General features: G+C 39.4%; 5 protein-coding genes across 5 annotated transcripts; 3 read left to right on the forward strand and 2 right to left on the reverse strand.

Moving 5' to 3' along the window:
• Positions 1 to 8,955: 8,955 nt before the first annotated feature.
• Positions 8,956 to 14,543, reverse strand: LOC128474324 (cytochrome P450 2C20-like). The gene is made up of 9 exons (XM_053456636.1): positions 14,264 to 14,543; positions 13,664 to 13,826; positions 12,942 to 13,091; positions 11,665 to 11,825; positions 11,406 to 11,582; positions 11,003 to 11,144; positions 10,708 to 10,892; positions 9,750 to 9,891; positions 8,956 to 9,303 (listed from the first exon to the last, which is right to left on the reverse strand). Exons 1-9 carry the CDS (start codon positions 14,432 to 14,434, stop codon positions 9,125 to 9,127), a joined length of 1,470 nt encoding a protein of 489 aa, XP_053312611.1. The 5' UTR covers positions 14,435 to 14,543; the 3' UTR covers positions 8,956 to 9,124.
• A 6,932-nt stretch (positions 14,544 to 21,475) lies between these two features.
• On the forward strand, positions 21,476 to 23,366 carry LOC128474334 (D(4) dopamine receptor-like). The gene is made up of 2 exons (XM_053456648.1): positions 21,476 to 22,430; positions 23,050 to 23,366. The coding sequence occupies exons 1-2, from the start codon at positions 21,476 to 21,478 to the stop codon at positions 23,364 to 23,366; spliced, it is 1,272 nt and encodes a 423-aa protein (XP_053312623.1).
• Positions 23,367 to 33,522: 10,156 nt separating this feature from the next.
• LOC128502206 (forkhead box protein D5-A-like) lies at positions 33,523 to 34,599 on the forward strand. The gene has a single exon (XM_053471998.1). The coding sequence runs from the start codon at positions 33,523 to 33,525 to the stop codon at positions 34,597 to 34,599; it is 1,077 nt and encodes a 358-aa protein (XP_053327973.1).
• A 28,183-nt stretch (positions 34,600 to 62,782) lies between these two features.
• On the forward strand, positions 62,783 to 112,986 carry PGM5 (phosphoglucomutase 5). The gene is made up of 11 exons (XM_053466457.1): positions 62,783 to 63,525; positions 69,755 to 69,917; positions 72,230 to 72,376; positions 73,603 to 73,728; positions 75,017 to 75,207; positions 76,051 to 76,205; positions 87,415 to 87,530; positions 95,805 to 95,940; positions 97,884 to 98,067; positions 103,459 to 103,593; positions 112,358 to 112,986. Exons 1-11 carry the CDS (start codon positions 63,268 to 63,270, stop codon positions 112,445 to 112,447), a joined length of 1,701 nt encoding a protein of 566 aa, XP_053322432.1. The 5' UTR covers positions 62,783 to 63,267; the 3' UTR covers positions 112,448 to 112,986.
• Positions 112,987 to 115,041: 2,055 nt separating this feature from the next.
• On the reverse strand, positions 115,042 to 117,283 carry TMEM252 (transmembrane protein 252). The gene is made up of 2 exons (XM_053456659.1): positions 116,978 to 117,283; positions 115,042 to 116,545 (listed from the first exon to the last, which is right to left on the reverse strand). Exons 1-2 carry the CDS (start codon positions 117,256 to 117,258, stop codon positions 116,269 to 116,271), a joined length of 558 nt encoding a protein of 185 aa, XP_053312634.1. The 5' UTR covers positions 117,259 to 117,283; the 3' UTR covers positions 115,042 to 116,268.
• Positions 117,284 to 126,512: the final 9,229 nt, after the last annotated feature.

Here is a 126,512-nt window from a genome sequence, read left to right on the forward strand (position 1 = left end):
AAATGTAAATATAACCAAAAAAATAGTTAAGGGTCATAGGAAAGCGGACCCATATTCAAGGGAGGGGGGTGGCTGGGTTTTGGCATTACAAAATCAATATAAACGAGGGGGGGCAGATGTGGCTGGGGGTAATACACATGGCAGTGAGGCATTACAAGGGTGTGGGGGCACAAAGGGGGGCAATACATAAGGTGGTGGGGGGACACATCAATAAATAGTAAAGGGGCTCTGTCTGGGGCATCAATACACAAGGGGCTAAAATAAAAAAGTGTTACATTTTTTAGTGTACTGATTACTCCCAATCCCATCACATAAGATTCTATCTAGTATTATCTGCTGAGCACTGATGTCATCTTTATCCAGCACACATGGATGCCGAGGAGTTAGGATTCTGTCCATTCTGTACTTATTTGGTTCCTGGGATTTTAATAATAATTTACTATAGTTTTAAACAAAATGATTTATAGCTATTTGGATGGTAAATAGCATGGCTCAGATAGGCGTGCGTAAGGGGTGTGGGCACTAGAGCTCGACCTCGCGATACAATACACGGGGCTGGTGTCCATATAATTCCAGAGCTGCTTTTCATTCCCAGTCCGGCCTTGGAAATAACAAAACTTGTGTCAGTGTCCAATATTTCCGGACCTAAGTGTATATGTGGAGGAACATAAGCTAACATATGCACACAGTTATGCACTTTAATAAGTATCTCCTGCACAATTGGAAACCTGGATGTAAACTCAGTTAATCCCTGTTTGAAATTTCAACATCAGTACATAAACACACATCAATTAACATTTTAAACCTTGTACCCTTTATTGGATTACTCAGTATTTGCTTAACATAGTTTAGAATTCACCTATAAACTCGGTTCAACCCTGCTTATTACTAAAGGAAAAAATGTGTAAACTTTGCTAACCTCATAAGTCTTAGTTGTATTGGAAAAAAACACCTCTACCTGTCATATTCCTCTGCTTTGCTGTAAAAGACTGGAAGCTGTGTATTGAAATGAAATCTATCTTTAAAATATTGTGTGCCAATCAAACCTCTATTTACTTGTCATCTAACCAAATGCCCTCAACTGTCACTCACAGTATTTATTTTTTAAATATTTTCTTGGAACTGGGTGGTTCCTCGTATGGTGTCATGGTGACATCACTAAGGTCTTTTTTATTGTAAAATTGTATTTATTTTTTAAACTATTTAAAATTTTTGACATTTTATTTTACTGATCACATAGTGATAAGTAAGCTGGGCTCCATTAACCTGCATGGTTGGCTGCAATACCTGCAGTCAACCTGCAGGGGAAGCTCAGACCCTCTTTTACTTTGGGCCCTGTCACCTTTGTTCCTCTCATGACCTGTGTCTCTCTTCTACCATCATTACCTCTTCCCATTCCCCCATTCGTGATTTCACCCTTGATGCACCCCTTTTCTGGTATTCCCTTCTTTGTTCTTTGTTCCTAGTATGCGACTTTCAAAAGCTCCCTGGAAGCCCAATTTTTCTGAGAAGCGTACAACCTTTCCTCCTAACACTCACAGCCATCACCATAATCAAAGAATTAATCAATCCTCCTAATTGGCCATAAAAAGATTTCCATAGCTGGGGCAAACTGTTCCTCAAAGGAGCCTCCCTGGGCTGTAGGTAAAAAGCATCATCAAAATTATTATTATTAAGAACCCAAGCTTTAAGAATAAACCTTGGTTCCAATTACCATCGGTTGCAAAGAAATATCCAAATATTGACGCAAATTAGCTGATAATGGCCCAATGCCAGACATGATAGGCCAGCCGGGCTGGTTAACTAACTCCTTATAAGGAGGATGTGGAATGGAAGTTAATACTTGGTACACATCATGAGTGAAAATCCTGCACTTTAGCTTTCTGTACAAAGAAGAAAGTGATTTTTTCATGTTCTCACTGGATTTCCACATAGTTGTTTTGTTGTAAGTCTGTGTTTCTTAAAGGTTTGATGTTTAACTTAGTACCTATAATATCCCTTGGTAACATGACATTCAAAAAATATTAGTACTGAACAATATGGAAGCAGAGTACAAGGCACAAAATGAAGTCCCAACAAAGTTAAACAGGCTGTTAAAGCGTACTTTCATGATCGGCCAGGCCATGGTCCCGGCATAGGAGCGATTGTAATCAGATCTCTATTTTCAATACTATCTGCGTTAATCAAAAGAAAAAACATTAAAATAAACATATAATGTAACAACTCAAAAAATAAATAAAAGAAGGAATGCCACCTGTTGCCCATACCTAAAATCATGAATAAAATCCCTACTACAAATTATGAAGATTCTGTACCAACAAGACTCCACCTGTATCTGTGTGAGGGCTGTACCTGGTACACCAGTCCAGTAGATGAAAGAGTTTGGAAAGAGGGGCAAGTTTCTGATTCCACACCAAATTCCCTGAACCCCTACACATAATGTACAGCTCTGTATATTTATCAGATTGGCTTACGAAGTCCCTGTACACATATATTTTTTCATCTACCCCTGTTGTCAATGTCCTCTATATAACGACATAAGGAATGAATGTGTTGTGTATGGGTTTGCATAGTAGTATTTGACATACCCGGCATTGTCTAGTTTTCAAACATCTATGGTTTAATAGGGTAAATTGAACTGACCAACTTCAAATATGTCCCAAATAGAACATAAGGGGCAGTATGACCACATTTGAAAAAAACATTTTTGTAAATAGCAATATGCTACATGTACTTATGGGCCCATAAGCCCCTTTAAGCAAAGAAAAAGTTTGGTTGTAAGTACATACCAAGCATTGTTGCAAGCGTGATGTAATCCCAGTAGTATGGATACCATGTCCATGTGGCACCCTCAGATTGTGATTTTTCCTTTATTTAAAAACAATGGCGATTTCCAGTATGTTTTGGTTTTGCAATGAGCATAAACAAACAGTGTACCCATGTAAACTATATATTGTTTTTTCAAGGAGAGATAGAGTTTTTTTTTATACCATAGGTAGATAATTAGCTGAAAAATTAGGATGAGAAATTTAGTAAAAACTAGCAACAATTTGAAAAAAACCCTATTTTTTTATATATATTTTCCCCTCTGTATCCTCACAATATTAGGTAAAGTGATAGAAAATCCCCTCCAAGTTTATCAATTCAGGTGTCCTGATTTCAGAAAAACCTAATGTATATACTTTCCTAGCACTTATAGGGAACATACTATAAGGTGTACATTATTCTTTACAAAGCCGTAGAATTTTTACATTAGGTATTATGGCATTGCAACTTTAATTCAATCACTGTCAAAGGTGGCCGCAGAAATTATTTCCTGTGCATTTTTTCACCAACACTTCTGTGTTGCTTAGATATTTTTGCACAGGGTATGCGTTACGGCAGAGAAACCCGGCCAAAATTGTTTAGCTGCATCTCCTCTTATTCTAGAGGGCCATATCCATCCCTTACATATAGTACCCTATAGGGTATGATTTTTTAAACCTATGGCTTAACGGGTTTCGGGGTTGTGAACGGGGGCAGGGGGGTTATACCTTTTAGATGTTGTGTTAGGGCAATGGGATGTAAGGGTTTTTTTCTTTTTTTATAATTATTTTTTTTTTATAATTTATATCATTCTTTATTTTTTTTTATTTTTTAAACATTTATGACTGTTATCAGTGCAGTATGGTTAGAGGTCAGTATGGTTAGCTCACTTTATTGTTTATTTTTTTTATTATTTATTGTATTATTCCAGTGATTTTTTTATTGTTAAAAAAAATCACTTACACGTGGTTTCTTAGTTTCTCACTCTCCTCCCTCAAGTAAAACAGTTTATACTTCAAATATCTGTCCATTGAGTCTGAGCTACCACAGGCTTTATTATCTAGTCGATTGATTTTTTATTGCCTTTGGCAGGGGAGGGCTGGCATCCTAAGGCCTGGGGGGCACGTCTAGTCAAGTGGCCCATTGCGCCACTGAATCAGCCCACTATCCATGCCCATCTTTTCCTGATTTTCTAACGCATATTGATGTAATGTGATGAGATTGGGAGTTCATCAGTACACTTAAAAAAAAGTCATCAAACACAGGATGCCTGAAGTCACAATTTTTAATAACCCTTTTTAATAAATTATGCAGATTGAGATAGCGTAAATAAATAACACAAAACCTTTAATTTTCCTCTCACTGATTTCTGGGCCTAGAAAGTTTTGTCCTCTGAAGTGACTACAAATTCAGGATGGCGTTTTATCTCTGAATAAGTAAAAATTAAATAGTTCAATTTATTCCTACAGTAAGTAAAGTGCCAGGAAACAAAACCAAATAAACAAACCAAGACAGGCTCTGCCACACCAACACCCAAACACACACACCAGGACAGGCTCTGCCACACCGACACACACACCAGGACAGGCTCTGTCACACCAACACCCAAACACACACCAGGACAGGCTCTGCCACCCGACACCCAAAGACACACACCAGGACAGGCTCTGCCACACCGACACCTGCATCAGTTAATCTGTCACGACCACTGACACGATAGCGCACACCACAGGAGTTATTCTGCCCGGGACCCTATCACCAAAGGAAACCCTTAGTGACCGGGAGCAGGGACTTAGATGATCCCAACAGTGAGGAGGCTAGGTGAAAGCGGATAATATAGGAACGAGTTGGGTACAAGGATATGAACAGCAGATACGGAAGGGAGTCAAAACAGCTATGCCAAACAGACACGTACAATATACAAGAGAAACCGGGTAGTCCAACAGGCCGGGTCAGCAACGGAGCGGGTAGTCCAACAAGCCGGGTCAGCAACGGAGCGGGTAGTCCAACATGCCGGGTCAGCAACGGAGCGGGTAGTCCAACATGCCGGGTCAGCAACGGAGCAAGTACGGTACAAAATCGGCAGGCAAAGGGTGGTCAGGCGAGCAAAAGGTCAAAAATCCAGAGATAACAAATAGCATAAACGTAAGGGATCACACTGCAACAAGGACCACAACAGGGTACCAGACTAAGCAGGGCCGGCCTTTGGGGTGTGCGACCTGTGCGACCGCACAGGGCGCCACACTCCAGGGGGCGCCGCCGCTGCCGCCGCCACGGGGTCCTCCGCCGCCACGGGGTCCTCCGCCGCCGCCGCCGCCGCGGGGTCCTCCTCCGCTGCCGCCGCCGCGGGGTCCTCCTCCTCCGCCGCCCCCTCTGCACCTAAATGAAAACGTTGTTTTTTTTGTTGTTGGTTTTTTTAACTTTATTTAACATGGAGGATGTTAAATAAAGTTAAAAAAAACCAACAACAAAAAAAACAACGTTTTCATTTAGGTGCAGAGGGGGCGGCGGAGGAGGAGGACCCCGCGGCAGCGGAGGAGGACCCCGTGGCGGCGGGGGAGGACCCGGCGGCGGCGCCCCCTGGAGTGTGGCGCCCTGTGCGGTTTGAAGGGGCAGAGGGGGGGTAGTTTCAAGGGGCAGAGGGGGGGTAGTTTGAAGGGGCAGAGGGGGGGTAGTTTGAAGGGGCAGAGGGGGGGTAGTTTGAAGGGGCAGGGGGGGTAGTTTGAAGGGGCAGAGGGGGGTAGTTTGAAGGGGCAGAGGGGGGGGGTAGTTTGAAGGGGCAGAGGGGGGGGTAGTTTGAAGGGGCAGAGGGGGGGGTAGTTTGAAGGGGCAGAGGGGGGTAGTTTGAAGGGGCAGAGGGGGGGATAGTTTGAAGGGGCAGAGGGGGGATAGTTTGAAGGGGCAGAGGGGGGGGTAGTTTGAAGGGGCAGAGGGGGGGGTAGTTTGAAGGGGCAGAGGGGGGGGTAGTTTGAAGGGGCAGACGGGGGGTAGTTTGAAGGGGCAGAGGGGGGGTAGTTTGAAGGGGCAGACGGGGGGTAGTTTGAAGGGGCAGAGGGGGGGTAGTGAGGGGGGGCGCCAGAGGAGTAGTTCGCACAGGGCGCCGGAACACCTAAGGCCGGCTCTGAGACTAAGCATATCCGGGGTATTTAAAACCGGCGCCAAAATCACAAGCTCCGCCCCCCAGCCCGAGAACCAATAGTACGGGAGGATCTCCCAGAACCCCGCCTTTGAGGCAGATTGGCCATTCCCCCTACAGGACAAGCAGGAGGAATGGCTGAAGAGCGAGCCCGGGTAAGTACCAGATGCTGGGAGTCACTGCTTCGTCGGACCATAGGGTGTCCGGCAGAAGCGAGACTCCCAGCTCCAGAACTCCGTCCCCGATGCCGGTGGTCGGATATTCGACCACCCGCATCGGTGGGGTTAATAGGGTCCCCGGAAGACCGCCGCGCGCGAGCAGTTCTCTGCACGCGCGCGTGCGTGCGGCAACGAAGGGGTGTACCGAAGCTGCTGCCGCGCGCGAGCAGTCTTCTGCTCGCGTGCGTGCGGCAGCGAAGAGGTAAGTGTGACATTATCTACACAAAGCACAACAAATGCTTTCCACACTGGTTTGTTTTTTGTGTGCCCCCCCCTTGTGTATTGATGTCCCAGCCAAGCCCCCCTTTGGTTTAATGTATTCCCCACACCCTTGTGTATTGCCCCATGTGCATTTTTGCCCCCAAACCAGCCCCCTTTTTTGCATTTATGCCCTTGTGTATTGATTTACGTGATGTCCCCAGCCGGCCCTGTTGTATTGATGCCCCCTTTTGTACTGGTTAATGTACCCATGTGTATTGCCCCAGCCCCCCACCCCCCTTTGTGTATTGATTTGTGTAATGCCCCAACACCCTTTTGTGTACTTATATCCCCCAGCCACCCTCTTTTTGTACTTAATTGTTGTCCCAAGGCAGCCCCCATTTGAATATGGGTCCCCTTCCACCAATTTTTTTTTAATACTTACTTTTTTGCTGTCTTCCTTCCCTGCAGACTGCTCTCCTGCGACGTGTTCTTCCAGCTGTCATGAGGAGCTGTTCCGTGTGAGCCCCCCCGAGCGCCATGTCTCATCTTCAAAGGGGCAGGACAAAGAGCCTCACCGAGGCACCGGGTGGCATGGTACCGCCGCTTTAAAACTTGTAGCCGCATCGACTGCAATGGCATCTCAGTGTGCCGGCCCACAGACTGGCCAGCCCACAGACTGGCCAGCCCACAGACTGGCCAGCCCACCGCGGGTGCTGCGGGCTTTTGCCCCCCAGAGCGGCCTGTGTGACAGTTGCCCAGTACGACCTGGCCGTGGGTATATAATACACTTAAGCAAATTAAACATATTTTTTTAAACAAATGTGATCAAGCTAGCCTAAGACCAGCATGAACATGCCCCAGTGTATATTTTGTAGGGTCGTGCTGCCAGACTAGGTGTTTGTGCTTGTTCACAGTCCATCCCCTGTTGCATTACAGAAGACTGCTCACCAAACCATTTAGACATTGCCACAATTGCAGATTTTTAGGTTGTTTTGTCCACAGTTATTTTTATTTCACAGATATGCCCCTAACAACCTTATACATTGAAATAAGAAAACATTGCATTAATATTATATAAAACATTTTATCTAAACTGATACACCTTGTAATGTAATGCTGTCAAGGGAATTTATGCACAGGTTGTAATTTTTGTTTAAAATAAACTCACATATGTAAACACCACGTGGGCTCTCATCTAAACGTTAATTGTTGATCTGATTTAAATTACTAAAACTGGTTCTGACATATACAAAAAATATATATATATTGATGTGTCTCTGTTTTACCAGATACCTGTGAGACCTAGATGAATATTTCAATTATACCATATTAACAAAGGGTGCAAAAATCCTAATTGAACAAATAATTACAATGTTTAGCATTTACCAATTCCAAATTTAACAACCACAGGAATACATTCATCTCTTTTTAGACATATACATAGAGTATTTGGAAATATCTAAAAATAAGGATTGATTTTGCTCTTTTTATACCCAGATTTTTTTCTGGGTTGCATGCTAATCAGACCTATTTTCATGTCTTCACAATGGATACATACAGAGGAGTAGCAAAGACCCCCACAGCCTCTGCAATGTGGGGGCTTAATTCAACTTGGCAAAGAAGGAGGTCAGGGCAGAAAGCAGATCTGGACATTTGCGCCCCACCACCAAGCTGCAGGCTGCATTCTGGTGAGAGGTGGTGTCTGAGTGGGGTCATACCTTTCCAGCTTTTTTTGTTATAAAATGGAGAAGGGGCAGCACGGAGCTGATTACCGCTTTATCTGTGGGTGTATCAAGGGTCATAATTAAAACCCTCCACAGAGCCATATGTAATATATGAATTTTGGCTGGGTTAAAGTCGGTGGCCAGCAGAATAGCAGATTACTCACACATAGTGGTGTTTACTTTTTGTACCGTCAAACGGTACAGAGACAGTCTAAAGCCCCATGCAGCCACACCATCATATAATGCATAATTCTTCATTAACATTTATTAATTAGCTTCACAGCTGCAGCGCAACATTTCCTTGGTGATACTGTTTTTGCAACACTTACTAACTTACAGTACTTATAGTAACATAGAAATTTCACCCATCTAGTCTGCCCGTTGTTCCTGAAGTATAGACTCCTCATTAGTTCTTGGATTCAGGATTGCTTTATGCCTGTCCCATGCATGTTTAAATTCCCTCACTGCTTTTGTTTCTACCATTCTACCATTCTATAACTACCATTTCTATAACTGTGCTTGTATGCACATGATGGATACAAGGGGGACCACATGAAAAATAAAAGGGGCTACTTATGGATACTTAATGCATTAAAGTGCATATGATCATACAATATGTAATTTTTACAGTTCAAAATATACTGTATTACAAAAATATTCACACACATGGTACAAAAGTTTGAGGTACATGAATGAAATACACTATGTAAGTGGAAACCTAACAGATATAACGTGATATAGGTTAGCCGTAATCACTTATGTAGGTATAGGTCAGGTAAGCAAATTTTGGTTTCAAATCAGATGTGGTCCTATTGCATGGCTGAATTGGAAAAAATCTTAAGTGAAAAAAACCTCAACTCGTTGAAAAACGTTTTCACTGAATAGAATGGAGTCTATTAACTCTTTCAGGACCTAGAGATTAAACTCCAACCACAGTCACTGTTCTCAAACTTACTCCAGTTCAATGCATGAGATGGACTTCTTAATATCCTAAGTGATCCATGTTAAAAAAAGATTGTTTTGGCACTATGAAGAGCACCTTAACGTGGTACAGCACAAATCTTGTATTGGTGCGGCTTCGATGTTAGCCTCGACTTATGTTCTGTTTTCACCTCTGTCATATCTTCCGGCACTTGGAAGTTAAATGCCTTTACCAGTGTGGCGAGAAATATAAGGAGTTCATATCGGGCCAGCTGTTCCCCCAAACATACTCTGTGTCCTGTGAATATGAATTGAGTTGCTTAATACATATTACTGAACCAATTAACTTGAAACATGATTTATTAATGACTACTGTTGTATGGCTTAGTGTCATACATATGGTCTTACAATAAGTGTAGTGGCATAATAAAACAGATAGCTTATCTTTCCTTCTTTTAGGGCAACACCTAGGCTATAAAAAGATGCTCCTCCACTAGGGCAGTGTCATAAATAAATTAAAAAGTCATTCATAAATCATAACAAAAGTAACTTTAATCATCTATTAGACATAAGAATCCAAAGGGTTTGGAGGTCGAGAGGAAGGAACTCACCTTGGAGCCCTACCCTATATAGGGGAGGAATATTTTTTTTTAATAGGCAGTACGCCCTACCTGACGGAAGGGGAAGCCATTTCTCTCACTATGCCATTAGGGATGGCAAGAAATAACATTTTTTACGACATACCTGCAGAGAATGGCAAAAAAGCCTCACTGGGAACAAATTTTCCATCTTTATCCAAAAAGTGGTTTGGGTTGAACTTATATGGAGTCTCCCAGTACTGAGGATCACGCAGCACAGAGTCAAGATTAGGAAGAATAATAGTGTCCTGTTGTGGTAAAAATGAAAAAAGTGAGCTTCACAAACAATACAGATATCTTCCAAAAGTGTTGTAAAAATCCTAAAACCCAATATATAAAACATATGAATGCAATCAACTCAGGGCTGCCTTGGTAATGGTGTCCTGAGTAAGCCTTCCCTAATACACCCTCCCACCCTAATGTTAGCTAGCCCTGTGTTCAAAATCACCAGCTTTCAAGGGCTGCTAGCAAACAGCTCCATGTGGTCACCCAGTGGTGGCACCACTGATGTTTAGTGTAAAAAGTGATTGCCTTGACGATGGAACCAACCCTGGCCCTTATGTAAGTCTGGGTCCCGGGCTGCCCCTGTATTAAACACAGCCTTTAATATACTGCTACATGCATGTTAGATAAAACTAAAAATCTGGCATCTCCTTTTTGATGGCAGAGAATGAGTTAACAAAAGTTACTTTTACCCAGAACTAATCGAGAACCCTAGCAATCTTTGTGTCATTAACCCAGTAATGCTTTTGCGTGCAATAAAGTATACCCTGAAAAATGATGACTATACAGAAACTTTACACAATTAGAGTTGCGGAGTGGGGTTTCTAATGCTGTATTTATTTATAAATGTTGCTGCAGTAGAGCAGCATCTTTTAAAAAAAAGACCATATCAGTATGTTGTTTCATTGTATTTCATGTATTCTAGAAAAGTGTAATCAATATGAATTGGGGATTGCTTAAATTTACCTAGCAAGACAAAGTGATGTTCATATAACAGTCCTGTGTTTGATTGTTACTAAAACCTGTATTCAGCTATACTGTATAAGAAAATATAAAACTACCTTCTTTAAAGGATATCCATTAATTGTTACATTACTTATACTGCTTCGTGGAATGCCCACAGATGCAATGCTTCCATAGCGTTGAACTTCGTGAATCACTGCATTCGTGTAAGGAAGTTTCTTCCTGTCCTCATAGCAGATTACTTGTCCATCAAGAACAGCATCTAGCTCTTTTTGCATCTTTCCTGTAAAGTGAGGACAAATCCATTAGCTCAGCTTTTCAAGAATAGGTTTGATTTGTTAAAGATGAGAAGAGCCATGAAAAATGACATATGATATGAGAAGCACTACTTACGCTGTATGCCAGGATGACCCAAAATTAATAACAGTGCCCACTGCAGGGTGGTGACCGTAGTTTCTGTCCCAGCTACAAAGAGGTCATCAACCACCTGAATCATGTTGGCCTCATCAAATGTAGATCCAGGTTCACCACTTGCCTGTAAAAAGTTTTATTTTGCAATCAGAAAAACGATTTAAGCAAGTTATAGTATGCAAACAATTATTCCTGCAACACAATCATAAAGTTAATATACTAGCTAGGCATAAACTCTCACTAGTATATAAACCCAGGCCATTTTACATAGGCTGTAATGTACCAGCCTTATAACATAGCTGACAGTACCCCCACTAGCTTGTTTCCGTTGGCATCTACCTAGGTCACCTCTAATACCAACTGTCCAAAAAGAAAACATACTTACTTTTCTTATCTGTGTCAGATAATGGTCGATCACATCACTGGGTTCCTCCGGTGTTCCATTTTCCTGATGAATTCTAATTTCATTTCTCACAAAATCATCCAACAGTCTCTTACATTCAAAGGATTTGTGGTGGGGACCAGGGACACGTTGCATGAGCCACGGGAATGCATCATACAGCTAGTAAAACAGAAAAGGTTCTGCTGTAAGAAGTTGCAGAGTGATTGGAACGTCCATGACGCATGAATTAAATATCACCCACTTTTGCCCATTTAGTCCCTATGCTTTCAGTCAACAAGTTGTTGCCTGCAACTAATTTCTGGAAGGAGATGTCATCAAATGAGAAACGATGCCCAAAGACCACAGCGGAAATGACATTTGCAACAGCATGAGTAATTAGGTAGGAGACATCCACTGGTTTACCTGAGAACATAAAATGTAATTGGTTATCATTTACTGAATAGATGAAAAATACCGTATTTATCGGCGTATAACACGCACTGGTGTATAACACGCACCCCCATTTTTGAACAAAAAAACTGAACAAAAAAAACTTCATCAGAATCACTGCTATCTGGGAAACCACACACACACAGTAAGACACACACACACTCAGACACACACACACTCAGACACACACACACTCAGACACACACACCCTAACCCCCCTTCTCAGGATCTCCCCTCTCTCTCCCTAACCCCACCCCGGTCACTTACCTTCAACTCCTGTGTTGGAAGCGTGAGGCGTTTGTCTCGGGTGCCGGCGCTTCACTGCTAAGCGCCGGCACCCGAGACAAACGCCTCACGCTTCCAACACAAGAGTTGAAGCGCTGAGGCAGGCGGCAGCGGCGGAGGCTGAGGCAGGCGGCGGGCGGCGGAGGCTGAGGCTGAGGCAGGCGGCTGCGGCCGCCAGCAGAGGAGTCCTGGATTTCTGTCAGTCAGGGGGGCCCGAGAGTTGCCGAGCGGTCGTCTTCAGCAACCGCTCGGCACCCCTTGGGCCCCCCCTGACTGGCAGAACTCCAGGGCCCAGTCGCAGTTGCGACCCCGGTAGTTCCGCCACTGGCTCTAGGATTTATCGGCGTATAACACGCAGGTAGGGTTTCAGCTTCATATTTTAGTTAAAAAAGTGCGTGTTATACGCCGATAAATACGGTACATAAAAAGTCTCAACATTTCTGATACATTTTGTTCAGAATGTACTGGTGTTTAAAAGAGAATTTTGTCTAGACTTTGTGCCAGAGAAACTATTATTGGACCATAGTAACTAATAGGGCATCATCAGACAGTTTCCTTCTACTGACAGAGGCATTATGACCAGTTGGGTATTTCATGTCCTGTACAGTATTGAATGTGATTAGAATTTTCACTTACGTGCGCTTCCAACTATTAGGAGATGTATAGATACGCTTTAGTGCTATGTAATGTAGTTGTTGTTGCTCCATCTGACCACACTTGCTGTTGTACATAGTATCAAAATCATACTAACACATAATATAATCACAAGGGTAATTTACAGAATCTTATCTTGCTTTTACCGACCATTCGTGGCTCTAATGGAATCCACCAGACATTGAGCCTCCTCCTGTATTCTTGATTCAAGCCCACGTTTTCCAAGCCCCAGGTTTCTTAATGTCATTAATCCAAAACGTCTTTGCTGTTTCCAGTTGTGTCCATTGGATGATGCGATACCTGATTGAATGTAAAAATGGCAAATGGTCATTCCTTGATGCGGTAGATGGGACTCTTTTGTGCTCCCCATATGTACTGGTTAGACGGAAATCAGACTGCCATTTTGTAGTCAAGAAGGAATCCCCCGCCTTTATGATGTACAATTGAATTGTAAACCACATCATTGTGGAGGTTTTGATGGACTTTAAGCCTTTTTCACCTAAATTACCATGTTACAATATTATTATGTTATGTTACTAGGGGAAGGCTGTCAACATTCAGGCTAGGGAACAGGGAGCTTCCAGCCAAGCACAAGAATAAAGCTTTCCAGAGCATCAGGCAACATTCAATATCCAGTCCTGTTCATTTACAAAAATCCATGTCAAAGTCATAAAAAGGTATACAGTAAGTATCCAGAAATTTTTGTTACTCTAGAATCTACATGTGGAATTGCAAGTGTAACACACAAAAAGCTTTAACAATGGCAAAAATATAATGCCCAGCCTTTTGGACTATTGAACACATATGAACTTTGGTTTGAGGAAGATATGTTCATAACCAAATGGTTAGCTTACAGAACCCGCCATTATTACCTTTTCCATTTGTAATATCCTGTATAAAGCTAGCCACAGGACGTCCAGACAACTCTTCAGAGTGAGAAACTAGAGCGTTCTTCACAGCTTGGTATCCGTTTAGCACCACCATGGGAGTATGTCCTAGCCATATTGTGTAAGTGTTCCCATAATGCTTTGCCAACTGGAAAAAAAAAAAAATATATATATATATATATATATATATATATATATATATATATATCATATATGGCTTTTTGAAAAAAAAAATATTTAAAAAAACAAAGAAATAAAAAAAAATGTGGGTACCAGCAAAAAACTATTTTTTAACTACAGCTTTTATAATTATTGATAATTATCTATATACTTTAATATTTGCTATTACTGATTATTGCAAATGACATGGTGTGAGGTTGCTCTGATGGACCAGATTCTTCAAAAGTAAAATATAAGCGGAGTCAAAATTGTAATCATTGTAAATATATAAAATGTATTGTACAATTGTTGCCCAATGCAAACACTGGCCCCCTATGCATTTTTCCAAAACCCTCTTTAAACAGTTTTCATGTTGTTGTAAAATAACCACAAAACATTACATGAGAAGGATTGTTTATACTGTACCTTGCTTAGAGTGTCTGGATGGAAGCAGAAGTTTAGGGTCCACAGGTTCCCAATAAGAGGGAGTGGGGAAGGTCCAGGGGGTAGGCTTCTAGCTTCCCATTTCATTTTTAGGTATTTGAAAATGAACAGGCAAACCAGGATGCCCAGGAACAGCTGTTGAAGGGTCCACATGTTCTTGTAGGCAAATGGACAGGCTGCTCCACACAGAGTCCCTGCTTTGTTCTTGATCTACCTGTGTGTTATGTATGTAAACATCAGCATTTAAAATGCATTGCACTCCGCACACTGTCAATCATTAGCACAATATTATACTGTAAAAGTACAACCTATGTCGACTGACACAGATATGTGGGTAATTATGCACGTCCCATTCCAACAGCAGGGCCAGAGAAGTTGACATGTCACTCCCACAGCTCCCTTCCAAGAAATAGCACACACTACATAACAGCCAGAAGGTGCAGCTCCCTTTCCCTTTCCTGTTTTCAGGTCAGGAGAGAGGATAGGAAGAACAATATATGTCATCAATTAAAAAAAAAAAATCAGGAGCCAATTGACTTATGCAAATCATTCCCATTATGATAAAATAACCTACAGCACAAAAGAAACCAATATCACTAATGCTTTCTGAAACATTCTATGTGAATTCAGTTACGCCCTATCATTAAACACTGTCAAAGTGAGTTCAAATACTTGGAATCTGCCCATAAACCCTCAAAGGCATGCAAACTCCGCTAGCCTCACCTGTCAATGTTGACTGTGCTCAGGAAATACCACTTTCTCTGGTTTCTGCAAACTGTCAACCCTTTTTATCACAGTGTTGGAGTGGTTAATGGTACCAGAGGCTGTTCTAGGTTATTGGCTGTCCGAGTAGCAAATATTTAGCTTGTTGATCACTGATACAACTAGCTTTTCTTAAATGTGTTGTGGAATCCGAATTGATGTTTTTCACAGATCAAACCCCTGCTGTGTCCTCAAACACACATTAGCATAGTTTACATACATTTTCTATAACTATGCTCCATCTGGTCTTCATTTTCACATTTGACACACATTTATACATACCACACCTAGGCTTACATCTAACATTTCTGATCCATTAACATTTCCCTCTTTCAACTTTCACTGTAGTGCTCTACTAGTCAAACAAGTCCAGCAACTATTGAAGAGCCACTGCCCACATTGAATAGATACCACCTCACCCTTTATTTTTGGTAAATGCTGACCTACAGCTTAAGTAGTTTAGGGCTGTGAGAATCTCTGGGATTTGTAGATCTTTACTAAACACAAAGTGGAAACCAACATCTTTACATACCAAAAGAGCCACCGCTAACGACCATACAACATATTCATCATCTTCATTATCTTTTTATTTATAGTATCTATATAGCAATAACAGTTCTGTAGCACTAGGGCCAAACTAGGGATGAATAAGCGGCCTGGTGTTTTAAGACAAACTCAAAAAAACCCTAAAAAATAGCATGGACTTGTAGGGTTAATGTACGGTTAAGTTTAAGAATGGTAGTAGTGCACTGGTTTGGTTAAATATCTATTATTAATAAATAATATCTAATTTTAAATGTAATGGGTGTTAAAAATAAGGAGGGTCATTAAAGTTATTTAATTTATTATATTTATTTATTATACCTACCTACATTTGCATACCTAGTTTACCCGAATCTGACGGGACAGGACTGGGAAAAAAAAACAGGACTGTCCTGGAAAAGTAGGGGCTGTTGGCAGGTATGCAGATGGAAAAAACTCAAAAATAGCATAGACTAATAGGGTTAATGTATGGTTACGTTTAAGAAGTAAAGTAGTAGTACACTGGTTTGGTTAAAGATCTATTATTAATAAATAATATCTTATAATTCATTTTATTATATTATAAAAGTTGTTTGGCATTTGACAGGATGGAAACAACAGGACTGTAGAGAAATTTGGAAGTGTTGGAAGGTATTTGTTAGAAGAAAGAGGGCCAAAAAACTCCAGATATTATCTTAGGGTTATAGGGTGAAGTGTGAGTTATAGCGTTAATTGTAGGCTAGTGAGTGAGAAGTAAAGGCCAGGGCAAATAACAGGAAAGATCCTTGTGAATTGTGTATATGTGTGTGTTATGTTTGGTTGGTTGTGAATCAGACGGAAAAAAAATTAAATGAAAGGAAAAAGCAAGATTTGCAAAGAAAAAGTAGATGATCGAAAAATGGAAAAGGTGAATGAGTGGGCAATTGGCGACCCACTCACCTGTTTCACCCTGGAGCAAAGCATCCAAACACTGTCAGTCCTTAAAAAAGATTAGGTGTTTTGTTCTAATTTTCACTAGTTTTTACTAAATTTCTCATTCTAAATTTTCAGCTAATCATCCAACTATGGTATCAAAAGAAAGCTCTATCTCTCCTTGAAAAAACAATATATAGTTTACATGCGTACACTATTCCCAGGGAAGGAGAATAATCGCTGAACCGACATAGCGCAAAAATGGCAAAATTGCTCCGGGACTTGAGGTACCAAAACCCCCTGGGATTTAAGGGGTTAAATATACACCTTCTATATCTATTATTATTATTTATTGTTTTAAATGGTGCTATCATATTCGGCATCGCTGTACAATGGAGAAAACAGGGCATTCATTCAGTCACCCCTCCCAGGTCTTTAGGGCTGTGCCATTTCCACCAAACCAGAACCCAGGGATTTTTATAATGTCGGAAGATATGGTGAAGGGCATTGCGCCAGAAGACAGGTCCCAACGCCTGAAGAGCCTGGTCTCCCGCTTCCCGTGGTGGACCTTGGTGACTGGAGCTTTGCAAAAAACCTAGCACATCTGAATGAGTACAGAGACTGACTGCTGATCTGAAGAGTGGCACGTCATCCATGTAGAGTCTTTCTCTATGCGTTGTTTCTTCCTCCTGGTGTGGTGATCCCCTGATCCGCTTTATCTCCGGATTTTGCCTGATGCAGTCTGCGAGGAACTCTATGCAACTACTTCCACACAAATGGTCACTCTCAGAAAGCACATTTGGAAGACCACATGCTGAATGTGTACTATCAGGCCTGGAGTTGGTGACCCAAGATCATTAAAACAGAGCAGCCAAGGGGGCAATTGCTAGCCGTACCCTGACCCCAGTGATGTCATCATGATATCATCATCTTTACTTACTCAAGTAATCACTGGCAACTACAAAGACCCCAAATGGTTCTCCTGAACAGCTGCAGCCAGCCCCACTGCCAGATTTATATATATATATATATATATATATATATATATATATATATATATATATATATACTGTATTTATAGACTAGTTGAAAAAAATCCCTGCATGTCCAAGAGAAACCAATACATGTTTTGGTTGGGCACACTAAACAAGAAAACATACTGTTGAAGAATAAGCTAATGTAAATGCTCAAAACACTATCGTCTTCACATTTAAAAATAAAAACACCTTTGTCCTTACGGGGCAAAAATTGTACCTAAACAGGATTATACAACATTCAACCTGCTTGTACACAGATTAGATTCGGCCTATAAAATCGGTTCAAAACAGTTCAGTGTTCCAGTAAAAAAAAAAAAATCTTTGGGCGACTATGAACTCTGCTAACATAATTATATTAAGTTGCAGTAGACAGTAGATAAACACTTCCACCTCTTACCACAAGATCACATCAGATTCATTCAGCTTTATGCTAAGTGAACTGAGTAATGTACTTTTAAACTATGCACTATGAAGAAGAAAAAATCACGCCATTCCTTGATCACACTTCATTTTACTGTATTATTCATTTATTCTTGACATGACATTAACATTGAATTATTTGATTTACATTAAATAATTATTGTAGCCTTAGTATTGAGTATGCTCCTGGTGGACACTTTACTACATATATATACACCTGCCTCCCAAACGGTCGAATTTTCACGGGACAGTCCAAATTTTCTATCCCAGGTGGCTGCCCACTGTTCCACTTTCTGATCTCCGCTGACCATCCCAGTGAGCTGTAAAATCAAAAGAGGTCTTTGCTCCATTCATTGTAGTTACCACTTTAGTGTATATGTACAAGTATACCTTGGAACTCTCCTTGTTCCACCTGGAGACTCCAGTTGAAGCTCTGCATCTCCAGTTCTCCAGGTAACCATGGAGAAGCTCTGAGTCACAGGAGTAGGGTTATGGCATGCCCCAACTCTCCCCCCTCTTCCCCTACAAAAACTGGCAGCTTTCAGTGGGACCACCCACCGACAACAGCAGAACTGCCCACCGACATCAGTGGGACCTACATTACAAAAATGAGAGGGCTCTTGGTAGCCAGAGCTTGGATGTCCCCAGGTATGTGTACAAGTAAATTATAAAGGTCACACTCAACAAGGCTCCTCGCCTTTACCATGCATTAGATTGGCCCATCATAGCACACGTTGCAGGAGATGCTTACTGGTGCTGTGCCTTCATATTGTATGGTGACATAAGGAGTACTGTACTGGAGGCATAAGATTGGCCCTATCGGTTTAAATTGCAGCTGTCAATATATCACAGACATCCTACTGCATGCTACACTTTGACCGCATGTGGTCACACGGTAAAGGTTAACAATGGGGAAGTAAAACCATTAAATTCCACGTCAACCTCCAACGTTAGTAAATAAACGGTTTAAGCATGAATGTATGACACTCTGCATCCTATTCAGGTAACATTTATTATTTAAAGAATGGACATTCCATCCTTCCTGTTAATTTTAGTGCATAAATTTAAATTAACATTTACCCCACATTCTTAGTTAAAGGGGCTACATGGGGGACTGGAGTGTCCTTTTTATTGTATTCATTTTGGAATAAGCCCCCTCCCGTCTGTTGAATGAATTACCTTTATTTCAATACCTATTGTTTTTAAGATCTATTAATCTGGATTTTCACCTCTTCCAAGAATAAAATAATGGGTCTGATTTGAAAACCAAAACACTTTCTTAGTAATGGTGAGACAGTGACATAATCTGGAAAATCCCCCTGTGCATTAAAAGAAAAAGACTAAGGTAAATTGAAGTGACCAGGATTCTCTCTCAGATATTGAGGTTCATTGACTTCATTGAAGGGGGAGTTAACAGTAGATTTTAGTTTTACTCCCTTCACTTCACTATTCATAAAATAAGTCCCAGTGAGCTTCTCCACCAAGAAGGGCTGCGCTAGCCCTGTACAATGTATAGTTCAATGTGTATGGAGACGGAAGACCTCTTGCTGATTTGACTATACGTTATACAGGGTCCTCCAACAGAAGCTCGTTCACTGGGGTTCGGTCTTCATAATGTATAATGAATTCAAGGAGTTTTAACTACAACTATACTATAAACTCTTCTGTCAACTTTCCATGTAGTGAAGAAACTGATTGTGTTTATTCTTCCACAAAAAAAACATAGATCCTCTTGGGTTTCTAATGGACAACCTTGCATACGGCATTCCATTTATATATAGTTAACCCATAACCATCTCAAAGTCCCACTAATCCCTGCTACAGGTCTGTTTACTGCCCCTACTGGTTAGTTCTACTCCTATAAAAACCAATTAATGGCAGCTGGCAACCCTTTAGTACCCAGACTGCTCTTAGGTTTCAGGTAGGTATATGTTTGTTGTTGTGGATTGATTGTTTTTTCTTGTACTGTGCTAAAATAACAATTATTAGAGATTGCAGAGTGGCTCTACATGTGTAGCCTGCAAGCATGGACCATCAATGTATGCCTTCTACCCAAAAAAAAGTTAAAATCAACCTGGCATGAAAATCTGTATGTTGTTTTTTTAGATTAAGGGCCCAGTACAAACCTAAGAGATGCCCTGCCAGTCCTGTCCAGCCACATGCTTTCAATGAACAGAGTTGGTAAGGGCCCAGTCCTGAGTAGTGGCTAAGAGTCATTAGTGGCCTGTGACAGATCAGGGGGACTCCATACGGGTTGTACTTCCTTGATGGTGGCCCTGTATGAACTTAATTGCTTCTTACAGCTACCCCTTTAAACAGTTTTCTGCCCCATGCACCCCACCCCCAAGCATTTGCCTATTTCCCCAGCTCTTTGGTTTGCAGGTTTGGCTAAATACATTGCCTGCTTGCCACAGCACACATGTGCTATGTCAACTGCAAGTCAGTTTGTGCCGAGTTTCAAAGGGTCAAATAAGACTCCCAGCACCATACATGCATGTACTGAAAGCACTTTCCTGTCACTGAATGGCTGCAGTATCTTCTGAAGGCTTTCTTTTCTCTGTACTATGTTAGTGACTTCTTTATTGTGGGGCTGTATCAGACACTAGACTGTCTCTTTAAAAACATAGCATATGGTATTGACAATAAGCAGACTGGCCAAATTGTTATTCGCACAGTCAAAGGTAATTTAAATTCTATGCGCTTCTACATGTTTCTGAAAAATATAATATTGGCATTTCTCTAAACTTTGTTGCTGTCGTCAGAATGTTGGTCTCGGACAGGATGCCTCTGGGGTACTTTTTGTGGCTTGTTTCTTCATGTGGAGTGTACTATAGTCCGTAGTGCCACTTGGTCATGTCCATCATTAGCATGCCTGGGTAGGAGGTGTTGTCTACTTACAGCCCCCAGATACCCTGTTCTCACACAAAGCATTGTTATGTTTAAAGGGACAGTTTCATGTCCTGGACACCCCCACTATAGAAGAGTGCATAGAATATGCATTCTCCCAAAACGGGGGGTGGGGGAGAGAGAGAGAAACAGCTAATGCTAGGGCTCACTGGTGGAAACTATACAAAGTGCAGAGACCTGTGTTTGGCCAAACACATCTCCTGCATGACATTTAACTGGGAGCAAATGGGGAATCCCCCACGTATTTGCAAAATGGACAACATTAATGGGACAGCGCAGCCATCGTATGCATTTGGATACATAAGATAGCTGGGGTGTCCCTTAAAAAGAATGCAATTTAATGACTAGCACAAAGATAAACTATAAGGGCTAGCAATGATCCCATATGCCTTTTCAGTCTGCTCCTGTCTGTGTGTAATTAACCAATTTAGTGCTATTTAACATTTAATGCTGGAGTGCAAACCTTGGTTGCAATGTGGGGTACTGTTACTATTATGCAGTATTAAGGCAAGTTTTTTCCAGCTTGAAACTTGCAACTTACATTGTTAATGTCGATACAGCTTAATAGTTTTTTTTTTTCTGTGCAGACATCCCCCCTTTTGTGTTATATTGTTGAAGTATCCCTGCTTACACCATGTTGACCTTCTTGCTCAAAGCCTTTTCAAATGTATCTGCCTGGAATGCAAGCAACGCTGGGGTTGGCCAGGACCAGCTGGCAGATAGGTGGTGGAGTCCTGGAGAAGATCATGCGCTTAAAATTGGAATCATCACTGCCCTTGGTTGTCTGATAATCTTGGGGAATTCATTTGTTCTCTTTGTCATTGCATCCTCTGTGTCTGGATGGTCTCGCAACAGCCGCTACATCCTAATTTCCTTGACTGGCACAGATGTCACATTGGCCTTGATTGTGGTTCCTCTCAATCTGTATGGAAGCTTAGCCCTGGAACCTGGGGAAGAAGATGAGGGTGAATCACCTATTGGACCCTACTGCCACATAGTGGCCTTCATCAATTCCTCAGTGTTTGCCTCTTCTATTTACTCTTTGGCTACCATCAGCCTGGAGCGTTACATTGCAGTATTTTTTCCACTGCACTATAACAGGGTAATGAGCCGTCGTCGGGTCAAAATCCTTATTGCTGCAGCTTGGCTATTGCCACCCATTTTTCTCTTTCCAATCTCTATCCCTGGTGGGACAGTCATACGTGTCTATTTCTCTCGAGCCTCACTTATCTGTAATCCAGACTATGCCAGTAATATGGGTTACTCCCTGCTCCTAACAACTGTGATATTTTTTCCCTGCTCTGCTATCGTCACTTTTGCTAATCTAAGACTTTGGCTAGTGGCGAGAAGGCAGAGCAGGAGGATGAGCGTAGGCTGGGCTGGGAGAACACAAACCATAGACGTACCGACAGTATGTAGCAGAGTAACTCAAAGCAGCATAAAAAGAACCACCGGAAATATGTGCACAGTCAAGGAGTTTAGAGACAAAGGTCCACGCAGGGGAGATCCAGCCTCCAGGGTATTGGTTCCTGTGGTCATTGTTTTCTACATGTGTTGGACTCCATGCATGGTGACTATCCTTTATAATGGTGAGACACCTTAGTATCATGATTTCATTTAATACAGTTTTTAATTATTGTTCCTGTATTAAATTGTTTACCGGTACATACATCTCCCAATGATAAGATGTACATTTATTCAGTAGAAAATGCCAACAACTGTGTATGCGCTTATGTGGCTATTATATCCTTGGTATGGCAGTGAAGATTTCAGTATACCTGAGGGCTGTAAATTGCTAAGTAAAAACAGAAAGTGACAGCCCATAAGAACCATTCAGCCCAACCTCTGAATATTTTCCTTAGTCCCTGGCCTTATCTTATATCTAGCTTAGCCTTATGCCTATTCCATGCTTGCTTAAATGTCTTCACTGTATTAACATATACCACTTCTGCTATTCAATACATCCACTACCCTTTCAGTAAAGTAATGTTTCCTGATGTTACATTTAAACATTTGCCCCCCCCCCAGATTAAGACTGCCCTATTGTTGTAGTATTACTCCTTTTAAATAAACTCTTCCTGTATCATGTTGACTTCCTTTAATGTATGCATTGATTCCATAAATACAACAGGCAAGACAATACATTCCCTGGCCTTATTTAAATAATAAGTAACTGACTTTTATTTTTTTTTTGCACTGTTTTCTCAGCCATTACTCGGGAGAGGGTACAAGAATGGGTGGAGTTTGTGGCATTGTGGCTTCCAAGCGGCAATGGCTTCCTGAACTGCTTTGTGTACTTCTGGATCAACAAGAGCTTCCGACAAAAATTCCGGCAGTTGGGGCGTAAATTGTGCCTGTGGGGTTGTAGCCACTCCCAAACGAAACCCCCAAAACATTCTGCCACCACTGTGTACCAACTAAACTGTATGAACAACAGTCCAGTGGCAGCCTTGCAGGAAAGGTCGTGTAGCATGACCTCTACATGCATGCTTCTTCCACAGCCAGCAGGGGAAACTATTTTATGAAAGTAAGGTGAGATAATAGTGACCCCTGAGGAACATGAAAGGTGTTGCAGGTGCATGATTTTATTGTATGTGTTACCTTTATAAAAACAGTAAAGCACTTTAACTCTTGAGCGCCTGTGTTGCACCTCCAAACTGGCAGCAGTATAGTTAACCTGTGGAATCAAGCCAGCATGTACAAAAAAACAGCCATATCTAAGCTGGATTGCGAAACTGCTCCTAGGCTGTTTACCGGAATCTAAGTGTATGCAGAGAGGGCTTGTAGCTTTGTTTGGCGCATTTCAACAGCATGTGTACAGATTGTAATACATTGTCCTCCAGCTCCTAATTAATAATATTTTAATGAGTTTTTCTTGGTCCTCGCGTTACATGACTTGAGACCTATGCCTGGGCTGCACATATGTCAGACAGGAAGTTGGAGATTGTTTTTTTTAAAAAAATAATAATGGACGCTGGCCTTTGGTAAGGGAGTTGTCGTCAAATGGCACTGAAACCAAAAAATATTTTGAATTCCATTATCTGTTGTAAAATGTTTTTTTTTCTACAGATGCTTTGTGGGTCTATGACTATTTATGAGAGTGGCATAATCACGGGCTCACAACAAAGTGGACCTTGGGCATGTCCTACGTCCTTTACATTAGTTTTACTTGTAGTACCACCAAAGAACTGCTCTCCTGGCATGCCATGGGACATGCGTGGTCCTCTAAATAAAATGTGAAGTTTCTTAAGTTGGCTCTTGCCTAGATGAATGTGAGAGCACTGATTCCTTCCCTGCATCAAAGGCTTTATATGATTTCCCTGCCTTGCAGTTGTCTCGCATATCCCCCTCCGCCTACCGAAAAAGCAATTAATTTAAACCAAATATGTGTGCTTTTTAAGATGGTACTTATGTTTGTGCACATCTAGCACTGTGAACATATTAATGAGTAACAATGTCTTTGCACAAAAAATTACAATTTGTACTGGGGGCATCTGGCTGGAGAGAAATATTACATATTAATATATATTTAACTTAACCGTTCAAATTATTTTCCTGATTTGCTTTATATTTTATTTTGCTTTCAATCTGTTACGTTTTTATTGTATATGTCAAATTTTGTATATATAGAAATTATTAAAAGGAAAAAAATAAGTTAACTGATGAAAATAAAGCTTCAGGCCTTGAATGGAAACATTGTTTTGTTTGTTTTTCTTTAATCGCTTTGGTTGATAGGGTATCTGCCCCCCATTGCCAATCAGGATGAAAACTGGAAGTCCATTCAGTAAAAGAGCATTGCCTGCATTTTCAATCAAACGATGAGTCTTAAAACCCCTTTTAAAATGCCCCACATGCACATATTGGTGTCCATCAATGATTTGTATAAGGGTTCTTCGCTTCCTATTTGAATCTAACAAGAAACGCGCTGGCTCAGTTTGACTGGGTGGATGTCCTCTCAGGATAAAAATAAATACACACTACCTTTTGTGGGCTTGGGGTGGGTGGGGTAGTGTCTGCTTTCTGGTCCTTTTGCACTCCATATATGCTGCTTTTGTCTGAGCATTGGTAAACATGCTTTATGTGACCCCATCATACTAGAGCCGTTCCATATATAAAACGTGCACACTACTGAGACGGCCTGGCTCTTAATTGGCCTTCCAATTACTCCCAAAGGTATAAAGTGGAGTTAAGGTCAGGGCTCTGCTCCGGCCACTTAAGTTCCTTTACACCAAACTCGTCAAACCATGTCTTTATGGGTCTTGCTTTATACACGGGCACAGTCAGAGCTGCCATCAGGAATCCTGGGGCCCGGTACATCCCATCGTTCCACCCACCACTCCACCTTGAGATGCTCCCATAAGCACCAATAGGAGAACAGGGCTGAGTCTAGGGTTAGTGGTGTCCTGGTGCAGTATTTCTTCAGGGCCTGCTTATAACTAACACCCGTACATACTAATGCACAAACAAACTATATCAGCGGGACCTCCTACCCGCATCCCGCAAGGGGGGTTCTGGGTAGCTGGACCCAGAAAGTTCCCAAGTATGGTCATAAATTACAATATGTTAGCATAGCAGCATATATGAATATATTTATATCACAATGTCAAGAAAGAAATATAAACAGGCTGTACCCATGAGATCTCATGCAATGTTTCAGCACAAACGTCTTGATCAAAGAAGATCTGGATAATTAATCATACACACTTAAAGTTGTCACGTCGATGTTCCGGGTTCGCTAAAGGACCCGCATGCTCAAATATCTGTGGAAAAATACTATAAACAGATAAGACCCCAAAATAAATGTGCTGGATGTCCACAGCACATTGCCAAGATGCCCACATGCAGACCATCCACACCTTCTTAAACGCTTTAACTTCCGATATTGTAAACAGGGGCGCAATAAAACTTAAAATTAAAACTACATAGATTAAAAACAATATACACAATATGTGTGGAAGTAACACATCAAACCGTATTGTCTATAGTGTCAAAATGTCAGAGGCAGACCTATTTAACCATAGAACCAGGCTCTAGAAAAGCAAGGAGAAGTCCCTATCCTCAGTGAGACCCTTGGGAGTAAGTATATCAAGTGTATACATCTGGAATAATCTATTTCTCTTCACTGAGTATCATGCTTAATGGCCCTTGTTAAAGGTGAAACGTGCTCAATCCCCATGAAGGTGAGTTGGTTGATACTATGGCCAGCTTCATTGAAATATCTAGCAACAGATAAAGTAGTTCTGAAGGCACTCTTATGCTTCCTAACGCATACAGTGAGGGGTCTGGTGCCTCATTAATGTCATATCCTGGTACTCAGCAGTGAGAACGACAGAGTTAATATGTTATGGTATTCCTGGGTACAGATTTAAACGTATTTATTTTTACCTTTATCTAGATTAATGCAATTAGCAATATCTTGAAACTATAAAGAGTGACTTCCTTTACTAGCTATGCAACTTTGACCTTTATCACATCCGTTACTGATAGACAACCACTGGAACTAGAGCAGCTATAGACTGCAACTCAAAGCCAAGAGCTCACATCAGGAGGTTGTTTTTCTTATGCACCATTACCAAAGCTTTGTTATCACTATTATTATTATTTTATTTTGTTCTTTTTAAATGATGGTAGCACAGTACTCATTTTGGTTGAGGTCACCTGGAATTTGGCCATGGAACGGGATGCTCTTTTTTCCTTATTTTCATTATTCACTATTTTTTCCTTGTCAAATTTAGTTTGTTACAGGAAAAATAACAATTACCTAGATTGCATGGTATGTTATGTAAAAATGAATTTATATTTAGTATTTTGTGTTTCACCTTAACGGTGAGGGCTTTAAAAACTTTAGTGCCTCCCTGAAAGGGGAATCATTCAAAGAGTAGTATTCTTTCCTATGAGACTTGCATATGAATCAGTTTGTGCTTTCCTTTAGCAAGAATCGGCAAGAACATTGTGAACTTTATAGCAGTTCTTAGGATAATGCCCAAATCTCAACAGTGTAGCATAAAAATTGGTGGTGGAGCAGGCTTCTACTTGTGTCACAATCAAATATGCCCGCATCGACCGTTCATTTCCCATATCTGCTCCTCTAACCAGTATTCCTAGATAAATATGGTTGGTGATAAACATTAAAAATAGAATTTATTAAAAAAGATGCTCCTACAATGCAATGTGATTAAACACTTGCCAACACATAAATGTATCATGTTGTCAATGCAATGCTGGTATTAATGCCAGGAAAGCCAGACAGCTGTCTGGGGTGTCTGGACCAAAGAAGGGGGGTTAACAATTACCCCAATGTATAGAAGTCACTCTGCGATATGACAGGGGTGCAATAGAACCCTTGACAATTTGCTTGGAACATGCACAAGATGTATATATACATTGGCCTTTTAAAAGCAAAAAAAGGACCTGGACTGTACTGGTTTGGGGAGACAAATGGGCTTCTTGTCTGGGGTGCTCTTTGGTCAAGGACTGGTCCTGATCCTAATAAATGCTATTGACTTTTTGGGACCTCCAGCAGTTTTGCATTTAGGCAGAGCCGCCCTACAATATAGACAAACTAGGCAGCTGTCTAACAACAAAGTAGATGCAGTATGGGAGCATCAGAATGATAGTTTACCTACAAACTAGACATTGTAAGGCTGGCCTATGTTTAGTGTTCCACTATAGATGTGAAAAAGAAGCGATCATGGCATCTCCTGTTGGCAGGAAAGAAATAGAGAGTTAGGGAAATGGACTAATGAGTGAGATAAGACCAAGGGATAAACTGATAACAGGGAAACTGGAGATAAGGAGAACAAATGACAACTTAACTGGATAGAAATGAGGAGAGTGGAAATAACAGAAAAATGGCTGTTTAATATATACACAATATTTCATCTCAACTGACCTTCATCATATGGTTTGGAGAGTAAACCACAACTGTCCCTCCTTAATTCATATTCTGTGCTATTTTAAGCCATATTTAATGCACAGTTCCAATGTATTGTCCCGTATGTGTTAATGGGCGTTGAGCTTATTAACACAGAGCTTTTATATGTGTTTTAAAAAAGTTCAGCATTCAACAGAACATAGAACCTTTCATGTTTGTTAGACTCTATTTAAATGAACAATAGAAGGAATTGTAAATTAAATACATACAAATACACAAAAGCAATGTGTTGACTTTGTACATACCTCTCTTCAAATGGAAATGAATGTGTAAATGATTTGAATAATAAAAGTGACAGTCTCAACAGTATTTCTAATACACTACTGTAAAAGCATGGTTATACTATATAGTCAGACTCCAAAAGTGATTTGAAGAAAAAAAAAATAGGAGGAATCTGGGTCTCTAAGCTAAACCCCAAGTGGTATCAAGGAAATAAGAGCATGTTCCTTATTGATTTAACAATTGTTGGATACAAATGTTGTATGTATTATTTAGATCTAGAAAATGTGGTAAGATAAATAGGCACATTGATAGAACTTGTGAAGAACTTCACCAACCTCAGTCTTGGATATATGGAGAGCTAAGTGGTCCAACCTAACATGGTAGGAATTCAACACGGCGGACATGCAGAGTTCTGTTGGGTTCAGATAAAAGCCCTGCTTAACAAATGGTGAACTTTCTAGGTTCTCCATGTACCTTGTATACACTTGAGCAGCCACAAGTTGTAGCTGCAATGATTTTTGATTAGTATCAGAATTAGCTCCAAAGAAGATTTTATGCTTGTACTTTGTGGTTCCACAAAGGTAACTGTTAAAAGAGCATCGTTGCCATTTTCCTGTGTGCCGTGCCGATCACCACCTGGCTAGAAACTCACATGGGTCATTAGTGATGATTATTGACACATCATCATTGTGACTGACAGGTACCTTGTTATCACTAATAACCAATACAGAAACTCTATTTGCAAACTGCTTTGCTGGCTGTGAATGAAAAGAACAATTTCACTCTGCATGATTTGTAATAAAATTGCACCTACAGTAGTCACAGTTTGTTTTCGGTGTTGGGAAAACTCAATCTAACTTTAGCAATACTCATTCATCCCACATTCTCCAGTATGTTAAGCGAATAAACCTTAGCAGACTTGTTATTTTAGTCTATCCTCTGAAAGTTTAATAACACAAAAAACCCATAGAACAATGTCAAATAACATATCCTGCTTACCCATTGTAAATAAGACCCCTAGTGGACAAATACTGTTACTGCGATAAATGTTTTAAATTTAGCAGTGTGCTCTGTTTATATAAAAGTAAAGTAATAAACATATTATTATTATTTATTGTTTCATATAGTGCCATCAAAATTCCGTAGCACTGTACAATGGGTGGACAGGACATAACAAGTAGTATGTAATATAACAATTTGACTTACAGACTTGTGTTTGATATAAGAAATATATTTAAAAGGTGTTGGGGTAGATGTCACGATTCCAATTTGGTATCAGATGTATGTTTCTGTATGTCTATTTGAGAGTTTCAGTTTTTGCTGTTATTACATTTTATATTGCATATGTATTATTTTATAGTGCATATATGTAATTGTTTATGTCTAAATACAGAAAGTAGATACTCCCACTGAGAAGCTCTTTTTTGCCATTACTCATACATAGCGTATTGTCATCCTACAACAATCAAACAGATACTTAGAATTTACAATGTACAGATCATAAACTACAACCTGGTGTAAGATATACAAGTAATTATATAAATACAAAAATAATCATAAGTAGTGTAAAAATGTCGCCTTGTTCTCTTGATGACATTGTAATTGCTGATCTAAAAACCTACCTTCACAAATAAGATCTACAGCATAAGTCAAGTCTTTAAAAAGTTTTTTTGTTTTTTTTTTTTGACCAGGCAATGCCACAATTTGCAAGCTGTAGTTAATTTTCTCAAGATGAGAATGTCTTTTCACAGATTAACACCTGCATTTTGTGAATCCTGAAACCTGTGTCACACAGGGCTTTCTTATGGGAAATTCACAGGAAGGCCCCATAAGGATATCCAGCATTGAAGGATTGTGGTAGTCATAGGGGGTTGTTTTGGTGGGGACCATTGGGAATGTAACTTTCTTTTGAATAAGAAAGCACTGTGTACTTTGTTTCTTACCTCTTTGTCAGCTACATTATCGTTTAAAAAGATAACAATGGTCTATCCAAACCAAACAAACAGTGCTTGATTCCTGTTTGTGTACAGTGTCCTAATGCAGTGCTTGTGTTAACTTTCTACAGTGAGCTTTTCATAATCTCAGCAAACAAACCACACAATTACAAGGAGCATCTGGCACTTTGAGTTTCTTGTAGTATACATTTTTTAATGATTTATATAGTGACATCATATGTTACAGCTCTGTACAATGGGATATTACTAATATATACACTTTTTGTCCATTAGGGGTTTTCTTTTAAAACTTTATCTAGTTTGTTGGAACATATATACATTGTCATGATATTTGATATTGTATTTCATAACCTTAACATGCTTATGTGCATGTTAACTTGCAAGTCTTTAATACAAATAAAAAATATGTATAAAATAATAGCGTGTAATGATTTTTCCCTCTTTTTACACGCACTTAAATGCAAAACATTGAATGTTGAGCTTTATCAATGAGCAACACGTTTGTTCTATTGCTCGTAAGAATTTCATTTATTAGGCCAATTTGGTCGGAAGTTCATGGTTACACAATGGTTGTGTAAAACAGCTTGCATTGTAAGTGTTTTACCATAAAGTATGGTAGACCTATAAAATTTGATAGTAGCGAACAGAGTGGCCTGTGTCATCTTTCTATTGCCTAAATGAATGCTACAAACTTTTTTTCCCCTAAATATTATTATATTTAATTATTTTATATACTGTAGATGTAACTAGAGAACCACTGCAAAGGTTCATCTGTGCATGCACTACATTATATTTACTTTCTAGAATTTATTGAAGTAATAACAGCGATCACATCATAAACTCTAAATACCTATACATTTTAAGGAGAAACAAACTGCGTGATTTTAGAGTCCAAATGTGTCTTACATATATGATAATAGGCCTTATAGGCATTATTCTGTTTGGCATACACAGGGTTAATACACAGCTCCTTTTAAACAGCACTTGATCTCCTGAGTTATACATAGAAACAGCTGTGCTACTTTGCACATAGAAGAACCAAGTGCTAGACTTGTCACCACCTTGAAAGCCCACACAATGCATGCATGCATCCTTTTTGCTATGAAAAATACAGTTTAACACTGATTTGTCACCACTGCTGCTGGTGTTACTTCTGACCCTTAAAATTGACTATGCTCTAATTAAAACAAATGCCCCATAATGTATACATAAACTATCAATTTATTCATATATCATATGGCATGTCAAATCTCATGCTATTTTATTAGGATACAATTAGACTTCTGTAGCCACACATTGCAAGACAAGGTCTGAGATATAATACTTGCATGCTGGTACCATAAGGTGTCTAATTGTATCCTAATAAAATAGCATGAGATTTGACATGCCATATGATATATGAATAAATTGATAGTACATCTGGAAAACTATATATTATATTAAAATCTGAATGATACACTATGAGCTCACAGAGCTGGAGCACAGAATAAAAATATAGTGAAGATAAGGATTATTAATTTACTCATATATTAAAGAAAGCTCACCTTCAAAATAAATTATATATATTTCTGTGCAAGAATTTGAAGAGATTTCATGTTTCATATTAAATGTTTCATATCTTCCACTATTATTAACTATTTTCACAAAAAAACATGTCTTGTTACATTAATAAAATGCAGAACTGTCAGGCTCAATTTTTCCCTATTAAGAAGTAAATAATAGTAATACTCATCCATCCACTGATTTGCAAATAAAACATGACTGTGCACAGTACAATACAGAATGTGTAACTAAAATCATTGTTGGGGTCATGGTCTAATCTGCTGGCCCCTTATGGCACTGCCTATGGTTCACACATAGTCCATTAACTATTCTTTCTATACTCTCTCCTTTCTACTGAATTGCATAGGGATCACTTCTAATTGAGATCAGCAGGAATCCCATGCAGCTCTCAGGGTTCAGGCATAGAGAGTTTTGGAGTTGTCATTGCTATCTTGGTCTGAAATCCCCCCTGTGGTGTTCTGTAAACCTGACCTGCTGAGCCATTTCCTATGCTTCCTTCATATGCAGAGCTGAGCAGCTAATGGTCTCTTATAACAACCTTTTATTTGCAGCTTGCAGGTGGGTGTCCTCTCTATTGACCATTTCCATTGCCAAAACCACCTGCACATCATCACAAGTTTACCAACACCCTGAGCAGCAGTTGGGGGGATGGTGGTCCCAGTCCCCTATTGTAATGTCAAGGCCTGATTTTGGTCCTGTGTTCACATGTAAAGCAGCTGCCTTATTCCCACCCATACAAACTTTTCAAAGTGTCAAGCAACTTTTCCCACCACTTATGATTGGTAGAAGAGATGATTTCCTCTTACATTCCCAAGATTGTAAAAACAATCATGGAAACATGAAAGTCAGCTTTATCCAGGGATATCTCTTAAACTGTTGCCCATTTTTCAAAATGCTCTCTCTAAAAATCCTGTTCAATTTAACACATACAACTATGTGAATGGTATAAGAAAGAGTGCTGTAATTTTAATAATGTAAATACTGGGTATCTGTAGTATTACATCTGCAAAACCTAGTTATTTGGATATAATTGTATCAAGAAGATGAGTTCTCAAGTAAAGAACAATGTATTTTATTTGATTTTCAATAATGTAACCTTTTGATTGCTGGATGTTCTCAGATTGTTTCCCTTGATAGTTTTATTTGGATTAAAGTTATTATTAAAATCTATAAAATCATACCTTAGCCAAATGTATAAAATCCAGTGAACTGCCATAACTGCATATCCCTGACCAAAAGCCTGGATTTTTTAGATGTCTTTCTTCACCCTAAATTATAGCGCTGTTGGACACAATAAGAAGATGACAGTTTGAGTAATTGTATTACAGCTTTAATGTGTACCATCAATTGGCTAAAATCTAGTGCTTATTACAATATTATCCTTGAACTACCAGATTACCCTCACCAAGTCCTTACAGACATAATTGTAAACCAGAGTTACAATGTGCCACAAGCCATTTAACATATTCACTGCCGAAACCACTTATAAGCCATTTGATACTGCTGGAGTTGTGTTTTTTTTCCATAAAAGCAAGCAGAATGGTCTTAATAGTTTTTATTATATATATATATATATATATATTTTTTTTTTATATATATATTTATATATATATATATATATATAAATATATGAAAATGTCAGTCTCTGAATTTACAAACTGCAGAACAGACAATAAATATTTATAGTTGTCAAAATCACATTGCACCTTTAGCATCAACACACCTCTTGCTGTGAATTGCGCACATGACCACCCATCCAGGTGCAGGACCCTATCACAAAAGCATACGAAGATTATCTCCAATTCAAGTGCAGATGACTTGATTGGTAACTCACAGGGTCTTCAGGGGGCTGCAATCAAATCTCTGAGCCACAGAGGGCAGCAGTTATAAAAGGGACAGGATAGCAGGCACTTGCTATTAAGCCCCTCAGCAAACAGAGGAGAGAGTTTCTCCTGCAGAAGAGGGGTCAGCAGACTGCACACAGCCACCTCTAGACCACCAGCCACCATGAGCTACCTAATCAAGACCGGTGATACAGAAGAAAAGCTCTTGGCAAGGGTCTCCAGTGAAGAGGACGATGATGAGATTGACATTTTAGGAGATGGTGAAAGCTGTGACCTTCAGCAACATTTCTATCTCCATCCGGATACCCCTGATACAGAAACCAGGGGAATGACACCCACCAAAGGTTTTTGCATGGAGACAGAAAGCGATTCTGGTGAGAGTGAAAACGGTTCTTCTAAGGAGATCATGGATACTCCCGCAGGAGATAAAGCCAAAAAGACTTTGGTGAAGCCACCATACTCCTACATCGCCCTGATCACTATGGCTATCCTGCAGAGTCCAGGCAAGAAGTTGACTCTCAGTGGAATCTGTGATTTTATAAGCAACAAGTTCCCATACTACAAGGACAAGTTTCCAGCCTGGCAAAACTCCATCAGACACAATTTGTCTCTTAATGACTGCTTCGTCAAAATTCCTCGGGAACCAGGTAACCCTGGCAAGGGTAACTATTGGACTCTGGACCCCGCTTCAGAAGACATGTTTGACAACGGGAGCTTCCTAAGAAGGAGGAAAAGGTTTAAAAGGCATCACCCCGAGTTTTTCAAGGACGGTGTGATTGTTTACCCCCCCTTCCAGTACTACCAGCCTTACAGACCAGTACAACCACCCACCATGGTTCAGCAAAGTCCCTTAACTTGCATGGCAGTACCTGACAGTGTGGGGATTCCTACCCACCATCATGCATCCACATATCAGGAGATTCTCAAGAGAAAGTTGCCAATTTCTCCAGGGGAAGTGCAGAGAACCATCAAAAGCCGGGTCTTGGCCACACCAAAGGACACAGCCCAGAAGAAATGCTCATTTAGCATCGACAGCATTATGCAAAAGCCAAAAGAGACAGAAGTGACTTTACCAAATATCCCAAGTGTCCTCCAGCCCTGGAATTGCGGTAATTTATTTCAGAGATCAGCTTCAAACATTCTCCCTACTGTACTAAATACTTTGTCTTCTGGATCTCTGGTAAATTCTCATAGTGCCAGACAATACTGCCAGATGGTGTTTCCAAGTGGCTTTTACTGAGGAACAACTCTGATCACACCTAAAATTAAGACTTTTAACCTCTATTTGTCTCAGTACTAACAGTATGGCCAGTTTATTAGTTCATATTTTTTTCAGACCAAAGGACTTTTTCTTCCTTCAGCTTTTGCATTGTATTGTCTGTGCATAAAGGACACACTGTCCTCCCAGTGTTTTATTCCAAGAATGATCGTAAACATGGACTTTTATTTGGTGCAAGACGTAGATTAGCTGCATTGCTGTAATCTTATTACGTCAAAAGTATATATATATTCTGTAAATAGAAGATGCTGATATATTTATTATTGCCGACTTGAGTTGCAATTTATGCTGTGAGTCATAAAAACCTCATGGAGTATTAATTATTATGTGTATGAAAGTGTTTAAATATATTATGTTGAGAAAAAAAAAACTATCTCGTTTGTATTTATTCAACATGCATCACTGTGTCATTTAATTATAATTGTACGTTCTGCATTTAACAATGTCTTACAATTAGATATATTCCATTTATTAGTTTTTTCCCTTAAAATGCAGCATAGATTAGACTGGAAAGCGAGGAAGCACAAAAACATTAACAAGTTGGTAAACCAAATATTTGAAGACTTAAATGTTGATGTGGCTAGCTAATTCTAGGCTCTGGCTTTTAAAAGGTGGAAACATTCTTATATTTCGTTTAAATATAGTTTAAATCTGGGTCCTAGGTATAGAACATTCAGATACAAATGTGTATTTAGAAATAAATGTACCAATTAATACCTCTTATTTATTATTGGGGAGAAATTGAATAGAGTACGGTATTGGAAACTTGTAATAGGACAATAGTATCTAAATAAAAAGGTATCCTATATCTGAATTGAATTGAAGATAATAACAATAATACCATCCATAAATAGTGTAGCTGTAGAAAAAAAAACAGGGGTAACAAATATGGGATGCTGTTCTGTTTGGGGATTGAAGACTCTGTGACCCTGCCCATGTATGTTTGGGGTGTCCTGCTGGGCAGTATACTAGATGTCCACTCATGAAGGGGTGAGGTCCATGAAGTCTCTTTACTGCTGGATTGACCTTCTTCATATTCTATGCAATTGTGTTGTGGTACAAACAGCTCAAGTGCACAAGAAAGTGTTTATCTGAAATCAAACATGTTTTCACATATTTGCATTACTGAAGGCTTTGTCTTCGCTAGTGTTAAAGGGTGTTTTACACAGATCTGTATAATCACTGACACTGGGTTATAAGTGATATCTAATTTATCCTCCAGAGTATTCGCAGATCAACCTAAAGTATCTATCTTCTGTAAAAATCATGTAATTAACTCTGTCCTAGTAATATAAGCAAACTAATAATTATCTCATGCTTTTACCTGATTTATGGAAAGATAAAGGACAAATAAAATAGTGTATTTTTGAAAATGTTTTTTATCCTTTATATTAATTTTAACGACATTTACCGTGTTCCATTCTTTCGATTAATGATGTATGTATATATAATTATTATTATTATTTATTATTATTTTATATTATACATTGCAAATGTTTTTACAATTTACTCCTTTTTTAAACCCCCCTAAATTAAGACATTTAATTTGAAAATCATATATTTTCTTGAAATGAATCAGGCAACTTTGCGCCTTTGAAAAATAATGTTTTTCCCGTAAAAAAAATAATAAATAGAATAAAGGTATATTCTTATAGTTAATGTAATATTTTAATTTCTTAAAACGCATACACATTCTAAAGCGCTGGGAAAAGGGAAAGGTTAAATGAAGCAAAATGTCTGAATTTACCATCTCATATAAATCTCCAATTTACTTAAGGAGATAATTATTTTAAAAAAATATGTCATCTACATACATTTACAACACGATGAGAATGCATTGTGAAGGTACCCAAAAGGTGCTATATCTAGTTTAAATATGTATGTTAACCTGGGCATCTTGCATACATATCAACACTGGTATAAATAAAACAGTTGCTGGCAAATAGTAGGTTTTTCGGTTCCTATTTAGATTAGTTCGCGTTTAGATCTATGTTACAGCAATAGTTGTAAGGAGGCACATATACTGTGCACCTTGTGTTCCAAAAGATGCATTTTATAAAGTATACATATCTCTGTTCTTTTTCTTTGAAACATCTACTTCCATGCTCGAGATACTTACAAATATTGTAGCAAGATTTAAGCAATATCAGGCTAAAATTATTTACTTTGTGATGCAGAATGTGAAAACAAATGCAAAGTATAATCCTCCATTTACAGGGTAAGGCATTTAGAAGAAGAGTGTATTTCATTTAGACTTTAGAATTTCTAAACACATTTCTGCTAGGTATTAAGAAATTATTGTGACTTTTAGGTCTGTAAAACACCGTGATACACTCTTATGCAATGTTCTGAGCTCTTAGGAAAAATGGACATCAAAAGGGAGAAAAAAGGGTACACTTGGGCAGGATCATATATTTTCGGTGGCAACATCAAAGCATTGGGTTTCCCCTTGTATAAAATGCTTCTCCGTGAGATCGGATTACTCTGTACTGTATGCCTTTTGTAGTGACAATAGGGTTAATAAGTCACTACTGACCCCTAGTGGTAGAAATAGATACTGTCAGCGTTGGGACCTCATAAGATTTGTTTTGTTTTTTTTTAATTATCATTCTTTATTGAATTTTTACAAAGGTATAAAAAAGGACAAAAACATTGAAATACATATGATACATCAGAGTAACAACATAGAAAAATATACATACACATTCAAACATGAACATTTGTTATATTCCATTTAAGACTCATAGCATTGAAGAGTAATAATTTTAAATATTCAAACACTCAGTGTTTCCTTGGGGAGAGGGGGAGATCATAAATTATCGGGGCCAAAGTAGATCTAATAAAAAAGCCATTGGAGCAGTGCTGTGGTTATATAAATGCACAGGGAATTTTTAATCGGTTATTTTAAGCCATTTCTGCCAGATGCAGTTGTACCTCTCTCTCTTAAGTTAGCTTCTTTGAGAAAAAAATATTTTTCTACATTACTTTGTAAATTTATTTGCATTTTAATCTCTTGCCAACTTGGTATATCCTGATTTCTCCAATACCTAGCAAGGCAGATTTTAAACGCCAAAAGTATGTTAACCCATAAGGTCCGATCATTACTGTTAATATCTGGAAACTCTAAATGAAACAAAAACCTTTGAGGAGGAAGTTCCAAGTGAGACCCAAACAGTTTCAAGTAAAGCTCAGATATTTTTATCTTAAGCTGAGTTAGTCTTTGACAGTCCCACCAAATATGTTTATGCGATCCTATTTCAACTTGGCATCGCCAGCATCTATCTCCATTATTTGGTTGAAATTTAGCTATACGTGTAGGGACCATATACCATCTATATATACGTTTGAAAAAGAGTTCTTGAAGATTTATGCAATGGGTTGCTTTTTTAGTAAATTGCCATGTTTTATGCCAAGAATGTAAGGGAATAGAAATTTCCAAATCTTTCTCCCATTGTTTATGTGCTTTAGACTTATCAAAAGTCTTATTATCTTTAAAAAATTTCAAGATCTTAGACAGTGTTCCACTAGGAGTACAAGAAGTAATAAATTTCAACCAAGGATTATATTCAGGTGGTGGGTTTGATATTAGGAAATGTTTGAGTCTGATATACTTAAAGATTTCTCTTGACGATAGTATATATCTATCAGTCAGGAAAGGAAAAGAGACCAAATTTCCCTCTAAATAAAGATCGCCTATCTTCTCTATTCCTGACATTTTCCAATTATCCAGTACGAGGTCAGGTATATAAAATGATAGATCTTCCAGGGGACAATTTTTTGTAAATGGAATCCCTTTTTCAAGCTTTTTTTTTTTAATTCTATAAAAGGAAGATAGAATATCTGCAGTTATTAAACTAGGAAATTTTTTCTTCTTAAATTGGGATTGAGGTAGCCAAAACAGTAAGAAAGGATCAAGATTTTTAAGATTATGTTTCTCTATATTATACCAGCCCAGAGTGTTTTTCTCTTTTGTAGAGCCCCAAGCCATCATAAATGTTACTTGAGAGGCTTCATATAGTTCCTTTATATCAGGATAACCTAAGCCCCCAAACTCAATGGGTCTTTTAAGAAGCTCCGAGGGTAGTCTTACTAATTTAGCTGCCCAAACAAATTGAGAGAGTAAAATTTCCCACTTTGAGATAATATCGTTCGAGACATAGAAAGGAATAAGTCGAAAAAGATATAAAATTTTGGGAATTATGTAAGCTTTAAGAATATTAATACGACCCATCCAAGAGATTTCAAGTTTCGCCCAATTTGCTAGAGAAGATTTTATTTCTAAAAAAAGTTTCTTATGATTTATAGCGGCAATATCTTCCAATACAGCTCCAATTATGATCCCCAGATAATCAATCTGATGTGTCTGGTCATTGTTTTGAATATGCCTATGAACTACAGATATCTGAGGCCCAGAAAGATAAAATGGAATCATCTGGGTCTTTGATAAGTTGATTTTATAATTAGAATAGTATCCAAATTTTTCTTTTTCTTTTAAAAGAACAGGGATAGATAATAAAGGTGCAGACAATGTTAATAAGACATCATCTGCATATAGAGTAATACTATATTCATGTTTATCAATATTTATACCATGAATATTAAGAGAATTTCTAACATAGGCAGCAAAAGGCTCAATTGTTAGAGCATATAGCAGGGGAGCTAATGGGCAACCCTGTCTTGTACCGTTATAAATTTGAAACATATCTGAATCTAGAAATGGGCCTCTGATCCTTGCCATGGGAGATGTATATAAGGCCATAGTTAGGTCGAAAAAAGGGGCCTGAAAAAAGGGAAAAGGGAAAAAACGGAGCTGAAAAGCCATCCTTGAGTTATATAATTTATATAGCTCCTAAATACAGTAATACCCCACTTGCGTGGAGTTTTATTGTTTTATGTTTTGGAAGGGAACCAGGCCCGGACTGGCCATCGGGCACACCGGGCATTTGCCCGGTGGGCCGGGCCGCGGCAGGGCCGGATTGACTTAGGGGCTGATGGAGCTGCAGCTCCAGGCCCCTACCTTAAAATAGGCCCAGTCAGGACCGGACTGACTGGGCCTATGCGGCCTCTACGGCCGCATTAACGCAGGGCATAAGGGGCACCTGCCCCTTAAGCCCGCCGCAACTGCGACCGGGTCCACCACTCTAAGGAGCCAGGAAGCCCCCACCAGGGCCGGCCTTACGGGTGTGCGGCCGCACAGGATTTAAATTAAAACATCAGGGTTTTTTTGTTGTTTTTTTTACTTTATTTAACATGGAGGATGTTAAATAAAGTTTTTGTTAACTTTATTTAACATGGAGGATGTTAAATAAAGTTAAAAAAAAAAGCCCCGATGTTTTAATTTAAGCCCTGTGCAGGTGCCCCTTATGCCCTGCGTTAATGCTGCCGTAAAGGCCGCATAGCCCCAGTCAGTCCGGTCCTGACTGGGCCTTTTTTAAGGTAGGGGCCTGGAGCTGCAGCTCCATCAGCGCCTAAGTCAATCCGGCCCTGCCGCGGCCCGGCCCACCGGTCAAATGCCCAGTGTGCCTGATGGCCAGTCCGGGCCTGGTGTGAACACATATGAGAATGAATGAATAAATGTGTGGATGAATTGTGTGAATGCGTATGACAATTAATGAATTCAGGTGTGGATGAATTGCTTGAATGATTTGTGAGACTGCATTAATGAATGTGTTAATGATTTGTGTGAATGAGAAAGTAAATGCAAAGATGGTACATGAAGGGTGGGCTTTAATAATAAATAAATAAATAAATAAATATGGGCTGCTCAGGCTTAAATGCCCGGGCCTGAAGGGAACTAAGAGACAAAACGCACTACATTTTAAAAAAAAGTTTAAACGTGGGTAGAAAAGGGTTAAACGTTTTTATTTTACTTAGGGATTGTAAGAGGTGTTAGACTGTTAGGAGACTTTTTAATGTTTTGCTAAAGCTTTTTTGCTGTTGTTTTTTTCACTTCCATCCCATTTTTCTTTGTTCTTTTTTACTTTTTAAAACATGCTCCATCAGAGCAATGTGAAGACAGGCATCTTTATTGTAACTAGATGGCATCCTTTTGTGATGTCAAAATGAAATCACCACATTTCTTATATTTTTTTAATTAATTTTTTAAACCATTATTTTCCCCACCATAATCTCACTAGTTGCTGATCGATTTCCCTACATTGCTGATCATCCATAGTGTCATCAGCTGCAGGGGGATTATTTACTCATACCTAATTAATTGTCTCTGCTTCCATCCAACTCAAGAAGGAGAGAAGCTGGAGTTAAGACTGGCAAAAGCATTGTCTTTATCAGTTTGCCAATAACTGAACAAGTTATTGATTCCCCTCTTCTCCTTTTGTGATTTGAAATAATTTCACTGACTTGCTATGGAATCTGATAGTGCTATATAAATAAATGTAATGTAATTCAATCACATGTAGGAAGTAATGGGGATTGGTTGTTGCAGGTCTGCCTGATCCCCACAAAGATTCATGAGTGGTGTGTATGACAGCACTCTCTTTCCCAAAAGGTGGATATATACTTGACATTCGATGTTAGCACTGGCTTTATATTATGACTATTCTCATTATTAGGTGTTAATTTATTTAAGATGTGCTCCCACCAATGTATTTAAATTATTAGTGTCATATTAAAGTTTTTTAAAGTAAATGTTTTAAAATATTTCTAGTTTTTGTATCAGGGAGAGAGGTATGTAGGCGAGAAAGGGGGATACCAAATTCCAAACAGTTCAGAAGCTATGTACTCTAATACTATCATTAGCACATACTTTTCTCGATGTTATATTATAGATAACAATTTAACAGTTTGAGAAAGCAGAGTCATTGGGAAGATACTGTGCTCAGGGGCGATCTAATCTAATCTAAACGGCCGCTGGCTGGCACTACTTTAATACTTTTTTTTAAAACTTTATATGGCAAGCCGGATCGGCTATTAAATGAAAAAAAAAAAAGTATTAAAGCAGCGCCGGCCAGCAGCATCAACACCCAGCGGCCGTATGCGATGGCGCCAAGTGATGGGAGCAGCGTGAGGTATGAAAGGTGAGTGCGAGGGGGCGATGCTTTCACCCCTCACGGTGCTCCCATCACTATGCGGCCATCAGACTGCTGGAAAACTGATCTAAACGGCCGATGCGTGCTGATGCCGCCGGCTGGAGCTACTTTAATACTTTTTTTTTCATTTAATAGCCGATCAGGCTTGCCATATTACATTTTTTTTAAAAAAAGTATTAAAGTAGCTCCGGCCGGCGGCATCAGCACCCAGTGGCCGTTTAGATCAGTTTTCCAGCAATCTGATGGCCGCATAGTGATGGGAACAGCATGAGGGGTGAAAGCTCCGCCCCCTCGCACTCAGACTGCTGGAGCACCGGATGCAAGACCATCATCACATCAGGTAAGCGTGTGACTTTTCATGCAGTGCTTACATATAAAATTAGATCCTTCGATTGGGGAAATGTGAAAAGAAATGTGGAAGGAAGGAAGGAATAACATAGAAATTGTTCCTGCTTAGCTCCCACAACTCGGATTGCTCTTAGTTAGCATCTACTCAGATGAGTCATGAATCTTCATTCAGTTTAGTACCTCTACCCAGATATAGGGGGAAGTACCCAACATACCTTCTCTCTTAAATGTCTGCATTCAAGCTTTCGGAGCTCAAAAATCCCACCCAGGGGAGCCACTTTAAATCATTGTTGTATCCACACCTATAACTGAAATAGACTCTCCATTTGGCGTATAAATTCAACATTCTTTAGCCCCACACCAACAACAGTAAAGTGCAAAAGAAAGTGCTTTTCAAGCTCGTATCCTGCAGCGTGGGTGCTGGACAAAAAATAGGTATGTGTGTATGTGTCCATGTCATTGCTGTCCCCGTTCAGCTCCCCAGTGTCGCCTCTGTCCCCAATCAGCCCCTCCCAGTGTCATCTCTGTCCCCAATCAGACCCTCCCAGTGTCGCCTCTGTCCCCAATCAGCCCCTCCCAGTGTCGCCTCTGTCCCCAATCAGCCCCTCCCAGTGTCACCTCTGTCCCCCTTCAGCCCCCGTGTCATTGCTATCCCCATTCAGCTCTTCAGTGTCAGTTCTGTCCCCAACCAGCCCACTTTAAGGTATGATCCTGGTGGGGTACTCATATTAGCCTTTACAATTTTCCTGCTGCTGTGTACTATACTTCCCATAATCCTCAGCCAGTATCCTGGGGGGCATTTAACTGGCTGAGCATCAGGGGGACATTAAGTTTTGCTTTTTTTTACCATTCTTTGTTGCTATTAAATTTACTTATGTTGAACCACATTTGAATCATATTTGTATTTTTATAATGAATATGCGTTCAGGAAAAGATGGGCAAGTATGGTGGGCTGATTCGTGGCACAACTGGCCACTTCACTTGACTCGCCCCCCAGGCCTTAGGCTGCCAGCCCTCCCCTGACTGTGCTATTATAGATGTTATTTCAAGCGGAGTTCAGACAAAGCCCTAGTGGGAACCAAACTTTTCCACATAAGCCACAGATGAAACAGTGGTACTAATCTATGGGTCATATTTTTCAAATTTAAAACAACAGGACTTCTTCTGTAAAATGGTAAATATGAAGCAATCTACATACTGTACATACTAACATGGTAACTCACTCTATCACATACATTCCCTTTCCTTCACCTGCTCATACTATACAAACTTATTGTATCCTGCTCATACCATAGTACACTCATTTATTGGTCATTGTGTGTGTATGTAAGATAAGCACTCATAGGATTTGGATTCAAAAAGCTTTATTGTTCCAATGCAGGTGGCTATATTTTTTCGCAATGTTTGAGAGTGTCATAAATAAAGTCGCTCAGCACTCCAGTAGTTAAGTGAGGTGTATTTAATTCAGCAACAAGGGCAACGTTTTGACCTTATGGTCTTTATTGAGCACAGTTCGAGCACCAGAAATATTGGAGTGCTGTTCTACTATTTCTACATTGGTGAATGTTTGAGAGTGATCAGGAATAATTCTGAGATGGAATCAAGGGATATATAATTAAAAGAAACATACCAACGCTTTTGGATTCATGGATATAGAAAACCCCATGTTGACAGAGCATTCACACAGGCTCTACAGCATAGGCCTATGGTAAAGGTTGACCTTCCCTTTAATATTCCATTCTGCTACCAGGAGGCTGACTGGCATATAGGGGGTTAAAAGGAATATCAGGGATACCGAGTGGCATATAGAGGGTTAAAAGGAATATCAGGCAGGCAGAGTGGTATATAGAGGTGTATATGGCATATCTAGGGGGCAGAGTGGCATATAGGGGGTTAAAAGGCATATCTGGGAGGCAGAGTGGCATATAGGGGGTATAAGGCATATCTGGGGGGCAGAGTGGCAAATAGGGGGTCAAGAGGCATATCAAGGAGGGGGAGTGGCATATAGGGGGTATAAGGCATTTCTGGGGCAAAGTGGCATGTAAGGGGGTATAAGGCATTTCTGGGGGGGCAGATGTCCATAACTGGGGGGCAGGTTGGAAAATAAAAGGAAATAAATACAAAAAGTGAATTTTCCTCAATCATAGTTTTTATTAAATATGAAAAACAGGAAGTTCTACTTACCGAGAGCTTCTTTTCCCTGCCAATCCCTGGTGACACTCAGGATAGACTCCTCCTCCGTACCTGAGATAGGGCAGGACTCAAAAAACTTAAAAGCCCCTCCCCTCCTACTAGCTCCAGTGAATACCAAAGACCACACAGGAAAAGCAATCTGATGCAACAAAATTTTATTGAAAAGGAAGGGAGGGAACAAAAACGTGTCACCAGGGATTGGCAGGGAAAAGAAGCTCTCGGTAAGTAGAACTTCCTGTTTCCCTGCCATCCCAGGTGACACTCAGGATAGATGTACCAAAGCAGAAGGGTGGGAAGACCTAAGGAGACAAAACAGCTTCAAGGACCTTCCGACCAAAAAGAGTGTCCTCCTGAGCCATCTGGTCGAGACGGTAACAAAAGTGTGGAGAGTCCGCCAAGTAGCCGCCTTGCAGATCTGATCAGGCGAAATACAGCATCTTTCGGCCCAGGAAGTGGAGACCGCTCTAGTAGAGTGGGCACGGATCCCCACAGGAGCAGTTTGGCCAGCCGCAGAATATGCCAAGTTGATGGACGCAACAATCCATTTAGCGATGGAAGACTTGGAGATGCTGACACCTCTGTTGGGTCCCGAAGTGGCCACAAACAAACGAGAGGACTTACGCAGGGGCAGAGTCCGTTCCAAATAGATGGTGAGGCACCTCTTCAGATCAAGGGAGTGAAGAGCTTCTTCTTCAGCTGAGTCAGGAGCAGGAAAAAAGGTAGGCAGCACAATCTCCTGATTCTTGTAGAAAGCCGACTGAACCTTGGGTGCAAATTCCGGCGGTAGAGAGAGAACCACCTTATCCGGGAAAAAACGGAGAAACGGTTCCTTCATAGACAGAGCCTGCAGTTCACAAATCTGACGAGCAGAAGTAATGGCTACTAAAAAGGCTGTCTTCAGCGATAGAAAATACAGAGAAACCGACGGAAGAGGCTCAAAAGGAGGTAACGTGAGTCTACCAAGGACGAGATTCAAGTCCCATGGAACCATTCTGGTGACAGAACGAGGACGCATCCGGACGATGGCCTTGGCAAAACGTCTAACCGCAGGCAGAGATATAAGCTCGAACCCCAGGAGAGCACTGATGGCAGAGATATGAACCCTGATAGTGGAAGGTTGAAGCCCACTGTCGAATCCCTCCTGTAGGAAATCCAAAATGGAGGCAGAGGAACAGGAAGATGGCAAAATTCCTGTGGAACAACACCAACCGTGAAATCTCTTCCAGATCCTAATGTACCGCAGAGAGGTAATCCTCTTTCTGCTCTGCAGAAGAGTTTCAGCCACACGAAAAGAAAAACCTTGCACTTTCAGCAGTTCGCGTTCAACCTCCAGGCCGTCAGGTGGAACACGGCAGGGTTTGGGTGTAGGAATGAACCCTGATGCAGAAGGTCTCTCCAAGCCGGGAGCTTCAGACGGGGAGAGACCTAGAGTGATCAAGTCCGAATACCAGACACGCTTGGGCCAGTCTGGTGCTATTAGGATCACGGAGGCATGATCCTTCTTGATCTTTTGTAGGACCCTGGAGATCAGAGCAAACGGAGGAAAAACGTAGGCGAGACGGAAATTCCACTCCTGGGCGAAGGCATCTATTGCCAAAGGATGATCTTGAGGCTTGAGGGAAAAGAAAACAGGAACTTGAGCATTGTCTCTGGATGCCATCAGGTCGATCTCGGGTAAGCCCCACCGTTGAACGATGAGGTCGAAGGCTGCCGGATGTAGAGCCCATTCGCCGCTCAGTACCGGAGTTCTGCTCAGGAAATCCGCTTGAAAGTTCAGAGTCCCTCTGAGGTGGATAGCGGACAGAGTCATGAGACGGGACTCTGCCCAAAATGAAATCCTGAGTGATATACGGAGAAGTCGAGGACTTCTTGTGCCCCCCTGTCTGTTGACATAGGCCACTACAGCCTGATTGTCGGAGCGACGCAAAACGTCTTTGCCGGTGAGCAGATGTTCCCAGTGATGCAGAGCCCTTTCCACTGCAAGCAATTCCAGACAGTTTGAAGGAAGAGGCTTCGCGGCTGGAGACCAGAGACCCTGCACGAATAGGTCCCGATACGTAGCGCCCCACCCCTTGATGCTGGCGTCGGTGGTGAGAAGAACCTTGGAGACAAGAGACCATCTTCTCCCTGCAGCAAGGATGTTTTGTTGGAGCCACCAGGCGAGGGAGGCTCTGACATGCGGTGGAAGACAGACAAGCCTGTCCAGAGCCAAAGGGTTGTCTTCTAGATTGTTGAGGATAAATCTTTGAAGAATTCTCATGTGGGCCAGAGCCCAGGGCACCGCATACCTTGCGGAGACCATCTTGCCCAACAGGGACATGCATAACCTCAAAGAGCTTCGGTGCGCAGAGCGAACCCTGCGTACTAGGAGCCGAATCCCCTTGATCCTGGCAGGAGGAAGGAAAGCTTTCCCGGAGCAGGAATCCAGGCGAAGACCTAGAAACGTCAGTTGTTGAGAGGGAATGGTGCAGGATTTGTCCCAGTTCAGAATCCAGCCGAGATCCTGTAACGTGTCGACCACTGTGGCAAGGTGAACCCGAAGAATCTGCTCTGTCCGGGCATGTATAAGCCAATCGTCCAGATAAGGAATGACTGAAATTCCCTGAACCCGGAAATGCGCTGCCACGACTGCCAAAAGCTTTGTGAAGACTCTTGGGGCCGCTGACAAACCGAATGGAAGGGCTTGAAACTGAAAATGCTGAACAGTCGAACCTCAAGGAATCGCCACTCTCAGGAAACGTTGATGCGATGGATGGATGGGAACGTGGAAATATGCATCCTTTAGATCCAATGAAGCCATGAAATCGTTGAGGCATAAGGTGTCGAGGGTGGATCTCACAGTTTCCATCTTGAACCGGACAAACTGAAGGTAACTGTTCAAAAAGCGTAAGTCTATGATGAGACGAAGACCCCTCGGCTTCTTGGGGACCAGAAAAACCGGAGAATAAACCCCCTGGCCTTGTTCTGGCCAAGGAACAGGAACCAGGACTCTGAGGTCTGTCAACTGTTGAATGGTGGATAACAGGACCGACCGCTTCACCTGGTCTGGAGGAAGGTGGGAGATCAAAAACCGGTCTGAAGGCCTGGTCCTGAATTGAAGACGGTAGCCGTGTGATACAATGGCTCTCACCCAAGGGTCTCGGGTGAGTGAGAACCAATTGTCCTTGAAAAATCGGGGCCTTCCTCCCACCGGAACGGAAGAGGCGTCATGCAGAGTTCTTGGAATCTTGAAACGCTTTGGGAAATGCGAGTCTGTCAAATCTCCCCCTTCCTCGAGGGAATCTGCCTCGGAAGTTCTGTTCTCTGGACGAGGGGTTGAATCTGGAACTATGGCCCCTAGATTGTCCCGGGAAGAATGGCTGAAAGGACTGCTGTCTTTTAGAAGGAGGCTTTCGCTGGGGCATCCAATGCTTGTCCCCTGTGGTTCTCTCCAAAAGGGACTCCAGCTCTTCCCCGAACAAAGTCTTACCCTTAAAAGGGATATTAAGAAGCCTGTTTTTAGAGGCATTATCCGCTGCCCAGGCCTTAAGCCACAAGGCCCTTCTGGCTGCAACTGAGAGCGCCGAAGCTCTGGCTGTCATTCTGATGTTTTCAATGGAGGCATCACAGAGAAAATCCACAGCCAATCTCACCGCCGCAACATTCTTGAGAATGGTCTCCCTGGGGGTCTTGGCAGCAATATCCTCCTCGATCTGGGAGAGCCAAATCTTGATTGCTCTGGAAACTGAGGCAGAAGCAATACCTGGTTTAAGGACGGCAGCAGAAGCCTCAAACGATTTTTTAACTGCAGCCTCGGCCTTCTTTTCCATCTGGTCAGAGAAATGAGAGCCATCCTCCAGCGGTAAAGCAGTCTTTCTGGAGACCCTCATAACAGCAGTGTCTACCAGAGGGGTAGCACAGAACTGAGTAAAGTCTTCATCAAAGGGAAACATACGCTTAACCCTTCTGGACAGGTTAACCCTTCTTTCCGGGTGGTTCCATAATGTCAGATAGCGCAGAATGAACAGGAAAAGAGGCGGACTGCTTGGAGAAGCTGGTACCAAAGAACGGGTCACTCTCCTGGGTGGAAGACTCCTCCAAATGCATGGCTGATCTGACAGCAGAAATCAAAGTCTCAATCTCTTCCACCGGGAACAAAAAAGAGCTCTCCTCCCGGATCTCTCCTTCCTCCGAGGAACCTTCCTCAACCTCTGGATAGTCAAATTCAGAGTCAGAAAACAAAGGCTGATGTCCCAGAAGAGCGGGGTCTTGTGCTGCCGGAAGGTGATAGGCAGGAACAGGAACGGTCTGACGGAAGGCAGAGAAGGTAGACTGCATCTCCTCTTTAAGCCAGGTCAAAAACTCTCTACCCCCAGACGGCTCAGAATCCGCTACAGATCTCAGGCAAGCGGAGCAAAGCTTTTTCCTTGAATCCTGCAAAGCCTTGTGACACCCAGAACATTGGGCATGCTTGGACTTAGCAACAGCTTTCTTAGGCTTGTCCTCAACAGAGGGCGGCTCAGAGTTATCCGGGGCTGACATATCTAAAGACGTAACAGCACTCAGCCAAACAGCAGGAACACATAAAGAAATAAAATCACCTACCTTTATTTATACTGAAAACAGGATGCTGGAATCAGGCAGTAATCCGCAACAGTGGGGAATTGGCGCCAAAAATTCAAATTTGAATGAAAACGAGGCTTGAAACGCACTACAGGAAGTCCAAGAGCCTGGACCGGAAGTCGGCCGCCGCCATAATGGCCGCCGTCAGAACGCCGCAACAGCGGCATTAAGCCCCAGAATCAGTGACCGGGAAGCCTCCCAGGGAGCAAGAGGTTCTACTCTGGTGACTGTAACAGCAGACCAGGATGAATGGCAGGACGCGGGTGGCAGAGCCGGAGCCGCCGCCGGAACGAGGGCGGCACAGCCGGAGCCGCCACTGGGACGAGGGCAGCACAGCCGCGGACATCTATCCCGGGACGAGGGCAGCACCCGGGACCACGGCGCCGCAGCCGCGGACACTGCCGGGACCACGGCGCCGCAGCCGCGGACATCGCCGGGACCACGACACCGCAGCCACGGACACCGCCGGGACCATGACACCGCAGCCACGGACTCAGCAGGGACCCCCAAGGTACAATAATAGAAAAAGCGCCGGGCAGCGCAGCACCAGCCGTCCGGTTTAAGGTGCAGGGTATCCCCCAGAAAGGGGGCTTAGCCCAGGGAACACGGCTCCACCTGGAGCCGGAGAAAATAACAAAAGGGATGACGAGTCCTCCCTACCTGATGTAGGGCAGGAAAAAACACTGGAGCTAGTAGGAGGGGAGGGGCTTTTAAGTTTTTTGAGTCCTGCCCTATCTCAGGTACGGAGGAGGAGTCTATCCTGAGTGTCACCTGGGATGGCAGGGAAAATAGTTTAATGAGTTAATATTTACAAGTAAAACTTTTTTCTTATGGGATAGTCTTCAGGCTTTTTCTTGTTTTCCTAAATTAATACCGTATTTGCTCGATTATAAGACAAGGTTTTTTTCAGAGCAAATTATTTATTGATCCATCAATCAATATAACATTTGTAAACCAGTCATCCACCAAAAGAGGATAGAGAGAACAACCAAAGTAGAGGGGTGAAACTCCAGATGCACTGCTTAATCATTGGCAAATTAACCCCATGGTCCTCACTAATCATAAATACATTCAAAAGGATTACATGACCCAAAATGACATCATCACAATTAAAAAATATACCTGCTGTGAGTAATAAAAGAAAACAATATTAGACAAGTAAAGCAAATTACATAAATATTTAAATACATTTACATATCATATTTGTAATCATTATGCAGCTATACCGGTAATACCAATTTAAAAATATGCATGATCCACCCGATACGATGATGGAAGATCAAACGGTATATAAATGCCACCTTGTGGCCAAAAGACTGTACTGTAGGTGGCACAATAAAGTGGATACATGTTATCCATGCTATATAATATGGAAAATGAAATGGTATATAAATGCCGCCATGAGATCGGAAGAATATATTGCAAGTGGCATAATAAAGTGCACTGATGTTATAAAGACTACCTTATAGTTAAAATACATATTATAAAACAATAGACAAAACATATCTATCAAATATCATAATGAAACAGAAGAAAAAGGTAAGTATTATAAGCATAAATATCCTGCTGTAAACACTGCTAATTAAGCAGCAGCCCATTTAGTAAGGTGACCAAAAATAACAAAACCCAAAGTCTTTTGGAAGGTGGTAATTGTATTAAATATCTTCTGTGGCATACACACATACATATAGACACAAACGCAATGCTGCAAAGTTGTTAACATGTTATATATATATATACACTAAATGGAAAAAAAATCAATTATGTCAAAAATACCCTAATTAGGTTATTTTTCCACACCCCTTTATTGAGGAGGACTTGGTGATCACCACCTCTTGGTGAAATTTTCACTCAATTTTTCAATTAACATACATAGAAGTGGAGCACACAACCTAAAAAGAATAAAAGGCAAACAAATTCAGATTCCCGGGTTGCCGATAGAATCATAACGAATCATTCCATAAAACAAAGCATACTTTATTCTTAGCCAGCCACTATGTCAATGCACCCAAAGTTTGTCGAGTCCTAATGTTCATGGATATAGTGCTGAATCAGTGGGACTGCTTTGCATTTTAACCAAAATCATTTTAAGCCAACATAGTGTCTAGAACAACTAGAACATCTAATAAATTACAAAGGAGGTGCTACAATTTAAGAACATATGGATCTCATGGGTTTTATGTGTCATTGAAGAGTTAAATTGTTTACCGGATTTGAGATATGTGCAACATTTGTAGCAATTTGCACCACATTTATACACACTCTTTACATACAACCATGTCTGTCCACCACTTTTATTTACGGTATATCCTCAAAATGTGACAGAGAAAGAAGACAACCCGATGTCTTAGTCCTTCTGGGAATACATTGTATGCCATGTCTAAGAATATTATCATAAAGTCCAATTGCAGTACTGGCGTATGTTTTCTTATGCTTTTGGATATATTATCAAAGTCTATGGAAAATCTAATCATGTAGTTTTTTTTAACCTCTGTTAAGAGGTCCTGCTGTTTCTTATTCTTTCAATCATACCACGGGGATCGCCTGTTTTTCACTCTGTTAAATTGAACACTTTTAGAACTAAAATTACTAGTTCTGTTGAATGCTCAAACTCTTCCCAGAAAAAAATCTTTAATCAAATATATATATATATATATATACACCTGCTTTTGTGTCACATGACAGTTTAGGGCTCCCAGCAAAAATGTATTTGATTAAAGATTTTTTTCTGGGAAGAGTTTGTGCATTCAACAGAACTAGTAATTGTGTATCTAATGCTGTATTTAGTTCTAAAAGTGTTCAATTTAACAGAGTAGTTGGATACAAACACCAATGCTATATTCTGTGTAGTTCCCCCCTTTCAAATGCAAGGATGGACCCCCATTTGCATGCACAGAAAGTGCTTTCATTGATTTCAATGGATACATTTTCCTGCCACACAGGAGTTGTTGCACTGCAAGCTCTGGAACTACAGCTTCTCCTAAACTCCTCCTCCTCTTCATCCCCCAGGGGAACTAACTCTAGGCATCCCAACATACACCGACACCCACACATACTGTACAAAAAGGCAGAGTCTCCAGGCACTGGAGGAATGGGGAGAGGCTGTCTCTGTGGCCCTTTTGCAGAAGTACTCCGAGAGGGCAGAATAATGAAGATGGATTCGTGGAGAAAAAGAAGTGTTTCTGGACCATTCTTTCTTTGCGAATCTAGCTGCATTATTCTGGCCTCTAGGAATACTTCCACAGAAGCATTGAGCCATGGGAACAGCCGCTCCACTGTTCCACCAATCGGGGAGAGGGTTTGTCAGGAGGCCCCACCCTTTTTATGGAAGTGCTCCGTGAGGCCAGGCGGTGGAGAAGCTAGACATTGAGAGAGAGCATGAGAAACTGTGAGCTCTCTGATTTGTTTTCGGTTGTTGTTTGTTAGGGTCTGTCCCCATTTTCGACCATTTTTGTAGAAATTGACAAAATTGTCAAATTTCATAAAAATGTATACCAATCGGAACTGCAAAAGTTTTAGGCAGGTGTGATAAAAAGCTGTGAAATAACAATGTTTTAAAAAAATAGGCATGTTAATAGTGTATTTTTAACAAAATGCAAAGTTAGTGAACAGAGGAAAAATCTAAATCAAGTAAATAATTTGTTTCTGACCACCCCCTCAAAACAACATTGAAGAATAAGCATGCAGGGTATGAGGTGTGATTGAAAGAGAGAGAGGTGTGATGGAATATGTTAATAAAAAAATGAAATAAATCACATAAGTACATTTTCATAATTCTGCTAATGTAAATTGTTATATAACTAGTTAAGTTAACAATAGCAATAATGTAGCAGTCATTTTCTGTGTCTGGTGACTCAAGGCCATCTACCAACCTCTCTCCATCACCTCTCCATTCTCCATATGTTTTAGGATCCTGTTTTTTCCATATAATTTGTGCTGTAAAGGTCTACAACCTGCATTTCTGAAATTCTGCCAGATGATGGTGGTGTTTGTTTACTTTACAGCTAAAACACAGCCATGATGACTAACTTTGATTTAGAGGTCACAGGAGATGGGTTTTACAGATTTTTTTTTTAATTACCTACCCTATTTCTGATAAATCGTTTAATAGTTTTTAATTGACTTAGATCCTCCTATAATGGATATAAGTCAAATCCAGATACTTTGTGTTTCTTCTTTGAATGTTTATCTCTGATGCTTCAAGTTTCAAGTGCTTCTCAATCACTTATTTTAGTTAGATTATTAACCCAATCATGACCAAGGTTATTTTGGACCAATATGACCCACCAATGTCATCAGGTAGCCAGAGCACAAAAGTTCCCAGGTATGGTAATTGGCCACACCTGAAAACAAGGAGGCAGGATTTGAGCTGCCCACAGTTTTTTTTATGTATGGGGCCCAGTGCCTTCAAATTGAATTTTCTCAATGAACCTGCAGGGCAACAGGAAAACCCAGAGAAGTAATCTGAGCCACATTTAAGTATAATAAATTAAGTGGTCTAAAATTTAAGTATGTGGATGCCCAAAAGAGTGAATGGTTGGAAAAAAAAGGAGGGCATGAGATTGGGGGAAATTAGAAGTTGGAGGATCACACTGGCCATGATTTCTATGACATGGTATAATTTTTACATATAGCTGACCAGCACACATCAAGTGCTACTTTGCTCTATGTTAATGTATAAAACCATGCAAGGGAACAATAAAATATATAATTTGCTTAGAGGCCCAAATCCCTGTAGTAACACCAATGAGTATGATGAGAGTTGTAGTCCACAATTGTGTCGTCAGTGCAGCGATTTTACTTAAATGATTCACCACTGTTTGCATTACATCCAGAAATGGGTGAAACAAATAAACCTTATCTATCTGATAATACTAATTTGTAAGTAAATCTGATCAGCCTTCTACTAATAATTCTCATTCCACCATGGAGATCCTTGCCATTCCTAATACCAATATTTACTGGGTGTGCTAGAAATGTGTTATCTATAAAAATGAGATTATCCTGTTTTAAAGTTTGACACCCTTTTTCCCTGAAAAGTCATGATCAGGAAATGTGTTATGACTTGTACTTTATATACAATTATACTCAGAAGCACTGGGCATGTGAAATTAATGTAGTCTATATATTTATAAAGCACATATTCACAAATGATTGAATCTAACTGGATCTAATTGCAGAAGAGATAGAAACACTAGGGACTATAAGGTTGCTCCAACAGGAAGATCTGAGCTGACCCTACACAATGCATATGAATAACTGATGAGGTGGCTTTCACGGGTTTAACCACCAACACATGCTAGGCCAACTAAACCTAAGTTTAGAACAGCAGGTCCAGGGGGTGGTAGCTCCCAATGTGCCACTGCTAAATAGGCTGGTGGCAAGAAATATATCTGATCATTTAATCTATGGAGGACTATGCCGAGCCTAACAAGACCCCTGTGTATATGCAGACAAAAAAATGCTCCCTTGATTGGAGTGCTTTCCTGCCTCTGATTGGATACTTTAACCAGCCAAATACTGTGGCAAGCACTTTGCTGCAGCTCGAAACAGGCATAGACTGGCTATCTGGGACACGGGGCAAATAGCCAATGGGATACTGGCTGATCCAGCAGTCGACCAGGTAAGGCAATGTGCTGCTGCCACCGCTAGATACACACAGCAGCAGACTGCAAAAGCATAATAGCATAAACTGTGCAAGTAGCAGCCATGGCCACTTTGCAGCCAGTCCCAGTCCAGCCCTGCTCCTAAAGTTTTTTTTTTAAGTAATTTTTTTACTTTAGTGGATGCATATTAAAGTACTTACAAAGTACCATAACATGCACTCTTTGTTGAGGATCCTGCATGGGACACTGGAGTGTCCCTTTAAATATGCTTTTCACACATGCACTGCAGCACAGATCCACTCAATGGCAATTCAACTCACATACTTGCGAGTTGAATGGCCGCCTATCGCATGCACACTATCTGACCACTCAGTGTTCAGTATATATCTTTCAACAGAGATAGCTTAGCAAACACTCCCTGTATTTAAAGTCATATTCCAACTGTCTGAGTAAAATTCCAAGGCAGATTAGAGCAGCTGCTGCGATGTCTTCAGAGTCACACTTACTACCCTGAAACACAATGGTGTTGCTCTATTAATTTATCCATGTATTCTATTTTACATATGCTAGCAATAACTGCAGCTCGGCTTATTAGATACTCCCCAACTATAACGACAAGGTGTGTGGGATCAGGTTGGAGTCGCAATGCAGGAGCAGGATCAGGATCAGGCCCAGAGCATTGCTGAAGGCAGACTGATGGCGACGTATCCGATTCAGGACTGCTGCCCGCTATAACGTTAGTCTTCCGTTTAGGATGCATCTCTAGGAAAATCCAGAAACAGGCAGGATACAAACTGTAACTAGGGACACACGGAAAAAAAAAAATCCTCAGGCAGGACGCTGTGGCGGAATACCACACAAGGCACACAACTGAATAGCCACGGACTGGTCGGACTTACGATTTATGATTAAACAATTATACTAAACGGGTGCTAATGATCATCAATTCAATATATAGGTTGAAACATAATCATTAACAGAAACTGATGTGTAGGAGGAATAAAACTTGATGAAAGCATTCTTATTTTACAGCCTTTTTTTTTTAACGTCTGCCTAAAACTTTTGCACAGTACTGTATGTATGACAGAAATGTCATGTAGAAAATATAAAGTGTACATGTCTTAGCCAATCTTAGCTGTTTCTCTATCTCTGTCCCTATATATATATGGACATTAGCTGGTTTGTGTGCTATATTTATCTTCCCATAATTTGTCCCTGTTACTTTCTCAGCACTTCTGTGTACTCACAGAGTTAAAAGTGGTCTTGAATGGCATTCTCTCTTCTTCTCACACCTTACTGAAGCTGCCCTACTGTCTCTCTTTAATGCATCTTCACTGACAAATGACACGTTGAAGCTATTCCTGGCCCTCAGATTCTATTCTTATCTTCCAACGTCAAGATATGGCCATGCTAACGTAAGCCTTGTAAGACATGCATACTTAAAGCCACAGGTTGATAGATGTAACCAAGCCATAAAGCCTGTCATTTATGACTCATCCCCTCTAAGCGCTAACATTAACTTGACCGTCTGTATCATTAGTGCTGGTGCCAGAAGGCACAAGCTCTCCCATGTCCTTGCATTGCAATACAGATTAAACCTTGAATTGCAATAATGTAGCGTGGCACTGTAGATTTTACTCCTTTTCCCTTGCTTATATCTCATGATGCCCACTGGCTGTCTATGCGGGCCTACTGAAAATCACCATTCCGAACAATTAACTTGGGATTGTTTCTGACTTTGTGTGTAAGTAGATTCCTTCATTGAAATAAGCAGCAATACCTTTCGGTGGATTAGTGAAAGTAATGCCTGATGTTCAAAACAGGGATAGGCAAAGTGTCGGTACAAGACAAGGTTTGTGAAGGTCCATAGAACGTCATTAAATTATCCACCACAGACCCTAGTTAATGTCCATATGTCAGTAAACATGTACTGTGTATTCTTCTCCACTCCCACCAGGACAAGTACATGAATTTTGTACCTATTTATTACCACGAGTGTTCAGGGCATTTGTTATCACATCACTGGCGTTTGAGAAAAAGGGCAACCTCACTTTTATTTGCTCCATAATTTAACTGCACATAATTGACACAACTGACACAGGAATCCAGATCCACTGTAAGACTGATATGAGAAGAGACAGGCTACTCAACACAGCTTACAGTGAGGTACAACATTTTGGGTCTAAGTCTCACCACCCATTGAATAATATATTATGCAGGGTAAGCTCAGCCCTTTCGTTCTGGAGAAGCTTGCCAGTGTTGGCCCTTCGTAACAAAAAATGACCCGGGGATGTTAAAACCACCACTCTACCGTTAGTAAATAGACCTTTTGTTTTGCCTACCTCCCTCTTAACCATATCACTATAACCAATTCTCCGCAACAAGGCAAACAGCTTGAATTTTCAGTTGCCATTTTCAAACAAAGATGGCATACAGGCAGAGAAATAAATACAGGCTGTCTCCATATTGATAAAGGTTTAAAAGTAGTCCATAATGGAGCTGTGAGCCAATGGAGTGAAAATCGAAATTGAACCACTGGCGTAACTACAGGGGACGCAGAGGACGGGACCCATGCCTCTAGGGGCCCTTGCGACCCCTTCTTCCTGTCTCCTCGTACTGGTTCAAAATTGTTTAGAAAGGGCCCTTCTAACCTGGACTACTGGAAGGGTTGCATTTCCAAACTATTTTGAACCGGCATAGAGAGACAGAAGCATATTGGGGGTCATGGTAGGTCACGTGGCCCCACAGTGAAGCCGAGGCTGCTCGCACAGTATGTGAGCAGCCGGAGAGCAAGCTGCAGGAACGGTAAGAGGTAAGTGGGGGCAGGAGGTGGAATGTATATATATGTGTTTGCGTGTATATAAATATATGTATGTAAGCATGGATGTGTACTTGTGTGTTTGAGGATGGATGTGTACTTGTGTGTGTGTGTGTGTGTGTGTGTTTTAGCATGGATGTGTACGTGTGTGTGTATGTCAGCATGGATGTGTACTTTTGTGTGTGTCAGTACTCTGTGGGAGCATGGATGTGTAAGTGGGGTGAGATGGAGTGTGTGTTAGTAAGTAAGTGTGTGTAATTTGTGTGTTTACATATGTTGTATCTTGAAAGGGCGGGACAAGGGGCAGCAATGGCACAGACTAGCTGAAGTTGGGGGCATGGGGGGAATTTTCACACAAGGGCCTTGTGGCTTCTAGTTACACCTGAAATGAACTAATAGTGAGTTAACCAGTGAGATAGAGTGCCCAGTACCCAGGGGTGATGATGCAGATGGTGTACTTGCCAACACACCCAATATTTCAATAAATCCTATATTTCCCCATATCCTGAATAGTCTCAGCCTAGATCTCTCCTACCAAATGCTTTTAATTTATATTTAACTCTCAAAGTCAATCAGGATGAAAATCTGCCCCCCGTCATTACTGTTTGCATCAGAAAGTGACTCTTTATATCTGCTTGCTGTGTGTATATTTAGATCTACTGCATGTGTCTTCGATAGGCTCACTAAATCATTTTGCTTAGGTTCCTTTAAAACCTATTGGCCTGAGCTGTTATAATTTATTTCCGCAGTACCTCTAATCAGACCTTAGTATAGCGAGTTAAAGGCTTCTCATTGTATCACGGATTAAAGGCCTTGAACTCAAACAATAACGCCTAAAGCCTTAAACTTTTAAATTGGCATGGCTGACTCACACAAGCTAGAACATTCACTCCCATTTGGCATTTAAACACTATGCCAACCTGAAGACCTGTGCCAAGTTTCAGCAGAATATCATGTAAAGGTAGATATATAAAATAAGATGTGGGTAAAAAAAAGTACATCTACACCTTCAGAAGAAAATATTGTGTTAAAAACACCCATCTGTGAACATTGCATTTTCTGAAAACCTCAAAACAGCATCATCAATTTGCTTTCTGTTGGATTTACAGTTAGATGTTCTGAAAAATCTTTTCAAAATGTTTTTCCGCACTGTAACATTTTAAAGCCATATAGGGAAGTGTGAGCCATTTCAAGCCACACTAAGGCTCTTCCTATGATATATCAGCCACTGCAGGCACGTCAACTTCTTGGCAGCAGTGCCTGTTCTCTCAAACAGGATAAGTGTTCGTCACATTCTTTGGAGAGATATACTAAACGGATTGGAGAACGTGTAACAGTAGAGAAGCAGAACAAAGTGTAAGAGGAAAAATTAGGTTGCCATTTCCTATACGAAACCCAGCTGCAGAAATATTGACAAGAGTAGAAGGAGACCTTACTTTAATCCTTACAGGGATGATGTAAACAGTAAATGGGCAGTGAAAGCCTTTTTTTCCCTTAAGCATTGGTGAAGTAAACAATGTGATTTCACCAAACCATTCCATGTTTTTACCATCTTATTTGTGGCAACTTAGAGGGGCAAGTAGCAGACATCCCAACCTGCGAAAAGTCATTTCAGGGACATGGCTTCACCGGCCACTTCACCACCCCTAGCCACCAAACATGTATGAACAGGCACCAGAGTGTGCCCGGTACCTATAGTGCGTCCTGATTGGTCTCTCTGATGTCTGTTATAGTTTGCGGGCGTCAGGGAGCAGCTATTAAAATAAGGGAGACTCCCGGAACTTCGGGGAGAGTTGGGATGTCTGAAGTAGCATTGCAGAGTGGTTCACATACTGTTTTCTCCATAAGATATTTGAACAATACTGCTTAAGTACAAATCTCAGGAGCAGAAATTTGTAATATTTCCATTCTTCCGCAACATTTCTCCAGAGTCTTACATTGTCAGTATTGGACTTATTAAACTTTATCTGGAATGATTCAACCTTTGGCCGGGAGAAGGGGGCTTTGATCATGCCCACTCTCCTGGTATTGCTTTCTGTCCAGTGGGCCATTTGTAATCAGAATAATCCAATTGTGCGGATCATGATGGAACTATATCTTTCAATAAAAAATAATACCATGTATTCCGTTTGATTCAATCACTTATTGTTGCTTAGTTTATTCACTTCATACTAATCAGGGAAAATGTCAATATCTATTAGCCTGTTTATAATCCCATCATACCTGAAACTGACAATAAAAAAGATCAGAAGATATTATTCTATTAGTGGGGAAGGCTGGTATTATTTGGTATATGGAGCAAGTACAACTAAATGGGCCCCGGGGCCCACAACTCTCAGCCCCTCATCCAATCATCTAATGGTCCGCAGGCTAGCCCACCCTTCTCTACTATCTGGTAATAATATAGTGCAGAATGGTCAAATCGGGTACGTATGTAGGATCTGCTTCTGTGTGCTGTCATCGATTTCTCACTCTGTATCTTCATTAGAACTGTGAAATAGCTATGCCGGGGAGGTAGTGTTTGCTGTGTGGGCAGCGACGTATTCTGGCCTAAGCCAACTAGGGTGGTAGGTCTAAGGAAATAATGCTTTAACAAACAAATGTCACAAACGCACTGGGCCTTAGTACATGAAAAAACATTGGTCATGAAATAGGTATGTTATACAAGCTGTTGAAAATTATTCCTGAAGATCAGAATTTAAATAGCTTATGCATAGCTTTCGGGAATATTTATAGTTCTGGCTAATTATATAACAGGAAATGTGAAAACTCACACGTTCGCTATATGTGTTGTTACTTTAGAATGATTGTCTTAATGATGCCCGCGGGGGCTAGCATGGCCAGAGTGGGCCCTGACTGGCGCCCGAGTAGGGCCAGGCTTTTTGGCACCAGTTTTGGTGGGTTGGGGGTGGGGTTTTAGGGGAAAGTTTTATTAAGGGGTTGTGACACAAGGTTTAGGGACATTTTGTAGTCACCTTACCTTGTGTTGTTTTTCCCGCCCTCCCTCCCTGTTTATTGTGCTGGGGTATTTGTGTTATGTTGGGGTATTTCTGCTGTCACAGCCGGGTGGGTAGCTTACCAGGCATCTAAGGGGTGTGAATGCTCTGGGGGAGAGCATTTGATGGGAGGTTCCCGGGAGGTGGTGCTGGGAGCCTCAGGTTTGGGTTTGGACATCTTGGTATTTCTGTCCCTGTGTGGTGGTTCTTAGTTTGCCTGGTAGGCTTTATGGTCTTTGTTAATTATTTATGTTTATGGATGTTATTTATTATATTTATGTGTTCATTTGGTAGTCTTTGCCCTGTTAACGCAACGAGGTGTTGGTCCTAAGGTTGCGTGGCATTTACTTGGTTAATAATAAAATTGGCTGTGGCCTTTTCAACCCAAGTTTCATGTGTCTGTCGTTATTGGGTTAAAGTAAATTGGGTGGGGGCCTGGCCTGGAGATCGAGGGTACTTCAGTCAAGGTGCACTTCAGGTATACCAAAGGTACACTTTAATGCACAATAGCGGAGTGTCAGCTAATCCTTATAATTCACCTTATTTTTCAGCCATGTTTTCTTATGCATTTGCAGGAAATGCATTCATCATTGGTGAGGCAGTTTGGGGCAGTAGCCTGTCCCTTTAATCACATTCACACACCAGAGTCATGCAGTTCCACTGGTGTGAGGAAGAAGGGCTGTTTGGAATCTACAAATAGGTCACAGCTGTTCATCATGAACCGATAAGACTATCAGAAGGTCACTAGAAGAAGTAACCCTAAGGTGAAAGCAGTGGAACAATTGCTAAATATTTGTGACCTTATAATAAACTCATCTAGGAAGTTATGTGCACTAATGCATTTTTTATAACTATAGTGTGGTTTATTGCTTTTTACCGTGGGTGTAAGCGCATACACAGGGCCTGGCTTTGACACAAGCATGTTGCTGCGTTCAGATGTCCCAATAAATGGACACTTTCCTCAAGATAAATCTGGCCATATAGAGATGGTTTCACTGCCTTAGTGCTACCCTCTAATAATAGATTACACTGGTGACTGCGGGGAAGATGGGATGATAACCGCATAAGATGTCTAAAATCCTTCAATGCAACTTGGTATGCTACATAGATTTCTCATGTTAAACACAGAATCATAGAATCTGACGAATTTTTGGAATGATTCAGTACATCTAGCCTGCCTATTTGTCCTGATGCAAAATCTCAAACTTGAGCTGGCCCTTGGTTTTGTCTTACATTCCGAATAGCCTTATGCTTGTGATGAAATTCCCTATTAACATTACTTTGGGAGGCTGTTCCACTTATCTACGACCCTCTCAGTGAAACAAAACTTCCTTATGTTACATCTAAAGCACATTGGTAGAATAGTACAGCAACCTATTTTTAACCCCCTCTATACGACGGGACGTCCATCTGGTGATCTGCCTATTGAATGCTTCGTAATTAGCTTTAAACTGAGCCAACTTTGTAAATAACATTTAGATTTTTTACAATTTTTACACTATTACACTTTTGATTTTTTTCTTTTAGTTTTTTATGTGAGATACCCTTTTCTTTGAGAGCCATATACCATGGAGATGCTGTGCCAATAAGAGGAATAAGGAAGTGGTCTGGATTGCACTTTATACTATAGTGCACTTCATTGAGGATCTTGAACTTTTGGTGCTGTTTATCGAACCTTTTGCACTAATCGAGCTTGAACTTTTATCTGGGACAAATGTATTTACTTATTTGGATATTTTCTACTTATTTATTGTTATTTATTCTTTTTTATTTATTCCTTATATCTGAATTATCTACCTATTTATTATGAATTGCCGATTATCAATTATCCTTTTTTTTTTTTTTTTTTACTGCATTTATTATCACTTTACTCATTCCAACATAGGTCACTTGACTCATTTCTAGCACAGGGCGCTTTTAATAATCATTTCAGCACAAGACACTTTTTTTTGTTATCTTTTCCAGATTTGGTGTAATTCTATTGTCCATACCGCAGCTAACACTGGATCTCATCATAGTTCTTCTTTTCACACAACCTATTTGTAACGTATAAGAATAATACAATGCTGCCAACCTATTAAAGTATGCTCGGTTACACTGATATATTTATTAAATCACTTCATTGTACCTATAATTATATATGGTTATTTAAAAGCCAAAAATGCTCAAGTTATTATTAAGCATTGATTAATAATGTGACATTTCTGGTTGACCGAACGCAACAAATGAAACAACAATATTAAAGGTAACATTACGTGTTGGAAAAACCAAGATATTGTGCATGCTCAAAGTTTTAGAATGGGATGCATCCTTCCTAAACATTGACAGGACTTGATACCCATGAACAGATGTTACTGCACACAAAACAGCATCCAGTTACACAGCTAAAGGACAATTCTCTGCCGGCTTTTTTTCACTGGGCTATTTTTGTCTTATGCTTCTGTTGATTGCAAATATTTAGCCCTCCCAGTTTTTTTGGCAAACCCCTGTTCTTGTTCAAAGACTAACATTTGTTAAGCATTGTACAGGCACAGGATTCAAGAGAGGGAGGGAGAGCTGTGGAGCGTAGGAAAGGGTTTGGGAGGAGACACTCATTCGCAGGGCTATAGTTTCAGAACCTCATTACTGAGGAGTTGTATTCTCACGTCTGGAGGAAAGACGCAGAAATTGAGGGGGAAAAAATTACTGGAGGAGAAAAAAAAAACGTAATCATTTTCAAAGGGGATTTCCATAGAAGTTCAATAACAGCAGATGTTTCCATACTGACAACTGCAGCCAATTCCTGAGTTTGAATGCACTGTGGGATAGAAAGAAGAGGAAATACCTGATTGTAGACTGAGATTTCCAAGACTATCAATAGTTCATTGCTAACAAGATTGTGGAACTTGAAGGATAATCAAGGGACAAGGGATTGTTTTCTATTTCTTGTGCTCTATAGCTATTACTTTGTGCAATTCTACTGCTCTCTTGATTCAGTGGATCGGACAGCGTAACCAAAATTGGAAGGGAAAGTAGCCATGGAGGTGAATCCCATTCCTGTGCTAACTATCCAAACTGTCCCTTATGATGATCAGAAACCTGGAAGCAATGGCTTCAGGAAACCCACTGCAGTGTTTGAGAGCAAGAGGAACTACCTGCAGAATTTCATTCAAAGTGTGCTTTCCTCAATAGACCTGAGGGACCGGCAGGGATGTACCATGGTGGTGGGAAGTGATGGCAGATACTTCAGCAAGACGGCGATGGAGATCATTGTGCAGATGGCAGCAGCCAATGGGGTAAGGAGCATTGCCAGAGGGTGGACATATGAGGAATCCAGGGCATGAGCCATATTAAATTGGTACACAGGATAGCCCCTTGAAACTGATTATTGGAGCCTACCACAGTGCACATTTTTAGCAATCACCTCACATACAAACAAAGAATATTATAGGAACCATTTGACATTGACTCACTGTATTGACCTCTACCACGTCTACTGGGATGCTGTTCCAGTTATCTTCCACCTTCTCAGTAAAGTAAAACTTCCTACATCTAGGACTCTGACCCTCTAGTATCAAATCATGTTCTAACATTTTTCCTTGTTTCAAAGAAGTTTCCCTGCTATACTTTGTTAAATCAATTAATGTATTTAAATATTCCTAACACACCTTATCTCTCTTCCCTCCTCCAAGCTATACATGTACATGAGTAGTATAGGCACCCTATTTATCAGAGGAATCCTATTACTTTTACTGAGGAGATATTAAGAACCCTAAGAAATATGACTTTTAGAAAGTAAATGTTACAGAGAAGTGGGTAGTTGCTACCTGGGCTGCTGTGATTTGGGCCATTACCCGGTCGTTTTTAGAGAAAAGGCTTTAGGCAGCATCTACACCCTAACTGTATCTTTTCTTTTGTACTTCTATGCAGCCAATTTCAGCAAATATCTATCAGAATGGGCACATCAAGTGTTGTTGTTGTGTTAGCCAAATTTACGCAGGACAGCACGATATTATTGGGTATCTAAGTTGGGCTTGCCTGCTGAATTGAATGGTGTCAGCCCTTGCCTGAAAAGTTCTCAGGTCATTTTATTTTAGGCAAGAAGGCAACCCCTAAACCTGTGTAATCTGCATTGTATGGACATCTAGTTCCATGTATGCAACGTTCTGACTTAAGCAGAAAAGCATGAATATCCAGCTTGTTTGCAGTAAAACACAGTGAGGTTCTCACTTTCTTGGTGGTCCCATAATGTATCTTAGGCTATCTTAGAGAACCTTTGCGTTATAAGGGAACATATAGCCTTGGTAAAATCAATTATTTACATTATGGAGTTTTGCCATTCACTGACATGGTGGTCATAAGAATTATATGAGCTGCATTCATGGCTAGACTAGGGATAACTAGGCGGTTCTGACACTTTAAGGCCACTGGCCTCCTCTATGCTTTTATGCCCAGGCAACATGCAGACAGGCATATCTAGCTGGTGGGTGGAGTGACAGATCGATTGAGTAAGCAGCGCAATCGGTGAGTGGTCCACTGGGCATTTGTTCTGTGTCACTCCCACCTGGCATTTATCAAGGCAATACCAAAGCAATTCTAGTGCAAGGTTCTACATTCAGCAAACATTTTTTGCTAACTGCTCCAAATATAGCTGTGCTGCCCAATAAAATCCGGTGAGGTTTTCATATGTTCCACTTATCCATCACTTTCATGTAGTCAGAATATATTCCTCATCACCATTTCCATGTACCTTAACTCCTTACTGGGTGCATAATCAACATTTATATTGAATAATCAGCTTTCTAAGTAAAGGAAAGGCATCATTTACTTGTTTACCCTGTTTAAATATCTAGTATACCCTTATCATTAAGTGTTTATTTTTTACTTATTAAAACAAGAGATGACAGCAGGTGCATTTGAACCTAGAACCCCATAAGTTTTTCACTACATTCTATAATGTATAAATTACTCACAGGACTTATGTTTTTATCCCAAAATGTGATCTGATAGCTATCAGGTTACAGAAATGAGATGTTCAAAAAGTCTTTTTTTGAGGACCAGAAATGTGTACATATCTTACATATTATGCTGGTAGCTTGATGCCACAACACATCTGAATCACAGTTCTACTAGCAATGTACCTGCTGTCTTGATGTATATCACAACAAGGTGTATACTCTTACATATGTAGATATTTCACTTTACTTGGGGATTGCTTTGCTCCCTTTAACCAAACTTTTGTGTCTATTTAAGTATGAACAAAGAGTATCCTATAAATGTTTTTAAGCATAGATGTGTCGGTGTTGAATAAATATTATCTTAGTTCTCTTGGAAATAGGGCATCTTTAATTTGTAGTCTAATGCAGTGGTACTCAAACTGAGGTGGACTGCTAGAGGACCAAAGTGGTCCTCAAAACAATACAAGAGTGTGTGTAGGGGATACATAATGGAACATAGAAGGTACTAGAATGTTATGACTTGTATTAAATTTAAGATAGCCATGAGACTGGAGGTGCTTGTTAGTGTCCAAAAAGTACCTTCACGAATATGGACCAATGTGATGTCCCCCCCTGTTAGCCATGGCTAGGCCTCTGAATACTCGCACAAATGCTGTGTGATTTTTTTTCACAAAGTGAATCACTCAATTTATAAGTCAGTTTATCAGCTTATTCAAATGATAAAACCGCCTATGCTTAAGAAAAAAAAACCTAAATTTGCTGTAAGGGGGAGAATTTCGGAGGACATAAAAACTGAGCTGGAGAGCTACTGATCTACAACAATGTTTATATACATAGTATCCAGGCCCTTCAATTGTGCTCATTGCTTCTTTTGTTACATACATCTTCATTATTTCTGTCAGAAATGGTTAATATAAGACCTCAATGGCAAGGAAGGAGTTTGTTTCCAATGGAAAAAATAATATGATAGGCTTCATCAGATTATTATCTGCAAATGTAATTTACTGCCTGAGAATGGAACTTTGACTATGTAAAGTCTGATGTAGTTCCTTGAGGTAACTGCTGCTGATGACCTATTCATATTGTCATTCATCTTTTAGGCGTCTGTCTATATTCATTACATTTATTTGTTACATTAATTCGTTCACACCAACAGGTATGTTCTGGTAAGGGTTGGGACATTTAATAGTACTAGCAATTATGTTTCCAGTGCTCCATTTAGTGTTAAATTCACACAGCATCTTTAACATACAATCACAGGAGGGGGTAAGCAATGCAAACTAGATGTAATTTTACCAGGGCAGAGAGCTTCTGGAAGTATGAGTCACATACCAGAATAAGGTCTACCTAAGAATAAAGGATTGGAATGGTTTGAAATGCTAGAATGCATGGCCCTGCTGTTTTCAATGAGTGCTACCTCTATCATGTGTTGGCCCATGGCCGTTGGTTTCAGCTTCATGTTACTTTCACTTATCCAGGCCTATTTAAGAGCTGGCATGCCAGCCTGACAGCTGTGTCTAAGCATTTGAGTTATGTCCATAAATGGCTGGCTTTCCACAAGTTTCATAATTATCCAGAGGGACAAGAAAAAACAACCAGTCTCTTTTATGATATGATATTTTTATTTCTTTTTATTTAATTATTGAATTTTATTGGAAACAGGGCTTGAACACTTGCGTGTAGCTCAAATATACAGTCCACGGCAATCTCTCAGGGACACAGCATGTTCAAAGAAAACATAGAGGGAACATATCATGTAATTTGGCAGCTGCAGAGGTATAACCACAACAATGCAGAGCTTCATTTAATGCTGTCCTAGGCAGCTGCTCTCTTTTAAATAACAGCCATAGAAGGCTATGTTTTTCGGACTGATGTTGTTTACATGCAGTGAGATCTGTTGCAGAAGCACAGTAATGGTAGATGGTTCTTATGCAGCTAAACAGTTCCAATAGCATTGAAGCAAGCACCTCTCTCTATCCAGGTAGAGCTGTCAGAATGAGAGCCAATGCTTTCCATTGGGCTATACTTTTAATATTCTCCATGGTGTCTTATGAAGTAAATCAGTTTCTTACAGAAAGGGGGGGTTCTGTGTAAGCAATATCGACAAAAAAGCAAGAGCGCACAGGAGAATAACCTGAATGTTAACATAGTAACATAGTAACATAGTAACATAGTTCATAAGGTTGAAAAAAGACCAAAGTCCATCAAGTTCAACCTATATACATATTGTGTCCCTACTGTGTTGATCCAGAGGAAGGCAAAAAACCCTTATGAAGCAGATGCCAATTGCCCCATACCAGGGGGAAAATTCCTTCCCGACTCCAAATATGGCAATCAGAATAAATCCCTGGATCAACGTTCTGTCCCTATTAATCTAATATCCATAACTTGTAATATTATTGCTTTCAAGAAACACGTCCAGGCTCCTTTTAAACTCTTTTATTGAGTTTACCATTACCACTTCCTCTGGCAGAGAGTTCCATAGTCTCACCGTTCTTACTGTAAAGAACCCCCGTCTGTGCTGGTGTAGACACCTTCTTTCCTCCAGCTGTAGAGGATGTCCCCTTGTTATAGATACAGTCCTGGGTATAAATAGGTCCTGGGAGTGATCTCTGTACTGCCCCCTTATATATTTATACATAGTTATTAAGTCCCCCCTAAGCCGTCTTTTCTCCAAACTAAATAACCCTAATTCTGATAATCTTTCTGGGTACTGCAGTCCTTCCATTCCCCTTATTACTCTGGTTGCCCGTCTTTGAACCCTCTCCAGTTCCACTATATCTTTCTTGTACACTGGTGCCCAGTACTGTACACAGTATTCCATGTGTGGTCTGACTAGTGACTTGTATAATGGTAGAATTATTTCCTTGTCATGGGCATCCATGCCCCTTTTGATGCACCCCATGATTTTATTTGCCTTAGCAGCAGCTGCCCGACACTGGTCGCTACAGGTAAATTTACTGTTAACCAAGACTCCTAAGTCTTTTTCCATGTCAGTCGTCCCCAGTGTTTTCCCATTTAATACATATTCCCAGCCTGGATTTTTCTTCCCCATGTGCATACCCTTACATTTATCCGTGTTGAACCTCATCTGCCACATCCCAGCCCAAGCCTCCAACCTATGCAGATCCATTTGTAATCGTGCACTGTCCTCTATTGTGTTAACCACGCTACAGAGCTTAGTATCGTCTGCAAAGATTGATACTTTACTATACAATCCCTCTACAAGGTCATTAATAAATATATTAAAAAGAATAGGACCCAAAACTGACCCCTGTGGTACCCCACTAGTAACAGTCACCCACTCAGAGTATGTACCATTAATAACCACCCTCTGTTTCCTATCACTGAGCCAGTTACTTACCCACATACACACATTCTGCCCCAGCCCAAGCATTCTCATTTTATGTACCAGCCTTTTATGTGGCACCGTATCATATGCTTTGGAAAAATCAAGATATACAACATCCAGCGATTCTCCCCGATCCAGTCTTGAGCTCACCTCCTCATAAAAGCTGATCAGGTTAGTTTGACAGGACCGATCCCTTGTAAACCCATGCTGATATGGAGTCATACATTTATTTTCATTGAGATACTCCAAAATAGCATCTCTTAGGAAACCCTCAAACAGTTTACATACAACAGAAGTTAAACTAACAGGCCTATAATTCCCCGGGTCACTTTTTGTCCCCTTTTTGAATATTGGCACAACATTTGCAATGCGCCAGTCCTGGGGAACAGACCCGGTCACTATAGAGTCCTTGAATATTAGAAATAGGGGTCTGTCTATTACATTACTTAACTCCCTTAGAACGCGGGGGTGAATGCCATCTGGACCTGGTGATTTGTCTATTTTGATTTTTTTTAGGCGGCACTGCACTTCTTCCTGGGTTAGACAGGCGACATGTACTGGGGCATTTATCTCATCCTGCTGTATATTACCTGGCATTTCATTTTCCTCTGTGAATACAGAGGAAAATGATGTTCTGCCATCACATGCTATGTTTCTGTGTTATAGAAGGCAGTTTCCAAAAAGCAGTCAATGTACAAATGCCATAACTTGTACGTAAACATTTGAACCACTTTGAATGTGCTCTTAGTTTAAGATGAATGTGTGTTCTCCACCTGTGTGCAATTTAGTGTAATTCAGGGGCAGTCGACCGGATATTGTAGTTTTAGTTTGATTACCGTTTCAGAGCTACCCTAGTGTAATGGTGACCTAAAGCTAGAAACCAGAAGGCATTTCCATCTGTTGGTAGACACCAGTTTAGCACAGCATCTGCCCATATAAAAAAAAATAGCCACATGCCAGTTTAAGCATGAAGTATCTAAGGTTGTCACAGAAGATTGAAGTCTTTATTTTTATGGCCACTGATCATACACTGTCATGGACCTCCTGCCTACAAAGCTGTTTTTTTATAGGCTATTACTTTTTGTTTGTCCCTACTGCCAGCGGTGTTAAGACTCCAAAAGAGTACGTATGGGTTCTGGAACCTAATCTCATCCTGCCCTCTTAAACAAGTGGCCACTGGCTCTGATATGTTGTTCTTTTTCCTGGTGTATTCAGATTGGGCGATTGGTTATTGGTCAGAATGGATTGTTGTCTACGCCTGCTGTGTCTTGCATCATCAGGAAGATCAAAGCTATTGGAGGAATTGTCCTCACAGCCAGTCACAACCCAGGAGGACCTGGAGGAGACTTTGGAATCAAATTTAATGTTGCCAATGGAGGTAATTACATAATCCCTAACTACAAAATTCTGTATATATCTATACTGATTTACTTCTAAACATTGTGTTTGTTTTATGTTTTTCTTGCCGCTGTGAGAAATTGTTTTCTAGCACATAGCCAGCATAGAGGGCAAGTAGAGCAAAATGATTATAAATTTATGTGATGCTGATACAACTGCACTCCATAACTGTTGGCCAACATTACCTAATCCACAGTCCTTAATCATTAAAATACTGTTGCAAAGATATATTTCTTGATAAGCATATGTTGACTATTTCTCACAATCCTCACAGTCTCTATTCATCATCTGCTCTTTGCACACATTTTAGATGTGTGCAAAATATGTATTAGGGATTACATATGATTTAAAGGGACAGTCATCTGATTTTTTTCTCTGTTTCTTTTACATTAAAACTTGACTTGTACAGGACTTCAAAGGCCCTGCTCTTCCACATGTTTCTGTCAGCATTTTCTCCAAGTGACTGGGACTGAGTCTCCGTAAAGCAATTTGCTGACCAACACATGTGTGGGACTACTGAACATAGGCCTCATTTCCTCTTATGGAAAGGAAAGTCCTCACAGCACATACGCCTTTTCAGTAAACTAGAATGCTATAGGTTCACTGATGCTAAAGTTGCTTAAGACCAATTCCTTCAGCTAAATGCCAGGGCAGAATGTAAAGGGTAGAAAATAACCATTTACTAGGTGTTCAAAAATGCATTGAATGCAATGGATGTAGAGAACCATACATGTACATGTCAGTAGTCAGTATATTCTTCCTCAGCCTCCCTCACAGCCCGTAATCTGTTTAGATAGGATTTTAGCAAGTTCTTTGAATTCCATGTCTTTCATTACTTCCTGGAAACGTCCAAGCAAAGTTTCCCATGAAAATCTGTTGACCAAAAGTATGTGGACACTCCTCGTAATTATTGAGTTTAGATGTTTCTGCCATACTCATTGCTAACAGGTGTATAAAATCAAGCAGATAGGCAGCCATCTCCATAGACAAACATTGCCAGTAGAGTGGGTACTGAAGAGCACAGTGACTTTAAACATGGACTGTCATAGGATGCCACCTTTGCTACAAGTCAGTTACTGAAATTTCTGCTGTGCTAGATCTGCCCTGGTCCACTGTAAAAAATATTATTGTAAAGTAGAAACATCTAGGAGCAGGGCTGGTCTTATTACTGGGCAGCCCAGGCAGCTTCTTTGGGTTCCTTAATCAGGGGGCGATACAGAACCCATGTAGAGTACCAGGTGGCTCTGGTAAATTCCAGGGAAGGGGGATGTCTGGATGTTCTCCAGAGGCGGACTCAACTTGCCACAGCTGAAGAAACTGGGGCAGTTGAGGAGATCATGGATCTTCCTCTAACTGGCCCAAAATGAATGAAGCCAAAGGTCTGTTGCTACAGGCCTTTGCTTCAGTGCTCCCTTTGCGATACTACCTGCAATTGATGCTGAGCGGCAAGGTATGATGTCATATCCTGAAGCTCAGCACTAAAGCAGCAAGCACCACAAGGGAGCACTGTAATGAAGGTCTTTACGAACAGACCTCATGTCCCCACCACAATATCACAATGAAAAGGGAAGAAGGAAAGGGAGAGAGAGTTAGGTAAGAAGAGATGGGAAGAAAGGGGTTAGAGAGAGAGAAAGGCAAGTAGGAAAGAGGAGAGGTAGTAGGGAGAAAATGAGCAATGAGGGAGATAAAGGGAAATGGGAGAGAAAAGGAGGAGAAGAGAGATGCGGATACAGGAGAGAAGGGTAAAAAGAGAAATGGGGAGATATAAAGAGGAGGAGAGAGATAAAGAGAAAGGGGAGAGATAAGGACAAGATGGATAGCAAACTAGAAAGGGGATAGAGAGTGTGTGTGATGTGAAAGTGTTTGTATGTTAGGGAAAAATTGTCTAATAGCAAGTAAGTGTTTCTCTGGGGAGCATTTGTAAGGGCATGTGTGTATTTTTACAGTTTAGCAATTACTGTTACTGTCTTGGGCATAAAGTAAATAGAATTGTTATCCAATTGTTATGACCATTTAGTATTGTTTCAAATTGAAAAAATGATAGTATGCTTTGCATAGCATTAGCTTACAGGGTGAGCTGTCTAAAATAATTACCCTTGTTCCCACACAATCATGTTTGCGGTGAAAGACACAGAAGTTTTTTTTAACACTTATTGAAATTGATCATCACATTCACACTACTAGCAATGTCTCAACCCCTAGTACTCCAAATGTTGAATGACAACATAGTAATTTCAAAAACATTACATGCTTCTGTCCTTCATATGACTTAATTCAATGTATGTTTTTCAGGGCCTGCTCCAGATGCTGTTACTGACAAAATTTTTCAGATCAGTAAAACTATAGAAGAATATGCCATTTGTCCAGACCTGCGAATTGACCTATCTAGAGTCGGAAGGCAAGAGTTCGATTTAGAGAATAAGTTCAAACCTTTTCGAGGTATTAACATTTTGTATATTATCTGTATGTTGTTTTGTCATATAATAGAGATAGCCAATACAGCTATTACTGGAAGATCTCCATTAAACCTTACTTAGCCAAGTGTTGTCTTTTTGCAAGCTGAGGTTTATAGGTTTTGTCACTCTGATGAATATCCACTTTTAACTAACCCTCTAGACATCAGCAAAGTGGTGAATTGCTGGATGAATTGAGTATGCGTCCAGTGAACGGGGCATTCATTATTTTAGTAATTGTGTCAAATGATGATGTCAGTATAAATCAATAATTAGCTTTTTTTAATCACCAAGCAGATGTTTGTATTGCCATAATGGAGTCTTTAGGCAAAGTTGATTTTGAAAAAGTTAAAAAGTTTAAAAAACCTCTCAGGATCCCAGGGCTCTTTTCTTGGCCCAATAAAAGTTATCAGCTTCGAATAAAGACTTCTGGTAAAATACAGCTATATGAATTTTTCATACACCATAAATAGGTTTGGACACATAGTGGCCTGCTGATCACAGCAAATATGCAACTATAAGAGAACTGAATGTCAATTGTATCTAAGGTTGTCTAGGAGGCTTGACCATTGGAACTAGAACCACACTAACTCTATTTATAGGGCCCTGAAAGGAATCTCAGCTGAGAAGGAGACTGAAAGCCAGACTTTAAACAAAACAAATTTTTCCTTTTCTTATAAAACAAACAAACAAACAAAAAAAAACAGTATTGGTAAGCAGTCCAATGAACTAGAAGGGTGCTCAATTTCCAACCCTTACATAGCCACGAGCTACTGAATCGCCTGACATTTATAGTTGGTTAATGAGGAGCTGCTGCAGCTTTTTAACTTAACGTGGTTACATCTAGGTTTTAACCCTGTAACAGCTAGTAATTCTGTTATCAGGCCCCTAAGAAAAATTTATTTTTGGTCATTTTGCATAACTACAACACTGAGCCTTACAAAGTACCTACAACCTTCCAGTTTGGTCTAATTCACTTTCCAATCTAGAGTCTGATTTGCAGATGGGATTAATTAGATCCTCTAAATAAATCGAGATTTTTTTTGAATATCTGCCATTAGCTTACTTATTGGTGTATTGCAGTACAGACATGATGTAAAGTATTATTTTTGGTTACCCAGAAACAAAATATGTAAACAATATATGAATAATCTAGTTGTTAATTACCATTGATTTAGAACTCAATATGTTCATATATATATTGTTTTACAGTGGAAGTTGTGGACTCAGTAGACATTTACCTCAACCTGCTCAGAACCATCTTTGACTTTAATGCAATAAAGTGTTTGTTGACTGGACCCAACCAACTAAAAATAAGGATTGACGCTATGAACGGAGGTACGTACAAAGCTTTTTATCATTTAGATCAGATTGGTCATATATATATATATATATATATACTTATAAACGTGTTGACTTAACTTTATAGCATCCCTTCCCGCTGTTGTTTGAGAAGTATACACGCTTTCCATGTTTGTTAAAACAATGGTTGCAGAACAACATTAAGGTTGTAGCCTAACAGCAGTATGGGGGCTATATATTTCACTGGCTTCTTCTAGTTAGTCTTAAAAGCCATGGGATACAGCAGTCTCCAATTCACCCTCACATTGATAACTATTTCGGTCTTTCTCCAAAACTTTTAAAACTCCATAGAGGGTCTAAAGTTATGCTCAGCTTATGTCTTTAAAAAAGAGAAGCTTAAAGAGATGGATCCTTAGAGGTCCAGGATTTTGTCCTACATAAAGTTACTCAGGTGACATCAGTGCATCCGTTTATAAGTACATCTTCAGCTGATACCACACAACCCATTTCTATAAATTGCATTACTCATTATCTGGACTGCCATTAACAAATGTACTTAGCCCAAAATGTTAGTCCTCCAAAGTGCCCTCCATTTAGAAACTTCAAAGGAGCAACCCCTCTTCCTCCAGGATCCCCATGTTAAAGAGGTACAACACACTCATGCCCATGTTTCAATTCTCTACCTGTTTAATGCATTAATATTTAAGGTAGGGGGGGTATATCAATGTTGGCCCCTCCAGTAGCTGGGCCTTGTACATACAAAGTCTCGATAATAATCTGACAAAACACAGAAATAGTTATTGCAGTCTTTATACATGTAAGATATGAGATAGGCAAGTTGGAGAGTTACAGGAAATGCAGGGAAAGGGACTTTAGGTATAGAATTAGAGAAAGAGCAAAGAAAAGACCCAGAAAGCATCATGTAAGACTTTGTGGGTAAACATATCATCAGTAATAGAGTAACAGATTGATGTGAAATGTATAGTAAGAAGATATTATTTGCCTACACTAAGCCCCATTTTCTGACTGCATTTTGTGCATGGACATAAAATCTAAAGTGCAAGCAAGGTAAATGTGCTCTTGATTAAAGGATGTCCTCTGGAAATCTCATGCACAGTGCAGTGGGAGATACTTTGAAAGCTCTGGCTATGGGATCTTGGCTCCACCGTGTCCAAACTATAAAAATAGTAGGTTGTAGGTTGTGTAGGTTGTGTTAACATGTTAATTCAGTTATGACATGTTACTTGTATTAAGGCTTATGTAGCAGTGTGTTGCAAACTATGAATTGGTTTCATTCTTTCATCATAATTTTGTTGCCTTCCAGTTATGGGGCCTTATGTGAGACGAATTCTATGCGATGAGCTAGGAGCACCTGCCAATTCAGCAGTAAACTGCGTTCCACTGGAAGACTTTGGAGGACAGTTTCCAGACCCCAACCTAACATATGCCAGTGGTCTTTTGGAGGCCATGAAGGGAGGGGAGCATGGTTTTGGAGCTGCATTTGATGCGGATGGAGTATGTATGCCGTATATTTAATCACTGTAGTTCACACAGCAATCTGTATTTGCTGTTATAAGAGAATCATTTAGGGCATTATCAAATCCATTATATCATTAAGTGGTCTTTCTACAGCATGTGATATTAATACTGATAAATGGTATTAACAGTGCATATAATTAATAATTATTATTGGTAACATATTGATATAATAACTGTTTAATAGCTTAATAACTATCTATATAGATGGTAAAAATCCAACAATGAATTACAAATTCCTATTAGTGATGTAACATGACCAATAATAATCCGTTTAATCAGCACCTTTTAATGAACAAAGCTTGGGCACCATAGCATTGCCAGTGTAACAGTGCCCAAAGATTGGTGGAGTTATACTGTTTTCCCCAATCCGGCCCTGATGAAAGTACAGTAAAAGAAAAAAGAAGGAAAGAGCAGTTATGGGTATTTCAAAAAGTGCTCTTGGAAACGTGGAGAGGATCTGAAGTTCAAAGAAACATAATTTGATGGCAGATGAGATCCATTTAGCCTACCTGCCCATTCCTTGGTCTTATCTCAGAATTAGGATAGCCACATGGCTATCCAATGCATGTTTATATTGCATTTCTGTATTTACCTCAATCACTCCTGCTGGATGACTGTTTCATTTATCTGCCACCCTCTCAGTAAAGTAGAAGTTCTTTTCATAATTAGATATGTCAACATAATTAAGTCTCCTTATTTCAAAACTGGAACGGTCAAACTAAATATTGGCCAGCTTAGTTCTTAGTTACAACCAAATTATACGTTGTCTAGTAAATTATATTTAATAGTTAAAATGTGAAATTTGCATGTTTGTTTTAGGACAGGTACATGATTCTAGGAGAAAATGGCTTCTTTGTGAATCCTTCAGACTCGTTAGCAGTAATTGCTGCCAATCTCTCCTGTATACCATACTTCCGTCAAATGGGCGTGCGAGGTTTTGGGAGGAGTATGCCTACAAGTTTGGCACTGGACAAGTAAGTAGACCGTTTCTTTTCTTGCCTACAAGACGTATCTATTGTTTTTATGATTATTGTAATGCTGATGTGATTTCTTGCTGGGTTTTTTTGCAGTAGCAAGATATTTAGTAAGTATATTTTCTAAATTCAGATGTGTAAATGTATAGAAATCCTTTGTGATCTAAGGCAACCTAGCCTCTTAGGCCATTTCCGCAAAAAAGCAGAGCTTCCAGGTACGCTCTGTACCCTGATTGGAGGGATGATGAAGAGGCTGTCCCTGTGGCTCCGCCCTTTTGCATAAGCGCACCTAGAGGCCAAAATAATTCAGATAGATTCCCTGAGAAATACATTGTCCAATAGTCCCGCTCTTAACCTCTATTAATACAAGATAACATACGTGCCCGGATGCTATTCAGCCAATATACAAAAGTCCATGAAATTAAACGCACTCATGGGACTCCCAAATCCAAAAAATCCAATCATTATTCTTCTGTGTTTTTTCCTCTAACCGAGACCATTCATCATGATATATAAATACTTTCTGCTTTCCGTCTTTATTTTCTCATTCCTTTTTTGCATACTTTTTTGGTGTGATGGAAAAGTGAGTATGAAAGTGCTTAAAGACATCCTGAGCACAGCTAGCTCCCAAATGTAACCAACAGCAGCACACTAATATATGGATAGATAGATATGTATATTGAACTTTTCTGGGAGGCGCTCATATCAGCCAGAGTTTGGTCACAGAGACAATGATAGTTGGCATTTACAGGGTTAAATAAAGAAAGACTCTCACACGCATACTTTTTCCATTTGATCCCAAATGGGAAAGAAAATGCAGCTCTGAGGGGATTTAAAACTAAGCTGTTGTGGAAAGTGATGTCTACAGTTTAAAATATACAGCGTGCTGCTTTATCCAATGGTAGCATCATTTTATGAGAGGTCACTACTGTGAAACTTGTCCTAAGGCCAGATGACTGGTTGTCATATTATTTATTTATTTGCATAGTTCTATTTATTAGGAATTACTTTGTGTGCCACAGGGAGTGGCTCTGCTGTATATTGTTATTCTGCTAGACATCTTTGGATTATAGCAACACTCACCCTACTACTACTGTGTTCTGATCATTATTTGCCTCTGGGAAATGAGGTCACTCTTTATGATAAAAGAATATGGGGGAGAGCGCGTGGAATAATCTGTCTAAGGATGAAAACCTTTGGTATTAGTCCCCCACAATCATTTAGTTGTCATATGCTTACAAACATATTATAGTCTACATTATCTCATTCATTTCTCACCTCTGACCTACTGCAATACTACGTTATATTTATTAGCACTACTGTAGGCCTGTTCTCCTCCATCCTTACTGGCCAATTGAGTAGTGGAGCACTGGGGAACCTGATCCCCCAATAAGGTGATCTGCCCCTGTTAGGAGCAGAGGGGCTGGGGCAGAATATGCCTTTGGCTACAATTTAACATTGGACACATATAGACAAAAAAACTTGAAAGACATTGTAAGATTCTTTAGTGAACTTCATGACCATTTCAGTGAAAAGATACCCCGAGAAAAGAATATTATACTACTTATCCTAATATTCAAGCTGATGGACAGGTAGAATTTTTTATTGATTATCCCTTTTTGCTCTTGCACTCCTTTGCAGATAGCTACCACAACTACCAGATTATAGTTTTAGAAATCGCTCCTCCTATTTGCAAAAAACACCCTATTTTATTTGCCCTCTTTGTGCTACAGTACAGGCAACCTGAATTAGCTGAACATCACACAAGTGCAGATAAAAAGTTATGTATTGGTTAAGAAAAAGAGGACTTAGTGCAAAATAATAACTTCTTTGCGTGTTACTTATGAGATTACTTTCAATTGGGAACTAAAAGTTTATGCTTAATGCTCCCTTGTACTTCCAACAGATCATAATAAGTGACCTCACAAGATCCAACTGCGATAAGAGAAAGTCAAATGGTCTCCATATGGTTTTTTTTTGTTCAGTTTGGAAAATTGCCATTCCCTTTTTCCTGTTTTGAAGATAAAAAGGAGCAATTGAATCTAGGGAGGCAGTTAATGGCATTAGAAAAAATATTTCACGAAATGTAAAGTAATTGCCAAATGAGTTTAAAACATTTAGTACTTGGGGTACGTAATAGAATACCAGAGATTGTGGAGTTAACAGATGGTTGACTATACATTTTTATCTGTTTTTTTTTTTTTTAAAGTAAACAACTTGGCTGCAAATGTTTTGCAACGACAATTATTGTCTAAAAACACTTCTTTGAATTTAAAACACTGTACCAACCTATGTATAAAATAGAAAGTATATGCCTATATCAGAATGTTGGGTAAGGAATCGAAAGGTGACATACCTTGTGTCTGCATGTCTTCACCCATAATTCCTTAAATGCATTGGAAACTTTGCACTTCTTGAAATTCAGAGCAGGCAATTTCAGACATGCTCCTATTGACCCAAGGACAGCAGTTTATTGGATTTGCTTTGTATTATGGAGTGCTCTTGCCACTTTTTTCTTCCCATAAGCATCCAGAATCTGAGACCCATTAAAAACATGTGATATGGTTTTATTTAGTAATTCAATTTTATTTACAGTTTTCAAATTTTATTTAAAGGAGAACTAACTGCTGTGTAGAATAACTGAGGATGTATAGATAATGGATAGATGTGCTAAGGAATACAGTTGTCTGGGCAAATGATCAATGCAATGTAATATAGACATGCTACTTCAGGTGCCATGCACTCAAAAAACATTTTTATTTTATTCAGTACCACGGACAGGTCAAATATGTTTTGTTCACCTACACATCCAGCGCTTTCTATAGTCCGCTCCAACTTCAATGCGCTTGGGACTATTTTTCTTAATGGTTTTAATGGTGTATAATGCCATATGAGCTAAAATTGATTGATTTGACATACTAGTATGAATTTCTGAATTAGATTCTAGCATTATTACATGCCACTTTCCTAGAAGTTGGTGGAGAAAGCGTTTTCGACGTGGACTTTCAGTATTATCCATTCAGTTATCCATTGGGTCTAAAAGGGGATCCTTTCAAAGGACATCAATACTATAACAGTCACAGTGCTTCATTTTTTAAAAAAAAACTTTTTTCTAAATTTGATGTTAAAACGGCAGATCTCAGGTGCCATAAAATAATGATACCAAGGGGTCATGGCAAACATTTTAGTGCATTGGAGGAAATACCAGTTTTACTACATTTAAAGATTACTTGTTGCTTCAGAGACAGGTTTTATGTGTTTCTATGTAATTTAACATTCTTGGGACTTTGCCTGCAGAGCTGGGCAAAGAACTTTCAGACACATATACATTATAGGAGATGTATATGTATAGTGCTCTTGATGGACATGATTTCAGTGGGCAGAAACCGCCAGTTTGACTGGATTGGAGTTACTGTAGAAGCAGGCAAAAAAAGCCAGCTTTTCCTAGAAATTCCTGCAAATTCTAAAAACATTATCTAATTGTCCATATACATTGCAGCATTTCCCTCTGTTAAACCTATGTTTTCCTGCTGTGCCGCAGAGTAGATTGTATTGTTCGTATACAATGAGCACGCCCTTGAATGTAGGCAAGAGGAAGAGAGCCTTGCGGTAACAAATGGAGCGCTGAGATTAAGGGATAATTTAGATAACATGTCTCAAAGGTCAGCTAATGAAATACTGGGTGGATGAAATATGCAGAATGCTCCAGTGTACACTCTGAGGAGCCAGCTGTTGACAGGAAACATCTGCTTTAACAGGTTCCAAAATCCACAGCACTGATGGATTGCAACTGAATGTCCCAAATCTGGATGTAAACTGCATGGCTGTGACAAACTGTAGCAGTCAATAGCAATGAATTCTCTAATCTGCTAGAGAGTAATAGTTGCTTGGGCCTCTGGTGCTCACAAGATGAAACTCGCTTGCTGTAATGTACCATGACTGGACTGCCAAAGCATAAGAAAAGAATTGCTTGATTAACGCTCAATGTACAGCTTTTAAGGGAGCGCTGTTTAGGGCTGATTAAAATTGAAGCAAAAGGTGCAGGCTGTGTCCACTGATGGCAATGAACCCCGCACTTGCTGCTTTCATGTTGCTCTGCACAGCAGTTGTGCCTGGTTTAGGGGCCCACTTGGTCCACTGGATCCAGCTCTTACAGCATGGGTATTTGCAGAGACATAGATAGGCTCTTTTGTTGCACCATGATTGGTGATGACACAAGGAGCTTCTTGCTACCTGTCATGTAGCAATCAGTAAGAGTGGAAGGTGTATGTCTCTCTGACTGTGTTAGGATCCCTCAGACTGGCAGCCTGCAGTCATTCGGGCAGGGATACTGTGCAGATAAGAGTTGATGTCCCCCTAGAATTGTCTATGGTTCTCATCATGTACCCTAAAATATGATTCCTGCAGATAAAACTGATTATGTTTAATCCCAGTCTAACTTGTGTTGTTACTGTCTATTGTGCAAATAAAAATTAAAGAATGTTTAATAATTGTAGGAAACACATGTATGGCTTACTAATATATTGCCATTGTTATATGATACATATATACATAATATATATATTTTAAAATTGACAATATGCAAAATAAACAATATGTCTTAACAGAGATTAAGACATATTAGTACAGAGAAGAGGGCCCTCTCCTTGCATGTTTACAGTCTATTAAGAGTTAAGGGGGTGAATGAGAAGGTGAGGAACTGCTTGGGCAAAGATGATTTTATTACAGTGACGGTCATGTGGAGAATCAGTGGCATAGAGATCCCAAAGGTGGTGAGAACAGATTTTTTTTTCCGGAGTCCAGGCTGTTGGTTTAAGGAGGACAGGTTGCATGTCTATTTAAATAGGTGGGCTTTTTAGTAAGCATTTAAATATAGAAAAAAAATGGGGGGGGGGGGTCTGACACAATAGAGTAAGGAATTGCAGAGGATCTGAACTGCACAGGTGAAATCCTGGAGACGTGAGTGGTAAGGGAGAGGACAGAAGCAAGTGCCAGAAAAAGAGATTAAGGCACGGTGAGAAAGCCAAGACTTTACCCAAGAGAGGGCTGTTTCACAGATTTCATACAAGGAAAGAAGCCATACAAGGAGAACGGTGTGATCAACAGCGTCAAAAGCTGCAAGATCTAAAAGGATCGCGATAGTTTTGTAGTACAGAGATACACTATACTTTTGTAAAAAGGCCAACTTTGATTGCAGGGTTAACGCATTCTCTTCATCTTGACAGTAAATTATGTTTTTTATTAACTGGTTAGCTGGTACTTTTTGTATTTTTCATCCAAAGTCACCCTTCACATAAATTCCATTCAACAACAGCATGACAACAGTAAATATGGGAAAATTCCACAGCTGTAAAGGAAACAGCCTTCTCATTTATAGCTAAAATACAGTGTTTAGTTTTAGCACAAATGATGAGCTTTTAATCTACCAAATATATTAACTTTATGGATACTGTATATCCAAAACTACATACTTAGATTTCATTTAAAAATTCCAAGTTGATGACACATGGACCGGGCATGAATGGAATCAACTTAACCTCAGCAAAATTCCCACCATGTCCAGCTACTGAAAGTAGTCTTACCATTCGTTAGGTACAATAATTTACCATGCATGTATAAGGATTATCGGCTCATAAGGCAATACCAAGTGCTGGATACCTTTAGAATGGTCCTGTTATGTTTATAGCATTCATAACAAAAGTAGTGTTAAGCAACCAAAGGACAGTGTAAGTTTGTACTGATCCTAATGTAAATGTGGAATAGAACACAATCTTAAATCTCCAGAAATACAATGTAAACTTAGAAGGCCTAGATTATAATAGTCTTGTGGTCTGCAGTATTTCATCATGTTACAAAAAGCACATTGTGGATATTGAAATGTACAAACATTTTGTCTGATTACAAGAACTCACAGAAACATATCAGATGAGTAATGGTTTTAGATCTTCTAGATGTGGAAATATGGGCATCTTGATTAATTACTGTACACCAAAGGATACATTTCTTGTGTAATGATATACTGTAGCAGCAATGGGCATGTGTTTAGGTAACACTAACGCAATAGCAATACAGGCACACATTTATGGCTAGATTCCCCCCAAAAATGTAGTTCTATCTACAGGAGTATTGCTATTGCTGGAAACAACCTAAAATGAAGTAGTAAGCAGGACTACCTGTTTCTCCAATCCATTGTTATGGTCTCATCTGTGTATCACTGAGCCATTTGTTACTGGCTGATATATGTTCAATAATATAATTGAACAAGCCTCAGTTATGGATTAGGAATAACTTTCTTTTATTATGTTTTTATTTTTTGCTTTTATGTACTGTTCACTTTACATTATATTTAAATATTTGCCATAAACAATCACACAGTTTCTATATCACTGAATTGAGAAACATAAGCCTTTGGGACAGATCATCGTAGCTTTTTGTTACCTTGCATCATTGTCTGAAACTTCTAGATTCAGTAAAATAATAATATATAAAACATTAATGTATTTTTTTTTAAAAAAAGTCATAACATCTCTAAGGCCTTTTATGTTACATTTTGTGCGTAAGTTCCTTCGTCTTCCGTCATGAGTTGGCAGTCTTGTAAAATACCTATATCAGAAAAGGAATCCTTAATATGATTTTATTAAGTGCGAGTTATAAACTACTTGCAGCAAATGACATCAGCATGCTCACAGAGCTTCTTTCTCTTTTATGGTATTTTCTATTGAAGGCCTGTGGAAATGAAATATAACATCATTGGTTTCTCTCTTCCTGAATATGCTGGTTAGTCCAAGAGTTTACCAAACAGAACAAGTAGTAGGTTGTGGTCCTCAGGTACAATGTGTACTTACAACTGTTCCCTACCAAAGATCACTAACTCACAAAATAAAGCAGGTGCTGAAGTAACATTCAGTTAGAAGAACCTCAAGGGGCACATTAACCACATTGGAAGATCAGTTGTTGAAACAGTTGAAGGGGACTGCAGACACACTGGGTTTATACTAAATGCTTAGTACACAGTATGATCTGTAGTAGGCAAGGACTCTTATAAGGCTTTTGTAGGATTATAAGATTATAAGAACCGAGCTGGTGTTTTTGAGACTACTCAAAGAAGCTTCATTTTTACAATATGGCATATTGGAGCAGACTATGGGTAGGTCTACATTGGATGTAAAAATCAATAGAACATTAAGTGAATAATATTTTAGTGTGTGATCGTAACAGATTCTCATTGGGATAATAAGTTAATTTTCCATTCTATTAGGAGCTTGTGACCTATGAAACAGATTTATAAATATAGATATACTATAATTTGCAGTACAATAGGCAAAAAACATGATGTATCCTAAGAAACACATCTAGCAGAGCCCTGTGGATTTCACATCTGCCATTCCCTGGCTGGTCTGTACAATAGATTGCAGACAGATGTTTGTACAAAATATAATGGGAGAGAATAGATTTTTGTGGATCATGCATGATAAATGTATTGTAATATTTTCCATTTTCAATATATATATCGGTATATATAATATACATATATATATATATATATATGAGAGCACTAGACAGAATACTGGCTGATAGTATGTTAAGAAAAAGCTCTGGGCATAAAAAAACCCCACACACATTAATGTATACAAATACAGTTAAAATGCATGTTTCTTATATAAATAAACACTTGCTTTGTTCTGAGATAGTAATTTAAAGTCTACAAGAAAACTGCTTCTCCCATGCTGTCCGAAATGCAATGCATGCCATTTTATTTTTTTTCTGAAGATGTAAAAACTCTTACATACATATTTGTGAATGTTATAAAGTGCTCTGCTATATAGGATACATAAATAATTATCACAGCAATAGCTTTCATTAACGTTTACACTCAAATCGTTCTAATATAGTGCTTTCTGTAATGAAATGAGAATTTGTAAGGGCACAAAATGAACAGAAACTTGCCTTATGGCACGCACAGTATATCCCCAGTTTCTTTTTATAGTGCCAGTTCATGTTACTCACTAACCAGAAAATTAAAGTCACTTAATTATTTTATAAATCAATTTAATGATGGCCAAACAAGGCAAATATTTTCTGCCTCCACCTGGCACCTGTTCATAAGAACAGGTGCCCAACTCAGGACACTGTTGCTCGTAAACCTGTTTGGAGGCAGGGTTGGAGATGGGCAGGTGTTGGATTAGAGGTGGCGATAGGGGAAGGATCATAGACTTACCTTCCTGCCTTGTGTTTCAGTGATGCAGAAGGAGGCCACAAGGGTCTGTGACCCTCTGATCTCACTAACAGACCCATGGTTCCACTGCCTGCAAAAGCAGTCACTAATATTGACTGAATGGGATGGTTGGCAGGTATGCATTAGAGCCACTACTACAGAATAGTGATGGACTTGAGGGTTATAATTTGCAAAGTCTTAGGATCAGCTCATTCGGGAAGTTGCCTGGTATGACTAACTCTTATTTACACTCTATTATCAGAGCCAGCTTTTATGTCAAAGCCATGTGGACATAGAACCACCCTTGTTTTCCAACTGTGAGAATTTAAACATGCATTGGATAGCATAAATCTATCCTGACAGGACAAGACCAAAGTCTAATTAAGGTCTGAATGTCTACACAAAGTATAAAAAGCATTTTATTATTAGTATCTTTTATTTATATAGTGCCAACAATTTACATAGTACTTCATACAGAACATATATTCATGAGGTATGACAGAAGAAGACAAACCGACAACCGGTAACATTTTATAGAGTGTATTTTTATGTTTTCAGTTATTAGGTTGTTGATGTTTCTCGGTTCGTTAACAAGTGCAGTAAAATTAAAAAAGAATTTCCACCAGAACATAAAAAGTGCTTGTAGGTGAAGATGGAAGGAAGAAACATGGCATAAAATGTCTTAATGGGCATATCACACTTTTAGTCTGATTCCTTCTCCTGTCAAGTCACGGCAACACCAGGACCTAAGGTCTCTCAAAATCTCTGGAAATCTACATTAGGGCACAGGGCTCACTTGACAGGTTCACCTTAACTCCGGAGCATCCTACTTCCCCTTTCTGCTGCTGTATGTCAATTTAATGTAGCTCCTGGCAGTGTTCCTGGGCTTCCTTCATCCTGGCCAAGGTTATGAATCCTGTGCTTACATTTAACTGTTTTTCCTTTAGGTTGGAATACGTAGTAGGAAATGTTCTAGCGCTAGTTCTCTATCTAAATAGATGAGGAGAAGTCAGCAGCAAGATATCCAGCTGTGGGGGCATTACTACTGCCATGGTGTTTTGACAGACTCATTTTGTGGGTGCTGGCTGAACATCAAGTGAGTTTTAGTTCAGCAAGAGGTGAAGAACTGTGTATAGCCAGTATAGAGTTGCAATGCTTGTTGAAATAATATTCAAATCATTGACCCTTGTTAATGTACACTACATGGACAAAAGTATTGGGACACGTGACCATCATATCAACAGGGACTTTTATGACATATATTAAGTATGTAGACATTAGTATGTAGTTGTTCCCCCATTTGCAGCTATAATAGCTTTCAATCTTCTGAGAAGGCTTTCCACAAGATTGTGTTTCTGTGGGAATTGTAGCCCATTCATCCAGTAGAGCATTTGTGAGGCACTGATGTTGGACAAGACGGCCAGGCTCCCAATCTCCTTTCCAGTTCATCCCAAAGGCGTTTGATGGAGTTGAGATCAGGGATCTGTGCAGGCCAGTTAAGTTCTTCCACACCAAACTGATTAAACCACGTGTTTATGGACCTTACTTTGTACACTGGGGCACAGTCATGGTAGGACAGAAAATGGCCTTCCTCAAAGTTGGATGCATAGCATTGACCAAAATGTCTTGGAATGATGAAGGGGCATAGCAAGACAAGAGGAGTCAGACTTCACATCACCTTAGCTTTTTGCGTTTTGGAATTTCAGATGGCTACCAAAAAAAAAGACTTCTTGGTTTACTTGTAAAAAAATATTCTTTCAAATTGTCCCAGTTGTTAATCCACTAAGCCATTGGTCTATAAACTCACAACAAATTGAACAGAGCTTTGCCAAAAGAGAATAGTAAAAATAAAAATACATTTGTGTAAAAAAGCCAATTTCCTCTTATTTTAAAAGACAACTCAGAACTTTGATATTCATTAAAGTTAACATGTCAACACTTGGCCTGGACCCTACAATGTTCAACACGAAGTGTGTTCTGCTCATGAAATTTTAAAGGAATCAGAGTTTCTATAGAATTTAATTAACTTTCTAGTTCTGTTACCTTAGCCTACCCGACTTGACAAAAACCCTAACTCCTCATCAAACTGTCCATGGCAAAGAAAAGAATTTCTCAGCCCTAATCACCCAGCCAAACATCCTGACTGATGAAATTCTATAGAAAAACAGACTTATTTGCCATAAAGAATCAGCTCAGTATGGGATTTTAATAATTCTCCTAAAATGAGCATCATGTTAATATAGTTTAATTTCTGGATGTGGGTTTTGTTCCTCGTTCATAGATGTGCTGAGGTGCAGTGGCAACTGATCTGGATATAAATTTCAGGCATTCAGCTCTACATGCCATGCGTCATGTTCATTTGTGCAGCTGGCACGTAGAGATTGGAAGGGGCACAAGAGACACATACAGTAAATACCACCACCCTCTAAATATAGCACTGAATCTAGTCTGGGTGAAGCCTTACATCACATCTAAGTATCCCCTGTTTGCAAAAAATAGAATACTATACTATAATTTTATGTTTCGCGTTTTCTAACTTTTAATCTTTAGTAGTATATTGCACTGTATTTAATGTTATTTAAATATTTTTGTTGTGGATAAGTTGGAACCTATTGCTTTTCTTTAACAGTTATTTCGCTTCTCAGTAGTTATTGATTTCTCCCTCCACAGCTGCCTGTAGCAATCGAAATTGCTAAAAAAAATCTTAAAACTTAGAAACAGTGACACCTGTACTCCTCGATATGAATGGCTTTAATAAAAAGTGGTACAATACATGTGCATTAAGTGTACCTAAGTATGCTTCCTGCTTTCAGTAGAGGATACCAGGCAAAAGACGAAATTAGAAGTGAACTGAAGAATTCCTGTACTTTTTTGAATTCATTCCATGCAAAGGGTTGTTTATAAAAAAATTATAATAATTGGGGGTCTAGATTGTTCATTTAATCTAGGATAGGGGATACGTGCTTCTTTAATGAAATTGTTTTTATATTTCAGAGTGGCAAAGTCTATGAAAGTTCCTGTCTATGAAACACCAACTGGTTGGAAGTATTTTGCAAATCTAATGGACTCTGGCAGGTGTTCACTTTGTGGAGAGGAAAGCTTTGGTACAGGTAAAATAATTAGGTCGATATATATATGGACTATATGATTAGTTCAACGTAACTATATTTTCTCACGTATGGATGCTTTTGTTACGTTTTGTTCAGTGAGTGTTGGCTAACTATGCTAGGTGTACAGTTTATTCTGATACCATGCAGAGAGTGTATTACCTTTTCAGTCACAACAGCGTCTGGTCTTCATCCACATTCTGCTTCTTTTACGTGTGCTGAAGTAAAGCACTTGACCTGTGCTTTATAACGGATCCTGATCCCATGCCCAAATAAAAACAGAGACACATTGTTGGATTTGCGAAAGGCCACAGCATTTTTTTTTTATTGTAAACTATACTGTGACACGCTTAACCAGTAAATACCAAAACACCATAAACACCACTCTTCTGAACACACAATCACCATGACATAAAGTTTACTCAGACAGAGCCACCCAAACAATGTTCAAAGTTAACCAGTTACGGTTATTCAAACAGGTAAGTAAGCTAAGGGAGAGACTTTGTTACCCCTGAAACTTAAAAAAAATTGCCAATGTTCTCCCAAGCCATAAATCTACATTAGCAAGTGGATCACCTGTTACAGATATTAATTCTCCACTGGTGTATTTAAGTCACATAGCCTTGCGTTACGTGACCGCGCTACGCCACTGGTCTGGTTCACTTTGGCAAAAGGGCGGAGCTTCCGGCCACACCCTCTCCTCCTGATTGGAGAAACAGCGAGAGGCTGTCTAGTAATGCTCATAGAGTCATGGAGAAAGAGGTGCATGGGACGGATAGGGGGGATTAGCAGAAAAAAGTGAATGTGCTAGCAGTGGGGGACAGAGTATGCCAGGGAGGAGTGGGCAGAATGTCCATTTGGAATTCATTTTTAATAACCAAATGAAAATTAAATAATAATAAAAAAGACTTAGTGCCACAGAGGGGAGCTTGGCCTCTCAGTCACCTTCCTCCAGGCAGATCATGTCACTCCTCTATCTAGCCTGTCTCCCACTTTCTGGCAGTTTCCAGCTGTAACTATAGGAGAGGGGAGCTTACGGTAATAAAACAGTATTTTAACAAGAGAAATCTTTGAATCTTAATATGCCTAGTCTTATGCCTCTTGTCTAAGATACTGTCCGTTAAATTCCAACATCTCTATTGAAAATCTTGGGCAGTGCATTCCAAGTTGCATCAACTTTTGGAATGGGCTATTAGATAAATAGCGGGCAGTGGCCATGTAGTATATGCATATCTTCACATTCAGAATCTTTTTACTCTCCAAGGACCCAAATGCAAAACTGTATTTTGTACTCACCCCAGACTTTGCCAATGAAGTACAATTACAGACCCAGTAAGCCAGGGGGTTCACATCCCAAACACTCTTCTTAAGGATTGCCCCTTTTTCAATTAAATTTCATTTCATTTTGGGTCTCGGTCACCCATATGGGCAAGGTAAGCCTGATCTGCAGATGGAGAGTTTTTCTCATAAACATTTGATAGGCTCGCATGCACTTTACATAAAGCAAATGTTAAGCTTTGCACATTCCTGGTTGAGCTTCTTTCAAACACATTTTGCATACAGCACAAATATAATGTTCTACCAAGTAATGGAACCTTTTAAAGTCATATATGTGAGTATTAAGTGATTCTCTTATATAAATACCATTTCTTAATTTAGCTGTAGTTTCTCTTTAATCTACGTGTACACTAAAGGGCCTTTTCAGAACGACTATTGAATTAAAGGCTTTGGTCAAAAAAGAACCTAAAGGATTGTTGAACATTTACAGGGTTAAAAGCCTCCACAGAGGAAACAGTCTGTGCAGACATAAGACACATAGACATGTCACTGTTTGAGGAAAACCAGACGTGAACAAGACTTTTCTGCAATGGACCAGCATGGTGCACTTTACACCTCTTTGTCTTGTTTAGTTCTGTGTGGTCTCCTATCTTGGCTTTGTTGTCTTTGCTCAGTTTATTCAACAAGAGGATAATTTAAAGGGGAACTATCCTATTTCTACTCTATTTCCTAATTCTTATATAATATATACCTGCTATCTTGTTGCCGTGTCACATTTTCATTTATGATAATGACTTTATAGAAGAATTGCACAATGGTAGTCTCTTGCTTTAGAGCCTGTCAGGTAGTTTGTTAGAAAAAATGCAACTTCTTAGATGAGCTAACAGGATTTCAAAGGTATTTGTTTAGAGACCATGGAAAAGAAGGAAAACTTGCATGATATGCCCTGGCTATGGTATGTGAATGGGATATTTGGGAAATATAAATGAAATAGCTTAATCATTGAAGTAGGAATAATAATGTTTTTCTACAAAATAGTGATGTGATCATTTGTAATTTTGAAAAAAACCCAAAATGCTTTCCTTCATTTTTAAACTTTGTCATTTATGTTATAGTGATGATATATGTATTGTCCCATACATTATTTGGTGGGTTGAATATATCCAGAAAACATGACCCAGGGTCAAACACTGTTGAGAAACCATTGGGCTTTTCAATTATTATTAGTGGTATTTATTGTTTTTTATAACGCCATCATATTCCACAGCGCTGTAATGGATAAGACCAATCCAAAAACCACCAACAAACATGAGCAGACACAATATGCATAGGTGCCAACAGCCCTAATCGTCCCATACTTCCCAAAAATTCCAAATGGACATTCTGCCTGCTTCTAACAGGTGCACTCCCCGCTCCCCCACTGCTAGCACACTCACTTTTTCCACCTCTATCACACCCTATCATGCCCCTATCCTACTTTTACTCTTGTTTGAAAGATTTCACAGAACGTGATGTGGCATGACGGTATGTGGGCAGATCCATGTGTGCATTAGCATGTTGATATTGTAATGCATATGGACATGTATGATATTGTATATCTCAGATGCATATGGTCTGACACTGAGGCTGAACAGGGTGCATCAAGACTGATTTCTGGCTTAGCTTTGACTTATGATATGCGTATGTCTAAAGGGAGTTGATAAAGAGAAACTGGCAGCTTGCTAGTCCAGTATTTGTTGACCACATCATTTCAGTGAAATAAATCTGTGAAATATTACATCCTATCTGAAAGAATGAGGGAAGATGAGGGCACTCGGTTCACTGTACACCTGTACATTAATCATACTAGAGAACCAGGCTCCCTGGTTCTCAATGGGACAGTTACCAAGAAGATCTATGGGCTCTCCAACCAGCCCATTTACATTATGGAGGATTGTGCCTAGCCAGCTCAGCCCCGGTAGTATGCTGTAACAGACGCAGAGTGTTCTAAAATGGAGTGCCAGTGGAGGGGATGCAAGGAATGGAGGTAGTGCCTGGGGCAGCTGGGGCAATGCCTAGCCTACCCTAAAAACACCACTCTACTGAACACACAATCACCATGATATAAATAGTCTACTAATAATTATTACTTATGTCAAGGAGTTATTAAAAACCATCTGCATGCCTACGAAAGACAGCATAGCAAAGATTTTACAGCATCACATTTTTTACTGGCCAGTAAATAAAAGCAATTCTTCTGCTATAAAAGGCCAGACAGCCTTGAAATTGTCTCATAGAGAAGTTCCCAGAACTGCTTTTTGGCAGCATGTCTTAGCCCTGAAGTCATGTTTTCAAAAACCTCTTCCATTTCTGTAAGAGAGCATTGAGTATATCTTTGCGAAGTGCTTACAGTGATCAGTGCCAGTTTTTAATCAGAGTGAAAGATGTTAAGATATACAGTTCTTTTGCAAATTGAGGCTTGTTATATAATACAATATATATATTACAATTGTGTAAATTAGAATATTTTACATTTTGTTTTCTAGTACACTAAATACACCTATATGAATTCATATAGATTCAAGAATCTCCAAAACAATTGCACAGATTAAGAAATAAAAAGGGCATACAAAGTTTAAAAGTACTTTAACTTTCTAGAAATAGTAGATTTGGAGTTTCTAAATGAATCCATGTAATGGTAATAAAATAAACAATAGAAAGCTTACTAGATAATGCAATTTATTCCACCTTCCTCTTCAAGGGGATAATAAGGCATACAATGTTTTTTACAGGGAAACACTGTTTGCTGACATGGCCATCAACGTAGCTGTTGTAACCATACCCCTGGTGTTTAGCATATATAGTAGGAAATTTGTGAAGGGCTAAGCACAACCAAATGCTCCACTAATCTAGTGGCCAACAATACATTGATCCACCATCTAACTCATACATACTAACACACATCTCCCCAATGCTGGAAGACTACAGTGTGATTTGACCTTTAGTAATGTCCAGTGGCGTCTCCAGCTTTCATATTTAGGGGGGGCACATGGGGGGCCAGAGACCAAAGTAGGGGGGCCAATTATAAAACGGTACATATACACTATATATATATATATATATATATATATATATACACACATACATACACACGTTAGACGTGCATTTTTAACTACATAATATGCACTTATCTCTTTGAAGTAAAGACCGTGATTAAAATATGATTTCAAAATAACAGCTAAAGTGACAGTTATTTTTCATTCTTTAATATTAGCCCCTGCTGACAATATACAGAAATATTACACCCTGCTTCCGATATATATTAATATTAACCCCTGCTGCGGATATATATTGATATTAGCCCCTGCTGCGGATATATACTTATATTATACCCTGCTGCGAATATACATAAAAATTATACCCTGCTGCCGATATATAAATTATTAGTCCCTGCAGCCAATATATTATAAATATTAGCCCCTGCAGCCAATATTTATTGATAAGAGGCCATGCAGCCAATATATATTAATATTAGCCCCTGCTGCCGATATATATAAATATTAGACCCTGCTGTCATTATATGTTAATATTAGCTCCTGCTGCTGATATATATTAATATTAGACCCTGCAGCCGGTATATATTATTAGTCCCGGCTTCCGATATATATTAATATTAGACCCTGCTGCCAATATATTTGCCACACTGACTGCAGATCAGGGGAAGACTGAGAGTCAGTGCAGTGTTCCCTCCTTCTGACTGCACCGTGACATTGAGAGGTCCTCTCCCCTGTAATCATCCCCAGAGTCCCTTTGTCCCCTCATTCACTAAACCATACCGCTCTTTTACTTTCTCCCTGTAGTTCAGGTATAGATCAAATAAACAACACATGGAAACAGCACGTGCAACTGAATAAGACAAAAAAAAGCCTGTATTTGCAGGTATACATAAATAATGTATGGAAACATAGCAGTTACAGATCAACAGAATTTGACACACTATTTGACATCCAAACAACTATAAATCATTCTTTTTTATCACATTATTAAAATCCCAGAAATCAAAAAAGTTAAAAGGCCCAAATAAATTAAGGAGATTAGACATAATGGAAACTTCAACAAAACTTTTAGCCATTAATGCATCACAACCATCTTAGCGCTGCGTCACCAAATGAACGCCTCATCACAGATAACACAATGCATACAGCTGCATATAACTAAGATGAGTAGCACTTGGTCTGTGAAGGCCTGTGAACCCAAAGGGGAATAGCGTCCTGTATAATGAAATCAAGAACTGAGTTTCACAAACTCTGAACCAACATCTAACTTTTAATAATATATTCAGATTGAAATAAGAGTAAATAACACAAAACCTTTACTTTTCCTCTGATTTCTAGGCCTAGAAAGTTTTGTCCTCTGAAGTGACCACAAAATCTGGATAAATAAAAATAAAAGTTCTATTTAACCCTCTACAGCAAGTAAAGTGCCAGGAAACAGATGACCAAACTCATATCAGGACAGGCTCTGCCACACTGACACCCAAACACATACCCCAGGGCAGGCTCTGCTGCCACATGGACCCCCACATCAGGATGGGATAACCTACTAATATTATTAAGTATATACTACTACTAGTATATAAAATGCCTTCCACATTGCTTTGCTGTTTGTGTGTATTGACCCTTGTGTATTTGTGCCTCCCCAGCCACCCCCCTTTGTGCATTTTTGCAATACACCCTTGTGTATTGATTTATTTGATGCCCCCAGCCAGCCCCCCTCCCTTGTGTATTGATTTATTTGATGCCCCCAGCCAGCCCCCCTCCTTTGTGTATTGATTTATTTGATGCCCCCAGCCAGCCCCCCTCCCTTGTGTATTGATGCACCAACCCCTTGTACTGGTTAATTTAATGGCCCCCATACCCATGTGTATTAACCCCCCCCCGTTTGTGTATTGATATATGTGACATCCTTCTAACCACCCTGATGTGTAATTATGTCCCCAGCCAACCTTTGTGTATTATTTAATTTTCCCAATGCAGCCCCCCCCCTTGTTAATGTCCCTCCTTCTGTCACATCCACTATTTATTTAAAATAAAATACTTTTTTTTTGCTGGCCTTCATTCTTCCACTGTAACACAGCTGCTCTTCTCCCTCGTGCTCTTCTCCCTGTCAGGCAGTGACAAGCAACTGCTCCGTAAGAGCCCGCCCCCTTCAAAGGGGCGGGACGAAGAGCCTCAGTCAGTGATTGGCATGCCGGCAATCCATTAAGCGGCCAGCGGAGGCAGTTTTAAAGCTGCTTTGAAGCTGCCAGCCGCATCGGCTGCAATTGGAGCTTGCTGTGCACACCGGGTAAAATGGTATAGCGTTTTAATTGGGGGGGCACACTGGGGGGCACAGCATAATGTAGGGGGGGCCATGGCCCCCTCTGGCCCCCCCCTGGCGACGCCACTGGTAATGTCCCTTCCATGTTGCTTGGTCAGGAATGAGACCTCTTGGGGTGTTCTTCCAACAGAACTCCTCATCTTTGATCATTTTTGCAAACTGTGCATGCAAACCTGCTCGTGGTCACCATGGTCTGTTTGGGACTGTTCTGAACACATATTCACAAAAATGCTTATGAACATGCATGCAACAAGTCCATGAAAGGTACTCAGAAATTATCCAGTAACAGTATGAATGCTGCTTAAAGTCCATGTTTTTGTTGAGTTCCTGCTCTCTTACAAAAAAAGGTAAAAAATTTAGTGGTCCCCAGTATTTGAATTAGAGTATTTCATGAGGTCCATTGCTCCTTTTTGGACCACTACTTCAGTCTCTTTCCTCTCTTTTGTTAGGGTCATCACATTATAAAGGATGATGCCACATAGGACATTATAGCCTACATAGGATAAAGAGAGTCAAACTGGAAGGCACACATATGGGAATATGGGGGAATCAAAGTGTGTACACAGATAAAATATTTGTCTGGCCCTATCTTTGGTGTAATCAGCCCCCCAAAACACTGACATGCCTTTTTGCATAAAAGAGCTGCTTTTTAAATGTCTGTAGTTAAATTCTGCCTCACATGCCAAAAATGAATGGAATGTTTTAAAAAAAACCCAGTATGTTTTCTATTGTTAATAAAGACAAACCAGGCAGATCTTCATCCAGAGGACCCATGAGAGTAGATATATTAAAAAAAATGTTATTTTTGGAGATGAACCAACAGGACTTGTGGAAGAGAGGTCTAATTAAATACATACAATGTTTCTTTCAGTTTGGAAAAGAGAAGCCCCTCCGTCCAAATATTTTCAACATTTCAGTCTGTCTTCTGTACATTTTATAAGCCAGACACCCAGGTATCTAGATTCCAGTGACTTGAACTTGTTGATGCTCACAGGGCTGTTTACTACCTTTAATTAATAGTTAATAAAAGCTATTATATTATTTCCCCACACCCTTCTATGTCAATATATCTGGGTAAATACCTCCTACATAGTAGGTATTTTGAGTAGTTATGTCCAGTGTTTTCCAAAGGTTCAAAAATGTCTGAGTTCCATTTTGTTTGCTGTTTACCCATCCAAATAAGATCTGACACAGTTTCATGAGTTTTTTAACGCATGAGTTATAGAAGTAGTTTTGTAACTGACCAAGCCTGGAATTTTCCATATAGCAGTTTAGACACGTGCACTTTTTTTGGACTTGTTGACTTTGTACTTTGCTACTGATTATGGAAGGCCAATCCCAGTGAGCTTCTGCTGCAAAAACATCATTCCTCCATTCCTTCTGCTTTGATACATCAAAGGAATGTCACATCAGCATTCAAACGATTCCATTACACATTATAATTCCATTATACAGGGTCAACTCATCCCTTCTTGTAGGAGACATTTGCTCAGGTTGGCCTGTCATAATACATAAAGAAATCAAATGTAAATTGAAAATCCTGCTATAGTGAAAATCCTAGTTTAGTACTTGAGTTGATATGAAAAAAATAGCAAGCGCATTTATGCGACATGTTTCTTTATGTCTGGTTTGTCCCTGTAGGTTCAGATCATCTCAGAGAGAAGGATGGACTCTGGTCTGTTTTAGTTTGGCTTTCTATAATGGCAGCTCGGAAGCAAGGTGTAGAAGAGATTGTACGCGATCACTGGACAAAATTTGGACGCCATTATTACTGCAGGTAACTGGACTGATTCAGGCATGTCCAAGTAAACATGACTTGCCTTATTTTATTTTTATTTATTAAAACACACAGCATCTTAAAGGGGAAAATCCCACAATTTTTATGCTACAGATTAAAAATGTTTTCACAAATATTGTTCTATTTTCTTTTTTTAAAACAGTTTTAGATTTTAAATAATAAAGTGTTTTCGAACAGCTGCTTTAGCCACTTGTATGTGTTATTATTATTATTATTATTATTAATAATAAAATAAAAATTATGCAGCACTGTACAATTTAATTGGGACAGTTAACACATACATACGAAATATACATTAATACATACAGACACATCAGTAATCTTGGCCTAATCTACAAGATAAAAACACTAACTGCTTATCATACTTGATGTGATAATTGAATATACAACACTATAATTTATGCTCAGGGGACTTCCCTTTCAAACAAGAGTTTCCCGTAGTCTGGTTATTATGAACTGATTAACTTTAGAATACATTGAAATTTAGGAAGATTTAGTATGTCTGGAGATTGTTGAACTAAACAGAGATTTTGAAAGTCTCTCTTAAAAGCCCACAAATTTTAAAATTAAGGAGATAAATACTACTGAAAGGCCTAGCAAAACTATTTATCACAATTGCCATGTTTTAATAGTGGATCATTTCCTTTATGGCATAGCCACTTAACTATTAAGAAGCAGCTATGTAATCTGCCGCCTAATGCAAAATTTTCTTATCTTGTTCACCGTACATCTGTTCCTTGTTATTACCGTATTTGCTCGATTATAAGACAAGATTTTTTTCAGAGCAAATGCTTTGAAAAATACCCCTTGTCTTATAATCAGGGTTGTCTTATAATCAGACCTCAAATAGAGGTCTGACTATGAGACTAAGGTCCAGATCCCCCGCAGTGCTGCAGGGGACCTGCATCCTCCTGTCTTCTGCCCCCCATTTAACACCCCCCATAAGCTTACCGGTGCTTCTGACTCCCTGATGTGTAGTCGGGGCAGCAGGTAGACGTCTACGCGATTCGTGTAGGCAACTTCCGCTACAGCTAGAAAAAAAAGAGGCAAATGTTTTGCATGGACCAAAACTCACCAAGGTCCTCATTCATTCAGGCTAGCTTTGTTCTTTAATATAGAAGGCCTTTGTTACTTACAAATGTTTTCGATTGAGACCCATGTCATCACATGGGTTTGTATTGGGCCTTTTTAATGCCGGAAGGAGGTGCGGTTAGCAGCGGGGGTTTTCTGCGTCCATCGTGCAGACCTTCCCCGGCTGTCAGAGAGGAGAGTTCCCCGCACCGCTGCAGGGAATTCTCTCTTACAGCCGGAGGGTGTATGCGCGATGGACGCAGACAACCCCCGGTGCTAACCACACCTCCTTCCGGCTGCAGCGGTTCCAGCTACAACAATATCAGTGTCTTTTTAAGAACATTAAAAAGGCCCAATACAAACCCATGTGATGACATGGGTTTCAATCGAAAACATTTGTAAGTAACAAAGGCCTTCTATATTAAAGAACAAAGCTAGCCTGAATGAATGAGGACCTTGGTGAGTTTTGGTCCATGCAAAACATTTGCCTCTTTTTTTTCTAGGCCATTAAAAGTAAACACGCAGACTAATTTCTTTAGATACTTTGCAGGCCATAGGTTCTATGGGACCTCTACACAATCAGTCCCAAAAGAAAATGATCTTGCTCATCATTATACTCAAATAGTCTGGATTTCTAATCAAATATGATTCTCTTCAGAGCTGCCATTAATGATAATGAGATAATGTGCAGAATATAATAAAAATAGTCACTTTTTGGGTTGTAAATTCACAAAACAAGGATTTGTGTTGTATTAGTGGTGGTGTATGTTCTATTTATAATCATTAACCCCTTAATTGAAGTTTCTATTATTTATTGAGTTGTATTGTAACTTGGTAATTTCTTGTAACAGGTTTGATTATGATGGGCTGGAGCCCAGGGCTGCATTTTTCATAATGAAAGATCTAGAAGGCGTAATAACAGAGAAGTCTTTTAGCAGTCAGCAATTTGCTGTTGGAAGCCACGTGTACAGCGTTGAAAAAACTGACAGCTTTGAATATGTGGACCCTGTGGATGGAACAGTGGCAAAGAAGCAGGTGAGATAACTGCTTACACAAAGGGTTCTATGCACTAGAGCATGAGTTGGCCCTCTTCCATGAGTTGAAGATGAGGATAGTGGATTATCACTGGATGAAAAACTAAGATCAGTCTTTTCCTCCCACATTTTGCATTCTGCCAAGGGGGTGGACAACCAATTTTTGATGTGGTTCTTGGGATATGAAATTATTTTTCTGTGGACATGATAACCCTGAATTGTGTTTTTACAACATCTTAGTTGTAACAGGAACAGGAGTAACACGGCGAGGGAACTCAAGTAGCTTCAAAGCAAGTGGCACAGTAAAATTGCAGCAAAAATAAATTTTATCCTTTGAAATGTGAACTGTGTGCACATTGATACTTTTCCGGGAAAGCTGTGAGATGGAACCAATCTCTTTATCCAATTATCTACATGCTAAATAATAAAGAAACACTTTTTCTACATGGAAAGGCAGTGGGATGATAAATTCCGTATTCATTGTAAAAACATAAGATCGGTGGCAGTTGGGGTTTGCTGTTGGTAATTGTTTCCAAATGACATTTTGGCTTGGTTTTTGTGGAGCCTGCCGTTTTATGTCTGTTCCTAAGGTATTCCCAACTGTGGTCTAGCACTTCACTGTGTTCTACCGACGTGTCAGCTGTCATATCATCGTGCTTTGTTACAAGTGCTTGTCTGTGTGTGGGCATCTCTGTAAATAGTTCATTTGTCAGCACGAAAACATCAACAGAATTCTTCCTGAAGTATTTTGAGTGTCTCACACGCCTGCTTTTATAGCATAGTTTTTATTAGTTTCTACATATTTTTAACATGTACAGAAACAATTGATTTGGCAGCCAATATACAATGCAAGGCAGTATGTAGAAGGAAAACATAAACGAAAAATATGGCTGATAAAGGATGAGAAGAGGCCCAGTTCTGCATCACAGGTCATTTTCCTTTCCAATAGGTGCCAGATATTGTGCATTATTAGGTGGCTTGGGACGCCTTTCCAGGTTTTGTTGCATCAATCTCTTTTGATAACACTTTAAAGCTTAACTCAAGCGGGTGATGTAAGAGGAAGGAGAACTGGCATCTCAAGTGTCAGTTAGGGAAGTAAAGGGAAGGAAAGAGAAGCCAGGTGACCATGTTTAAGCAACAAGTTGGGAGAGCCTTCATTAGTAAAGGCAGACATATTAGTTAATGGGTTGATGTGATTCAATTTTCCAGTTCAGATACCAACCTGTACATACGTTATAAGAAACAGTGTAAGGGTTATGTAGTGTAAATGGCTGTAAGTGGTTCCTGGTACTGAAATGTGTCCCAACTGAAAGTGCATAGTTTGACCAGTAAGGATGGTGCTATTGTTAAACTGGTCTCCTGTCCTTTTTCTACCCTTGTCATTTTTTTTTAGTAATAACTTAATGCAAGTTGGCAATCGAGATGTATTAAGTCAACTCGAACTGTACCTGTTGGGTTCACTTTAGTAAACAGACAAGCTGCCCATTTTTTTGTAGGGTCTCTGACCAAATAGGGGCTTCTTTTGGTATAGTGAGATGCTACCAAAATACTACTGTATTCATAAATTAATTCTCTCATTGTATATTTAAAAATAGGTATTATATACACCATGTAAGTCACTATATCCTTCCATCTTGTAAATAATAGTTTGTTAGTCTCAAACACTGATGGGCTTATCATTTTGATTAATAAATTGGCAGTCTGTTCTTTATCAAGTTTTTTTTTTATACAAGTACACTTTCCTGACAGGAGTACAAGATTTGGCAGGGAGTACCGTGTGGCGTATAGGGAGTGATGACTTTACACATCTTGATGTGCCAAGAAAACAGTTGATAGCTGCAAGAATCAAACCTCAAGAGAACTGAAGCAGACTATGTTTCAGGCTATAACCCCTTCTTTTAGGCTAAACATGCCACCGAGCCGTAAATATATATATATATTTTAGCTCATACTGTAAAATTCGGGCATTGTCTCAAAAATACTGATGTTCAAATCTTCTTTTGTTTGTGGTATACACTATATGTGATTTTAAAGTGGATTGATCAAGTCTCTTTATTATTGAATGCAGCAACACTGTTACCGAATAAAACCTTGTAATTAATATGACATTAGTTATATTCCTTAGTGATATCCTTTAATACCTGCTGTGTAGAGCAATCAGTATGTAGACAGGAAATGCAATTGCATATATTCTATTTCATAGTTCTTTAAAAAAGACAAATGCGTTAATATCAATACTAACAATGTGTAGGCAATTTTTTAATGCTCTGTTGTAGAGATTGTATTTTGGAATCGGAGCCACTTTAGTCTTTTAACTGGCTTCTGTTTCACCAGTGTGAATTAAAATCATTAAAAAAAATCTACACATGATACGTAAGGTCAAAATGGGCAGCAGGCATATAGATGGAGATTAAAAAAAGGCTTTTAAGAAACCCAAAGTTTTTTATCCATTTTTTATTGTTAGCAGGGCTCTGCTTTTGTGTGAAAAATGCTAATCCACCCAACTAATGGACATTCATGACAATGGCATAAAAAACACCTCCAGGATTTCATTGCTGAGTCTTATTCTATCTGCTCATTATATTATTATTTGCTGAGACTTACCATTTACTTATATTATGTGCTGTCTCTGTGAATCACTAGGGTATAGCCGGTTGGGTCCAAGAGAAGTTTTTAGCCAATAGTGATACCTTTTTTATCGAGTCATAAATCTTTTGGGACCTTCATCAGATAGAATGGGAGATTTGAGAGAAGGGATAGAAAGAGACACTGGTTGAGGGGATTAACATCAATTGATAATCCACAGTAAATGTGGACCCATGAGACCCCATTATACTCATGAATATTGATAATACCATGAACATCTACAACTCATTTTATTTGTTATATACAGTTCTATAAATGGCATATAGAATTCTCTAAGTCCCTGGGTTTTAGATATCACTTTACATCACATGGAACATTTAATGGTTTATATGGTACCTGTAAAACAATCCAAAATACAGACACAGTTGGGGGGTTTTATAGCTTTGCATTGCCGAGTTACTTCAGACACCAGTCCCTCAGAGGAAAGTTTAAAAATACTCTGGATGAGAAGAAAGTCAGAGAAACAGAAAGCTCTCATAGTGTGTGCTTTAATCTTACTGTACTGTGCCACATACAGGATCTTTTTGTTCTCTCCAGCAATGACAAGGACAGCTGCCTCTTGACACAATGCAGGCTTTCCCATCCCCTTGCAGAGGATTTGTTTGACGCTATGTTACCTATCAGTGCTCCTAGCGCCTCTGCTAAGATAAGACGCCTGCTTCGTTTTGCAAGGCATTTTATTGTGTTGATCTGATACTTTTCTGTTGAAATGTTGCATATACCAATGGAGTATAAAATCGACTGGTTTTAAATGCAAATGGTAAAAGTGTTTTTTTTTTTTTCTTACTTCCACTGTTTTACTGTGTTTCAAAATATGCTCAGAAATGTAAGAAACATCAACATTGTTACAGTCGGAATAGCACCAGTATCTCTTGCCTGTTTCCATTGACTGAGCTATAACTATTTTATTTTAGTATGTTAGTGTATATATATAAATATATATAATATGCTATATTCTAAACAGTATAAAATAGGGGAGTAGGCAGACCCTCTGCCACAAAACCACTGGGCTACCAGGCACCCTAGTGTGCCTCTGCTCAATGGCCTGGTTACAAGGGGGGCTCTGATTTCCCAAACTGGCCCATTTACATTATGGACTGACTGAGTATTTTGTTATATCATGAAAAGACAAAAATAATATAAACTTAAATTATCCTCACGGTCATTGGTAAGTGTTTATTAACCCCCACAAGAGAGATTTTGACATCCAAGAATACTCATCAATGCCGTTAAATGCAATCCAGTATACTTTGTCAGATTATCTACTAACAGACAAGTTGCAGGGCACTAAGTGATCAACCTTTGAGTTTCTCCCACACCAGCCCTTCACAATGCATAGAAAATTCTTCACAACATGGCGGCTCACCTACTGTCAACATGGAGTGAATCAGCCCAAATGAGTAATTCCTAAACTGAGTTTATTCCCGTTCATAGGGTAATAATAATCTATGACCGTTTTTTGTTTGTCATTTTAGATGATTTTGGACTTGTGTGACCTATGAGTCATAAGAAGATATTTCAACAATCTAAAATATAATATTTCCTGCTTCATTCTGTCTTGGTTAGGGCCCAATTCTGTTACGGCCTTTTTTGTTGTGCTTGATGAAAGGGGGAGAGTGGCATCCAGTGGTATACATGTGCAATGACGCTGGGTACACTGTTTACCTCAAAATGCGTTCAGGGACAGAAAATAACTTTGCCCAAACCTTTGGTTTTTAAAGCCTTTAAAAATGATAATAAACGTGTGCCCTGCTGACATAAGTTCCTGAATTAATAAAATGATGTGGTTTGGTAATGATTTTGCTAGCATTGATGCTTCTCAGCGGTATGCAAGAGTAAGTTACTCACCCCCAGCCCGCTCCAGTGATGGTTAGTGTGAGATTTCAAGGGTACTCTTAAATGTTATACATATTTAGTATGTTTCTAGTATTAGGTGTTTCTTGTCAAGAGACATTATTATATCCCATATTGCCCTACCAACAAAGTATTAGTAAATACTTTTATTTATATGCATTCTGTATGTTCTGCAAAATTTTATGTATTATTATTATTATTATTATTATTATTATTCATTAAATTTAATAAGAAAGTACTAAAAGCAACCAATCACTGTCAGTCAATTATTGGGAGCAGTTTCTGCGCATGCATGCTAGGATCTAGTTGGAGCTATAGATCTACTTAAAATCTCACGTGACTGGAGCAGGATGGTGGGGAGTATAGCATGTATGTGTAATGGTAAGCAGGAGATGTGTTCGGCCAACGTGTTTTTCTGCAAGCCAAGGAGCTGGGGAAGGTGCAAATGCCTTAGAGGTTCTGATAAATCCCTCCATACACTTACATGGAGTAAGAAAATAATTCAAAGGAGAAACTCTGCTATCATACATATTAAAGTGTATATGATCGCAGGAGTGTTCCTTGTGATACTAAGCTGCATGGTAAAAATTCTATAACAAATTGTACCCTTTGGTGACCTTCTACCCAATTCTTTATATACAGTTCACGAAAAGAAGTAGAATTTCCAAAGCAATCATTTTATCTATCATAAATACTCATTGTTAAGCCTATTTCTAAAAACTTGTTATTTAGAGGCGATATAACAACTGTGCCTTTAGTACACATTAGTATGTTTATGTGTATTTTCTTTTCTATAAATGATACAGATAGATGTGCATTTAACAATAACATTTTGCAGTGCTGATATGTTATGTTACTATAAGAACAATAACCTTCCATTGTTATCTCTCAGGGCCTCCGGATTATATTTGCAGACGGATCAAGGATCATTTTTAGACTTAGTGCGTCAGGTACCATGGGAACGACCTTACGGATCTACGCAGAAAGCTACGAGAAGGATCCCAGCAAACATAATAAAGAGACGCAGGTATATTAAATCAATTAAATTATCAATATAAATTCAAACCTTGAGAAAATGTAAATGTTGATACATAATTCAGATCCCAAGTTTTCCCAGTTTGTACTTTGTATTCAAACTCATCACAAGTTGCAGTGAAGTTTGTACATACATGTGCTCATGTGCACGGATGGATCTTTCTTTTAAGTAGATGGTTTGTGGTGCCATAGGCTGGTTGGAGAGATCTGAATTTTTGGCATTAAACCTGAGCCAATCGGAGTACGTTCATGTAATAAAAAAGAATGAATTCAAAATGGGCAATGGTTCGTATGCACTTTAAGAGTACTAGGTGGAAAGGTGTTAATAATAACCTAAGGTAAGTCATTTTGTTCTATTTCTTACCATTAGGACTGTATATTAAAGCTGTTATTATATCCACGGACAAGGTTTGATGGGGCTCGTGTCCGATGCATGCATGCCAGTGATTCGCAAACACAAAACATTACAGTTACATAGTACATAAGGTTGAAGAAAGACCTAAGTCCATCAAGTTCAACCCTTCTACCTAACCTTCCTACTCTTTGATCCAAAAGAAGGCAAAAAACCCCTTAATTAAGCTACTTCGAATTCTGCCAACAAGGGGAAAAAATCTTCTTGACTCCAAAAGGCAATTGGATTTCTCCATGTTGTATTAAAAAAGAAGAAGAAACATTAGACAGATTATTTCTAGAAAAATGTATTCACCTTGAACAACCTAAGCAGAATCGATCGAGTTATATTTCAGTGATTAGTATGAACATGGCGGTTTATGACTGTAATAATGTTTTGCTACGAATGTTACCATACAAGCCATCTGTGAAATGACTGCAGTGTTCTGTGAAATGATGAATCAGATAAAAATGTTTTGTACAGCTCAAAAATCCAAGCACATCGTAGAGAAATTGTTATAGCTGACGCCACTTATAGCATGATTAGGGAGATAAAGTTATTTATTAAAAAGCCCAGCTGCCGTTGCTGAGTGAATGATTTGTGGTACTCATGAAACCAAGAAGCGTGACTTTCGTTGGGAACATTACAATCTGCATTTATGAACATGAAATGTATTATTATGGAAGTGCATCTTAGAAAGCTAAAGTTGTATGAGTCTAATGTTAATAATGGACATTTTGTGGGATGGAGAATACATTAATCTGGATAAACTTGATTAAGATTGAGCCCTTCCTTAATTTTGCGATATCACAACTTTTAAATACTAAACACATGCTAAGTTATACCTTCAGTAATTTTCGATCACAGGACGGCCCTGGCACTTTAAGGCCAGTAGCCGCCTTCTGATGATGGCTGTATATACGATATCATTTTATTCTCCTGTAGCCTCCTGTGGCCGCAGGCTACATCACCTGATTTACCACTGCAGAGGCAGAGCGAGTGAGTGTGTGACTCTGTTGGCCAGCAGCCCCTGTGCTAGGTGGCCGGTCCCTACACGCTCCTTTTGTGCCAGCTTTCTAATTCCATCCAATTCTCTTACATGTGTTGGACTACATCCCCCTGTCGCCTCTGTGTTTAACCACTTCAGCTTCTTTAACCTCTTATTTTAACTTTGTTGCTCATGAATTCTCCTGCTTTATCAAAGTTGCTTTTTTTGCTGATTTAACTCCCTCCAGCTTTTTAAAATTGTTACCCCCAATCAAAAAAAATAATTGCTAATTGTTCTCCTCCAATCTACCTGGAAGTAGAAAGGGTATTTTATATAACACATTTCATATAAAAAGCTGGGTGAAATAATTCCCCCAATGATATTCAAGAAAACCTTCTCTTCCATTATAAGTTTCCACAGGAGGAGTAGTACGGGGCACCATCCTTATTATGGCAGGTCTCTTCTGCCCATAATAATGTGATATGACAAATCAAAAAGACTGATATAAAAGGCAAGGATTATGACTGCATAGTAGAAGCCATTGACCAGAGTGGCATGAAATAGCTGAACTGTGATGTACTATACAGAATTAAAAGGAATCTTCTAGGTATGACATCTAACTGATATAATGATTAATAAAAATGTGTAACCACACACTAGAAGGTGGAAGTTTGGTCTGCTAATTATGGTAACCAAATAAGTAAAGTAACAGTGCCCGTGTACTGACCTTTTGATCATGTAAAATTAAATATTCTTGAAACAAGTCATTAACCATGTGTGAACTACAAAGGGGTAACTATCAACTTTTAATAGTATAGGCAGTATACAGTACAGTATAGGCCCGATATTAGTCACATGATCTCACCATTTTAGGTATCATTTTTGTAATGTCCAGTCTAGTATCATAGCAACGTAAATTGTGCTTAGCGGAACAGTGTGAGCTTAACTGCTGTACAAATATTCCCCATACCTGCTCATGGATATATGCAGATAACCTGCACCTTAGGAGGTCACCAGTTTGGGGTTTTAACGTAAAACAAGTTCGCTTCACTGATCTCATGACAACCATTGCAAAACTGTCAACTACCAATAACGTTTGGGTGCTGTCATTCTTTAATCTTCTAGTGCTAAAGCACTGAGCAAATCAATTGTACCCTTAAAGACATCATAAAAGGAAAACGGAGTTCTTTAAATATCAGCAAAAACAATCTAATGAATTAAAAATGGGGTTTTAAAAAAATGTATGCTATGCATTAAAAATAATTCCATCATACATTACATAAAGTCCTGAATGTTTGTTAATTCCACTGTATCTGGATATGGAGCAAGTAACTGCATGGGTATTTTTCAGAGTACAAGTATTTTGGTGCTCCCAGGCTTTTACTTAAATAGCTAAAAAAACAACCATAAACATTTTTTTTTATAAAATCTTTAACTTCTTCAATCAGTTCAGAGCGTTCTTGCTCTATTAGTCATTAGAATTACCCTTTCACTAGATTATAAAATTAATAGATTCTGCCTTGAAAAGGTGATTCTGTGTATGGCAAACCTAGTAGTGTTAGACAGCATTATGTTACAACCGTCATACATGCTACATTTTGCTAGACGTGCCAGGTAGATAGCACTGTGTCTACCATCCTGATCTACAGTTGACCTGGAATCCACTTATTTACAGATTTATTTCTGTACTTCCTCATGAAGGCAGCCTGGTTAATTGAATTTTGGGTAGTAGATTCATAGTACTATGCAGAGCAAACTATTTTTAGGGTCCTTCCTTCATCATTCAATAAAGTCATAACTCTTTACGCTCTCCATTTTATGGATTTATTTTTAAATTGTTAACATCAGTCCTAAACTGAAGTCACAAAGTGGATGCTGCAGGTGTATCAAAATACCTGGGCATGTGAGTCTTGTGGGATTTTCACAACATGGGATTTTAATAAATTTTGTCCCAAGTGAATGCATTCTGCCAGTCATTGAATAAGCCGCAGGCATATGTCTAGTATTAACATTTACTTGTGAACAACGTTCACACTGGAATACTTCTGCAATTTATGTAATATACTCCCAGCTCCTTGAAAAAGAATGGTAGCAGGTAACCTATTCTTGGCAATGGTCACAAGTAAAGCATCATAAGTACATAAAAAGATAATGTTTTGACCAGGCTTAAAATGAATATAAAATACACAAGGGTAAATATTAGTACTACTATAAGTAGGAGTATGGGAGTGCACAGAAAACATCAGTCCCTTCTCAAATAAAGGACTGTTGGAGAAAGAACGCAAATATGTTTTCTGTGTTCCCAAATGGTATAGTGCAGGGGCGTCCAACATGCGGCCCGCGGGCCAAATGCGGCCCGCGAGACCTCGAGGTGCGGCCCGCGTAAGATCGGCAGCCAGGGCAACCGATCTTACGCGAGCCGCACCTCAAGCCCTGCTACTTACTTGTGGGAGGGTCTTCTGGACTGCACACAGAGGAAGCGGAGTTCACGTGACATCCTACTTCCTCTGTGCTTTAGCAGAGAAGGCAGAGGGAGGCCGCACCCCCTGCTGAAGTCTGTAAGCGGCATCGAGGAGCTGGCTTGCAGGTAAGGAGGTGGGGAGGGTGTTTGAATGTGTGTGTGATTGAGGGAATGAATCTGTGAATGAATGATTATATGAATAAATGAGTGTGTGTGTGTGTGTGATAGCATGGATGTGTAAGTGCTGGAACCTAGGCATGATGGGACTGTGATTGCTGTTAGCTGTTAGCAATCACACACCTATCATGCCAAGTCAGCCAGTACATGCTGAAACCTGGCCAGCTGCCCCCCTTGTGTATTGATGCTGCCAGCAGTATGGGGTCTGCACTTACAGCCACCCTGTACCAGCATGTACTGGCTGACTTGGCATGATAGGAGTGTGATTGCTAACAGCAATCACAGTCCCATAATGCCTAGGTTCCAGTATTTACTGGATGGATGTGTAAGTGCTGGAACCTAGGCATGATGGGACTGTGATTACTGTTAGCAATCACACTCCTATCATGCCAAGTCAGCCAGTACATGCTGAAACCTAGCTAGCTGCCCCCCTTGTGTAGTGATGCTGCCAGCAGTATGGGGTCTGCACATCACTTACAGCCACCCTGTACCAGCATGTACTGGCTGACTTGGCATGATAGGAGTGTGATTGCTAACAGCAATCACAGCGAGCACAGTCCCATCATGCCTAGGTACCAGCATTTACTGGTTGCCTGGGTTGCCAGCATTTACTGGTTGCCAAGTCATATTGCTAATTTTGTCCAATTGTGTGTTACCTACTTTTATTAAAAATGTGAGTTTCTATTATTATTTTTAAAGGTGGGGGTCATTTTCGGTTTTGGCTAAGTGAACCCTGAATGTTTTGGTCCAGAATTTTCATTTTAGTTCATCCCTAGAATAAATCTAGGGAATCCTGAATTTGTAGTCGCAAAACTTTCTAGGCCCAGAAATCAGTGAGAGGAAGAGTAAAGGTTTTGTGTTATTTACTTTATTTTAATCTGCATATTTTATTAAAGGCCATATTTTTTGTCACAGTGAAAAATGAGTGCGGCCCGCGCACGTATACAATTCTGATGAAGTGGCCCACTGCAGAAAAAACTTGGACACCCCTGGTATAGTGTAAAAAAACAACATGTTTTGTAATACCACACTAATATGATGAATTTTGGTGATGTATCATGGGACTATGTTTTTGATGAATTGTATCTATTAACCAAAATAATTCAAGTAATAATCAAAATGGGTAATTCACATTCATTGGTCATCATATTATAGACATTTTGAATGTACAAAGTTGGGAACAATATACCAGTTTTTGCATAGTCTTCATGTATTTGGTTAGTTAATTTTTTTTACACTATACCTTCTGCAGAAAACATACTTTGTTATTATAATGATATGACGAGGCAACAGAACCTTCAAATCTGTAATTATGAAATAGGTGATCAGATCTTTTGCATGTGTTCTTACTGAGCCTAAGGATCTTGTATGTTATTTGTGTATCTAGATGAACAGTTCATCGTTGATCTTGGTCTTCTGAAAATGTTGGCGTTTTCATTACTGTGAACAACGTCTATTAGACATTGGTTATAGCACACTACAAAGGCTGTTATTGGATGAAGAAGGTATGTGTTGAAAACACGTGAGAAACATGCAAAAGAACACTGTCAAGGGGTAACCTTTTAGGTCATTTAATAACCAGAGTTATTTATAGGTAGAACCTTGGACTTGGCCATCAGCACATTTTATTGTTTTGTCCCTCTCTGTGACGCGAAAAGGTTAATAAATGAACACTTGTCTCTAGAAAAGTAAATCTTAAAGAGATAATGTATTGTTTATACACAAGAGAGATTCCTATTTAGGAATCTAGATGGAGGCCTCCATCTTCCTGCATTCTATGTTAACCTGAGCCACATGTTTATCCCCTTTTATGGAACTTTAATGGACCAGGACCATTTTTGTTTTGCTTTATTCAACTATCATTTCTCGCTGATTAGTTTAGTTTACTGTTGAAATCATATTTATATTTATATATATATATATATATATATATATATATATATATATATATATATTTATATCTCTCTCTCTCTCTCTCTCTCTCTCTCTATATATATATATATATATACCATCATTTAGTATGAATAAAATCTAATTCTCAAAGCTCTAAAATCTTATTCTCAAAGCATAAACATTCTGTTGCATAAGGACATATTAAGAAATTTGAAGATCACTCTCCATAAAGTATGGGATCCAAGCCTCCCATAGTTTTTAAATCATTACAACAGGGCATGAGTGTGAGGGAGATACTTTGGCCTATACTCCTGCATTTCTAATTGATTACTATTTGACCCATGTTTACAGGTGGGAAAGAAGGGGAATTCATTGTTTCCCTCTCTTTGAATTTGTTTGATTCCTTATTTATTATTTTTTTTCTTATCCACTGTTTAATAAAACAATTTCTATTTAGGAGGAAATTTCTTTTTAGCTAAATTTTTCAGGAGTTTCAGGAGAGGACATGCGAGTCTTACACAGATTTGAATCTAAGAGTTCTTAATAATCATCCCCCCCAAAAAACAAATAGAGAAGAAGAGGGGGTAAAAGGATTTCCCTGGCCCTCACTTGTACCATAGTGTTTATGCAAAAGTATAGTCAAGTGCCAAGTCCGCCGACCAAACACAATGAAATTTATTCCCTTAATAAACATTTCTAGGTTCACATGGGTACCTAATCATTGTAGCTAGAAGGTACTAGTTGCTGATCTTTGCTTACATTAACCTCTAGAGTGCCAGGTCTGTAGGTGATATATAGCAGGCGACACTCTGAGCCCTGTACTGAGTGATTGCAGAAAGTGACTGCTCACATCACTTTGTAGTAGTGTAGTGGAGCTGCCTTTTAGCTGCAAAGCCTTCTCCTCCCTGGCAGGAGAAGTTTTTAAAAGCATTCATGAAACCTTAGTTAAGAACATTCTGAATCTGAGCAATAGCTTCTCTCTGTGTAAAGTAAAGTGAATAATTTAGTTTCCTTCACTTTTACTATTTGCTTTGGGCTCTTTGGGGAAATAGTTGGATAAAAAATGTGTTTTGTGTTTGCTGTTTTTTTAACCTTTATATTATGTGATGCATGGTTTGGCCCAAACTAAGTATTTTTCAATATATAAACGTCTGGCTCTTCCTGCTTTGTGCAGCCCGAATCTCCAGTGTATACACAAGCGAGAGTCCTATTAAGGTATCTGAAGAGAGAGATCTCCATGTTTTTGAATTCTATTTTTACCTGAACCACATGGTTAACCCTATTAGGTCCAGGGCTATGTTTATGTTACAGGACCGGGGCTATTTTTGTGTATTTTCTATGCCTTTTTTCAACTATAATTTCTCACTATTTAGTTTAGTTTACATTTGAAACATAATTATATCTGTCTGTTTGTCTATCTATCTACCATCATTTAGTATGAATATAATTTTGAAATATGCCTTATACTCCCTATATGCCACTGTGCCCCCTGATATGCCTTATAACCCCCTATATGCCACTCTGCCCCCAGATATGCCACTCTGCCCCACCCAGATTTGCCAGTCTGCCCTATTTTTTTTTATTGAACATATGTTCGTTAATCCATATTGATAAACGCTATGCCTCAAAGTGGATTTTTATTATTATTATTATTTACTTATTCTTGTCTGTGTCATGTACATCTGAATTGTCATAGCACTTTCTGTACATTTTTAACACTTTAACAAAAAGTGACTCTGGAAAAAAAACAACTCACAAAACCAATTGATAGCCTTTTTCTAAAGATAATACAGTTCACCATTGCAGAACATAAAAAGAGGTTGCTATGGTACAAAGTAAATATTGAGCAGAGGCAAGGTGAAAGTGTTGTACTTTTTAATCTAAACATATCAGTATGGGTTTATCTTTTATACCAGAAATGTGCATTGTAGAGATCTAAGAGATCGAACGTTAACTATTTGCCTTTAGTTTAGAGATGTCTGTGTATTCTAGTAACTAGTTTTATTGCAGACTTTAACTATATCTGAGGTCTGAATTGATTTTCCAATAAAGTTTATTACAGCTTTCCTGCAATATACCAAAGGTTTAGGACCATTTGAGTCTATGAGCAATTCACGTGTTCCTGATGTTCTATAATGGGAATTCCAAGAGAAAACAAAACACCACATTTAAAAAAAGCGCACAAGTATTCAAAGAGTTCCTCGATTTCTCATTCTTTTTACTGCATTGCCATGTTAGAGAACCTGTTCACAGTTATGGGCATGCTGGAAGAAATCTAGAATTGTGGCAGATGCTGCCAAACAAATAACTTATTAGGGATTATAGCAACTTCATCTGTGACTGAACTATTACGATTTTCAGCCAACTATATTGCTCCAGGAGTTGCATGACAGATACAATTTACAAATAGCTGGAGAGTTAGCTGTTGTGCTTTTGGCTGCTACATATTGATTTTAATGGGAGAGCTTTCTTGTGTGGTGAGAATGGATGCACCACAGAGAAGGTGGGTGGCTGCAGCTATGCATCTGCAGCATCTCTCCAAGAAAAGTACTATATGTAAGTACTGTATCTACGCATTCCTATATTTCTGTGCTAATCATTTTGTTATGACACATGGTCCTGATAAAACCTTGGGTGTACTTTATAGTCTGTGGGTTTGCAGAAGAGTCTTTAAGCCCTTTGATTTCACTCTGCATTATGAAAGACCACCGGCAATTGATTTCTACTTTATTTAGGTTTGGTAACCTATTACATAAGTCTTAACCTATTACATAAACCCTTTTACTTCATCAATATCTATCCAATGTCTTATGAATGGTCTAACACCATGTCTTCTTTCTCCACAGGTTATGTTGGGTCCTCTCATAGCCATTGCCTTGAAGCTGTCTCAGATCCATGAGAGGACAGGTCGGAAAGGACCCACTGTCATTACCTGAGCTCCCCATGCACAAAGTCACCTTGGGCCAAAGTCAAGAGTGTCAAGGAGAGATTATCTTCCATTAACTAGCCAGTGCCTTATATTTGCTGTATATGCTTCATTTCTTTTCTTTTTTTGAACGATAAATTAGGTAAATTTGTGTACCTGGTCCTCATAGATTATATAAGAGCAATCACTATGGGAAGACTAGCAAATATCTTTGTCAGTAATCTGATATTCCTTGTTTGGTCACACTTCGTAAATATTTTTCTAATGGCTCCAAGATAATGTTTGTTGTTTTGTGTGTCTTTGCCTACCTACTAATCTCTATTTACATCACATTAGTTAATTTATGCCATTTCGCAAGATACAACAGACAGCATATAGTACTTATCTCTCTGTATGTTCTTGAAGGGAATTCAAAACACTGTACTCTTTATTGTCATATTTTATGTATGTATCATGGCAGGGGTTCCCATGTAACCAACACAAACACTAACACACATACACATACTTTCTCTAATACCATACTATAACACCCACACACTCATTTAAACAGACACTGTTTTCAAAGCAGCTTGCACAGTGTGCTTTGTGTTTCTGTGACCCCACTGACGCCCATCTCCACAAGTTGGCCAGTCTGACCTGTTTCTAGACTTTGGATCACACCCCCAGGCTAGCCTGCCCTGTATCATTGTCATGCTATGGAAATCAAGATATTCGAGCGTCATACAATGCATCTATTGCCATAACCACAGGAATGCTTATGATTTAAACCAGAACAGAAATGGAGTTGGAAATTCAACCTTGCAAGCGACAGGATATGTTAAGTGCTCCTCTTTGGCCCTCAAAGTGTTAATGATTGCATCACAGTGTTTTACTTGCTTGAGTGCACAGATGCACATTTAAAGATGTTAGTTGTGATCGCACAGTGTAACATATTGTCCTACGTTCTTGAGCAGTTAATAAACAGCTTGTGTTTGTTGAAAACTCAGAAATGACCATGCTTTATTTCTGAACGACAGATAATAATAGATTGTGCCTAGAAAACAGAATACTAGTAGAGAGCAAATGTAACTAGAATACAAATCCATGGAATTTACCAATATATCTGGCGAATATACATTATATAAGATAATGCACTAATCATCACTGACACTGCCATAAAGTGTTTCATAACCAACTATACAATCCTGTTCTCTGCAGAACAATAACAACATAGTTGTTGTGTTAGTTGTTTGTCACTTTAGCTGGTGCAATAAAAAAAGTGGAAATATACACTATTTTAGTGTGAGGTGGACGATAAATCATATAAATGGCAGTAAAAACGTTAGTGTTACAATACATTTAAACATTGTTTTGATCAAAACTGTAACTTATGTTGCCATTGTGGGATTTTACACAAGAAAACACTATACTCATGAGTCAATACAAGTTCACTTCGCCTGGGATATTATCAAATATGGTTTCTGCTGTTCAAGGCTACCTTTTATGACAATCATTGTGAAAACAGCGTATGTAATTTAGATTATTACTGTTACAAGGTGTAAGGGCCATTCTTCAACTTTTTTTTTTGCATCAACACTAAAACTTGTGAAAACCTGTCTAATAAAAGTAATGCCAGCTGTGCACGTGCCTTATTTTACAATACATGCATATTCTATCTTCCCAGTTTTGTGACCACATCTTAGTTACAGTGATCATTTGATGTATTGCTACATAAACTTCTCCTGTATGAGAGGGCTCTAAATAATGTAATTGATGTGTCTTCATGACAGCACAAGTAAGTCACAAAAGCTTTACTCCTGCTAAATCCACCATATTGAATTGTTTTAAAATGCTTTCCTGGCTTCCAAATTTTTAAAGAGTTTCTGGAAAACCAACATCTTCAATGATGCTCATAATGTCATTCAATAAATCCCCAGCCATAAAGGTACTGTACTTCACCTCCTTAACCATCAGTAAAGATGCTATATTGTACATCCCCCTGCCATTAGTAAAGTTATGGTGCACCACTTCTCCCAGCTCTCAGTTAAGGTACTCGATTTCTCCTAGCTATCAGTAAAAGTACTGTCTGGATTCACTAGCCATCTGTAGATGTAATGTGGTCCAAATCCCTCCAAGTTGCCAAACAGTGCCTCATACTGCACATAGTAGTACTGAGTTCTGTATCATTGCAATGTATTTCTTCCAAACTCTAAACCTGTACAGTGCCCTCAACATTACGTCTGTCCCTAGTTGCTTCTCCGACATTCAGATTATTACAGTGTGTCCCATCCAAGAGCTCGTCCCTTCCATCTACCTGCTGGGTCAGTGAATCTATAGTCACGTTACATTACACCACTGTGTCTTCTGCACGGTCCAGTGGGCTGTAAAGTCCTTACACAAAAATATTTTTGCTTCATATTGTCTGGATTTAGTGCTATGCACAGGTTGCAGTTATTTACTTTGTATGAAGTTGCTTTTGCAAAGTTTGTTACATTACTCTTTGGGATACTAGTAAACAAAATCAATAATGTATATGTAACCAAAATAAGTGTGTACAAAAAAAATAGATTGCTATGTACATACAGTAAAGGATTGCCATAACAAAATAAAATTCAGGCACCACCATTACATTTCAATAAACTATGTTTTAATAAAAGACCAAAAACATATTTACATAATTAGAATGGTAACAATACAAACATTCTATTCCATTTATAAACACATATACACATTATACAAAACATATTTGTAAATACAGATACAAGATATGGACCAATGTACAAGGACATTTAGATTATACAATGCAGTCTCAAACTATATCTCACTTGAATAATGTATTAGTATACTAAGATTGGAATCTTTTTTTGTACCAGAACATTACAAACAGAGAATTCAGTTCTATTCGAATTTGCCTTAACGCTAAGTCAAACATTGTTGCAATACTATCATGCCTCGATATGATAGCAAGCTTTCATATCTGTTTAGTCGTAACAAAAAAACATGTGCCACATGAGCACTACAGTAAAACCACAAAGTAGTCATTTTCACAGTATTCACTCCTAGCCACCAATAAAATCCCACATCTTAAAAATTCTCCTTATTATTTTTCCCATTGGAAGATCAATCATTCAACAGAAATACAGAGCTTTGTTCCTGGCCATTTCTTGGCAGGGCCATCTTTAATGGCCAGGAGTGCACAACAACAGTACTCGAGGGTCACAATGTTTGGACCTGCCAGTATGAACGCAAGCACATCAACTCAAAACTCCTTAAACTACTTCTGTAAAGCCATCGAGGACAGAAAGTGTGCACCCTTGATCTAGATTCTGCTTTCCTCATAGGAGATCACCTAATTGTTGCTGTGTTTTTGCTCTTTGCATCTGTCTACATGCTTATATACAACGACCCCAACATTTACGTGGAACATATTTAGCAACAATAGCAATGAGAACCTTCTTAAAAGAAAGTATTAATATATTCACGATAACCAGTCTGCATGGACTGCCCTACACCATTTCATTCATGACATTCTAGCATTACATTCTACTCTCCCAAACTTAGTGTGGCACAAACAAGTATATTGGTATGCTTCTACAAACTGCTCCCTCATCTGCAAATCCCACAGTTCAGTGTGTTAAATTATGTTAACAGTCTGCTTCTCCATTTAGGTTATCACAGATTCACAGACAATCTGTGTTACCCTTCAATTATACCACTCCCTGTGCACCGAACTAGACTCTGGAACATCTGGAGTAGCCTCCCCACACCAGAGTGCAAAAAAGCACTGCCCTTGTCGAGCAGAGAGCCTGAATTATATCTGACATACTAGTCTGTAAAGCACTGCTTCTACAGTTAGTCACTCATTTCTACGTTATTAACGTGTACCACACCAGAATCATCTTCTGTGATGCATCCTGTGTCCGTGTTGGATGGTTGCACAGAAACTTCATATGAAGGAGGAAGCTCTTGGTTGTTGTAAGTTTCATCCACAATGTCCACAGAACTCTCTGTATATAGCGGCGGGGGGATGTTGAGTCCCACTTCAACCACACTTATGGGTTCTGCATTTCCAGGCTGCATTTGGATTTCTTGAATTACACTGTCATAAGATGGCGGATAAAAATTTGGCCTGAAATGATAGAATGAGTAGGTCAAATTTTAGTAAGGTAAAGTAAAATGTGTAAAGTCACATAAGCATAAAGTCTTTTCTTTAGGTAGAATTTATACATACAGAGCATTCATGTACATATATATATATATATATATTTATAATACATGCACACGTACATACCAGGGAACAAAATTATTTGTAAATGTAACATAATTTTAAATATTCATCACAAGTAAAGAAGGGTGGGTACTTTGTGTTATCTGTTGTCAACCAGCGTGTGTATGTATACCGTGAACTATGGATCAAAACGCTCTAACAAATTAATGTGTATACAACAATATAAGAAGTCTTCCAGACTAATTAACGTGGAACCTCCTGCATGTGTTTATTGTGTTCTGTGCTCACAAATGAAATGACTTTCCACAATGTATCTTTGACTAATTAACATACCTGTCTACTGTCTCGACTTGTGCTTCTTGTTGACTATGGATTCGCCTGATCATATTGTGGAAGAGATTTTTGTGATTGGCCTCATGATATGTGCTCCAGAAAATCCCAACCAGGAGCAATATAAATCCTACTGGCAACAGAGAATAAGCCACAATGATCTCTCTTTTACAGTTACAGACATAGCTCGAAGATATGTAGAAAGCTCCAAGGCAGACCAGAGTGAAGCCAATAATCAGTAATGAGAAGCGAATCACTGTGTACATGCTGGCTTTTATCTTCATGTTTAACAGCTGGGAGAGTTGGCTATGGTGTGACGGAGAATAACTGTCCCCGTTGATTCAGTAGATTTATATGGTAGGAAGAGAGGAGGCCTTTGGCCAATGATTGATAGCAGTCAATGACAGGATATTCATTAACCATAGGAAAGTGCTATTTAGAGGCAATATTCACTGGGATTAGCCTTTAATCATATAGTTAACAGAGATGCAAACTTTATGTACACAGCCTTTTCCCTAATTTATTTTATAAATATTTAATTACTAAATCTTACATAACCCCCTACTACACTAAACGTCAGTCCTAAGAAAGTAAAAGGTGATTCGAAGAGGGCACACCAGTGCAACTGGTTCTTTTCTGCCAACCATAGCTATGAATCTATAAATTTGTTCTGAAATCTGAGTTAGTATTGCCTTATAAGAGGGAGGACACGTACTATAGATCATCAGCTTGTTGATTTCTTGTAGTTAGTTTTATAAGACTAAAACATATAACCTTATAACATATATAGGCTACTTAAGTATGCCAAATTCAATGACCAAGAAACCGAAATGACTACTGTGTGTGTTTCACACCACCAAAATCTTGGTAGCATTTTGGTGCATTGGTCATTATATAACTGCAATGTCTGTACGTTACGATTGTGTTGAAATGTTTATGGAATTGCTCAGTGGATTGGTGAGGTTCTTTAATTGCAGGAAGGCAGTTGGAATGGGTTATGTCAATGATTGCTAATTAACAGGCTTCAGATAACCAGAGGATGTTTATTCTGATACCCACAACATATTATGGTACAATAAACTCAGGTGTATTGGTCTATCTGTTCAGCCGCAGGGCTTGATAAGATTATTGAACCCAGGCCGCTGGATTTATTAGATGAACCAGCTCTTCCTTTAAAACATTTAGAGAATTCTTTCCTGAATCCTAAAACAAACGTTCTCTATTCAGGCTTCAAGATTTCCCAAATAAAATATAAATGCAACAGTTGCAAGATGAAAACGTAAAGGGACAATCAGCCCAAGTTGCTTTGGGGATTAGTGAAGCAAATTATACAATGTTCCTTCCTCCCTGGAAACCAGGGTCTGCTCTGCCTGTCAGTGGGGTAACCCATTAAGCTGCATCAAATGGGGTCCAACTATGGAGAACTAAATGAAGCTGAAGGGCACTTCAATACTAAATAAAAAAGCAATAATATCTACTACTAAGAATAATAATTTTATAGCCATACATTTTGTGTGCATTGTTGCAACACGGTATCCTGTTGAATCATTAATTTTTTTAAAACTTTTGTTCTTATGTGCTATCTAACTTCACAGATTTACTACAGCCTGGTTGCTTCACTATGTTACGGGCTACACCTGAATTTCACAACCTTTTATGAACAATGTGCATTTGCAAATAAGCATACTCAGTACAATGTTGTAGAATAGGTTGGTGGACATCTTTCAAATAATAAAACAATATGGTACCAGCAGGATCTCTGTAGGATCTCCTGCATTCTAGCCGTTCTTCTTCCATAGTTATAAATAAGCACATAAACACGTTTCAGACATACTGGTATATGATTTTTTGAAGAATACTTCTTCCCCGAGTCTCCAGAAAATGTATGAAATTGCGAAGTTCGAGGTGTTGAGGGGAATGCACATATAAAAGTGACTTTTGGTGCATCTACAGTATTTTACGTCACAGACATGTTTGCATACAGCATTAGCACTAACTCTCCACTCGCAGAATTCTCGAATAGATTTTTTTGGTCATGCCCTGTCATTGTAAGCCACTCAACTATGTTTTTACATTGATTACATAAGCTGTTAAAAACCATCTGTTATTGTAGACTAGATATGATAAAGGAACTTGGTGTAATGACAAAGCTTTGTTTTTGTCTGAGTAGATGTGATAGTGATAATCACAGTTACTCTTTGACAGTCACATAATCCAAACTCCACACAGACAAGAGTCTTCTGACTGTTGTTTCACGTCTAAACATGCTTAGCACGGCAAAGTACAAGAGGAAATTGAGAGCAATTTGCCATCCATAAAACCACTCCTACAGTGCAGATGAAAACATTATTACAGTAACATCCAGGGGACAGAAGTATTATAATATTACCAGCCATTCTCTTAACTCAGTTAAGACAATATGTTATGCTGCACTCCATCGTCCAGGGGTTCTTCCTCGACTTCCCATTTTGCAGGGTTGTCCTTACTAGGCCCTTCAGATGACACTTTAGCTTGGTCTCCTAGAAGCAGCAACACATTCCAAGGAGGAATAGTATGTCTAACAAACAAGAAGAATACGCCTGTCACAGACTAATAAAAGAGTTGAAGGGTTAGTTAAACGGAGATCATCTTATGGATTTAATGTGCATTTCCAGCCACTTGGCACTTAATGTACTCATTGTGCAAGCATGCCTATGATTAAACACCTGGAGGTGTATGTAATAAGGATTTTAATCTGCACAATGGAAATCTATGGAACGTGCCTCTCAGTGTCTTATTACTCTTCTTTGACATGTTTGTAAGACGTTATAGAGACAGTAATTAAAAAAAGAAATGGTGTTAAAAGCCACTCATCCAAGTCCTCAAACAATCTGCCGTTGTGGGATAATATTTAGCATTGTGCTCGTTGACACATAATATGAATGGATGACATGCATGACAGAGCCGTGCCGTAGGAAGATCTTTCCCCTCTTGTGGCTTTGATGAAACACCACAAACCTCTTCTAGCCAGGCATGGTTGGATGAGTTTGGTGTGGGAGAACTTGAGAAGCTCTACTGGATGAATGACCAAAAATGCCTGCAGAAACGCTTGTGTAAAGCCTTCCCAGAAGAGTGGAAGCTGCAAAGGAACCCACCACATATTAATGTCTATGTATTTAGAATGCAACATCATGAATGTCCTTGTATAAATCTTGTTGAAATGTAAGGACAAAAGGTGTAAGGACAAAATGTAAGGACAAAAATTGAGAATATTGTACAGATTTTTTTTTTTTAAACTCTTTCCGAATGTCATGCAAAATTATTAAAATCATTGCCCGAAACTGAATGCGCCAAAAACAAAAATTAAAAATGTGTCCGAAACTATTTTGCTTGCCGTGAACAAGTCTAATAAATGCTGCATGCAATGATGCAAGCAATATTGAATCTGACAGGCTAAACAATTAAAGGATACAATTGCCAGGACTGGAGAGCATCCTTAGAAATTTCTCAAAGGGGTGCATATCCAAAATAATATTCCATGATTTCATTTAGCCAACCCGTTCTTTAACTTCCTTGTTTTGAGCATAATTTAATTATCTCCTCACTAAGTAAGTTTATAACTTGCACTGCATCAGACAAGATAATGAGTGGAATGCCACTAGATATGGCCACTGAGTATTTAAGTAATTTGGACTTTGTGATGGTCCTACTACTGTTAAATACTTCATTGCATGTGCTTTCAGTGAACTTCTAGACTTGTACCTTGATAGTGTACGTATACATCTTTACCTGTACATAGCATTCATAATCATAAATTATTATCTCATCTATGAGTGCATCTATAAGTGCATGAGTTGTAAGGTAAACTTGATAACACCTCTTTTGAGTGTAATATTCTCCATTAACAATAATTTGCCTTTACTCCTCCTCCAGTAAAAAAAAAAACATTTCAAAATAAAACAAATAATAGAAAAGTAAAAACATTTTTAAAAAGTGTACCAAACATCTTATAAGAGGGCTGGACTGACTATGACAAAGTGGCCCTGGCACATTAAGGCAGACGGCTTACTGATTGATCTAAGTGCGTCTGAGAGCTGGATATACGCAACCACTTTTTACATTTTTATGCTCACGTGGCTACAGCCCCACACACCGTAGCATCTGCTGAAGAGGCAGATTCAGTGAGTATCCCATCGGGCATTAACCTGGTATGCCCGCCATGAACCCTTCAATCTAGAAGTATTAAAGTATAAAGAAATTGCTGCACTAACCCAAAAGTCTTAAAAATAATTCAAATATTTTGCAAAAATGTGTAATAGTTTACTACTACTAATTGATATTGTTAACTATGGTTAAACATAAATATGGTTAAAATATAGCGGAAGTGCACTTGTCATGAAGGAGTAAAAAGGTTTAATAAATCGGAAACAGGTGAAGAATTGGGTGTCCCACTTTTTCCGATTAAAATTACACTAGTTAAACAGTGAATCTGGCAGTATTTACAATGTTAATAATCCACAATGCTACTACCTGTAGATAAAATATAACTCAGTCTTCTCTCCTCTTTTATACTCTTCTTCTTCTTCTTACAAGGGCCAGTTAATGGTTGGTTAGTCAGTGAAAGACCAACAGCTATACTAAATAACGTTATAACCAATCCCAGTTTATTCTAGAGCCTTCTAAAAATAAGTATACTGGTATTACTCAGGAACACTAATGGGATTTGTAGTAAATCTAAAAAGGGAGATAGTACACTCTAACGGACCTTGTCTGTGAACGGACCGGTCACCTGGAAATGGCATCACCCTAAAATAGTGACTCTTTGTCGGGTGGGCATTGCTGGCCATAGAACTGTATTGTGGCGCCGGGCTGTCTGGTGATTGATGAGATTATATTTCTAATATTTGTGTATAAATATCTGTGCTGTCCTCGATAAACTGAGTTCTGTTTAACCCCTACACTAAATCTCGGCTAGTGCTTGGGGGAAAGCAATTGAGCTTTCAGAGGCAAGGAAGATCTCTACGGCGGAACTACTCAGTCAGAGTACCGGTCTCCGTCACAACATGTACTGTTAAAATATACAGTATAAACGCAAATTCAAAATTATTTAATTTCAAAAGACAATTCTACAACATTGCATAGAACCTTTTTTTGTCTCTGTGCTATAAAGGAGACAGCAAACTAGAAAACTAATAATCACCCACCACAGGTGAATTCACAGTTCTTGCTCAGTAATTCTTAAAATATTTACATAAAAATATGCTGGAACTGTACTAATCCAGATAAACTACATAGAATAAGGGAAAACAAACAAGAAACTTCCTATCACATTTTAGCAAATATCCCAATAGACTGCCGGTACGAATGTAACAGCCTCCCAGTAGTAGTGGTAGATGCTAATACATTGATAGAAAACATTGACTAAGCATGTATGGTATAGGTAAAAACCTTCCTGAATCTGAAGCAAAAACTGATTAAAGTCCTTACGTCAGGAAAAATGAGTAAACTAGTTGGGCCAAATGGTTCTTATCTGCTGTCAAATTGTATATTTTTATGTTCAATGCTAGGAAACGTTTACAAGAAGAACTTCTAAGTAATCCACTGACTGTATTTATGAATAGATCAGTAAAGCTAACATAGTAAGTTATACAAACAGTTTTTATAGGTGTATAGCTAACACAAAGTTCTCTGGAAAACTTTATAATAATTTATGGAATGTAATTGAAGTTAATTATTGCACAGAAAGACTATATGGAAGCAAGTCAAATATTAACATAAAAAGCCAAGTGAAATAACAGATATAAAATCTTTTACAAGATAAGCTGATTTGGCATTGCATAAATTAAGCTAAACAGATCTGTTTTATCAGATAGATAATGGTTAAACAGTAATTACTATGTATGAAAGCATGGAAGAATGTATACTTGTAAGGCTAAATACCGTATTTGCTCGATTATAAGACAAGGTCTTATATTCGAGGTCGTCCTCTAATCAGACCACAAATAGAGACTAAGATCAAGATCCCCGCAGCTCTGCAGGGGACCAGGATCCTCCTCTCTGGCAGCATCTGCTGCTGCTGGCGCTTCCTCTGGGGGCTTCTATGACAGAGCGCCGGCATCACATGACCTTCCGGTGCTCCACCATCGCTTCTCTGCCTTTTGCCTAAGATCAAGTGTAGTTCCCCTTTGGCCGGGGGGGGGGGGGAGGAAACACTGATCCTCCGGCCTTAGGGCTGGGAAAGCAATGGAGTCTGAGGTGTTGAATTGCCCCGGCAGAAATGCTGGAGTCACTGTGTGTGGTATTGCACGCCACTGCACACGGTGAGCGCACGTTCTCACTGGCGGCCTACCAGCACTACCTTTCCCCTCGTACCATCAGGTCTTGGGGTTAAGATGATTTATTTTTGAATCCGGCAGGCCAGCAATGGTCTGTCCTTAAATTATTTTTTCTTAATTTATTCATCACTTTGTTTTTGCACGAGTGCCTATTAATTTCCCCTTTATTTGAATTCACGGGCCACAAGTAAAGAGATGCACTGGTAAGTTGGGGGGTTAAGAGTGGCATGGGGCGGGGTTCAATGGTTTTCGGGAGGCAGAGAGGCATATAGGGGGTTAAAAGACATATCAGGAAGGCAGAGTGGCATATAGGGGGTATAAGGCATACTGGGGGGGGAGAGTGGCAAATAGTGGGTGAAAATGCATGTCAGGGAAGCAGAGTGGCATTTATGGGTGTATAAGGCATATCTGGGAGGCAGAGTGGCAAATAGGGAGTTAAAAAGCATATCTGGGGGGGCAGAGTGGCTTATTAGGGAGGCAGAGTGGCATATATGGGTGTATAAAGCATTTCTGGGGGGCAGAGTGGTATATAAGGGAGTATAAGGCATACCTGGGGGGCAGATGTGCATAACTGGGGCAGAATGGCAAATAAAAGGAAATAAAAACAAAATGTTTTTTTTCAATCATAGTTTTTATTAAATATAAAAAAAATACTTGACATGTGAATTAATATTTACTAGTAAAACTTTTTTTCCTATAGGGTAGTCTTATATTTAGGCTTTTTCTTTTTTGCTAAATTAATATTCAAATGTTTTAGCTAGTTACTGACCTTATTTCACAAATATAGCAATCAGCCTCTAAATTATTGTACACATTTTACTTTCAAATTATCAGCAAATTACCTGTAAGAGGGACACCACACAATTGAAGATGGCACTTTGACCTGACAAGAGCTTCTGCTTTGTTCCCAGGTACTTTACTGAAGCTGACACTCTTATTCTGGTGGAAGTTCCATTCCAATATCTTGACTTTGATGTGTTTTTCTTATAGTAAGACACTAGACTACATTGATTTAGCACTGACAATAAGTTAGGAAGTGGTATGAAAGGGTAGGTAAGGAGTAGGAGAGTATCGTTTGCATTGAATTTATGATGGGCTGAATTTAAGGTAGGCCAGACCCTGTATATCTGTAGACTGTCTGATGATACTCACTAAGGGCTCTAACACTAAATATGTGAGAAGGGAGGTGGTTAGCAACCTTGTCCCGTATCATTCAAGGTGTGGAATGCATGTGACATAAATCCTGCATTCAACATCCTAGAAGGATCTCTCTAAGAAGATCCCAGTGAATTCTAACCAATTCTCCGCATCCAGTGAAGGCAATACGTTTGGCTTTAAACAATGTCTACTTCGGGGGTGTCCAAGTTTTTTCTGCAGTGGGCCACTTCATCAGAATTGTATATGTACGAGGGCCGCACTCATTTTTCACTGAGAAAATATGGCCTTTAATAAAATATGCAGATTAAAATAAAGTAAATGACACAAAACCTTTACTTTTCCTCTCACTGATTTCTGGGCCTAGAAAGGTTTGTGACTACAAATTCAGGATTAATTAAAAATGAAATACTTCTATTTATTCTAGGGATGCACCAAAATGAAAATTCTGGACCAAAACATTCACAGTTCACTTAGCCAAAACCAAAAATGACCCCCCACCTTTATAAATAATAATAAAAACTCACATTTTTAATAAAAGTAGGTAACACACCACAATTGGACAAAAAATTAGCAATATGATTAGCAATATGATATCATACCCAGGCAACTAGTAAATGCTGGTACCTAGGCATGATGGGACTGCTGGTACAGGGTGGCTGTAAGTGATGTGTAGACCCCATACTGCTGGCAGCATCAATACACAAGGGGGGGCAGCTAGCTAGGTTTCAGCATGTACTGGCTGACTTGGCATGATAGGAGTGTGATTGCTAACAGCAATCAAAGTCCCATCATACCTAGGTTCCAGCACTTACACATCCAACCAGTAAATGCTGGAACCTAGGCATGATGGGACTGTGATTGCTGTTAGCAATCACACTCCTATCATGCCAAGTCAGCCAGTACATGCTGGTACAGGGTGGCTGTAAGTGATGTGCAGACCCCATACTGCTGGCAGCATCAATACACAAGGGGGCAGTTGGCTAGGTTTCAGCATGTACTGGCTGACCTGGCATGATAGGAGTGTGATTGCTAACAGCAATCAAAGTCCCATCATGCCTAGGTTCCAGCACTTACACATCCATGCTATCACACACACACTCATTCATTCATATACTCATTCATTCACAGATTAATTCCCTCAATCACGCATACTCATTCAAACACCCTCCCCATCCCCTTACCTGCACTGCAGCTCCTCGATGCCGCTCACAGACTTCAGCAGAGGGTACGGCCTCCCTCTGCATTCTCTGGTACTGCACAGAGGAAGCAGGACTGGAGCAGAGTCATGTGATGTCACGTGAACTCTGCTAGGTTCCGCTTCCTCTATGCAGTACAGAAGACCCTCCCACAGGTATGTAGCAGGGCTCGAGGTGCGGCCCGCGTAAGATCGGTTGCCCTGGTTGCCGATCTTACGCGGGCCGCACCTCGAGGTCTCACGGGCCACATGTTGGACGCCCCTGGTCTACTTGAACAAGACAACAGAACATGAAACTGATGGAATGCTACTCCAACAGCAGACCTGGTGAAAGGGAATATATATGGAGACCTACATCCACAGTAACTGAGAAACAGCTAGTGACCCAGTAAAGAGGAAGCTACTCTCACAAATTGTGGAGAAGGACTAGAATGCCAACAGATGCCTCATGACAATCCCTACTACCACGATATAAACAGGTATACACTAGAGTTGCTGTAATCTGGAAATGCTTGGCCAAATGCTCTGATGTAACGGGTTCACCAAGAGAACTGTAAAAACTCCCAGAGATCACCCAGATGTATCCTCCTGTTGTCTACGAAATCCCTTCACTTAAGGTGCAGGGAAACAATGACTATGGAAGGGGCTTCCTATGGTGTGAGCAGATAGTCTTTGTACAATTCGACCTGCATTTTTACAAGTGACCCACACACTTTACCCACAAGAGGAACCATTGCCCAAACGCCCAGGCTGAATGTGGGCAAGTGCCAATTAGACTGCAGCTCTCAGGGAGGGGCTGTATCTGGCCCAGCAATGAAGTTCTGTCACACCCTATTCCCCAAAGAACTCTCCAAGGAGTACTCCCAATTGC

This window comes from Spea bombifrons, chromosome 1 (assembly GCF_027358695.1).
Source record: "Spea bombifrons isolate aSpeBom1 chromosome 1, aSpeBom1.2.pri, whole genome shotgun sequence".
NCBI classification, from domain to species: Eukaryota; Metazoa; Chordata; class Amphibia; order Anura; family Pelobatidae; genus Spea; species Spea bombifrons.

What these genes read in the sequence shown, in the direction of transcription:
- LOC128502206 (XM_053471998.1), top strand. Translation starts at nt 33,523, where the DNA reads ATGAGCTACCTAATCAAGACCGGTGATACAGAAGAAAAGCTCTTGGCA.
- TMEM252 (XM_053456659.1), bottom strand. Translation starts at nt 117,258, where the DNA reads ATGAAGATAAAAGCCAGCATGTACACAGTGATTCGCTTCTCATTACTG. An exon ending in CAAGTCGAGACAGTAGACAG is followed by an intron (nt 116,546 to 116,977) that starts GTATGTTAATTA and finishes CTATCATTTCAG; the next exon opens with GCCAAATTTTTATCCGCCAT.
- LOC128474334 (XM_053456648.1), top strand. Translation starts at nt 21,476, where the DNA reads ATGTTGACCTTCTTGCTCAAAGCCTTTTCAAATGTATCTGCCTGGAAT. An exon ending in GGTGACTATCCTTTATAATG is followed by an intron (nt 22,431 to 23,049) that starts GTGAGACACCTT and finishes CTGTTTTCTCAG; the next exon opens with CCATTACTCGGGAGAGGGTA.
- LOC128474324 (XM_053456636.1), bottom strand. Translation starts at nt 14,434, where the DNA reads ATGTGGACCCTTCAACAGCTGTTCCTGGGCATCCTGGTTTGCCTGTTC. An exon ending in GGGTCATCCTGGCATACAGC is followed by an intron (nt 10,893 to 11,002) that starts GTAAGTAGTGCT and finishes CTCACTTTACAG; the next exon opens with GAAAGATGCAAAAAGAGCTA. An exon ending in TTTTTTGCCATTCTCTGCAG is followed by an intron (nt 9,304 to 9,749) that starts GTATGTCGTAAA and finishes TCATATTCACAG; the next exon opens with GACACAGAGTATGTTTGGGG.
- PGM5 (XM_053466457.1), top strand. Translation starts at nt 63,268, where the DNA reads ATGGAGGTGAATCCCATTCCTGTGCTAACTATCCAAACTGTCCCTTAT. An exon ending in TAAGTTCAAACCTTTTCGAG is followed by an intron (nt 72,377 to 73,602) that starts GTATTAACATTT and finishes ATTGTTTTACAG; the next exon opens with TGGAAGTTGTGGACTCAGTA. An exon ending in GATTGACGCTATGAACGGAG is followed by an intron (nt 73,729 to 75,016) that starts GTACGTACAAAG and finishes GTTGCCTTCCAG; the next exon opens with TTATGGGGCCTTATGTGAGA.